This window comes from Doryrhamphus excisus, linkage group LG8 (assembly GCF_037039965.1).
Source record: "Doryrhamphus excisus strain RoL-2023G ecotype Guam linkage group LG8, RoL_Dexc_Guam_v1.1, whole genome shotgun sequence".
Classification (NCBI taxonomy): domain Eukaryota; kingdom Metazoa; phylum Chordata; class Actinopteri; order Syngnathiformes; family Syngnathidae; genus Doryrhamphus; species Doryrhamphus excisus.
Genome location: NC_136364.1, coordinates 12,663,190 through 12,804,705, shown reverse-complemented (window position 1 = coordinate 12,804,705; position 141,516 = coordinate 12,663,190). Strand labels below are relative to the sequence as shown.

The window sequence follows — 141,516 nt, the reverse complement described above, 5'->3', positions numbered from 1 at the left end:
GCTGTGGTTGTTTTGCTAAAACCCAAAGCGGACGGTGTGTTCACTGGAATCAGGGGATGATTCAAGGGAGTGAAATGCGAAAAGTCATGATATCAAACCTCGTTTTTGATGACAATTTTTGGATGAGGACCCTACACATTGCTGACTTACTGTTTGTCAATCTTTTTTTCATTGAGTAAATAACTCACCATGGGGCCAAAGACCTTTGCATGTGCAAACAATTAAATATGGTAATGGTAATGGTAATGGTTTTATTTCATTTGAGCATGCATCAGATTACAATTGAGTGCATCCCATAATCAGTTCACAGTTCCACATGTCCAAAAGGAGTAAGAAGAAGCAAAACTTATTAAATCCTACCCCTCCATCTGGTACTTTTACAATCAGTAACTGTTACATTTGTTCACTTCCTGCTTTCCTAATATAATTGAAGTTTTTTAATTTTTAAAAAAATTATTTTGTATTTTTATTTATTTTTTTGTAGTACGAGGTGATATGACCATCCAATGCCATAATGGGTACCATAGTAAGTGTCAATATAGTGATATATATAGCACATCATGACTGGTTCAAGACTCTTCATCCTTGTATTTAGCAAATTAAAAAACTGCTTGTATTGTTTCTTGAATTGGCTCATCGTTGTGCATTGTTTGAGGTCTTTACTCAATCCAGTCCATAGTTTGATTCCACATACTGAAATGCTATGGCTTTTTAACCTTATCCTAGTCAAGAAAAAACTAATCGAAAAGTACAGAGCTGGCATCCTTTCCGATAGGAGCTGTCTGTGATGGAAAAACTTTCATCCATATGTATCTTTTTGCATGTAAAAACTACATTTTAATTGTAAGTATTTATTATTAGTTTATTCCGTTTATTCTGAATATTCCCACTCATCCAGGTCACTGTATTCCCAGGGCCTTCAATCAATCCCAACAGGACAGCCAGACTAGAGCTGTCCTATCTAGTCGGACTAGAGCTGTCCTTTCTAGTCTTTCTCGTCTCTGGATGAGAGGTGAAATATTGATCAATGTCCGTTCACTCCAAATTGTTCAATACGATATGAGGTGTTCGAACAAATATCAGCTTCAATTTGCACCCACGTTCTTGCATCTTTTTGGCTAAGATGAAAGTCACGCAGCATTGAAGTATCGTGTGTTGCCATTTTGGGGGCATCCCAAAGACAGCTGGGATAGGCTCCAGCACGCCCACGACTCTCATGAGGATGAGCGGCAGAAAAGGAATGAATGAATGAAATAAGCCAAACGACCAATGGACCTGCTGCTGCATTTATTGTTGACAAACAAGACACAAGCGACAGGCATGATGAAACGCTGCGCATCGGCTCGTCACTATGAACATTTGTTCGTGTTTCAAATCACTGGCCGTGCTTTTAAGTCGGGGCGGGGGGGGGGGGGGGGCACACTTTATTTACATGCCATGTGTAGAAAAGTAGCATACATTAATTCAAAGAAACCAGGCGCGTGCACCATTCCAAATATTAATGTGGCGGTGCTCATATTATTGCTTGAGATCATCTACAAGACACAAAAGAGGAGCGAAGGGGTGAGCGATATCGAACAAAGTGACACTGATTTGAAAGATAGAAGTAATGTCTTTGGTGATCCTACTGTGTTTATTCACGGGTATTCTGGGTATGAAGTGAATGAATCAATAAATTGGGTGAAGCAGGTTGAGAAGCATTTGGAGGAAGTAGTGTTGTGACGTTCACAAATGAATTGGTTCTTTTGAACGGCTCATTACCATGAACAATGGGAACCGTACCGCTGGTAATTGTACAACGGGTAATTCAAAACAGAGACGTCACTGTCAAAGCAGCGTGTTATAGCACCCATCCTGCGGAATATTTACATTGAATCCAGATCAGACTTTAAAAGATTATAATTAGTATTTCAGAATAATTCAAACTCATATTGGTGGGATATTTCAATTCATTCCTCCCAGTGATTATTTCCATGACAAAACGAGTTAAGGCCAGGCTGGCTTCTTAAACTTAATAAATATAAAAATAAGCCAAATGAGTCCGTTTTTTGAACGGCTCTTTAAAAGGAATGGCTCACCAAGATCCGACTCCCCTCAAAGAGCCAAAAATCTCTAGGAGGAAGATAGAAAATGATTTTGTCTTCACACACCACCTACAATATTGTGTGTAACGAAGTGTTGTATTTTACGCTTTGGTACTTTGACTTTTGTAGTATAAATTCAGATTGATGCAACACTATGTATCTACCTCCAGTGGTACCTCCCCCTTCCTGGTTTCTTCTTTTGCATGTTTTGACACTCTTGAATTTTTCAGATGGTTTGGCCCTTTGTATTGAGTTGTGGACTCCCAGAGCAGCTACACATGACAACTAGCATGCTAACTTTATAGGAGTTGATAATAAATGGTGTTGTATTGTCTTAAAATGTTGGCTTTTAACATACAGCCATATGTGTTGGATTACGAATCCAATCTGAGACTGGACAGTCTGAAGTTTCTTCAGGATATCTCTCAGTGGTAAGTAGCGTTAGCATTCTTTTGCTGGTGAGGAATCAGGAACCAGCCACTTGTGCCTGATGGTGGCGTCTTCAGGGATTGGAAACAAATGTGGCTTTGCTAGCAAGTAATCAGAGGAACAGAGCTTGGGGGAGGGCAGATCTGTCTTACAGACATGCCCGTATAAGGAAGTCTGCCCCTCTGTGATGTCACAAAGGGGCAGTTTTACCACGCCTTTTAAAAACGAGCGTTTTGAGCCATCCCAAAGTTTTTTCAGGGCTCACTTCCAAATGTGCAAACCTCCTTTGGCATGATTTAACACCATAATTCAACATTTTACCACATTTATAGGTCAGAAACGTAAAAAAGCATCATAGGTCCCCTTTAAGAGTGACAAAAAAAGGAATCAGGAAGTGGAATGGTTCACATATGCTCATTTCTATTGTTATATATTTTTCAAATTGTGAAATGATCACCCCCAATTTTTCTTGTATTTTGACTTTGATCATTTTGCCTTTCCCAAATTGTAAGTTTAACAAAGTCATGTTCATCCACCTTCCAAATCCTGTGTCCTTAGAGAAAAAGGCCTTCCTTTGCAATGCTGACAAACAATACAACAAATAGAGATAGCAACATAAACTCCACAAATAAACAGACAAGAGGTCACAGGGTGCCCTCCCCGTTACATGCGGTGCAAAAGTCTAAGTCAAAGTTCAAGATGTGATGCCCCCCCCAACCCCCGGGTGCCTAAGTTTAGTTCAGTATGTAGCCGAGTGGTCTCTTTGCTCCGCCCTCACTTTCCATCTGTCGTCCTCAGAACGCAGCGCAGCGTCTTCACCCAGACATCCACCCCTCACTCGCCTTTTTTAAAGTCTTCCCTTAATGTGAACACAAAAGAGGACCCCTGCGGAGAAACCAGAGCCCCGGTTAGAGAAACAGGAGGAGACGACACTCTGCTAGAGCAAGGATTTAAATTAAGCAGCAGCACTTTTAACAGCCATACATCGGTTCTATTTAAGACATGAGCCCCCCCAGACCCCCCCCCAAAGGATCTACAATGAACCAGCCAGGTTTTACTCTTAATTGACATCAGTGAAATACACTCCCCTGACACCATAGGGGGCACACCGTGAGATCCAATACATATACAACAACAACAACAATACAACAATTGTCCATTTAAAAAAAAACATTGTGTAAAATAATACATGAAGTTGTAAGACATCTCCATCAGTAATGTAGTACATCAACAGGAACTTACCCCTTACTACTTACTGAACTATTTATTTATTACTATTTATTTATGTTTGCTTTCCTCATCATGGAAATCTGACCAGAACTGGACGAGGTAAGACACCGTTGATGTACTACACTGCTGATGAGGATGTCATACGACTTCATGTGAAAAATACCAACTATCCATTTCATAAAATAAAATCATAAAATCATGAAAATGCATTTTGTAATAAACACATTGGATTTTGTAAGCCAGATAAGGGCTGCTTATTAAAAGTGTAAAAAAATTATATATTATATTATATAAAATATAATATAATATTTAATATATTATACAATATTATATTATATAAAAATATTACTTAGAAAATAATGTGTTGATGATTTTTTTTTTTTTTAGAAAATAATGTTATTTACAATGAATGTGGAATATTTTGAAGTGTATGTATATGTTACAGGAGGGTCCCAACTTTTTCCTCCGAGGGAAAATCCAATGATGGGGAGGGCCACCCCAATATCTTCTTGTAAAAAGGCTAAAAAAAAAGCCGAAAGACAACACTTAGTTTTATTATTGCTTATTAGTATCAACATTTCACAGCTTCTTATCTTTACAGTTTGCACTTTCTGCTTTTTTAAACCCATTTGTGCTGGGTTTTTTGGTTTAATTTTAATTTTAACTTTACACACCCCTGATTTTCTGTGATACTTTGCTTTCTTGTTTTTGAACTGAATTGATGACCTGAAAAAACAGAATCAAAGCTGGACATTCATTTATATGCAAAGACAAAGTCACGATGATAGCACACATATTGGATCTTTTTCGGTGGTGCGAGTGTTTGGCGAGTGTTTTTCACTGTTTAACAAAGGGAAACAGGTCATAGTTTTAGTTCATGAACAGAAATTGATTAAAAAGAAAAGATTAAAAAGAAAAAAAGGATGCATGACAGTTTCATCACTTAGCGGAGTGTATTGTATTTACTCTCTGAAATATGGAAACCGTTCTGTCCAAGCTGTTTATTGCAACAGCCGTGTAGCCTTTGCATGGAGCACTATGCCTTTTGGGTAAAAAGGCGGATGTAGCGTGATGAAAGTGTTTGGCATATTACTGCAGTTCTGCCTTGTGTCGCTACAGTACTGGGAAATGAGGAATTAGTGCAGAGAAAGTAGGATAGACATAGAGTACTCAAAAAGTACTACCGCTAAGCACACAACCAAGGAGTCAGCTTTTACTTACACAGATACCACTGCACTCACTCACTGCACAGCTTACTTCTTCTTCCCGCCTAATGACATATTTTCACTTTTTTTCTTCTGTGCCTCATTGAACAAAAGACACACCTTTATGTTAGGAAGTGGCTTTGGAGCGCATGCATGTGTGTGTATCTCATAGACACAAGAGTTTGGCATTTTCACGGCTACAGGAACTATTGGTGGGGGTTTTCAAACGCTCTTCCTGGTTTACTTCAGTGGGTTTCAAACTACAGACCTTACCTGTTCAAGCTTTGGAGGCACCATCTCATTCAATGGCTAAGGAAAGCGTCTCTAAACTTTTGACTGATACTTTATCTGCTGGGCCTCCTCTAACACTCTCCGCCACCCCCCCCAACGGATAGATAGATAGATAGAGAGATAATAATAATAATAATAATAATAATAATAATAATAATAATAATAATAATAATAATAATAATAATAATAACAATAATACACAATGAATGAATTAATACATAAATAAATACAAAATAAATAAATAACAATAATAATATGGAGAATAAATAAATGACACCGAATATGAGCAACATAATGTACAGCGTAAACAGTAAATTGCACAAATAATTTAAATAATTTTAAATAATAATATTTTTTTTAATATTACAATAATCTAACATTTTAAACCAAAGTAATTGTGCATTGTTAATGAGTAAATACACAGTGGTGTACTGCACTATTTGCCCCTTTCCTGATTTCTTAATTTTTTGCATGTTTGTCATCATTGCCAGATCGTCACCTCTCTAACATACTGCATAACCATAACCATAACTGGTCACCATCGACTAGATACTTACTACCTTTTCAAGGAACTCTTTTCATAAAGGCTATGGAACTGTAAGATAAAACACCAGAGATGGGAGACCCCTGGAGACCCCTTTCTTTAAAAGCTGTCAGGCTCACAAAACCCCCAAAAATCTAGAAAGGAGTGAAATAATAAACAGACGGAACCATAAATGGATAGTTAGATAGAATAGGTTCTACCTCTGTCATGGCATCATCTATCTGCTTAAGCTCCTCATAGTGGTCCCGGGAGTCCCTCAGAGGTTGGACCATGATCTCCTCAATCTGAGGGAAAAGCTGCCCATGAAAAAAAAGTGACGTTAGTTGGTCCGGCGCGCTGGTGCATACTTCCTGTCCAGTCAGTGCACCGACCTTCATGACGGTTTCAAACATGGGTATGAGGACAAACTTGATGAAGCCGATTTGGGCGGTGGGTTTGGTGACCTTGTCTCTGTCCATGAAGGGGGCCACCGGCAAGCCCTCAGACTTCTCTCGGTCACTCTGAGAGACATAGATGTAGATGACATAGATGTACTAATCACATTGTGCTCGAAGAAACTTTTCCCAGAGGAAATCAAATTCATCCGTTCCAGACACCCAAAAATAAGACCAAAAATCCTGATAACCAATTTTGCTGGATGATCGCTGCCCTACATATTATTGTCGATAATTGATATTAGTGACAACATTTTCTAGACCATTTTCTCATGAATTATATGGAACAAGAACCGGGATAGAACTTTCCCACTTTTGGACAGATTTAGTAGAGATACTCAATTGTTTTAGGCCACCATTAAATTTACACAAGTACACACAATATACACTACAAAACCAGTGGACAGTGATCAATGATATAATAATCATTATTATATTATAAATTAGCCTATTATTATTACTATCATCATTATTCTTATTCTGATTATTACTACTACTAGTAGTAGTAGGCTAGTATTAGCCTGCTTATTGGCTTGCTTATTAGCCTGTTTTTGCCCTATTATATGAAATTTGTCAGAGATTTTTTTTGTAAAAAAAAAAATCTATTAAATTTTTTTTTTTAATATCAAATTATTAAGGGGGGCTTAAGAACATTTTAGGGAGGCTGGAACCCCCCAAAAGAGGCCTAATGACACCACTGTGCACAGGTCAATTTATCGAGGCCGCAAAATTAAAGCCTTTTATTTTCAATCGATTCGATTAACTAATTTATAGATTATTGTGATTATCGGTTATAAATGTGAAATTGATGTGGACATCTTGGCGAGATGGATTTTAATTGGGTTTCTCACCATCTTTATCAAATTGTTGGCACTCGCAACTTTGCTTGGCTCCATGGCGGGTTATTTAGCAGATGCTTTGCTAGGGCGCTTGATATTGCGGAACGATGCAGTACAGGGCAAACTGACTGAAATCACACAAATAACGGGGTGTACTCATTCACCTGTGGGGTCGCTTAAGTGCACAGCAGAGCAGAACTCTACACGAGCACAGGCCAGCGACTAGTGGGTTTTTGTGGGAGGGTACGTTTACGTTTTGAATGCGCTTACCTGCATGAAGTACTCCTCCAGCAGGCAATCCACCCATGGTTCAGCTACCTCGGTGGGTCTCACCTCATTGGAAATGTCGCAGCATTTGATCAAAACCATCTTGAGCTTCAAAACACAAGCACGCAGAAGAAATCGATTGTTGATTAGTTGTTGATTCGGCCTCAACGCACCTGGCTTTCCCAGTGGGTAAAATCTGCTTGAGCTACAAAGACATGAGCTACATACACATGTCACATGCTCCTCATTGGTGAAGTCAAAGTTGTCCACCTTCTGCTTGAAGGAGTCCAGTATCTCGCCATGTCTGGCCATGTCGGTGGCAAGGATGAGCGTGATAATAGCCTGCAGTCAGAAAACAAGTCAGCTTTCGGTTCGCTTTGAAATAAGGACATTTTAATGGTGAGCACCTGTCGAATCTGCTTAAACGCTTCAGGATCCACATTTGCAAATATATTGCACTCAGGAAGGGAAAGGATCTGGAAAGCCACAGCGCAGTGATGGTTCTCCAGCGGCGATATGTCATTGTAGCGCACCGCTAGCTCCGTGCGGGCATTGATTTGGTACCTGATAGGTGCAGGACATGGGAAGATGGATTTGGAAGGGTGGGATAACCAAAAACCCACAACAAAGAAAGCGCCACTACCGGAGCAAAGCAACACAATGGCAATCTGGGCATCAGCGTGTTTTCTTACCTGTGGTGAAATAGTTTCACAGTTCATTGACAACAGTGTTGTGCTCAGGATGTCAAAACACACCGGTGTCAATGGCAGCTCATCCGTCAACACCCGCACACAGAGAATAGAGAGTCTTACGTGTTGTTGTATCCGGGGTGGTCCAGGTCGTGACACACCGCAGCTGTCATTAGAATGCCCATGTCCGTGAGAGTCAGCTTCTCCTGCATAACAGCGAGAGTTGCATAAGGGAATACCCAAATATTATTTTGTAGGAATTGCAGAAAAATAAGGGAAAGCCAAAGGAGGCTCCCACAGCACCTCCTCACCTGCAGGTTGCAGAGGTGGATCATGCCATACATCATCTGGCTGACACAGAAACAGTGACGGAAGTTGTGGAAGGGGTTGTTTCGGTAGTTCTCTTGGATCGCCAGCTACAAAATAGTACACAAATGAAACGTAGTCCGGGATGATAGCCGATTAATCACAGGTTTCAAGTAAAGTAATCATGATTAATCACCATTTGCAACCATGACTGGAATATTGATGTTTATTCTGTATTTTATGAACAGAATTACAAATGACAAGGACATGATTACATAGAGTGCCACACGGTGGCCTAGTGTATAGCATGTTGGCCTCACAGTCAGCATATCGTGGGATTGTATCTCAGTTGAAACCGGGAGTTTGCATTCCCAAAGAAAATGCATGTTAGGTTAATTAGAGACTCGAAATTACCAGCCCAGAATGCACCCTTTGAGTTGATGTTTACAACGTCCAAGGAAGAAGAGTCCTGAACCGATGTGTGTATACAAGGCTACGTCTAATTATTACTATCTGTACTCACTACTACTGTAGTACTGTAGTAGTATCCCAGCTGACCTTGGGAGAGAGGCGAGGTACACCCCCAATCGCAGGGTACATGTAGGCAAACAATCACTCATATTCATACACATCCATCCATCCATCCATCTGTCCATCCATCCATCCATCCATCCATCCGTTCATCGTTTCGTCCATCGTTTCATCCACCCGTTCATCCATCCATCCGTCCATTGTTTCGTCCATCATTTCATCCATCCATCCGTCCATCCATCCATCTGTCCATCGTTTCATCCATCCATCATCCATCCTTTCATCCATCCATCTGTCCATCGTTTCGTCCATCGTTTCATCCATCCGTCCATCCATCCATCTGTCCATCCATCCATCTGTCCATCCATCCATCCGTTCATCGTTTTGTCCATCGTTTCATCCACCCGTTCATCCATCCATCCGTCTATTGTTTCATCCATCATTTCATCCATCCATCCGTCCATCCATCCATCTGTCCATCGTTTCATCCATCGTTTCATCCATCCATCATCCATCCTTTCATCCATCCATCTGTCCATCGTTTCGTCCATCGTTTCATCCATCCATCCATCCATCCATCTGTCCATCCATCCATCCATCCATCCATCCGTTCATCGTTTCGTCCATCGTTTCATCCACCCGTTCATCCATCCATCCGTCTATTGTTTCGTCCATCATTTCATCCATCCATCCGTCCATCCATCCATCTGTCCATCGTTTCATCCATCGTTTCATCCATCCATCATCCATCCTTTCATCCATCCATCTGTCCATCGTTTCGTCCATCGTTTCATCCATCCGTCCATCCATCCATCTGTCCATCCATCCATCCATCCATCGTTTCGTCCATTGTTTCATCCATCCATCCATCCATCTATCTGTCCATCATTTCGTCCATCATTTCGTCCATCCATTCATCCATACATCCATCCATCTATCTATTCACTGTTGATGTGTTTAGGTCAGAATAAAGCATCAGATTTTGCATGCATTAATACCCAAAAAAAATTAACTTTATTTGAAACATTTCAAAAATGTGTTATTTTTTACAGCCCTAATCTGTTAAGTAGTCCAATGCATTGAAAGAAACCGAAGCATTATTATGCTAAATTTATCAGGGAAGGAAAAGCAGGTGCAAGGGCGTATTTTAGGTCTCTCAGAGCCCATTGATACGGAATGCCGTCGGGAAGGCTTGTTTTTGGAGAGGGTGAGACAGGAACGCTCCGGCCTTGAGCAGTTAGCCATAATATAGCAGCGACTTCTTCTGACAAGCCAGTGTAATATTAATGTGCATGTTAATAATGTTTTCCCATCTCAACAGACAGTGAGACGTTTAATCGGCAAAGTAAATACAAACTGAAAAGTGCAAAATGCTGTGTGTCCTCAGAGTTTTAACAGTTTAATGCATCACCAAAGAAATGCTGCTCTTTAATACAGTTGAAAAGGCAGCTTTTCCAGAAATGCTCCAAATGTTTGACAAACAGTATGAATTGCCTATGAAAACATGTAATGCTAATATGTAGCATAATTGTGCTACATAGTGTTTATGGATGTGTCTACCTATGAAAATGGTTAGAAATGCTGCTATGCTAATGTTAGCTATGCTAATGTCAGCATGATAGCGCAATGTACCGGGAAAGCTAAATGTCCCCAATGAGTTTTGAGAATTATGACTTCGGTGCGGTCTGAATCAGTTGAGAAATTTGGAAGTGGTTCAAACTCTTTAGATTGAAGACATTTTCCTTTTTGGAAAAATGGAAATCTGAAGAAAAATTTGAATTTTTGGTATGCGGAAAATGGAACGAATGTCCTTAATTAGTTGAATGCTTTGATGTTGGAATGGTTTGAATCGGCTGAGAAATGTGGCAGTAGTGACTTTAGGGAAAAGTCTGAATTTGGGGAAAATTTGGAATCAACCCCAAAATTGAATCAGTTATTCCATATCTGATTTCCAACAATTCCTGAAAATTTCATCCAAATCAAGTCGTTTCAAGTCGACCCAATCTTGTGTATGAGGCAAAAAAAGAACCTTCTTGTTCTTGTTGGACTTGTGCCACTTGTGGGGTATGATTGTGAAACGCTAAGGTTTTATGTGATTTTGATCAAGGACCAAATCGTACAACCTGAAATGAGGTTCAACTTCCTTGGCGCTACAATCTGCTGCGTTGTTGTTCTTACCAGCCAGCGTTTCAGCGTGATGGGGTTCATGTTGAATTCTTTCACCAGTCCCAAATCATGGTACATATACTCCAAACAGCTCAGCATCTGTGGTCATGTAGCATAAAAAACAAACACCATGTAAGACTGTAAAGATATCTCCATTATTTGGATGATATTTACTCTTTTGTCGACATGCGGACCTCATTGTGCTCCCAGTGCCAGACGTCAAACGTTGGCTTCTTCAGTGCCTCGATGGTCTCCTGAGACAGCGTATACTGTGTCCAGGACAAAAGCAGAAGAACAAATGATGAGAACCTCACAATATGCTTTGAAAAGAAGCTTCTACGGTGTCGCACCTTTGGGTAGTTCGGGACATCTCGTCTCGGAGTGACTTTCTTGCCGTCATCGGAGAAATTGTATTTGCATGGACAGTTGACCCTAAATGACAAATTTGGTTTTAAGAAAAACCTTTTCCACTCATGGGCTACTCATACCCACTAAGGATGTCCCCACCCAATCTTCACGACTGCCGATTCGGTGGATTTTGTAGATAGGATAATATCATCGTCATCTGATGTTGGATCAACATTTGCAATAAAATATTCTCTATTCAACATCACACACTAGTTAACAGTTACTATAAGTACTCACCACTAATGAATGATAATGATGTAAGCTGATCCGTGAACAGATGGTATAGCAGGCATGGTGAGCAAGTTATATATAAGTGGTGCTTTCAAGGACCTTTGAACAAAGTACAAAACCTCAAAAAAGTAATCAGCGAAGGAGAGTGAGCTGTGCGGGGAATGACTGGATATATGTATGATGTAACGGCGATAATAATAACAGTCCACATGGAATTGGCTGGAAAGGTGTTTCTTTGCATTTCCGCAAGCTAAATGGCAGACCTTTCCATGTTTTACCGAATAAAACCCAGAGGATATACGTGCATAAAGAATGGGGGTGTACAATATGAACTATAAACTATAAAACATTGACTGTCAAAAGTACGTAGGTTAACGTCCATCCTTGCTTATGTCCTTGATGACCTCCTCCACATTTGTTGCAATTAAGCAATAAAGCCAGAATGAAGACGATGAAACGCAAAAACAAAAGCAAATGTCTTCTTCTCCGACCTTCTCCATCACATGGGCTCCAGCTGCTGTAGCCACAGATGCCCACTAGGAATTTGACTATTTGGCTCCACCTATTGGTGGGCATCTATAACTCTCCAGAGCCTACATACTGTAGAAGACTTTTCCCAACTGTTATATTGGGGTCAATACAGTAGTTGATTGGAAGACTTTAAAGTATGTAAACAATGTTGAACGTTGCGTCACCTGCCACCAACTCTTGATGTCATCTCATCCCGCAGCTTCTTCAGGTCGTTTTTACACTTCTCAATCTCCACCACCTTCAGGCCCTCCACTGCAACATAACCACGACAGGATGATGTTTTTTTTCCCCCTCCATTGGAAGCACATTTAAATCGACTGCTTACACTCCACTCTCTTCTCCAGCATGGCGAGCCTGTTGGTGACCTCCGTCTTCAGCTCGTTGATGCGAAACGCCCTGAGAGAAGACCGATGACATTGAGGCAAGTTGGCGTCTGACTGGACTTGTGGATGGGGGTGGGGGAGGCGTGGGGGCTTCACAACACTACTTACCTGCTGAACTGCTCGGCCACCTGGGACAACACATTCTGAAACATGTCCTCCTTCTCTGCAGACACAAAAACAATACACTGATGCACAATTGTTATCATTTAAAGGTGGTAAATCTAAAATGGTTGAATATATTAGGTTACCTCCAAGTTGGCCAGTCGACAAGGGGACAACTTTGTACAAGGAACTGCATGGAAAGCAGAATGTTACAGTAATTATTGCTGCCGCTTCGTTCGCTTGGAGCATAGTGCCTCCTCGACTGAAAGGAACTGAAAGGATCCACACATCAAAATACATCCTGAGGTTTTGGAGTTATGTGTGTCCCAGATCCAGACGAAGATTTTAATCGAGATCACAACAAAATTCGGGAAAAAAAGCGGGAACTCATTCATTTCAATGCCTCCTTTTTTCCCGAGTGAATTGCAGATATTTTCCAGCGACAAACATGACAATTCCTGATTTTTTTCAGCGCCAGAACTATCTGTCACTGGATCATGAAGAAAAATTATTTTGAATCAAATGTAATCAGAATCTGTTTACATTATATCAATACAACAAACATGGTCCAGATCCAGAGTCACACCAAAATCAAATTCAATGGCTCCCATCAGGGTTACATGCGATTCCGATACCGATCATGCATAAGTGAGATTGCGCGATACCAATACCGATGGCATGGATCAACTGTACATTTGGAAAGGGCTGCCTACAGAAAATTCCAAGAACCCCCGGCAGATAGGTCATGTTCATTAAACGACACACTAACGCTGTTTGGAGGACAAGACATAATTAGCATAATGTTTCATCCACTGGCTAATTTTTTAGGGTTTTAAAAAGTCCGATTAACAAACTGTACATAGACTGGAAAATATTTAACTAGCATTCATAGCATAAATTAGCTCAGAGAAATCCTACTCATGCACTCCAAAAGTGGGCCATAGTTCCCCCCCAAATGGTGTTTCACACTAAAATAATAATCCTACATTTTTTGGATCAGTCTGTAATATTTAGTAAAACCAGTGGGATACTTCCTGTAGTACTATTTTCCCAAAGTTCTCTGACCATTTTTTTTGGGAAGTTATATGCAGAAATGCCGCAAATGGTGCTATCAGGCAATGTTAAAGAATTCCTGGACCCAGAAGGTGATCCAGATCAGTCCAGAAAAAAGCTCAAATCAACAGGGAACTTGGCAATTTGTAAGCGATAAAGCCCAAATTCACTTCTAATATACAAATTTGGCAACTGGGCGAGATTTTTTGTTTATCATGGGAAACCAAAATTTCCTGATACAAAATTAAAACACGACATTATGAACTAGCACAGCCATTGTATGTTGTCGTTCTATGAAAGATATTGATACCGAACTTGCTTCCTGCCTGTTTGGCGGTGAGAGATGCTAGCACCTGGCGATATACTGAAACCGACAAAATGATTGACTTCATTTTCATGTATTATTATTATTATTATTATTATTATTATTATTATTATTATTATTATTATTATTATTATTATTATTATTATTATTATTATTCACTCATGAGTTCCTGGGATACGTGAAATAAAATGTTGTGCTTACTTTGGAGAGTTGGAGGGCATGGTGGGATCAATGGAGACCAGGGCCCCTTCCGGATCCACCATCATGATGGCGGTATTCCTTTACAACGATAGCACATAACAGGACAGCTGTCAATCAATTTAATGACACCACTTTTCAAATAATCACCAAATGCAGGAATGTATGAATTACTATATTAATCATGCTAAGGAGGTGAGAATTAGATTGATTGTTCATACAATCAAGAGTGCTGCAGTTGTACTCCGATCATATACTGCCATCTGCAGGATTGGAGTGTGAAGTGCAAGTATCTACACTATTTCTTAAATACTTTTTCCATATTTATGTAGCATTTGCTATACTAATAATCTAAAAAGACTAAAAAAGTGCTTTTACCGGCGATTCACAAGCTCTTAAGTGTCATACTGGAAACACTGGTACCCACCTGGGGATGTTGGAGGAGGAACACAGAAGTTCCTTAATGTCACAAGGACTGCAGTGCCGACTGAAGACCACCTGTGAAGGACACACACTTGATGGAGCGCTGTGGAAGCTTTCATGCCAAAAATAAAAAACAGGCAAGGTAGATGCAGCACCTGATGACGGTGACGCAAGGGAATATCTGTATCATCAATGACCTTGGCGGCCATTATGGTTTTTAAACAAGGTGCATTGTTTATTGCAGGGCGGGGACAGAGATCTAATATCATTTGTTTGATCAGTGAATAGTCATCTGAGAGGCTGCTCTGTCCTCGCCTGTTATGGAAAACAAATCAAAGCCTCCATTGGGGTGGGGGTGGGGGCGGTGGGGGGGGTGTTCACATGAAAACCAACAACTGTGATCTCGCATCTTGAAAGGAGCAGGTGTAGCAGACAAACATGGGCTCGTCGTGGGCTCGGGGCTCTTGAGCAGACATGTGTCATCAGCAGCTCTCTACTTCAAGCTCTCCACAAAGTACTGGAGGCCTGCAAGTGGTGCATTTAGGGGACTGGTGATACTGGAATATCACCATGGCTATATGACTTCTGTATCATAAGTCACACTTTCATGGTTGTTTACCCGTTTGTTTGCATTTTGTGGAAAGAAGGGTGGTGTATCAGCCTTTTTCAAAATCATAATGTCACCTTTGTTAGGAACATAAAAAATATGAAATAGTACCCGTGAGGAAAGAAAAACATATTTTACAGGTACCTTTGTTATTTTACAGAATAAATACAATTTGTAAAAAAATAAAATCTACTTCATCAATATGATTAAAAAATATTATAAAACATATATAAATATAAAATATATATGGATATACATTATAATAATAACAAAATTAAGTTTAATTTATATATATATATAAATTATAAATCTATAAATATTTAATTCATATATCTATTAGAATTTGAATAAATAGTTATGAATAAATATATTACATACAAATTATAATGATGATGATTATACTTCTAGTGTATTCTAGTGTATTAGTGTAATATGTATATATAGAATTAAATATGACAAAATAAATAATGATTACATTTGTAGATAAATCTAAATAGAATCATAACATTATTTTAACTAATTAAAAATAGTAAAAATAACTCATTTAATTCAATATACATATCATCTTATAAATACAAAAATAACCCTAATAAACCCTAATAAAGTCGAAACATTTTTGTACGATTATGTTATTATACTTTATGTGATTAAAATATTATGAAATAAAATGTATATTCATCCATCCATTTTCTTTAACGCTTTTCCCCATCCCAGCTGGCTTCGGGGGAGAGGCGGGGCACACCCTGTACTGGCCGCCAGCCGATCACAGAACAAATGCGTATTATATGTGATTACCCATCCATCTATCCAGCATCCTTGTCGCTCATTAAGGTTGCAGGGTACATGTAACAATTGTTATTTTAAACATAATTATTCTGTGGAATACAGAATCTCGAGACGATAGTGCTGAAACACCTTGTGAATCCGTATCAAATGTTCAATGCAGGGTCACGGTTTGGTATGACAACATATATGAATTGATTGATTGAATGATTGGTACTGTAATCAATACGGAGAAGGTGTCGAATTAAATAAGATCCAATTGTTCCTACATTTCATCAGGAAGGTTGACTGTGCCACTATTATGAAACAAATTAATCCCACCGTACCAATATTCAGGCCAAAATTAGGCTAATCTTGAAGGTGTCGGTTCCTATAAAGTCCTGATCCAAATGACAGGATTTCGAGGCCCTGGTGCAGGTCTACTGTGCCACCGTTTGGCCCTATTAACTGGAACTGCTGCATTAGTAAACACAGATATGAAAAATGGAAAGATGACTTCCTCGCAGTGTGAAGCTGCCGACTTTGTGTCAGAAACACCTGGAAGTGCCGTGAGCGCTCCGGGACACGAGAAGGTTCGTTTCAACTCTTACTGGAATGAGTGATTTGGACTGGGAAACTGCGGCCCATGAGCCTCGAACTGCACGCAGGTGGCATTTATTCTGTCCCACAAGGATGTACAGTAAGCTAATATGAAACATGCGCGTTATCCTACACGGTTCCGCTTCAACTCATTTTTTGGTCCTCCTGAAGACCACTGTGACGTTAAATTGTGATTATTGCCTGGAATAACCTCAACATCGCTGACGTTGCAAAGCATAGGGTTAAAAGCTTTTGATGGACATCACGTAACTTTTGAATAAATACCTTTTGCACTTTCCCATCCACATCCAGATAAATGGCTTTGGGGGCGTAGGAGGAGGAGCTGGAGCCCATGTTTGACCTCCCCTCACCTCTCGCGGCACTGACAAGACGATACGGCGACGACCAGGATGTCTTTTCCTGGGTAATGTGAGCAACAGGTGAGCATCCTCCACCAAAACACCCAATGTTAAAAACCCAATGTTAAACAAAATAAACGATAACTCACGGGATAAAAGATGATGATGATGTCTCCGGGTGCTGATGCTGCAGCAGCTGATCGCCTTGGAGGCGTGGAAACTCACGCAGACCCGAGGTTAACGTGAGCGAGACGGCAGAAGACGAGAGGTGCTGTGACGGCGTACCTTCAATATAACCTCTCTTAGCCGGTTGCCTGGGGGACGTTACTATGGTGAGAAATAAGACAACCCCCTGTGATCATGCGTTCAGACAGGGAAGGGGGGGGTGCGATCTGGTTTTATTATCTGCTGATTTATACCTGTGTGCTGCAGATAATTAATAGGCACCCATGCAGAGCACTGTGTCCTAAGTCATGGTGCAGGGGACTATGATAGGGACCCCCTCATTCAGGGGGGTCTGATCTTTTGTATCTTGAAATGTCAAGAAAAGTGGGATGCGGGGGGCGACTTTAATTTACTTCCTCTTATGGTTTATGAACAACATTAAAAACAGTCATACAGGTGAAGTTATGCAATGCTGTTAAACTGCATTGAAGAAAAAACAGGCCAAATATTAAATAGGTAAATAATCAATATGGAAGTGTTAAAGTGTTTGCCCCCACTCCTGATTTCTTATTTTTGTATTAAGGCCACTTCAAAGTCATCATTTGGTTTTTCTTCAGCCATTCAGAGGTGGACTTGCTGGTGTGTTTTGGATCCTGCTGGAGAACCCACAGTGGCAGCAAAACAGCCCCAGACCATCACACTACCGCCACCATATTTTACTCTTGCTATGATGTTCTTATCCCGATACCGTCCCAAAGGTTCAACTTTTGTCTGGTCAGACCAGAGTACTTTCCCAAAGGTCTTGGGGGTCATCAAGATGTTATCTGGCAAAATTGAGATGAGCTTTAATGTTCTTTGCTCAAGCAGTGTTTTTTGTCTGATCTTAACTAAGGCAAGTGAGGCCTGCAGTTCTTTGCATGTTGTTGTGGGGTCTTTTGTGACCTCTCGGATGAGTCTCGTTGGTGCGCTCTTGGGGTAATTTTGGTTGGCCGAACACTCCAGGGAAGGTTCACCGCCGTTCCATGTTTTTGCCATTCGTGGATAATGGCTCTCACTGTGTTTGGCTGAAGTCCCAAAGCTTTAGAAATGGCCTTATAACCTGATCTCAGTTAATCTCAGTGAAGTTATGTTTTAACTTTTGGGGTTTTTTATTAGGTTGAAGATCTGAAACATTTCATTGTGACAAAAAATAAGAAATCAGAAAAGAGGCAAACACTTTCACACGCCTGTATTGAAATATTATTATTATGTACAATTAGAATTAATTAAAATTATGAATTAATTCATGAAATGATACTAATACATAAACTATTTAGTCCAATATATTTTGATAGTCAGTTAGTGAAAATTCTCATTGTAATATTTTCCTATTTTTATTTCAATATGCTCCACAAATGGCACCCAGGCCCGATTTTGGACCCAGTGTGGGTGTGCACCTCATCACCCACTCGTGCACTCCTTGTTGAGAGCGGGTCGGTCTACCAGATGGTTTGGTCACATAAGTCGGGCCGTGCAAAAGGCACTTGAAGAGATTTCAGAGTAGGCTTTTATTTTTAGGAACAATTTCTATCCAATTGATCCACAAGGGGAACACATGGTCTGATGACCAGCAATGCCACGGTCACTTGGAGTCATGTGGTTGCTTGGAGGAGGAGCCTCTTTCGAGCACGACTGGTGGCCAGCCAATGGCAGGGCACGTGTGGACAGACGACCATTCCCACCCACATTTGGAGTGGCCAATGAAGCCAAAATGGAGAAAACCCAGACAATATATCAAATAATAAAAAATAATAACATAATAATAAATAATAATCAAATCAAAAGTTGTTGGTATAGAGCCAGAAGAAGAGTAGCATCTTCAGAAGGACACCAGGACACATCGGAGAACTAAAATATCACCAAGACCAAGTTCAGGAAGAAGCAGTTTGTGTCATATTTTTAAGAAATATGGTTATGGTTATGATGTATAAATGTTTTGCTGATGTCTTGAAGATGGTTTGTGGTGATGAGCTAGCGTGCTGCTAATGCTATTGTCATCCATTCTCTTCTTCTGCCACCGTCACATTGACACGGGCCCTTAAACAGCTGTCCTCAGCTATGCCTGCTTATAAATAGCAGCTCCTAATATGTACCCTAAAATATTGTAATCATTATTTTTAGTTTAATTTGTGATAACTATAAATAATTGTTGCATACAGTTACTGTATCGTATCTCATTAGATTGTGTCCTCAAGTGAGCACAAGTCACTGAACGCCTCACGCGTCCTTTTGTCCACTGAGACACAAGACGAACCGTTCTGCCACCAGCCGGTCGCTAATTATTAAGCCCCATTGACGCTACACAAGCACCAGATCAGACTTTCCAACAATAATGTCACCCTCCTCCCTCTCTGGGGGATTCCACATCGTCACCGTCATTATCATCAACAGCAGCAGCATCACGAGGAGGAGGTGGAGGAGGTAATGAATTAGAGATGGAGAGCGTCTTTAATCAACTCATGGACACCTTCACCCCCCCCACACACACACAGACACACACATAGCTGTGATCCGGGTCCCGAGAGTCCGATTAGCAGCCGTGCGTGTATGACAAGTGCAACCCGGTGGAGCACACCAAGTGATTCATGCTCCACTTCAAGCTTCCGACCCAAACACAAACACCTCTTCATACATGTGGTTGGACATCGCTGTAAGCCACAGGTCTTCGTGCACGTGTCAGGATGCATATTCACGAGTTTTTCCGGGTTTTCATCAGGAAAAAAAAAGGCCAGATGAAGGGAATCGTCACACCTTTAGCATGCAAAGAGATACATTTTGGGATAAAAGCCATCAATGACATTTGAAATGACAAAAGGTGTCCCGGGCAGCTGGACATCCGAGTGAGGGAGGCTCATCATCCTGATGAAAGCCGGTTTTTGTGTGTTTGGGCGTGATTTGTCCGTCAAATAATTGAAGGTGTTGGGGGTTCCAGTTTGGAGGCCTTAGGTTGTCGTCTCGGCCTAATCGTTTACAGGAGAGGTGTGTGGAGCTTCTGGGTTAAGATTCAGCATCTCCAAGGTCTTTCAAGTCTTGGGGTCTTGTTGAGGGTTAGGTGAGGTCAACGGGCGAGGGGAGAAGGTGAGAGAGAGCCTTCTGGTTCTGGTTGATCTACAGTATATGTTCCCACCCTCAACTATGCTCACCAGCTTTTGGGTCGTGACTGAAACAACAAGATGGCGGATACGAGCAGCCGGAATGAGTTTCCTCCAAATGGTGGCTGGGCTGGAGAACCTTTTTCAAAAAATGCAAAATAACTATTTCCATTCTTGCTGTTGTTTTTTAATGTAAAAAATGTAATTTGTTGTAATAATATGATTTTTTCCTTTCCAAACATTACCAAACATAACTAGATTGAGCTGTGACTATGACCAAACAAGGAGCAAATGTAGTATAGGGAAAAAAACAATGGAACATTCGGCTGAGCCTTAGTGTTTCCATTTATAGTCGATTGACTGGAGGTTCCATGATTGCACCATTTTGGAATGAACATTGATTGTACTGGTGAACTTGTCACAACCAGCAATCTCAGTCTCTCAGGCTTGATTGGGTGATCTCATTTCATTAATTGGCCTTGATTTGCGTGGACTTCGTTAGTTACGAGAGTATGCAAGCGTCTTGTGGTGTTAATATTCTGCTTGAGTCTGACTTTGTTGTTTATGTATTAGCTTGCTACAGTTAGATATGATAGTCTAACAGGGATAATCAAACCATGGCCTGCCAAGCGTTTGGATCCAACCCACCAGTTGCTTCCAAAGTATTTCATTTCAACTTTTAGCATCCAAACTGTCATGTGACATGTGACGTGTTAATGGAGGGCCGAAGCACTGCAGCTTTTCTTTCAAAGCAGTTTCTCCAGCAGGTGATTTAATTGCCGAGCTCCTTCTTTCAAATTGGATCAGGTGTTGATCATTAAAATCACCTGCTTTGGTGACCTTCTGGAAAGAAAACCTGTAGTGTCTTGGCCCTCCGTGCATGGGTTTGACACCCCTGCTGTTGGACAACTCCCCCGGGCTAATATGATGTTGTTCATTTTCTATTGTGCTTGCTTTCCCATCGCCCTTTTTCAATGTAAAGCAATTATATCACAATAATAATGATCTGATAAATATGACGGAAGTGTAAAGGAAAAGTGGAGTTAGCAATGGTTTGTCTCCTTTAGGATTTCATGCAGGCAATGAGGTGTGAAAGAGTAGGATGTGAGTGACATCTTGTGGACTAAAAACGTATAACAGTCCTAAAAAATAAATAAAATTGAAAAAAATGAAAAAATAAAACAATAAAGTATTACTAAATAATTTCATGTTTATATATTATTAGCCATTTATTGCAAAAAAAAATCATAAAATGTGGTGTTTTTTTATTTTGTAGTAATACAATAAGACCACTCTCGGTTTAAAAGACACAGAGCAAATGGAACAAATGGAAACTAAACTACTTACCAGACGTTCCCGGTGAAATTAAGCATACATCCAAAAGGAAGAGCTCTGCATCGTACATGTAACCTATGACCTTTATATTACAGGATGCCATTGAAGGCTACACGAGTATTGCTGGTGGCCATGGAGGACTTGATGATGCAACCTTAGCATCCTGTGCCCGTGCATGCATCAACCTCCTTGGAAACATACAGCACACATGATCAACAACATGCCATCACTGCTGGGGGGGACCCGGCGACTTCTCACTGGGGGTGGGACTCTCGGCCTCCACGGGCAGGCGGATGTTGGGGATCCCGACGGGGGGCCTGACCTTTCTTATGGGGCTGAAGCTGCGTGGGGAAGAGCAGGGGGAGTGGGCCGGCGAGCGGACGGGTGTGAAGGGAGGACCCGCGGGGGACGCTGCTTGTGGGAGGAGCTGCGCCAGTGGGGAGGGGCTGCGGGAGTACCTGCGCGGGGTGGTCCAGATGGGCTGCTCAGTTCTGTGGGCGTGCGGGGGGAGAACCGGGACGTAGGTGGCAGGGATATTGATTTCTGATTGGCTGAAAGCGTTGCTAGAACTTTCTTCCAAACGCTCCAGAGTCTCCTGAAACGACACAGTGGGCTACTTTAGATGGCGGGCATGGTTATGGGGGAGTAATTATTATGAATATTGATTGTTTACTCACGTCTTCGTTGAGTACATAGAGGGGCATGGGGCTCCTTCGACCGAGTGTGCTTGGTTTTGGTACAACATCGACTGCAACAACATCAACAACAACAAAATTCAACAGACGTGATCCCAAACCAACATGTATGTGTTCTTATGTAAATAAATATTTATTTAATAGGTCACAATAATTTAATAAAAAATAATATTGAAGACACGATACATTCTGTGATGCTGGTTGACTTTCAAGTTGTAATTTCAAGATGAATTTTCATTATTCATTAACTCCTCAGTCACACACAGCTAGTGATAATCTACATCCGTATGCACAGCTGCTTTGGGCTAGTCTCATTTTTTGTATTATTGTCATGCTGAAATATTTCAGGTCATCAAATAAAATAAAAATAAGTGATTGCCTCCGAAACCTAGTAACTGATTGGGGCCACCCGTAGCAGCAACAACTGCAATCAAGCATTTGTGATAACTTGCAATGAGTCTCCTACATTGCTGTGGACGAATTTTGGCCCAACCATCTTAGCAGAATTGTTGTCATTCAGCCGCATCAGAGGCTTTCTAGCATGAAGCCTTCTAAGGTCATGCCACAGCATCTCAATAGGATTCAGGTCAGGACTTGGACTAGGCCACTCCAAAGTCTTAATTTGGTTTTTCTTCAGGACTTGTTGGTGTGTTTTGGATCATTGTCCTGCTGCACAACACAAGTTGCTTTTAGTTGTTTTTATGTGGTTCCATTTATCACATTTATTTTTCCAGGCAACAAAACAGCAAAAAAAAGGCCCAGACCACCACAACGCCACCACCATATTTTACTGTTGGGATGATGTTCTTTTTCTCGAAGGCGGGCTTACTTTTATGGGGAATCACTTTTTCCATGTAGGTTAGGATTGTTTTTCTCCATAATAATACAAAGTTTCATGTGAAAACTGCATTTGTGTTCAGTTGTGTTGTCATTGACTAATATTATATATCCATGTTTCCAAAAAAATCACAGTGCTCCTGGCATCCTTCCACGTTTGGCAAGTGGCCCTGAGTAGAAAACGTTTCGACAACTCTGCTGTACGGTGTTTAGTTGAACTGCCACAAATTTGGTACACACCTTTAGGGGACTGACAAGTATGTGTGTGTTAAATTGGAGCAAGGTTGGTTGAAAAACATCAAACAAAAAAACTTTGCAGGGGGGCTTAGCAACTCATTGCAAATAGTCATTGAGTATTTGTGTACTAATGGAGGATATAGTATCTGTATTACAGCGTGTCTTGTGTCACACACCCACACACACTCCAGTCCTGACAATACTGTTGCTCACCATCATGGCCGTTTTCACTCTGCCCCATATAAATGGGGGCCCTCTGTGGGACCGGCTTATGCTTCTTTCTGCAGTGTAGAGGGGTCGAAAACAACAACAGTAAATGTGTGCGCGCAACAACAGGCAGACTGAAAAGGGAAAAGAAGGGAAAAACGAAAGAGTGGAGGACGCTCACTTGGAAGGCTTCCAACAGGCACACACGGTCACCAGGGTGATGAGGAGGAATATGCCCCCGGTGGACAGGATGATGTACAGCGAGCTCCGTCCTAAACCAGAAGCATAGAGTACATAGGGACCACCACAAAGAATAACTACATCGGGGGCAAAGCCTGTCCTCACATTGGATTACTGACCCCCAACTCCCCCCTCTGTGCGGAATATTCTTATTTTAGACATTAATAAAACAGGCTCGTATGTAACCATGCAAACAATGTCTTTCATTTCATTTCACATGCTGTGGTGCAGCAAATATAATAAATAAAAAGTCCGGATTAGTTCAATCCACTTGGGCACCACCTTTTTCTTCCCCCTCTACTCATAAATAAGAGTCCATTCATTAGATTACAATGCCTCTGCTCACTTGTGGCTCCCTACTGGCGGACTGGTTGATTTACACTTGCTGTCAACAAGGCTGCCTTGTGGTCCGACGCTTGGTGCGGTTCGCTTCACATTGCTATTTATTCATTCATTCTCTACCGCTTTTCCTCACGAGGGTCGCGGGGGTGCTGGAGCCTATCCCAGCTGTCTTTGGGCGAGAGGCGGGGTACACCCTGGACCGGTCGCCAGCCAATCACAGGGCATATATAGACAAACAACCATTCACACTCACATTCATACCTATGGACAATTTGGAGTCGCCAATTAACCTAGCATGTTTTTGGAATGTGGGAGGGAACCGGAGTACCCGGAGAAAACCCACGCATGCACGGGGAGAACATGCAAACTCCACACAGAGATGGCCGAGGGTAACATGCCACCTACTGTAGACCGTGAGCCTGACAGGGGGGCTTCTCATGCTGCTGATGGGGTTCTCCACCGTGCAGGCGTAGACGTCGTCGTCCGACATGAGGACCCGCGTGATGCTCAGCACCTTTTGGTCGTGGGACAGCAGCAGGCGAGAGTCGTTGGTCTGCACCTTGCCTCCTTTCAGCCAGGAGTACACGGGTTTGGTGCCGTTGTCGTGGGAGCAGTGCAAGTGGAAGTGCTCGCTGTACTCGAGGACAGACGACGCCACCATCTGGATGTATGGCTTGGAGACAGGGACTGCGGATGACAGCATCACCACATGGATGGACATGACATGTGACAAGGAAACAGTCATGCATTATGCGCCGTGACTTCCTTGTGTTCAGAACATTTAACAACACTTACAGTAGCACAGCAGCTTCTACTGAGAACGTTTTGGTAGTGTTCTTCACGATGACTATATGATAATATTGTAAAATATACAGTTTTTCCGCATTCATCTAACAATAAGAGAGAGCAGCTCATCATACCTACCATCCACCGTCAGCTCGATGTAGTGCTCCCCTGTGAAGGTGTCATCCGTGATGGAGATCTCCACTTCGTAGGCCCCTTCGTCCGACAGCTGCAGGTTGTGAAGCAGCAGCGAGCCATTCTCAAATACCAGGATGCGGTTTCGGTACTCCGGCCGAAGGTTCCCGATGATGTCGGTACCGATGGATTGCACCACGGTGACGGGTTTGACTTTGTCCCTCTTCAGCTGCCACTTGACCACTGGCTTGTCTGTGCTGCTGCTGGTGTAGCTGACGGACAGGAGGGCCTCTTTGCCCACGACGCCCCTCACCACCTGGGTTTGGCTGGTCACGTTGACCCCTGACCCCTCGCCTGTAGGACGAGAAACGACAGAAGTTGCATGAGAGCTTAAATGAGGAGAAAAGGGTATTTTTGTGCCTCTTTTGCTTCATCTTAATACAAATAAAGTGATAGTAGTACACAATGACATAATGGTCCACCATTAGTGTACATCAAGAAAGCCATAGAAGTAATACTTCCATACACGCAGGACAATTGTACTAATAAATATCACTAACAATGTTAATATGGGGTCCTCGTCTATTGGTCACAATCATGTGACAGCGAGCCTGACTTTACAATATTAGGCAGGGGCGGCGGTGCATTTTTCACCATGACAGGTCCCTGCTTATTAAAGATGTTTGTCTTTAAACTGGAAGAGGCCAGCTTACAGTACTTGCTTCTTTTGCAGCCATTTTTATTAGCCTTGAAAGAAATTTTTTGTTGGTTGGTATTCTGCAAAGCGAGTTTAGTGGGGTAGCAAGGTGGGGGGGTGGGGGGGGGGTAGGTAGGTAGCTCTCTTTGACAGCGGCTATACCACCATGGTCATAACCTTTTTGTTTTTTGTCATTTTTTGGAGTGATGGTTTTAAACTTTTGATAATATTGTTTGAACTCCTCACAATGCTCGTGTATAATACATTTTTTAAATAGTTTTTCTGCCACATTAATTTTTGGTTCTGGAGTTCTTTCATTCATTCATTCATTTTCTACCGCTTTTCCTCACGAGGGTTGCGGGGGTGCTGGAGCCTATCCCAGCTGTCTTCAGGCGAGAGGCGGGGTACACCCTGGACTGGTGGCCAGCCAATCACAGGGCACATATAGACAAACAACCATTCACACTCACGTTCATACCTATGGACAATTTGGAGTCGCCAATTAACCTAGCATGTTTTTGGAATGTGGGAGGAAACCGAAGTACCCGGAGAAAACCATGCATGCACAGGGAGAACATGCAAACTCCACACAGAGATGGCCGAGGGTGGAATTGAACCCTGGGGTTCTGGAGTTAAATGTTATAAACATTGAGATTTAAGAGATAAAAGGCTTGAAACATTTCAATTGATATGTAGTAAATCTAGGATACATAAATATAACAGGCTGCACGGCGATCAAGTGGTTAGCACACAGACCTCACAGCTAGGAGACCCGGGCTCAATTCCACCCTTGGCCATCTCTGTGTGGAGTTTGCATGTTCTCCTCGTGCATGCGTGGTTTTTCTCCGGGTACTCCGGTTTTGTCCCACATTCCAAAAACATGCCAGGTTAATTAGCGACTCCAAATTGTCCACATTATGAATGTGAGTGTGAATGGTTGTTTGTCTATATATGCCCTGTGATTGGCAGGCCACCAGTCCAGGGTGTACTCCGCCTATTGCCCGAAGACAGCTGGGATAGGCTCCAGCACCCACCACAACCCTTGTGAGGATAAGCGGTAGAAAATGAATGAATATAACAATAATTTAAGAAAATCAACTTTTACACAATATTCACATTTTTGTATACAAGCAGAGGTGCACCGTGTTCTTGATCTCTTCAGACTACTACTACAGGACTTTGAAACTTGCCAAAAGTCCGACCCGAGTTCAACATCACAGCAAGGCATTCAGGAGTGGCCATTATGTGCTCTGGCCCTCTGGTAAATTTTCCCTTTCATGCCGACTTAATGAGACCAAATTCTTTGCATTGGTGCCTTAATGTTTGCTCTGCACACAAACAAAACCACAAAAATGTGCCCACTTTGTGCTCATGATTGTCTGCTCACATCTTGATCACTAATCTGCCTCTCAGAAGCTGCAGGACGCCCCCCCTCCACCCCCCCGACCCCTCATAGTCAACATGTACTACACTAATTTTGATTTGTCTGCATCAATTCCGCCCCCCTCCCATGAGATATTAGATAGACAGACACATTTTATGCTTTGGAGTGGAACCCTGTCTGGGTAACCAACACAGCGTAGCGCCTATCTTCCCTGGGGAGGTTGCTGCTCCCCTCGAGGACGCATGGATATCCAAACAGTGGAACCTTGGCCAGCTTTGGAGCATCCCGCTGTTATGCATCACAGATGGAGCAAGCTTGACTTGAGGCAAAGAGAGAGAGAGAGAGATTGTGCACTGTTGACTAATTCTTTGCAGCCAGGCAGTTAGCAGGGCATCGCCTGCTCGCCATGGCAACCATTTTGGCCGCCTGACAGGGGTTGTCAAGGCGAGAAGACAAAGGGCAGGATTGTTGGAGCTAACTTGAAAAGAGCGAGAGAGAGAGAGTGGGAACCGGAGAGAAAGTCTTTGTCAGTGGTGAAGTTGGAGACGGGCACCGGATCGCTTGCTGGGTCTGTTGGAAGTTTACAACGGCCCTCCACAACATTTACTGGAATAGAATCAGATTTGATAATAATAAATAGCAGCAACTGGGTCGGGGGGAGCGATTCTGTCGTGACTCGAACTTCATAAACAGAAACTAAACTCCTAAAAGAAAAAAACCTCCTCTTTCATGACAAAAAAAAATAAAATCAAAGCCTGGGGCATCATTGGACCTGCCACGTAAATCGATAAATCAAGTAACCGCACAAGAAATGAAGACAAACTCACTATGACATGTGCATGTGTGTTTGTATAACTCCTCTTTCTTTACCGTGCAGCCCATCTCTAAATTATGTTGACTATGATATTGTTTATCTGCAATAGACAATTATCGCCCAGCAAAATTCATTAACAAATGAGAAATCAATTGAACTAAAAGCTGCTAAATCCATTTCTACAGCTTTGGGACTCCAGCCAACCACAGTGAGAGCCATTATCCACAAATGGTGAAAACATGGAACAGTGACGGACCTTCCCAGGAGTGGCCGGCCAACGAAAATGACCCCAAGAGCACACCGACGCCTCACCCAGGAGGTCACAAAAGACCCCACAGCAACATCCAAAGAACTGCAGGCCTCACTTTTTAAGGTCCATTTTCACACCACTGTATTTTGGTTGTTTTGAATAAGCTCCAGCATACCCGCGACCCCTGGTGAGGACAAGCGGAATAGAATATTTAAAATAAAACGACAAGTTACGTTTGCCAGCTATTTCCTGCTTCACATTTGACGATGCATGTTGACTTAAACCCAGTGACTATTTTCAGGTCCCCCTGATGAGGAACTCATCATATTTATTTCTGTATATGTCCTGTACAGGATAAAGTAAGAAGTGATACCAACAAAATGCTACAAAATGGAGAGCAGTAAAGCATTACAGCATATTCAAGAGTAAGCAGTCTGAGTACAACATATCCCTACATGTTGGCAGGTCTGCACTACTACTCAAAGTCCTCCCGCAAAACAAAACATCTCCTTTTTGCACTTGGTGGAGGTCATTAAAACCCCCAATCACCTCCTCTGGGGTCCTTTGAGGTTGCAATGGGGGCCATCAAATAAAGATTTGTGCTTTGCGTGGTAAAGAGAAGTTAGGACGTACCTGTGAGGAGTAGCAGGAGGAGGCCAACCAGCGTGAAGAGCGTAGGAAAGTCAGCAGAGAGAATGTCGCCTGAAGAGGAGCTCTTCCTCTCCTCTACCTTCATCTTGTTTCCTGGGCAGAGGCGTTCTCCCACTTAGTGAGCATGGTTTAACCACGCTGGGCACGTCTCTGTGAAGCAACACTGCCTGCAACACTGGCCTCTTCCTGGCCACACTGACTGAGAGCCCAACTCTCGCATCACAGCACCCCCAGTCACAGCCAACAACAGACAACAGTGTGTGTGTGTGTGTATGTGAGAAGTATGGATGAGCTTCCCATTTACACGCCACATTGCACTTTTAGAAAGCAGCTCAAGAGAAAAGCACTCTGAATATGAATTAATTGAGAAGTGGAGCTGCTGAAAGCCTCATGGACATTGTAGGAATCTCAGTTGAAAGTATGACTGTACAATACTTCACGGCTTTTAAAGGGTGCCCCACTCGAGCCTGCCTTTATTTGTTCCAGCTCATCATTATGCAAACTCACAAACTGCTACTTTAGACCCGTATATGTAGGATTTAGAGCTGCACGATGTTATACTGAATGTATCAAAACAATAAAGAAAATCAGTTGTCATATTCAGGATGACCGCAGGGTGGGGTAAAAGCTCCATGAAATCAGAAAAAGCTTCTCTATTGTTTGCAACATGGCTTTTGTTGATTTTGTCCCGGAATAAGAAGTAATAATAAGTGAAAATATAAGCGTCAAAAACGTGGTAAGAATGTAAGTCTTACATTGAATGAACAAATGACGTAAAATGACGTAAATAAACGGACACCTACCAAACATGTCTAAATTGTAGCATGGTGATGAAAGAGGCTGGAAGTCCCCTGAAAGTGCACTCGGCTGTTCCTTGGTGTCCTGTGACTTCCTAGATTGTTTTATTATTATTCAAGTAACAGCATATTGTATTTGCGCTTCAAATTACATTTATTGTCGCTCTTTAACTAACTTGTCGACACATTTCATACACTTCCTGTTTGCGGTGCAGTCCCGCCCCCGGCTGACCAATTAGAAGAGAGAGTTTACTTTGTGACGCATTTTAGTATGGTTGGATTAATTTTTTTTTTTTTTTCAAAAGAGGAAGTGTTTTTTTTAATCTACAAAACTGGAGACAAGCAATATTTAAAAACGTTCTTTAGAGTGACATGATTTGGAAATGTCATTTTCTGAATGTAAGCCATTACAACCGTCCGATAAAGAAAGAAGGACACGCAAAGTGTTCTCAAAGAGACAAATCATTTGGCTTTCTCTTGAGTTTTTGTGGGCTGCACGGCGGTCATGTGGTTAGTGTGCAGACCTCACAGCGAGGAGACCTGGGTTCAAATCCACCCTCAGCCGTCTCTGTGCGGAGTTTGCATGTGTAACATGCTAGGTTAATTTGGTCACTCCACATTGTCCATAGGTATGAATGTGAGTGTGAATGGTTGTTTGTCTATATGTGCCCTGTGATTGGCTGGCCACCAGTCCAAGGTGTACCCTGCCTCTCGCCCGAAGACAGCTGGGATAGGCTCCTGCAACCCTCGTGAGGATAGGCGGTAGAAAATGAATGAATTAATGATTTCTTTGCTGCTTGAATTGATAAAAAAAAGCACAAATGTGTGTAAAATTATTTTTTTTAATGTAAAAATGATAATTCTATCAAATGTTTGTTTGGTTGAGCAGTGGGAGATGTGGGAGACGCAGGTTCGCACACTCCTTGTGTGACATAAAAGTGTTTTCCGGAGTACAAGTCCACACATTGTGTAAAATCTCTACAAATATTGGTGCCTTTTTGCAGTATTAACTTTTCTTTTGTACTGAATGTGGCCTTCAAAGTCATTTGTCCATCTTGTGCTCACAACGGCAGTTGTCCCGGGGGTCGATGTAACACAGAGGAAGTGCTTTATTGAGCAGCAGCAGCACAACTTGATTGAAAAGCCCAAGCAGGAATGCTGAGAACGACTCCCATGTAGTCAGCCATCAAAGCCCATCGCCCCTAACCTCCACCCACCCAGCTCTGCCCTGGCTAACAACAGCATCACCCACTTCCTCTCATCTGCTGACACGCTTCAAATCAAAGGTGACACTTTGCACTCAACAGAAGGAAGTGGAAGTGGAGAGACCCAAGTGTATGTGTGAGCCCTGAAAGGCGGCACTGTCACATTCAGTCTTTAAGCCATTTGATCTTATTGCCTCACACGGTGCTCATTTTCTACTCCAGTCCCGTTGTAAGCGCTTTGATTTTGTGTCCTAACAGATTAGATAGTCCATGCTGGCTATTGACTCTTACCAATATTGTCCAACACTTCATTACTGTTACCGATATCAACCGATGCTAACAAAACCCATCACTAGTCAACTCAAATGACAACAAATAAGTATCCAATTACTTATTAGTGTTTGCACCCATCCGGTTTGTCACACTTAAATGTGACTTAAACCCATGTTCAGTCCATCAACTCATTTAAATGACAACACACCAGAACACAAAATGCAGTTGGTGAATAAAATCGAGGAGGTCTTCGAAGTGGTCTTTCTAACAGTCCTCATCTCGAGTCACCATCCCCGCCATACACCATGTTTCCCGTCCTTAGAAATCGTTCTTCATGGCTTCCCCCAGTCTTTGCTGCGGGGACCGCTAAGGCTGCAAAACACCAGTCGACAGGACCCCTTCTTCAGCTTGACGGCATCCCTCACTGCTGATCTACGGTTGAGTATTTTTGCTTTATTTTAATTTCATCCCACTGTCCTGAACTCATACTAGATTGTGTTGAACTTTTGAGGTATTTTGTGAGCATGCACACCCACTTGTAAAGCACGTTTCTTCCTTCCCTTCCTCTTGCCTGCTGTTTTCCATGGCTCATACATCCCTAATTGCCCCCCAGGAGAGAGCTGCCATCGTTCCTGCTGACAAGTTGTCTGAGAAGGACCCAGCCGAGCTTTCAGATGAACTATTAAAATGTTCAACAAAACAAGTGTACCACTAATAAACCCGTCTTGTATGTGACTCACTTGAGGAGTGTTCGTTTTTTAAGATGTTTTAATATTGCAAACCTCTTGGTTCTTCGGCAACCAAGTGGGTGTTGGGCTATGGTGTGCACATCGTATTGATTGTTCACCCCCAGTCATTAAAGAGACAGGAGAACATGGCCGCTGCCCCTCAGGGATTGAGTAGGAGAATAAGAAGAGAAGTACGTCCACGTGAAAGCCATAGAGGATGCTTATCATTGCATGGCGAAGAGGGAGGAGAAAGGAGGAAGTGCTTTTTTCAAAACAAAACACTCAATGTCGCCTGTCCCCTTTTTGCCGCATGACATGCACGTGTGCGTGTAAGCGACAACGAATGACTAAAGTATGAACTCAAGTATTCGCAGCTCTGTCTTTTTTGTTTTTTTTGGTCTCGTGTGAGAATGCGTGTGTGCTGTGGCTCAGATGTGCGTGGGCGGGCTGAGTGGGAGCACTGGGAGGCTGAAGATGCTCTCGCTCATTTCTCATAACATGAACAAGACTGCTTTGGCACACCAAGCAGAAAGAAATAGGACTTTTTTCCCAACTGAAACAACCATATGCAATCAAGGACTGTTGACAAATGTAGATTCGTAGCTGGACACAGATGCATGATTACAGTGTTACCTTCAAAGTCAGGCCTTTTTTCCAGCATAATGAGGGTCACCGTGAAAGAACACTGCCCAAAATAATGCATGCAAGTCCTGCAATGACACACTTCAGAAAAATGACAAGAAACATGAAATATATACACTACCGCTCAAAAGGTTGGGATCACTTGGAAATGTTTTTGTCCAGTCTGAGATATGGCTTTTTCTTGGCAGTCCTGCTATGAAGTCCAGCTTCACTGTTGATACTGACACTAGTGTTTTATGGCTACTATTTAGTGCAGCTGCCAGGTGACGACCTGTGAGGCGTCTTTGTCATAAACTACACACTCTCAGATATTTGTCTTGTTGTGCAGCGTTTTTCTGTCCTTGTTAGACCCAGTTTGTGCTGCTCTCTGAAGGGAGTAGTTAACAGCATGGTAAGAGGTTTTAGTTTAGATTTTTAGATGGCTTTTCTAATCATCTATTAGCCTTATAAAATGATGAACTTGGATTATCAGCCATACCAGGAGATTGATGCAGAGGACTGACAGTTGTTGATAGGAGGCCTCTATGCAAAAATGGAGATCCTTTTTTGAAAATCATCTGATTCATTTTAATTGTTTGAAAATGTGCTTTTCTTTGAAAAACAAAGAAATTTACAAGTCATCCCAAACTTTTGAGCGGTAGTGTAGATTACTCAAAAATATCATTCACATAACCCTGAAACTGTCAATTTGTAATAATGTCATTACACCCTCAAATTCTGTGGGATTCACATTAAAAGTTGCTGTGTAAAATAAAACAAAACACCAAAGGTGCCACCAGACGTTTCCGCAGGTACATAAGATGGCTTTATTCGTGTAATGTCATGATGAAACAACAAAGGGTTAGTTTTCAAGTGTAAAACCTTGTAAATATGAATGAAAGATCATTTCTTCAGGTCAAGTAAACCCGCCAATACAACCACAAATAGACTACATCCAGTGTCTCATCGGATTAGAGCTGTATTCAACGCATGTGCAAAAAACCAAGCAACGTAAACACCGCATGCCAACTTCTCTGGAAGATCAGATTTTTAGGGGAAAAAAAAGAAGGCTTTGTCAAACGGGATAAGAAATAATACAACATGGGTACGTTTATTTTTTTTAAATCTTAATTATCTTTGCAAGCGAGTCAACGGATAAGTAATAATAAGATGCAAGCATGTCAGAAAACACGCAACGATATATATAAGCCACGGAAGTCTAATGCTGATGATGCATTTAGAGCACATTCAGTTTCACATTCACAGATCATCATCTAAAAACTAGCACACGACCAGAAGTTTCACAAGTACATGCAGTGAGTTGCAAATGGCGGGTCAAAGACGTCTGCGCTGATGGTGACCCCCCCACCCCTCCAAAACATCCTCAAACTGTTCAATTTTCACTACCGCTAACTTACGCTGAACAGGAATAAATACATTAAAAAAGTGGTAAATAGGTGCGTTTGAAACCCCGCCCAGCCAGCTTGTGCCAGCCAACCATATACTCGCTTGCTACCTTGCTTAGCCCCTCCCACTTCTCTCTTGCTTTCTTTCTCCATCCAGGTCAGAAGAGGGGTCATCGCCGCTCTGGCACAGCTGTGTCATCGCTTTCTACTGCCCCCGATCCTCTTGCCTCTAAAAACAGACATAGCACGTGGCGTTCAGTCATCATATCACAGCTTTGGTGACCATCACGGTTGACGCCCCCGGTCGTCGCTGAACAATTCAGCTTAAGTTCTCTGTGGGACCTCTCAAGTATCGCGTTTTTTCAAAAATGAATAAATAAATCATCAGCGTTTTGTAGTTGAATATGGTCTATTATTAGTCAAAGCACATGCATATTTCAACATAATGTACATACTGCATACCTAAATGTAACATATGTCAAAGAATGAGTTCTGGAAACAATAAAAGAGACATGCAACTTCAACAGAATTACTATTGAAATCCATCAATAATGTAATTAAACTTAAATATAAGTAATACATTCATCAATATGAAATCAAATTCATGAATATCCCAGAACATCCCGCACAATTTGAGCAGGAATGAATACCTGATATGCCGTTCCGTAACGTTGATGCTCGGAATTCTGGTGTTCGTGAATGCACCTTAATTGTCACTGGTGTATAATGAGGGAGTGCTGTATCGTGTTGAAGTCTACAATCAAGCACTGCTGTTGGTGTATTTAGGTCGGCAATGAATCAGAAAAAGAGCGTCACATACCGTGTGTCACTATGTGGACGTTACAGGTTACAAGTTACTACTTAGAAGATGTTACATATGCAATATTATCCTCAAGCTTGAGTCTGCATTCATTTAGCACCCAAAAGAGGCACCAACAGCGACTTAATGTTTTGACTAACTACTCTACTTCCAAATTATGGAGCCCGTGGGTGTGGTAACACATACGATGGGGTGTAACCTTCGCTTAGGGGCCGTTTGGTTTCATCTGTGTAGGTCGTTATTTGCTCGGAATACTTTACTGTCCAAGTTTGTGGGCGTTAATTAAAAAGTATCAACGCTTGAGTCGAGCGATAACTTTGTGGTCCTCCTGCGGGGCGAAAGGTCAGACGTGTCTTCTTCTTTGACTTTGTTTGGCATTTGGCGAGCACTTTAGAAAGAGCACTGAGCATAGTTGATTGTCTGACATTTCACACTACATTTGTAGCACGTCTTGTTGTTCAGCTTGAGACCTTACGCATCGTTCTCAACACAAACTGCGGCCCATGTTCTCTATTCAAAAAGGCCTTAAATCAGGTATGAATTATACAAACATATAAATAATCATGCATATTATGTGTGTCGTGATATGTATTATCCATGCTACTTCTTATGTAATAGATAACCTCTGTGCTATACACGTGAACCCATCATTGTACTAATGCACTTACAACTTTCCCATTTTATGTACTTAACTCCGAGTTTTGTCTCTTTAACACTATATTCACGCAAGACTTAGCTTCTTTGCAGTATCTTTCAAGACACCCTGAGAGGGGGTGATGTGAGAACCTCAAAAAGCAGATCCTGTTGTGAAAAAGGGGGTCTCCCCCAGTGGGAGACTGAGGATTCAGTCTGACAGCGTCATTAATCCTGCTCGGCCCAGTGAAGTCTCTTCTCTGTCTAATGCATCTGCAGCTATAAATACACCCCCCCCATACACACACACATACATAAATAAGGGTGGAAAAGCAGTCGACAAGTGGGTTAGTCAAGTCTAGTGTTGGCTCACAGGCTCAAAACCAGCCAGTTACTAACGACAGTGTTTCTTCTATGGACTCGCCACAGATACATTTGGACTACCACAGATACATGTTTAGAATTTGCACTGCCTGCCTGTCTAACATTATTCATGGAAAACCTGAATGTAAAGCAGGTTTGTCTCCCACTGCTGGGCCCCTCCAGCCGCATCTGCTGCCTTCTGAAGCGCTGATGCAGCCGACTCCCTCGATATCAGTGTGATATCAGTGTGTGCACAAAACCCATTTTAAGGGCAGCGCACATACTCACTGGTCCCATGTCACACTCGTCAGGCGTCACATATCATCCGGAATCCGACGCAGACCCGCTCACAATAAAAGTTTCTCCTGCACTAAATGTGCTAATACTGTCTACTGTCTGCTCCAAAATCCGTACTGAGGCGGTACTCGTCCCAAAATTCTGCCCACACTTGTTAGTTGGGACTTCGCCGCTGCCTGACGGAGGATCACATCGCGAGCCTCAAATTCACAAATGCCCCAAACGCCACACGCATCAAAAGCTTTTCAAAGCGCCGACACTGGTGAGACATTTCTGAGGCACATTTTGCAGGGTGCAAAACGTCTATCACTCTCACAAAGACAAGAAGTCCCACAGATGGCAGACATGCTTGTTCAGGATGCTGCTCCATCGGTGGAGAAGATCAGCGAACGGATCAGCATTTTAAAGTATCGGCCAATATCGCTACCGTCCTTTTTCACTGTTATCGAGCCATACCGATTAGTGGCCGATCAATCAGAGCATCCCTATTGTCCCACAAATTGATGCTAACCGATTTTTCGAGACCAATTAAACCACAGTCATGATCATAATAATAATAATAATAATCAGCTCAGTGTTTTTGTCTTATCTACTTGTCTAGCTGTCCTTTGCCACCACTAATAATGGAAAATTTTGTGTTTCTTATTAGTTATTAGTATCAATCATTTTAGCTTTTTTTAGTTACACTCTGCCTTTTTGCTCTATTCTTCCACTTTGCTGGGTTTTGGTTTGTTTTATTTCTGCAATGAGTCACATTCCACACGGCAGTGGAAGAGCATTAAAGTTGCCTTCTTAATTACCGAACAAATGCAGGGCACTTCCTGTCGTTCACTTTTAATGCGCACATCTATATCACATGGATCTCTTCTACTTATTAAACAGAAGCGCTCAGTGATTAAGTCTGCGTGTTTTGATCGGACAAATATGAAGTAAGTTTGATCAAATGTAGAATTACTGTGGCTTCTTCTTAAACAATAACACGGATGCAGCTGTTCAGTTCCGATGGAAAAAACAGCCACACGTCAATCACTGAAACTGGGAACACTGAGGTAGGTTGGATTGCAAGGTGTGCGTAGAGCATTTAATGTGGGCTTCCAATAATGCTCGGCAACATTATCATTCGTAGTAGCAACACCATATGGCTGCTGTCCTGTTCTCCAGACATGAGATGTACATACATGACGTGAACGGCACAAAATGAAACCCCCCACCTTTCACCAGTTTCTTGTTCTGTTGTTAAGAGGGGGTTAAAAACAGGCAATGTCACACATTTGTTACAACACACACCAAAAAAAACATTTTAATATAAGCACTCAAGCACCAAGACAACGTTTTGTCCACCAAGTCCAGTCATGGCCAATTATGCAAATTAAATTAAATTAGTCATTTCCGCCCCCCACCCATCTATGTGCAGACACTGTGTACTTGGCTGAACCTACACTTGTTCTTATTCAGGCTACAACATATCTCAAATGTCCAGCTGCATTAATTGCGTTGTCTTCAGGAGAGTAACGACTTCCATGCTCCATTAACACTTCAATTCTCTCATTGGTAATTTAACAACAACATGTCGAGTAGAGCTAGTTTCATTTATCAGCGCTTTGAGAGAGGATTCAATCAGCTGTTGCTTGTCGGGGAGCCTGCGGGGTAATTAAAGGAGTCGTTTGTTTATGCATTACATTAATCCTACATAGCGTGGCTCAGAAGATGGGCTCCAATTGTGGAATTATGTAGAGCTTTGGAATGGTGTTGTCTGTTGTCATTAATGCATTCTTCAGGAGCGTGACGTTGTCTAGTCATGACCCCGTGACCTCCTGGCAGCTCACCTCCTCTGCTTCCGCTTTGTCCTCTGGCTTCATCTTCTTGCGGGTCATGTGACCACGGAAGCCGGCCTGGATCTTGGCAGCCGCCCTGTTGGCCTCGGGGTCATCCAGTGGGATGTCCATGATGTCCTCCTCTTCCTGGGGCCGGCTGCGTTCCTCCTGCTGAGAGGACCACGGCATGCATCGGGGCATTACACGGGTGACATGCTTTTATTGTGATAGCGAGAGGCCGAAGAGGCCAGGAACCTCCATGGCCTCTTCATGTTTGCTCCATTTATCCTCTTGTTATATTTGGCACCATTGAGTCAATTTAGAAGGAATGGCAATTATCTGTGTTTGATTCCCATGTCTATCATCAGTTAACCACATAAATCATTAGGTACACCGTGACCTCTAATGTACTCTTCTACTGTTGATTGACACTAGTGTAGGCCGCCACTACATCATACTGTTTCTAATAATGTAGCATTCCTCCACTCGCTAGCTAAGGTGGCCAAAATATCAGAAAATACAAACAACCGATGCAGCCTCAATCGGAAACATCTTTGTTGAGGAACAAAGTTGAGGAACACATTACATTGCAACATTGTACAAGTACAGACAAAGTTAGTAGGTCTCTGAACCAGCGGTGTCCAAAGTGCAGCTCAGGGGTCGTTTTGTGGCCAGCACCTGTTTTTTATTGTCCCATGTCATTTTACAAGAATAATGTCAAAATAGTATGTGAAAAATGTAGTAACCTAACAAGAAAAAGGAGTAATTTTACAAGAATAATGCTGTAATATTATGAGGAAAAATAATATCACTAAATATCACAATAGCAGCATAATGTTGACATTAATAAGACGGTAATAAATAATTTTTTTTTTTTGAAAAGTCGTACTTGAACAAAACAGAATAAAGTTGCAATTTTTTGAAAACTACGATGAGGTATTATGGGAATAAATTCATAATATTATAAAAAATATTTAAGAAGAAAGTTTAAATATTTTGGGGGAAAAAACAGCAAAAATGGGGTGAAAAGAGCAACTGTATCATAAAACTGATATGCAGTTTTTACTTTTTTCTGGTTTGAAGATTTTAAAAAATGCAGAAATTGAAGAAACAGCTGTTATTTTAAAATATGAGAAAAACATCACAGTTTAAACCCATAATATTATAAGGAAATATTTCAGGAGCACAGAGTGGAAATATTAAAGAAAAAAATATGTAGTTTTGAATATTTTGAACACACAATAAAGATGAAATTTTTTGGAAAATTTGGTTGGTTGTTTTTGAAATATACACAAAATCATTATATAACAAAAAATATCCAATTGGCCTTTAGAGAGTATCTCGCTCGTGGAATAAGTTTGGACACCCCTGATCTAAACCCTCGGATGAAAACGACAACCCTGCAAAGATGTTGCAGGAGCTACCTCACTCAGCATCCAACATCCCAGATGAGACATGTAGTAGGCGTGAGAATAAATTCCGTCTTGTCACACACATAGAATAAAGTGAGACGGCACCGAGGCTGTCGACAACTTATGTAAACACCAATTCTGCACTCGGAGCATTGCTGGGAGACAGAAACGCAGATTGACATTTTGCACAAAAAAAAGACAGCCCACACGGAGCCAGGGAGCTGGGCCGTCGTCCCACTGCATCATGTCTCCGGTGTAACACCCTCCAGTGTGGGAGTGCGCCCACCCACCTGTGCAGCCAGGATTCATTAGCCTCTGTGTCTGACTGCTCACTCAGCTGCCAGGATGCTGAAATTGTGCTCTATTGTATTCCGATACACATCTGGCTCTCAAAGCATGATGTGACACAAATCCTATGCAATATGGTGTAAAGTGTCAAAGTACCACATCGAATTCAAGCAAAAAAGATTTCAAGCAAACTAGTACGCCTACTAAGAAAGTGGACATGAAGAAAATACTCACATTACGGCAGTCCATGTCTGCGACCTCACTTTTCAGGTAGCTTAACCCCAGTATGACTTCACTGCCGCTCTCTGGAAGTCCCTCTGCTTTTATACAGATGCCTCACTGCCTCTTACTAACAATCATTGCATGCTCAGTAACATCCGCTCACGCAGAGGGATGCAGAGAGAGAGAAAACAGAGGGAGGGGAGGAGAGGGAAAGGGAGGGAAGAATAGAGACCTCCTACAAACATGGCAGCATGTGTTTGTTTTTTTTCAGATTGCTCACCTGCGGTGTTAGCGATAGAGGACCTTTAACACAACCCGCGTTGCATCCCCATGCCACAATTTTAAGTTGGACAGTGTTTCCCATACATGGTGCCCCCCCCACAAATACATTTTGAACGCTACGGATAGATTTGGAGCTATTATTTCACTCCGGCTCACAAACACACACCATTATTTCAGGTATACAATGGGAGTATCACATGGTGTTTCAGAAAGTACTTCTGAGGAGGAAAAGTGGCCAGTGTTGATCAAGTAGCCTTGGTAGTACCGGATATTGCTAGTGTTGAAAATAAACTATTAAATATTGTTCAATTACCAGATACACTACCGCTCAAGTTTATTATTTATTTAGTGTAGCTGCCAGGTGACGACCTGTGAGGCGTCTTTGTCTTAAACTACACACTCTCTTGCACAGTTGTGCATCGTTTTTCTGTCCTTGTTAGACCCAGTTTGTGCTGCGCTCTGAAGAGAGTAGTTAACAGCATGGTAAGAGATTTTAGTTTTAGTTTAGATTTTTAGATGGCTTTTCTAATCATCTATTAGCCTTATAAAATGATGAACTTGGATTAGCAGCCATACCAGGAGATTGATGCAGAGGACTGACAGTTGTTGATAGTAGGCCTCTATGCAAAAATGTTCTTTGAAAATCATATGATTCATTTTAATTGTTTGTGAAATGGATAAAAATGTTTGTGAAATGCATGAAAATGTGTTTTTCTTTGGAAAACAAAGAAATTTGCAAGTGATCCCAAACTTTTGAGCGGTAGCGTATGTTTACTCTGGTGCCAAAGAGCTCCCAAGCCACTGCATTTTTCTTAATATCTCTATCTATCTATTGAACATTTCTGAACACGCATCACATGACATGCATGACAAACTTTGACATGAACAAACGTTGCGTGTTGCTTGGCTGGATGGTGACATGCGATAATCGCCCCGTTGCACAGCTTCCATTGAAAATGAATCGAGTCGAGGGGATGTCGTCTCCCGTGTGTGGCGCCCATAAGTCTGTACTTCTCACGCTTCAAACTGTGCAACCCATACAGTGATATGGCTCATTTATGGCTAGAAGAACTACAGTTCCGGTGGTGTGCATGTTCTGTTGTTAATAAGGTTTTAAAACACAAGATAAAGCCGCCATTTCTTGAGCCACAGTTTTACCTTTTCCTGTCCTGTGGAGAGCATTGCCCATCATGCACAAACCGCAGAAAAACGCCAACAAATGAGAAAACACATCACAATGCTGGAGTGAACATGGAATAATATCTGCTGACTTCCAATTCCAACAACTGTAGTAATGTGAGAATAAAACCGTCAGAAGCATCGCTCACTGGGCGGCGTTATAAATGTATTAAAGGCAGCGTGAGCAAGCAGGCTTTTCTCCATCCCTGTGATCCCAGCTGGCGAGGCCGCCCACACACCGTTGCCAGCCTCAGAGACAGGACGCAGGGGCAGAGAGGAGAACGCAGCCATTAATCTTAGTTCCAACTCTGGCAGTCATTTTCCCTCCGCTCCCATGACACGTTAACTAATCCTCATTCTGATGGCTTCTTCACTTTGCTCATTTGGAGACATCAGAGTCACTTTTCAATTGAGTTTACGCTCATCGAAACTGGAAATTGTGAGGTATGAATAGTGCAGCAGTTACAGAGCAGCGTCCGCAACATGCTGGCTTGTCGCCGCCATTAAAGTCATGCCTAGCAACAATCAACATCACCATCTCCTATTAATTCCATGAGCGCAGGATTGAGTAGTGAAGCGTTACCATGGCAACCTTCTCAGCAACTCTTTCCACCACTGTCCGCGTTTTCTAAGACGTGCCAGTCCAGGCACATCAGACAGGCTAAAATTTCCGGGTGATGATAGACGACTCAATCAAGTTTCTGTCTGCGGGGGCGGCGGTGGAGGTGCCAAAACCATCCACTGGAGGATATGTGGAAGTAACAGAATTATGGTTTTATGAGCACAAAGCAGAGTCGGGGACCTCAAATGGCATATTTAAATGTGGACAGACGACAGACGGATGTGGTTTAAAGCTGACATGGATGCTCACTGAACACTTGGGTGTCACCTGCACAGTCTATTTGTGGCGCCCCCTATGGGCTGTGCTCGGGAATGCTTTGGAACACAAGCTAGCATATACAGTGGTGTGAAAAAGTGTTGTCCCTTTTTTTGCATCACCCAAATTGAAATAGTAGTCAATGACAACACACGGCACGAGTGAGCTGCCCAGTGGCTTGCAGTCTAGGGAGAGGCGGTCTTTGTGTGCAACTGGCCAATCACAGAGCATGAAGAGTGAATATATAATGAGCATTTTCTTTAAACACGGATACGGATAATGACTAAATGTACTTGTTTCATACTCGTATGCGCAAGAATGCATTATCTGGCTCATCTCTAGTATTTCCCCACAGGTTTTGGGGATCATCAAGGCTGACGTTTTCTGGAAAAACTGGTTAGGTTAGGATTTCTCCCCCTTAATAACAAAAATTTCATTTTGTGTTCAGTTGTGTTGTCATTGATTAATATTTAAATTTGTTTGATGACCCGAATAATTCAAGTGTGACAAAAATGCAAACAGATTAGAAACAGCACTTTTGTACATCATTGTATACGTATATTCTCAAAGTTGTATAATCATTAGATTATCATTAAAATCAACAAATATCTGCCTCTGCAGTCAGTCACTACAAATCCATAATAATATGAATTACCATATATAACGCCTGAACAGCCACCTGACAACTAGACTGACTCCGACAATGATCAGAGGGAACCCAGCATGTTGTGAGGGCCAAATTGTACACCATTGTTACTCACGTATGTAAACTTTATGTACCCATCACTGCTGTAAATACACACCGAATGTTTGCAAATATAAAACAAGGAAAAACAGAGATGACAAATTATCAGTGCGAGTGCACTGACCTCTTGAGCGGGCACCACCAACAGCACATATCTCTCCAAATCAAAGCACACGTGTAGTGCTCCATGATGTTGTGCAGGGCAATCAGCCCTGAGAGGAGAACGAGGACATCAAGGACGTCCTGAGGCCAGCAAGGCAGCTGCCAACAGCCAGGCTGGCACTCTGTAATCACATGACCCGCAAGACGATGAAAAAAGTGGAGAGAAAGAGAAAGTGGAAGGAGAAGAGGAGGACAGCATGGGGCATACAACGCTGAAATTCAGGAGGTCGTTGGTGTCGCTACATCATGTAATGCCCCACATGGTAGACATAACTATTTCATCAGATGAAATTGCTAGCCAGTAATGCTATTGTAATCCTATTATGTTACATCACACATCATTTAAAAGGCATACATAATTGATTACACCAGCTAGCCCACCCTCTGAGAAATGTTATTTGTAATTAATGTAATGCATAACTGAGTGTCTCATTTAATTACCCCGTCGGCTCCCATGCACCAAGTGATTGAAACAGCCCTCTCTCAAAGCACTGATAAATGACTGTTGTTAAGAAGTAATTGTGCCTTCATCTTCCTTCTGCTGGTGCTCACCTTTAAACACAGATACCATAAGATCTGTTTTATGTTGCCTTTGTATCATAACATATCACCTGTACTGTAGAACGTTGGAATACGAAACATTAATATTTCAATGTAAAAAATGAGACAATGAATAATGTAGTATATGACAATATATGTCTTTGGCGAGGAAATAGCCCATGTATTAACAAATAGTAAACACGCCTCATTCTACTATAGTTGCTATAGTTACTATGGAGGGTGTGTTATACAAAAGTAAATAACCGATGGCATCTCTAATAAGCGTCACGTAAAGAAATCCTTCACAGCTGTGGCTGGAGGCAACCTCCTGATGTAGATTTTATTTTGCATGAGTGGTCAGCATCCAGCTACTGCCACACACACTTTAAAATGTTGGCTGTCCTACCAGAGTTTACATTTTTTTAATATAAATTCACCACAAATAGATGTATACATGTGTTCGCCCGCGCTCATAACCACATTATAGCACACATCTGGTTGGATGGAGAATAAGAAAACGTAGCAGGAGGGATCAGTGTTGTCAACATAGCTTTGCCCCATGTTTTGCCACTCATGATTTTTACTCACTTTTTGAAAATACATCATGATCATTATGCAAGTTTGCTGAAAATGAATTGCCCCCCCCAACCCACCACCACCGCAAATAGATTGTAGTCCTGTGGGTAACACTGGCCCCTGAGCTGTTAGTGTGAAACTTTTACACAATACTTAATCCCCTTGTTGATCATCAGCTTCTGTCGCATCCTCTGGCCCCGCCTCCTCTGGGTGCTCAGCAACCGCCTCGTCTGGAATGACAGTGGAGGTGTTCGTCATGCACCTTATCTATTTTTTCATCATCACCACCAGTTGTTCAAAGCCGTACCTTTCGTTTCCTCTTTGTTCTGGTCATCTTGCTCTCCCTCTATTCCAGGTTCATCGTTGCCTTGCTCTTCAGGACCTCCCATCTCTGTAACCTCTTCTGGACCTTTGTCTTCTTCTGGCTTCTGCTCCATGTCATCACTTTGCTGAGCCTCTGGGATCTCCTCAAAGTCAACCTCAACCAAACCTTTGCCGCTGTCCACATTACCTTCCTCTTCCTCGTTAGCGGCCTCCAAACCTGCTCCGCCCTCTTCAGTTGTCTCTCCATCCTGATCTCCAGCTTCTTGTTCCTCATCGAGGGTTTCGCTTTGAACTTGGATTCCTTCGGTTTCTTCAGACTGGATTTGCAAGTTCTCCTCATCAACGGCCTGTGAATTATCAACCTCATCTTCTTTATCATCATCAGCCTGGACTTCCTCCGCGGTTGCTTCTGGTCCTTCCTGCTCTGAAGCTTTTACCTCAGCTTCCATCTCAGCTTTTACCTCAGCTTCAGCCTCAGTTTCAGCCTCAGCTTCAGTTTCAGCTTCAGCCTCAGCCTCAGCTTCCGCCTCAGTTTCAGCTTCAGCCACAGCTTCAGCCTCAGCTTTCATCTCAGCTTCCACCTCAGCTTCAGCTTCCGCCTCAGCATCCACATGAGCTTCTACGTCAGCTTCGGCCTCAGCGTCCGCGTTAGCATCCACTTCAGCCTCAGTTTCAGCATCCACCTCACCACCTACTTCAGCGTTCACCTCAGTCTCAGCATCCACGTCAGCATCCACGTCTGCGTCTGTCTCAGCTTCCGTCTCAGCTTCTGTCTCAGCTTCTGTCTCAGCTTCTGTCTCAGCTTCCGTCTCAGCTTCAGTCTCAGCTTCTGTCTCAGCTTCCGTCTCAGCTTCCGTCTCAGCTTCCGTCTCAGCTTCCGTCTCGGCGTCCACGTCAGTGTCCGCCCCAACAAGATCAGACTGCAGCAAAGCCTCTCCTGGTTCTTCAGCTTCAGCATTCCCTTTTTCCTCTGATGCTCCAGCTTGTGTCTCTCCTCCTGTATCAGTGGGCTCAGATGGAGGTACAGCATCGTTTTTAGCATTGTCCGTCAGATCAACTTGATCAGAAGCCGGCGCTGAGACTTGTGTGGCCTCAGCAGGATGTATCGACTGATCCTCTGCTGAAGAGTCGGGCGGTTTATCTCTAAAAAAACAAAGACACAAAACACAAATGTCTTACACATGAAGAGTGTAAATTGTGCATGCTCACATGAAATACCGCCACAAAGCATTACTACCATAATATTGGATAATACCTTTGAAAAATACTAAGAAACAGCCATTATTGAACATGACTGTTCAAAACCCAAGCTCTGTTCTATCATTTCATTGTTTTATTTATACATTTTATTTTCAGATTTTAGAATTGTTGTTCTTTAATTATCTGTACGAACCACTGTACCATAAAACAGGGTTATAAGGGACGGCTGGGGAATAAGGGACACTTTTTGGGAAAATGTTTTTTGAACGATTTGTTCAAGAATATTATACTTCTTTGAAAAAAACAACAACACAAAGCAGCTTCCTGTTTAACATGAAAACGCAGAGTTACATTTAAAACATTTTCCCCCAAATTATCCCTTATTAAACCCAAAATTATCCCTTATTATCCCCAAAATTTGAAACACAAGCCATATTCCATTCATCTAGCTCGTCTTCATCACTTGGTGCAGATACAGTTAAAAAAAAGCCAACTCACTTAGATATGGGAACTTCTGTTGCAGGCTCTTGCTCAGAAATAGTCTGTAGATGCAAAAACACAAGCAGGTAAATAACTTGTCAAAGAACATGGGGCGTTGACTGACCTGAAATGCACGGTTAAACTCATATCTATCTTCCAGGCTGCCAGCCCACTCAGATGGGTCCACGCCACTTTCTGCAAGCGAGCCATACCAACAGGTAAGTCCGTCAATTGTGCTGATGCAGCAAATAAGCACACATTCCAAGCTTTCTTGTTTCACCTTCTCGTTGCTTGAGGAGGTTTTTGAAGTAGAGGGCAGCATATTTGGGAATGTCTCCAGGCTGGTCCCGTAGAATTTCCCGGGCCAGGCATTCTAGGATGGCACCAAATCCCCGCGGAATTCTCAGGTGCGCGTCACCGAACGGCACCGACATGGTGACAACTAACAGAAATGCAGAAAGTTAGCTAACTAGCACGTTAGCCTCTGAAGCTAACCAGCTAGCATTAGTGACACGGTAAGTTCCTGTAATGTAGGTGGAATGCTTGTTTCTTTATTGTAAACACCCCAAGCTGACAATTAATGACATATGTTGATGTTGAGCGAGTTTGACGACTTAGAAGTACATACCTACCTAACCTACCTAACCAACCTTGAATGTTGAACGTTTTAGCTAGCAAACAGCTAATGTTGACAAGAGTTTCTAGGCAACGCTGTAGCTACGGACAACGACGAGACTCAAACATCAGTTAAATGAACGCACATTTAATCACGTCCGTACTGCATTATTCTGGACTGTAACGTTGTACCAAATATTTTCACGGTTAGTTTAAAAAATACTTGTATTTAGCATTTCAGTATGTGAGGTAAAAAAAATTTGAAAGTATTGCACAATAAGTTGATACTTGAATTGTCTAGCTGGCCAGTGGCGTGGCTGAGGGTGGCCAACCCTGGTGTTTATGGAAGAAAAAAGCCATGTTTCTGCCAGTTATTATTGATGCATTCATTTATGTCCATCCATCTTGTATGATGCTTATCCTCACCATGCCCAGCTGACTTTGGACGAGAGGCGGGGTCCACTGTGGACTGGTCGCCAGTCAACCGCAGGGCACATAAAGACAAACAACCATTCACATTCACATCCATAATACGCACAATTCAGAGTGGCCAATTAACCTAGCATGCATATTTTAGGAAAGTGGAAGGAAGCAGGAGTACCCAGAGGAAACCCACACACACACATGCATGCACGGGTAGAACCTGCAAACTGGAACCCAGATCTTTCATTTCATTTATTTATTTCATTACTGCATAAGAAGTCTATTAAGTTGACTGTCCAGAACACACTGAGCTCATGTTCTTGTCCCTTTTCCAGCAGGTCAGGCATACTTGATGACTGCGTACTCGGAATTTGTGCTCATCTTGCGGCTGACCTCTCTGGGCTGCGGCAGGTGAAGCCTGTCGGCTGAGCACGAGGCCTGCCAGTGACCCCTGGGTCCGCATCCTCGCCACTGAAATACAGCAGAATGGAACCACACTGTGCAGTAAGCTCATGTTGCACTCGCTCTATTTTGACTGTGCATGAAAAAGACAGGTTGTTCTCATGAAAGAAGTTTAACAACTGATCGATCAGCTTTGCATGCTACACATGGATATGGTGCCTTACCTGCTGTGGCTCTTCTGTTGTCAAGTAGCTGACCTGAGAGAGCTCCGGTGTACTGACTCCTCTGACGCTAATGATTATGTCAGCATACGGAACCTCAGTTTGACTCTTGTTGTCTGAATCTGAGGAATCAGTCGTAATTCATTATCATCATCATTTCAACAACAAGAAAAAAGCTGAAAAGTGATGATACGGCTGTTCCACCTGGGTTAGGACCCCTCAAAGTCAGACGTTGGTTTTGTGAGTACTCTGCATCAGGGGGATAGATATAAAGAATTATGTAAAGGTAGCATTCCTTTTTTTATGGACGGCTAGAGCACACTTTACCATTCAGCGGTGAGACGACAACGCGGGGATGCGGTGGTGAGCTTAGGTGAAGTCAACAAATGTATGATAATTATAAAAATATGCAAGGAAAAATTAAATGAAAAAAAATACCAACCTTGAGCTGGACGCAGCGCCATCCTCTGGAAGGTATGTAAAAAAATGATTACAAATTGTAAATAAATAATAAACTGTGTTTCTCACATTTCAACAAGCAATTTTAGTATGGTAATCACTCATTTATCACTTAATTGGTTCCAGGATTTATTTTTTTAATTTAGAAGTAGGATTTCTTTTTTATAAGTGGAATAAGTTTCATATTTATGGAATAGAAAACCTGTTTATCATATTCTAAATATGATTTTATTATGTTGACATTTTTATTTTCCTTATTAGATCGCCCTTGACATGAAATAACATCCATACAGTCACCATAATGTGTTACCCAGTATACTGCAGTATCAATAATGAGAAAATAAGCCATTTAAGACATAAATAAAACTCATGCTCTTGTGTGTCGCCGTAAATGTGTTCCAGCGCCCTGCGTGACGACCAAGAACGTCAAGTTTTACTTACTTACTTTAATTTGTATGTTAGCTCATGAGCCGTTTTTATGCTTGAAAATGCTAAATTTAGGACAACTGTATCGTAATTTACATTCTTTCCTACAGGAAGGTCGAGTTTTGTTTGACCTTTTGGAACAAGTTAATAACAAAAACCGAGGTATCGCTGTCTCGCATAAGACAATACACTAGAAATGTAACTTGGATATTCTTTGCGTATTTATAGCAGTATAGATTTCTTATGCTCGGAAAATAAACAGCCCTTATTATCCAAGTACATCTCACAACTCACAGTGATTAACTATTTTAGTTTTTTCCTACAGTACACAAGTCCAATCGTCACCTTTACCATTTTCCCTGCATCTCTTGTGGTTGACACATATATAAACAACCAGTGCAACCAGCGCCAGCGCCACCGCCAGGGAAAAGGTCGCCAAAACTTGGATTTCTGTAAAGTCCCCTTAAAAAGTTGAAAACATATGCAAGAGGTTCATGAAGTCCATCGGTAATGTGCATTTAAAAGCAATGTGACATGTAAATTAGCATATGGAAATGACATATTTACCTGTTTCAGTAGATGGGGTTTCTGTCCAGGTTTTGACAATTGTCCGAGCTGGAAAAAACACACTTTTCTCTGAATCACACCTACAATGCTCACTACTTTGCAGTATTTTACACAAAATACTGCATAAAACAGTACACAATATGTTGTACCTTTTAGATGCACAACAAGCTCTTTTTTCTGTTGAAGTTCAGTCTGATCTGTTGCCTCCGTGTCGCAGTAGTAGTTGTACTTGAGATCTTCAGCGGAAACGTTGACCAGATGAAGTTTTACCGTGCAAAAGCCGTCTTTGTCGTTAAGTTTTTCTCCAAAGCAGTCGAAGGAGACGGGCGCTTTCCTCCAGCAGCCCCGAACAAACCCAGTGGCGCAGTTGTACGAGCAGTTCAGTGTGATGGCGTCCCCCAACGCAACAACATGCGTCTCAGAGGGTATCTGAGGGTCTAAGCTGCTCATGCAATCTGCAAAGTGAAAACAACAACATGACTTACATAAATGCAGTTGATTCTGGAAATAGCATTCAGCTTATGGTACCTTTGTTCATCCACAAGCAAAGCAGCATTAAATAAAATCGCATCAGCATCGTCTCGCCCATGTATCCTTTTAGGTTATGATGCGCTTCTTTATGTCAGTATAGTTATAGACTGACAAGCCCATACAGGAAGTGGTGTACAACTGCCAAATTGAGCCCCAAACTTTCCATTTGCTGCACCTGCTGCTATTTTTGGAAACGAAGATTCGGTTGACACTGTACATCCTCAAAGATGATGTGGAGACGAGACAGTAAACCCACTTATTGATATTTTAAGGCACAATGAAACTGTACTCATTTTTTTTTATAAAAAAGTTTTGACATACTAAATGATGCAACAGATGCAGGTTTGCATGTCTGGAGATGAGCGGCTGCCCCTCAAAAGTCAAAACAACAGGATGTGTTTGATGTTAATCATGCAGTCACACAATGTCATTTCAACACTTTCAGAATCCCAGCCTCATCCTCTGCTCTATTTTCCTCGACCATTATAGCCACCAAATGAATTGCACAGGCAACATGAATAATTAGCAGATTCTCTTTAGCGCATTCTCATGCATTATGAAGGGGCAGGATCCCGTTACACACCATCACCGAACACCATTATCAACTTTCAGCGACCCCTGGGGAATAGCATTTCGTGTTCTTGTTTCACTTTCAAACGACTGAGTGCTTGTCACTTTCATACATTAAACAGCCACGCAGGCTCAGGCAGTCTTCTGCGAATGAACATGGCCGATAACGGCAACTGTGGTTTGTAGATTGCAAACTTTGGTGACAATGCATGTGTTGTTTTTTTCAGATTTGCTGTTTTTTCTGCTTTGGACCCAACTTGGACTCACTTCAGGTAGGAACTCTGCTATCACTTTTAACCAACTCACTAGTACGAGTACACCACTTGTATTTTACTTTTAGACAGTAATAGTACTTTAGAGTAGTCAGTGTGTAGCTTCTCAGGAGGTAGGGCGGGTTGTCGAGAAACCGGAAGGTTGGCGGTTCCATCCTTGTTTCCTCCACCAGTCGCTGTTGTTGGGAAATTGAACCACATGATAAGGAGCGTAAACACACCTCCAAGTGGACAACTGTCTTGATGAGGTAGCTGAAGGTGATGGAGTGGCCAAGTATGTCTCCGCCAGACCTGGACCCAATGCTGGGCACCCTCAAGGGGAAGGAAGGTGGATGTTAGGCTCATGGTGTCTAACACCCACCATCTCCACCAGGGATGTCATCAGTGAGGATTCCAGTAACGACCTTTTAGGAAGCTCATGGTGAATTTCATGCCCAAGAGGATTAAGGCACTCCTGCTATGCAAGCTGCACACTGACTATTCTAAAGTCTATATTGTGTCCTGAGAAGATATAATAAAGTGATTGCTGAAATGGGAGGGGTGTACTAACTGTTGTGAGTAATACCTCACAAACATTTTCAAGAATCAACTGAAGCAAGCACAGCCTCATCCATCAGTGATGTGATCGACCGTGATCAGTGCCTGGAGGGAACGTACTTCTCCCACCAGCTTTGTTTGGAGTGCCCCCCTGGTCATTTGTAAGCCATCAACCACTATGCGCCGCTCTATAAAAACGGTATCCTATGGTATAGAGTGGGTGTGTTTATGCCTTGCAGTTGTCCTGGGAATGTATCTGCGGCTCAGAGATGCCCATCAGGAACATTCAATCCATATGCGGGGAAAGGCAGGATCAGTGACTGTAAGGTAAAACAAGTCACACACTTTTAATATTTCATTTAAGCTGGATAATGCGTCCATCTACTTTAGTTTGTGTCATACTGGTGATCATTTGATCTAGTATGAATTACTTGTGATAAATAATTACTGTCCTATGCAGAATGAGATGGGATTTCTGTGGAGAAAAAAAAATGTATGACCAAAAATCAGCAAATGTTGTACTAATAATTATGATTCCAATAATATATACACTTCCTCTTGTTCTGTAGCTTTGTTTTCCAGGGCTGATCAGCTCTGACGACCGAGTGGACTGCAGGCTGTGCCCAGCGGGTTTCTCCTGCTTTCCAGTGGATGGGAGTCTCTTATTATGCCCGCCTGGGCGGCATTCACCAGAAGGGGTCCTTGACTGTCTACCGTGTCCTATGGATTCTATATGCACCTTTGGGTTTGCACACAAGGTAACGTGGAAACCAGCGACGTGCAGTCAGGGGAAGCAGTTGAGGTCACTTGTCATGGTGAGGAAAAAAAAAGATATTAAAATCAATATTACAATTTTTCCATTGAACTGTATTATTATGTATTTTTTGACATTTTCTTTTTTGCCACTTTTCCTGATCAAATACAGGCCATTCTCATCTTCTCATCTTAGTGTGCAAGCCCTGCCATTTTTTTAACCATAGTGAATTTTTCGGTTATCATCTTAATGTATCAAGATTTAAAAAAAAAACAACCTCCAAAAGAGTCGGCACATGAACCTCACCGCACGTCACTGGTGGAAAAACTTGACTTTATCTAATCCTGCATCTTATTCACTTCCTGCTTCCTGACTGTATCTTCATGCTTCACAGTGTGGGCCTGGTGAAGAGCCGAACTCAGATCACACTGAATGTAATGTCTGTCCTCCAGGCTTCTATTCCAGTGTGTGCACTATCCACTGCCTTCAGTGTCCTGCAGGTTCGGGAACAATGAGCACATTGTCAGCCAAGTACATCATCAAGCACCGCTAAACGACCCTCTCACTACCACAGGGAATTACTGTCCAGAAAGTGGTACATCCCAACCGCTCACTTGTCCACCTGGCTGGTACTCCACACCGGGCCAGACTTCATGCCAAAGGTGCAATGACACCTCCTTACTGTGTGGGGCAGCGCCCCGTTGGAGGTCAAGTCAACCCATTGCATGTGGACCAGGCACGTACAAACACACGAGGGAGGATTCAACCTGTATTGCGTGTCCAGTAGGTTAGTGCTCATAGTATTGGAGGCCTAGCATTTATTTCTACTGGAATGGCCATGTTAATATGCACGTGTATGTATATTTCCAACACAGGTCATTACTGTGAAGGAGGTGTAGCTATACCTTGCCCTGCAGGGACTTATGGTCCCAAAGAAGGTCTGACGGACTGCACAGTGTGTCCTGCAGGTAGTGCACTGATAGGATTGTATCAACTCAAATGAATTTATCATTTTTATTGTATTATTATTATTAGGGCTGTCAAATAATTATTTATTTTTAAAGGAAACTAATAAAATGTTTCAGTTTAATTAATCATGATTAATCACCAAAATATGCCCATATTTGCTGTATTTTATGAACAGGAACACACATAACAGGACAGGATTATATGTATTGTTATGCATTAACAGTTCTAAATGAGCTGAAATTTTAAATCAAGTTAAGTGAAGTGCATTTGCTTATCACAAGTCTCTTGAATACTTGCAGAACATTTAAATCACGTTAACCTCGTTATTACAGTATAAGCGATGTGGGGCTGCGTTCAAAGGCGCCAACTAATTTAATTTTCATGTTTTGAGTGTAGCTGCAAATTGTACTTCTGCAGGAAGTGAGTGATGAGAATATCCACGTATTGGTTTTCTTAGTCTTTATGTTCATTTAGACATTAAGTTTCCAAAGTGGGGTACCCCAGGGGTTACGCCAAGTATCAAACGGAGTAGTGGATTGAAATGAACACCAATTAACGCCCAACACTCACATTTGCAGTATAGTCCCCTGAAAAGATAAAATTTACCAGTAATAAAAACTGCTTACGTACTTAGTTTTGTCCGATACTATATTCTACGATGGTAAAAGTGTACTTGTCCTATCCTCAAATACTTTTCTCTAGGGTTTTACTGTCTGGAAGGTAGCAGCACCCAGTTGCTGTGCGCACCAGGCTACTACTGTGAAGAGGGCACCACGACTCCCCACGGGTCACCTTGTCCAGCTGGTACAGCCGGAGAACAACTGGGGCAGACAAGTAGGGCAGCTTGCAAAAGATGCAGCGAAGGACGGTTTTGTCCCGCAGGTACATTTCAGCAAGAATACTGACCTACATGGCAGAAGAAATACATATGCAAACACAGGAGTGTGATTACAAAACACTCCCAAGACAAAATGTTCTGCTTAAAACGCTCCAGCGGGATGCTGTCTGCTCTTGATAGGCTCTTCATCTCCTGGCTTGCCTTGTGCTCGAGGAAGGTTCTGTCCTGCCGGCACACTGGAGGAAGTCACCTGTCCTCCCGGCACCTTCACCCCTAACCAGGGAGCCATAAGTTGGTTTTTGTGCTCTTCTATACAAACCCATAATGAAGCACCTTTAGGCATATTCAGTCATTCAATGTTCTTTAAAATGGCTGTCATTCCATAAAAAAAGAACGCAGTTTCTATATGCGATGAATCACAAGGTAAAGATGATGAATTGCATCAGACGGACATAAAGAGGGCAGACAGGGACATGCTATTTCGAAAAAAAATGCTTGGAGTTAAACTTGTGTATGATATACTACCTCTGCATGCGTTTTAAAATGTTGGTTGCACCGGTCAACTCATGCGTGTATGTTTATCATGTATGACAACAACATCTTTGCACCAGGTTTGAGGGACTGTCTCAAATGCCCCGCTGGATTCTATTGTCTCGAGGGGACAAGCGATCCCGTGCCATGTCCACCGGGCTCCTTCAACCCCTTGGAGGGTCAGGCCGAGTCAGCCGACTGCAGAGAATGCCATGCGGGGAAAGCCTGCACTCAGGTTGCTCTGAGAGCTCCGGATGTGGACTGCATGCAAGGGTGAGGAGACACGAAGACATGTTTGACTGACATTTGACTGTTACAACTTAAGTGTATTATGTGTAAGTCTTCATTGCATGTATTCTTGTAAACAATATAGATTTGTGTGTCCACCTGATATAGATTTGTGTGTCCACCTGGTTCTTCTAAACCCAATGCTCAGATCAATGCATGTCCACCAGGGACACTGAGCAACCGCACGGACCTCACGGATCGTTCACAGTGTCTGCAGTGCCCGGCCAGATATGCCTGTCTTCGAGGTTTCCTTACATATTACATTTTCATCTATTTTTGTTCTCATAACGCAGTTCAAATACCCAAATAATAAATAAAACCCATTCCGGCGGTTCTCAGGAACAGGTGGTGTCCAGAGAGCACCCCTCTCCTGTTCTGCAGGACATTATTGTCCACCTGGCACCAAATTCCCCACCCAGTACAAATGTCCCGAGGGGAGTTGGAGCGGTCAAAGTGGATTAGAAAGTGAAAGTGAATGCCAGCCGTGCCCGCAGGGCTGGTACTGCCTGGTCGGGTCGGGATCGCCTTCTGGACGATGCAGCTCTGGACACTACTGTCCTGAAGGTACACACAGACGTGGAACTTGTAGGAACTTTAAACATTTCGTCCTGAACCGCTAGCGACTGAGGGATTCAAATCAATAGTTTTTTTTCTCCTGGAAAGTAAATTCATGAGTCATTCAAGTGCATATAACTTCATGTCATTGCCGCATCCTCAGGGACGGCATATGGCACCCAATTTCCTTGCCCAGCAGGCATGTACAGCCTCCACATGGGCAACAGGCAGAAAGAAGACTGCCTAGCCTGCCCTGAAGGCTCATTCTGTCCGGAAGGCACCTCCAAACCTGCCCCCTGCCCGCCGTAAGCACCGGTTAAGTAGCAGACACAGGGTACTTGCTCTGTATTTACACATCCCCGTTTTGTCTAGCTCAACGTTTCGCCATCTGAAAGGAGGTCAGCGACTGGAGGACTGCTTCGATTGCCCGGCGGGCTATTTTTGTGCCCACTCAAGCACTGTTAACCCAAGAGCATGTGGAGCCGGAAGCTACTCTGTAAGTCCATCTATTGTGACTGGTTGACTGAGACAGCAGATGTTTGTAGTCTCATCCACAACTTATTTTTAGATCTTCCTCCCACAGTGATACGTATTATATTAGTCACCTATCTGTAGATGTCAGGGGAGAGCAGCATTTAGTTGTTCCACAGTTCGTCTTTTTGCTCAAGGTGTTGAATACATTCCTTCATCCTCCATTAAGTTCTTTCCCAACTTTTTTTTGCATCTTGTCGTGATTCCTCCCCCATACTGGCTGATAAATCCATGCATCTTATTCTCTAAACTGTGTAGGACGAAGGCTCTGCAGAATGTTCCCCATGCTTGCCGGGCCACTTCTGCAGTAACGAGACCACGAGTGAGGAAGCCATGCTCAGCATCATGGTGTGCCCCCCAGGTTTTCTCTGCTCGCAGGGCTCGGCTCGAGACCCTCGTCGCTCAGCCACCCTCTGTCCTCGTGGTTTCTACTGCCCGGGGGGAGGCATTGTGAGTTAGATAATGCTACATACTGTGGACACCACCCTGTGACCTCTCAGCGTGTTTCCCTGCAGGATCCCAACCCTGTTCCCTGCCCGAATGGCACTTACAGTGAATATCCTGCTTTACGTGATGTCAGTGAGTGTGTGCCTTGTCCTAAGGGGAAGTACTGTTACTCCCAACAGCCTGAGGAGCGCCCCATCACCATGCCTGTAAGGAATCATTCATGACACAGTATCTAGAGATGAGTGTAGATGTACAGTATGTTGCCGTTACGTATGATTATTAAATGACCATGGGGTCAGTGAGACTGTCTCATGCATTCTACATCATAATTAAAGTTTAAAAAGTAGGTTTTTATCAACAATATTAATTTGTAATGTTGCAGACGGGCCTTTGTCCCGATGGCCATTACTGCCCACTGGGGACTGGGTACCCGTATTCCTACCCCTGCCTCGCTGGACAGTACAGGAGCAATGCAGCAGGTCACAGTGGAGAAGTGTGTGTTTCATGTCCATTCAGACACTACTGTGGCAAACCAGGAGTTCACACACCCGCAGTTTGCCCTCAGGTGGAAATGCACCCTGTTTTATTCTTTATTGATTGAAACTGTGTCGCGCCTCTTACACTGCTGTTTGTCACTGGATTCATAGGGCTTTTACTGTCCCGAGGGCTCCTCCTCTGCCCAACCTTGTCCTGAGGGAAGCTTTGGATCACACTCTGCTCTGGGTGATGAAGCTGAGTGTTCCCCTTGTGGAGGAGGCAGGTATTGCACCGGTGTGGGCCTTGCAGAGCCAACTGGAATCTGTGAAGGACGATTCTACTGCAGAGAGGGATCCAAGTTTGCAGTATGTACTGTAATTAATTAAGAATAGGAACCGTTTTATTACTGTATGCATGGTTCTTCCGAGAGCACTCCGCCTTCCTTTCCCATGCATGTTAGGTTAATTGCATTACTTATTTTCAGAGGACAGTAAATCTATAGTGCTACACAAGCTGTACACAAGTTTCTATTAAAAAAATCAATAGTATTGTCCCTTGAGCGGATGTAATAAAATGGTCAAATGTGAATGGTATATTTAGGAGATACTAGATTTCATTCATGTGGTTGTAGAAGTTGTTTTAATAATAAAAGCTACAAAATGTTTTTTGGTTTGTCTTCATACACTCCCGAAACAACAATAGTTTTCAGACATAGCTATTGTACAAACTCAATACTTTGTAGTTCCTGTAGGTTACCGGACAATATTTGTGTTTTTCTGTCCAGACTCCAATGGACGGCGATACGGGTGGCTTGTGTCCACCAGGAAGCTACTGCCCTCCAGCTTCCTCCTCTCCCTTCCCCTGCCCGCCTGGCACCTTCAGCAACGTCTCTGGTCTCAGCAGACCTGAGGACTGTGTCCGCTGTCCACCGGGGTAACATCAAATTGGAGTAAATCCTGCTCCAGTAATTTGAATAGCATCTACCCGTCGTGACATTGTGCCTATCTGGTTCTAAGTTTGTATTGTCTAGGTTCCAACAACACATCGCCATCAGGCTGGTGTTCTCCTGGGTATTACTGCACCGGCGGTTCAGCCTCGCCGACTCAGAATGAAGCAGAGCAGGGTCACTATACTTTGGGGAGTGCATCCAGGCCTGAGCCATGTCCTCTTGGGACTTTCCAGCCGGTATGAACTAAATAATGCTGTACTAAGGAATTTATGATCTCATTCAGGGTAGTTTTCTCTAATCTCCAAAGAACCAAGGTGCAACGTCATGTATGGCATGTCAAGGAGGCCGATTGTGCAACCAGACAGGCTTGTCCCAGCCACTGCTTTGTCCAAAGGGACACTACTGTCCTCCGGCATCTTCTGTTGCTCATCCATGTCCTCCAGTCAGTATAGTGCACAATACGTACTGTAAATGTAATAATAATATTATGTGAATAATCCATAATATGATGAATCAGGGTTTGTACTCAGATCAACCCGGTGGAGAAGACGTGCAGCACTGCCGGGCATGTGAGGCGGGATGGTTTTGCAGCAAGGCCGGCCTCCCAGCCCCGGAGGGTCTCTGTGACGCTGGACACTACTGCACATCTGGAGCCTCCACAGCCGTTCCAGTACAACCACTCAAACATACAAATTATTCTATGATAGTCATGTGTTTATAAAATGATTCCCATTCTCTCAGGTTGCTCTGAACTCAGGGGGAATGTGTCCAGCGGGGTACGTTTGCCCCAGAGGGACTAAACACCCTCAGCAACATCCCTGTCCTCTGGGTACCTGGAGTAACACAGTGGGGGCCCAAAACGTATCTTTTTGCCTGCTCTGCCCTGCTGGACTCTATTGCAACACGACTGGACTCATTCAGCCTTCTGGATTATGTTACACCGGTGAGGTACAATAGCATATTTTAAAACATAAGAAATGCATCACAATCCCATCCACCGCAAGGTTTATTCCACAGCTGCTCAAAATGTCTGAAATATGGAAACTTGCTTGTATGACATGTGGTCGAATACTGTTGTGGAGAAGTGTTCTAATCATCAGTTCTTTCACTTTCTGTTTTCAGGCTTCTATTGTTCAGGGGGGGCAGTGTCTCCAAAACCTTTAGATGGTATCACAGGGGACATTTGTCCAGTTGGACACTACTGTCCTATGGGCTCAGCCTCCCCTACACTCTGTCCTGATGGAATGTCCACCAACACAACAGGTAGGCTGCATCTTGGATAGATACATAACAATATTATATTATACAATATACTGCATGAGTTGCATCACTACCAAAATATGCTGCTACCTTCATTTTGTCCCCAGGTGCAGAAACATGTCATGAATGCCCCCCCGGGAGCTACTGTCTACCCGGGGAAGGCATCCAGCGCTGCCCTTTAGGCCACTATTGTCTTGGAGGAGGGGGTGAAGGTATCCTTCCCTGCCCTCCTGGCACATACAACCCTCAGTTAGGCTTGAGCCAAGTGGAGCAGTGCCTCGTCTGTCCAGCAGGTGATAGCATTGTCTCATGGTTATCACACATTGACAATCACGGACAGAATATCACATTTGCTGTGCTGCATTTAAAGGAAATATCTCACGATTGTTTAATAATACATATGTTCTTCAGGCTTCTACTGCGAGGACTGGGGTTTGTCTGAACCCACGGGGCCCTGCAATGCTGGTTTTTACTGCATAGCAGGTACATATACTGTTATATACAACAAGCTGGAAATATATTCCTATCCTCATGTCTACAAAACAACTTTTCAAGGTGTAAACGCCCCAACGCCAGATGGAAACTACAGCACTGGAGTCGGGGGAGCGTGTCCAGAGGGAAGACTCTGCCCTGAAGGCACCGGTCTCCCCCTCACCTGTCCCCCAGGGACCTACTCTGACAGGTTGGTCAGGAGACAACAATATTACAGAAAATAAACATTATGCTTTTCCAAATGACTCCTTGTGTTTGCAGGCTTCGTCTGACTGAACTTAGCGGCTGTAGCTTGTGTCCAGCGGGTCACTTCTGCGCTACTGAAGGTCTGAGGCGGCCTTCTGGAAAATGTCAGCAAGGATTTTACTGTCCAGGTGGAGACACAGCAGCCACAGGTACAGCAAGTATATACTGTTACGTTAATGCTACCTACAGCTTAAAATGGTCAGAACTGCCCAGAGCCGTAGCTTTATTTATTTATTTAGAGAGTTCACCTCCAAATGCACAATAATTAACTTTACACATTTCTGGGGATGAATTACTGTATAGCATCTCTGTGTGGAGTTTGCATGTGAGGGGGTGGGCACGTAGCAAGAGGCGGGTCGGCGATGGTCCATGAGAAGGAAGGTTTTTCCCTTTATGATATCATAACAATGCAGAATTTCAAAAGTGACCATAAGGCGGCCTCTTGGTGCTTGTAAACAGGCGAGAGGGACACGTGTTGGTGTAAGACCACCATTCAAAAGTCCGATTTGCATAATAAGAGGTCTTTAATGTGATGTATGGTTTCAAAATGTAATGCAAAGATGCTTGTGCGAATAACCACGTGTCATCAAAACCCCAGGTTGAGTGTAAAACAGCACAAACATTGGCGAGGGTATTTATTCATTCATAATTCATATTCACATCACTTCAGACACAAATTGAACAGCTGATTTATATGCACAGAGAAATACTGGCATTACAAAAACAGATGCTGACAAGTGTGCGCAATCGGGACGCGTGAGAGGGTGTTTTGTTGGCAGTGTAGCATGAATTAATCAGCTTTTATCATAGGATTCATCATAATAACGGCTTAACAGTCAATGATCGCAGCAATTTGCCGCATCTAATTGGGTTCCCCCTCCACCCCCCAGGCTCTGTAGGAGGTCTTTGCCCAACTGCTCATTACTGCCCAGAAGGCAGCGCAAGCCCAGGGCCCTGCCCGGCGGGATCCTACGCAAACCTCACTGGCGAGTCTGTGTGTTCTCCCTGCCCTGCTGGCTACTACTGCCCGGAAAAGACCAGCGACTTCAGACAGTTTCCCTGTCCACCTGGGTTCTATTGTCCTGATGGTAGGCACTCCTCATTATAGTCCTTTCTAGTGTATAATCTCAATGGACCCTCAATGGAAAGGGGGGTGTAGATTTTCCAGGACAGGACAGCAACCAGCCACTTGTTGCAGCCATATTTAGCTGTGCCGTGGACGCTGCCTGTGAATGTCCTTGGAGTGTGTATAGGCCTGGAGTAGACGCTCAATCAAGCGCACAATCTTGGTGCCTCAGTCTGCAGAATGCACGCAAACCAAGGCCCATTTGTTGTGGAAAGTTAGCGTGGATTAACACGCTAATTGTGGCGAATGCTAGCAGACATCCCACTGTATGATGAAAATCCTCAATTCTGAGTCTTACAGAGGACCAATTATGCTCATTTTCAGGCCTTTGTATTAAGCTATGGACTCCTATTGAGCAGCTACATACGGTAACCTGCACAGAAAGCTTTCTAGACCTTCCAGAATCTGCACCTATTCCAGCTATATTTCCTTGTATTTACAAAACGGTCAGTTTTAATTTATTCCTCTGAACACGCCCACTATTTAGGCTGCCTTAGAGCTGGGTGTCATCGGAAAAGCAGTGTAACTGGATATTGAACTTGCAGAAGTTATTGCCAAGGGAGAGAGGGTAGATGATGAAAAGAAGGGGCCTCGAGACAGAGCCCTGAGGCACATCTGTAGTGACAGTGGAGAGGTTGGACTTAAAGGGCATGAGCTGTATGAAGTGAGGGTGGGGAGAATGGGGGGGTGGTGGTATCAAAAGTTCATTCAGGTCAATAAAGATGAGGATGGAGACTAAGCCAGAGTTGGTAGCAGTGAGAAGGTTGTTGGTGATTGTAAGGAGGGCCGTTTCCATGCTGCAACGTTGTTGGAAACCAGAGTGGAAATGTTCGTGAAGGGAGTTATGTGTTTAAGTGAAGGTAAAGTTGGGAAGCAAGAGATTTTTCGAGAGTTTTGTGTGGTACAAATACTTTCATTGTTGAAGATTGTTGGCCCTGCATTAGCATACCTTGTGTCATGCAGGTGTACGTTGTTCATAAATAACCATCTAAACGTACAACTATATACATGCATGTATACTGTAGGTACAAGGCATGCCACCCAGTACCCGTGTCCTCGTGGCTACTACAACCCAGAACCCATGACCCAAAGCCTGGACAGCTGCCTGCCCTGCCCTCCCGGACACTACTGTGAGAAAGAGAGGCTGACCAAAGTGTCTGGAAAATGCAAAGCTGGTCAGTAATGGGCTTTTTTTCTGAGCTCAAGCAGGCTCATTCATCATTGTCAGTACACGGTCTTCTGTGGTCTGGCAGATTAAGCAGCAGAACTGCATAAAGCACATCATTCAAGCAGTCAGTGTGTTATTTTGACAAATGCCTGCCGGCACGCGGCTTTGTTGGTGCTGCTATCCTAATTGCATCACATGTTCCTCTCAGGTTGGTTCTGCGTGTCAGCAGCCTGGAACTCGCAACCATTCGACCTAGACAATTACACCAATGCTAACTGTCTGTGCCCAGCCACTGCCACGGGGGGACGCTGCCAGGCGGGCTTTTACTGCCCTGGAGGGAGCTCAGAGCCTCTGCCTTGTCTGCCTGGAGCCTTCTGTAACATCTCGGGTAATTAGACAATGCTTTTCCCTAATTGGGAGGTGCACAATATTAGAAACAGTAGAATGGATCGCAATTCTACACTAATTCTGAGTGCAACTTTCACATTACTGTACTTTTTCTTTTTTATGTAAGCGCATGCGTACCCAATGAAGTGGATGCGTGAGATTCTGCTTGTCAATCAACAGGTTTGGCCTTGCCCATGGGTCCCTGTTCTTCAGGTTATTACTGTGTAGGGGGAGCCACCGAGGCCAAGCCAACAGATGGGGAAACAGGCAGCATCTGTCCAAGTGGGACATATTGTGGTAAACACGCTCTTTTATTGCCTTGGAACAGTTGGGTCGCTAACTAACCAAAGGTTTTTTCCATAGACTGATCAAGAGGTAGTAAAAAGATATGTAGACCAAAGCGTAGTCGTTTCACAATTGCCTAAGCAAAATATCAAAACACGTTTTAAGACATTGTACAAATACAACAGGGGCCGCACAGTGACTGAGTGGTTAGCATGTTGCACTTTTACATCTCCTGCATTTTGTACCCGACAGTTGAAGGCTCAAGGGAACCAGAGCTATGTCCTGCTGGCACTTTTTCACCAGTTCCTGGTCTGACCAGCAATGCTGACTGTCAGCGTTGTCCTGCAGGGTTCTATTGCCGTGGACCGGGCCTCAGTGCGCCCTCTGGGCCCTGTGATCAAGGTGTGTTACTATACATTACTAGAGCATCTCAGTCAGCTTCCATAATTTTGACCCAACAAATTTTCCATCCTTTTACCATCACAGGTTATTGGTGCCCGCCTGGTCAAACTGTAGCCCAAGCTCTGCCATGTCCACTTGGTCATTTTTGCTTAATGGGTAGTGCAGCCCCAGAGCCTTGCCCCTTCGGAAGCTACCAGGACAGGGAAAAGCAATCAGCCTGCGTCGCTTGTGAGGCAGGTACGACAAGAAGGACTACTACCTTTTTAAAAAACACCCACAGTTGTTGTTCAGTGGATTCCTTCGCTCGTCATTACAAGGTTACTTCTGTGATATCCAACTGGCTGGAGCCAATGGCTCCTTGAGGAGGCCCTGCCCAAAAGGACATTACTGCCCTGCAGGCGCACGCATGCCAGAGCTGCACCCTTGCCCTGTAGGCTCATACAACCCAAGACAGCACGCAGACAGCCTGCTAGCCTGCATGCCATGTCCTAGTGGACAGTTCTGTCCTTCGCCAGGACTTTCACAGCCGGCAGGTTTGCTCAAGAGAAGTCTTTGTGTACATTTGATCGCTCTATTTACTATGTACGTATATGATGCCATTCTACCACCTATAGGGCCGTGCCTTGCTGGTTATTGGTGCAAAGCCGGGGCGTCCTCTCTAACTCCATTGGACGGACTCTCTGGTTCTATGTGTCCCCCTGGTCATTACTGCCCTGCAGGTAACTTTATTCATCAATTGCAGTATAGTGTGGAACATGCTAATTTCATAATGCAAATGCTGACATGACATGGTGTAGCGCTATCTTTCTAGTTTCTAGCATTCCAATTGTTAGCATTTTAGCTATTTTTTTAATGGAAAAACACATGGCATGATCTATGGACTTATGGACTATAGAACTGCATTTGGACATTTGGTATTTAGTGCTATCTTGCTAAGTGTTAGCATGCTAACTGTTAGCATGTTAGCATTTCAGCTATTTTTTAAATATCTAAATTTAATTTCACACATGACATGTTGAAGAGACAATATGGAACATTCTTGGCACTTTCTGTACTTAGTGCTACCTTGCTAGGAGCTAGCATGCTAATCGTTGGCATGTTGCTATTTTATTAAGTAAAAGTGCAAAAATATATATGACATGACATAGGGACAGTATCATTTCTGCATTTATGCTGTGTGTTAACTTTATGATTATCAAGTTAAATGTGTTCCTCAATATTTTTGTTGTTGTGTTCTTTTCAGCGTGCTTTTCAGAGGTCGCTAAAAGGTGGAACTTGTGTCTAGACATGCTTCAGTCTTATTCCAAACTGCTTTAATTACAATTCCAGGGTCATTTAATGCTGTGGAGCCTGTCTTACAGGCTAATGTAAGCAAATGTATGCTGCGTGAGGTTGTTAGCATTCCACTATTTCATTCTCATCTCAGGCTACCATGGTTTATTCATGCTAATTAACATCGGGTGGCCTAAAGGATTTTCTGACAACATCTATTTTATAACTTTTAATTCCACAGCTTTCCACATCTTAATGTGCACACTTACTCACCCAGAGCGGGTCCCGGGCTGCCTAATATGGCGTTGAAGTCATTTATTTGATCGCGCTTTTTGACCTTGTAGAGAGTGTAACAAATGCATTTGGCTGAATGGCTAAATAAATATGTGCACGCCGAGTGGTGTTAGAATCAAAGTTTTTTTTCACAGGCACCACTGCTCCTTCGGCCTGCCCAAAGGGAACATGGTCCAACAGCTCAGGCCTGCGGAGACAGGAGGACTGTCAGAGCTGTCATGGGGGATTTTATTGTGACGCTGCTGGCCTTACTGCTCCTACTGGACGCTGCAGTGGAGGGTACAGTCTTCCCAATACTCCCAGTGTCTTCAAACTTTTTCCAGTGAGGGGCATATAGTTGAGAAATGAGAAATGAATATTTTAAAGCAACACATGTATTATATATATATATATATATATATATATGTATATATGTACGTATATATATATATATGTATATATATGTGTATATATATGTGTATATATATATATATGTATATATATGTGTATATAGTATATGTGTATATATATATATATATATATGTATATGTGTATATATATGTATATATGTATATATGTGTATATATGTGTATATATATGTGTGTATATGTATATATGTATATATATGTATATATGTATATATGTGTATATATGTGTATATATATGTATATATATATATATATGTATATGTATATATATATATATATATATGTATATATATATTCAAAAAAGTTGTACATATTTCAAGCAAAAAGTGCATTTCATTTTCATGATTATTATAAAGCGTATTATTGGCATGAACTTTGTTATTGGCCTTTTTACCCCCATTTTTGTTGTTATGTTGTTTTGTTAAATTTGCTTAATATTTTTTATATTAACACTTTTTTCCCCAAACAAATTTTTTTATACCCATTTATTCTTGTAATATTCTATTTTTAAATAGAGTTTCCAAAATGTAAAACTTCATTAAATATTTTGTTTGTCAAAATATTATGATGTAAAAAATATTTTTTCTGTAATATTTCAACTTTATGCTACTAAAATGACATTGCTTTTCTTCATTATTATATTATTTGCATTATTATGCTATATATATATTTTTTTATTACTTTATTGTTAAATTATAGGTTTTGATTGTGGTGTAATTGTATGTTTCTATGTAGGTATTATTGTCTGGGGGGAGCTGTCACACCCACTCCCACTGATGGAATCACAGGGGGATCTTGTCCCGAGGGTTCCTACTGCCCTGAAGGAACCACAGAACCCATCCGGTGTGACCCAGGCACCTATGTTGCCATGACACATGCGACTGAGTGTGAGGCCTGTCCGCCGGGCTGGTACTGCGTGACTGGCTCCTTGCACCTGTGTCCTGCAGGTTTGTCGCCAGGCACTCAAAAAGCACGCCATGCCACGCTATGCAGTTAAAGCTCCAGTCCTGAAGATGGCTGTAATGCATATGACTAGTGGACTAGTCATATGCTAACAGGGCTAGCAGATGAACTAATGTCTGCTGGATTCAAAATGTTCATGTACACCTTTATCCAGATCTGCGGAAGACAATATATGGCATTCTCCGCGTTAGATGCTGCTGCCAAGCTAGAATGCGAGAGAGAAATTAATTGAGCCTTAAAACGTGTTCAAACATCCCAGCAAATCATCCAGATAGAAGTACAGATGAGTATAATTGCTTTTTGATGGGAAAAAGTCAGATGTTTTTATATATCAAGCAGCCCGGTGGAAACCTGCTTTGTCCCTCATGACAACATTTGATACCGCATCTGCAGTTCTCTGGGGCGCCAGGGTTGGATGGTGACACAAGACTACTTTGTAGTCAATATCTGAAACGCATGGTGTTGTTCCCCTCTGGCTAGCTAGAGACCTTTTCCTTTTTCCCTTTTTGAGGTATGTTGTATTTGTGCGTCAAGGACACGGAACCTTCCACACAAACAAAGAGTGTGCCTGCGTAGGTCGCTTACCATATTTGTCTAGTTACCTTCCTTACTGTCCCAATCCAGCTTTATATTAAAGGATTGTATTATAAAAAAGACATGTCTAAAACTGGATGTCCCTGAAGTTGTACAATCCAGACTTAGCTTTTTCAAGTTAAATAACATTTTTTGGTGGAACTAGGAAATGGGAAATATGCCTTTTTTCTGAATGTCAAGACAAAATCTTACCAGTGATGGCAAAGTGGAAATACGATGATAACCAGAGAATTGGAAATGCCCCAAGTGAGGTGCTATTCATCTGTTCTGGCTACTTCCAAATGCCATCCCAGAAGGGTACCAGCGATGGCAAAGAGGTAAATGTAATAATAACCATAGACCCAGAAGGGCAACAAATTAAACAGAACATGCATTTATGTCCTGGCTACTCCTGAGAGCACATGATTTTGCTTTTTCTTTGACATTTCTTCAAATTCCACCACAGAAGGCAAGGTGGAATTTGTGATGATAGCCATAGAACTAGAAATGCAGGAAAAGAGATGGTACATACATTTCTGTCTTGGTTGCTCCTGAGAGTTCATTCTTAAGCTTATTTCCAAATTCAATCAAAAAATTGCACCAGTGATGCAAAGAGGTAAATGTGATGGTGACCATAGAACCAGTAAGCCAGCAAATGAAGCAGTACATATTGTTCTTTCCTGACTGCTCAGTACAATATGGCTCATTAGGTACGTATATATTCTGAATTTGAACCCATCGTTAATGAATTCCCTTGTATGAAAATGTGATCATCCATTTTACGTATAGTTTTGTGCATTTGTGTTCCAGGGTTCTATTGCCCTGAAAGAACCGGCTATGACGTCAGAAGCTGTCCACAGGGAACGTACGGCTCTGACCCGGGATACTGGTCTGTCTCCCAGTGCAAGCAGTGTGACAGCGGCCATTACTGCTCCTCCACAAATGCCACAGCTGTCAGCGGAGCGTGTCAGGAAGGATATTACTGCTCACGTGGAAACACCTCCCCCCGCCCTGTCTCACAGGCTGCAGGTAAACAAGCATCTTTACGCATCCTGCACATCTAGAATCTCCATCCGTGGTCATATTCTTGACAAATGGCGGCCTGGCTCTCACTGTCTTTCAGCAGGAGAGGGAGGACCGTGTCCTGTCGGTCACTTTTGCCCCCGGGGAAGCGTCCATCCGCTGCCATGTCCTCCTGGTACTTTCTCCAACCTCACCAAATTAGTCTCCCAGGTGAGTAAAGACACTAATCATGTCTGCTTGTTCATTTTTTACATGTTTCACTATAATTAATTGACATTTACTGGGTTGTTTTTGGTATGAATAGAAGATATGAAAGGTGCCCAACTTTGAAATTAAAGCAAAATTAACATGAATTAATCAGTAGGGCCACATGGTGGATGAGTGGTGAGCATGTAGGCCACTCAGTCAGGAGATCAGACATGGAATGCTGATATCGCTGATATTTTCCAAATGTGCTACTCCACTGCTGCACATTACTGACCGCAATTAACGGGTCTCATCCTGCAAGCCAATCGATATTTATTTTCATTAGGTCTCGCCGTCTCCTCCTCGCTCTTCATCTTCTCTTCTTTTGAACCTCTCGTCTCGTCTCAGGTGGGTTGTGAGCTGTGTCTCCCGGGTTACTACTGCGATACTGCAGGCCTTTCAGCGCCTTCTGGTAAATGCCGGGGGGGCTTCTTCTGCCCGGGTGGTGCGTATCGGCCTGACCCACGACCGTGCCCCAAAGGTGATCGTTTTTCCAAATCACAGATGAGCCATCTGTGTCTTGGTTAAGTGCCGCTTACAGAAAAAAACCCAACTTAGAGTCTAAGATTTAGGGGTGATGCAGACGACATGTAACGTACCACTAAAAGAAACAAAGAAAAATGGAATCTCTGAAGCACATCTTGGAGTTTAGCATCTACATACGCTCACCGACAGCCCTAGCCCAACATGTAAACAAAGCTCGTATTTAACGTAATAGGCCTAAACATGAGCAGCTGCTATATTGACAATAGAAATCGAAGAGCATCTGCTGCCTGTGTGCTTAAGTGTGTGTCTCTTTCATGATTGTCGTCCACACGCAACCAGGTTATTACTGTTCCGAGGGCTCCGCCGTTCCTCAGCCGTGCCCCCGGGGAACCATCAGTGGCGAGGATGGCCAAGCCAGCTGTAGCACCTGTCCCCAGGGGTATAAATCCGTTCATGCAAGCAGACACTGTTCACTGTAAACACATTCACATACAGCGCATGCGGATAAATGGATAAAGCTGGAAATGATGCAAGACGAAACGAAGCTGTAACATTCAAATGCTTCATCTGTATTTTATTCGGATAGCTTTTACTGTCCGGAGAGCAGTAATGGGTCCTTGTATGAGTGTCCGGTGGGACACTTCTGCCCGGTTGGGACCTGGTCCAAATACCTCTACTCATGTCCAGCTGGGTCCATCAACCCTCACACTCGGATGGCAAAGGCCCAGGACTGCATACCCTGCCCACCAGGTCACACACTCCTTTTTGCTGAACTTTGAATTGCAAGTGTAAGGGTAGGAAACGGTCAGGAGCAAGTGGAAGGTCCATTAACACGCCACAGCATGGTCACACACTGCTGTGGGATAGCCTTCCGCTCCAAATATGACATTATAATGCAGAGTATAACTAATATTATTATATGTTATATGAATACAGCATATCCCAAAACATCCCTCTCATTTTTATTATAGTATATCTTTTGAAAAGATGATAGAGTAACGTTACTATCATCTGAAAACGAGTCAACATGCAACCCTGATTTTGTAAATGTATATGATTTGGGAATGCATGAGTGCTGCCAGTACGGAGGGAGCTGCGGTTCTTTGAGATGAAGCATTAACTCCTTATGTACTGTAACATTCTGAAGTACTTTTTGAACATCATAATAGTTCATATGATAGTTCTTTGTGTATGGAACAGATTAATTGGATTAACATTATTTTTTAAGGGAATATTTGCCTTGCTTTTTGAACATCCAAATTCCCTTTTTTTTTAACATTCCAAATTCGTCTCTTGAGAAGATATACTATAAGATATAATATAATTTTTACGATTTATACTTTGTCAGTAGAGCTTGAAGAACAATATTGTAACAAATTTGCCTGATCACACACTGCTGTGGGACGGCATACCAGTCCAATGACGACTGCTTTGTCGGACAACCATTGTCACCCATTTATCAGTGTAATTTTTTGACCTTTGCACTTGTTTTTGTTGTTCTTGTGAGACACCCAAATTTAGATTTGGGCAACCATCACGGTTGCTTGCCCATAACGTTTGAGGTCCTATCTACAAGTTTAATAATCTTCACTTTTTCTACCCTTGTAGGTTTGTTCTGTGCATTTCCCGGAATGTCTGTTGCATCAGGCCAGTGTCTTGCTGGCTATTACTGTCATTCCGGTGCTCAGTCACCCACGCCAGCCGATGGCGGTGTGACAGGTGACCTCTGTCCCGAGGGCCATTATTGTCCTCAGGGTTCCTCAGCACCGTTACCATGCCCCTTAGGACATTACAGCAACAAAACCAGGAACAGGGAAATTTCTGACTGCATCCCATGTACTCCTGGTAGTTTATCTCATTTTGCATTATTAAATCAGAAATACTCAACTCTTTTTGCCACGTCAGAACCTTCTCTTTCTGTGTTGTAGGGTTCCTGTGTGCCACCAGAGGGCTCTCTTTCCCTTCCCACTTGTGTTCCGCTGGCTCATACTGTCCTAGCTCTAATACTTCATTACTCTGTCCTCCTGGAAGCATGTGTCCACCTGGATCTCATAGACCAGTACCCTGCTTGCCAGGGATGTACCAAAATGAGCCAGGGCAGGTAAGAAATATACTATCATTGAATAGTCTGGGTGTGGTTTGATGGGACATCTGGACAATCGACAAGGCTTCAGTAATGCAAAAATCAATATTTTTTTTACAATCACAATGATAAACACCTTGTTGAATTACATTTTTACATAAAGTATTGGGCTGGATATGAGAACACCCGTTTTTTTCAAGTTTTGAAACTTTATTTAAAAGACAATCAAGGACATGTACAAAGTTTTCAACATCAGTACAACAAAAGCAGTAGTATGCGTTATTGTTAAATGAGCATCATAACTTCTCCTGTTGTTTGCTAACTTGATAACAACCTCTGAGACACTTTTTTTCCAGTGGGTCTTGTTAAGGGTTGGAACCGGGGGTCGTGTACTCAACTCCAAAATGCAGGCACTTTTGTGTGAGCAAAAGACAAGAATTTCTTTAGCCTGAAGAGTGAAGCGGGGAGGAGGGAAGCCTGGGCTACCTCATGAAGCAGAGCTCAAGTGAATCATAGACTGCAAAAATCCCACAAAAAACAGGTAAAAAAAGATGACGAAACAATCTTATTTGAGCTTTGACATCTTCAAAGAGAGACGGTGATACCGCGAGAGCATTGACAACAATTTGGAGATGAGCCTTCTCAGCAGCTGCTATCAAAGGAAGGAGAGACAGTGGCAACAATTTGGCGCCCTTGCGGGAGCTGCAGTCAGGGAATGGAAGGCGGTAGGGGAAAGGAGGGTTCGCATGGATCCTGACAGATCTCTGTGTCTTGCAGCTACATTTCTCTAGGTCTCTGGTGTGTGTGAGTGACAGGAAGAAAAGCTCTTGGGTTGCTTTGGTGCAGTGGTACATTTGTTTTGGTCATTAATCCCCTTTAAAGAAAATGAAACCTATGCAAACCGAATACATTCTTCCCATAAGAAATAATGCAATTTAACATCACTTATGAAAGATGAACAAACATAGTGATGGGTAATGGGAGGAGGGATGGAAGAGCCGCATGGATGCTGTTTCATTTTAGTTTACAAACTTAACTTTAACGAGTGGACGGTTGGTGCTTTATACTTGCCCACTTGAACTTTATTATGAACTTCAGCAGCAGGTACAATCATCGTGACGCATACTGGCCCAGCTAACTTTCTGTTATGTGTCTCCCTTAAACCGTTCTCCTTGCTACATGTGTTAAATGGGAACCTTTATATTACAATGCTGTTGTAACAGATGCTATAGTTATATCTTGAAGTCGATGGTGTTTCTTACTTTTGTATCGGTTGTAGAATCTTTTTCTTCGCAGCCATCCAAAATCCACAAATAGAACACTCAGATATACTTTGTGCGCTTGAACACCTCATCGGCAGAGTCCGTGGTGCTTATAAATGTGCATGTTGAAGTGTGAAAAGACTTACTAGCTGTTCTTCTCAGAGACTGACGCATCAATACTTTGGGCATTTGACTATGCATTGTTTGGACATAGATAATTCGAAACCGAGTTAACTGAATCCCAATAGCCAGGTACTGCTAGGGCTGTCATGCTTTAAATGCTGTTCAGTGATAATCCAATGGCATTGGTGGCGACTATTCATGCAATGTTGTGATATGTAAGAAGCTGTTGACACAATTTGCATCCCACTTTCTGGAGTCATTGTTAACCTGTTGAAAATACTTCCACACTCTAGATGTTTTTAGTAGCTGTTATGAGCCAATAAATCCATCAAAGTTGATGGTCTTCGTAGCGTTTAAAGAGGACCTATTATGCTAATTTTTTTGACCCTTTGTATTGAGTTGCGGACTCCTATAGAGCAGCTACACACAATAACCCACCCTGAAAACATTCTAGATCTTCCAGAATATGCACCTATTCCAGCTGTATTTCCTTGGATTAGTGCTTTCCGTATATAAAAATGTATCTCAGAATGGTAGTCAGAATGGTATAAACTTGATCACAACTTTGTATATGATTTGATGGCGAGATTGGTCGTCGGTCGTTCTCCGAATTGAATCGTCAAATCGGCGAGTATTTGAAGACACCCCTAGATACTACTGCACATTTTCACCAACAGTGCTGTCAGTCAAAGTAATGGAGTCGTATTGGAGGCTTCTAATGGTTTTATTGGTGCGTGGTGTCTGTATTGTTATTCCTCTGTTAACTAACTTAATTGAGGGAAATGAAATGTTGCGCTACGATCTGGCATGTTTACAACGGAATTTGTTGCAGATGTTCATTAATATGCACTGTCCCTCATACATAAAAAAAAGTAATTGTGAAGGCGAATGTTATAGTTCTCCTTTCATGTTTTGCTTTCAACACAAAGTTTATAGATCAGACTGTTGTCTCCCAAAAAGGTTGCTCAAGGGTTCACATCTGTCGATTTGAGGCAACATCTGTTCATTGTAATATTTTGTTCAGAAAAAAAGAATGCATTTGCAAATTGCCTCTCCACAGGCGGAGTGTGTTACTTGCCCAGCAGGATTTTACTGTGCTGGCTCCATGGATGATGATGACGACGGGAAAAAGCCTGGGATTCAGATTCCCACGCTGTGTCCTCAAGGAAACTATTGCCCACCAGGTATGACTCCCAATCATAAGACATGTAATGTAGTACACTGTCAGTTATTATTATTTGGTATGATTGTGAAATATTGTCGTCTGTGACAATAATGATGCCAATCGTTATGTCACCGCATACGTAATCAAGATGTAGTTGGTGTCCTCATACTGTCCTGTGATGTGTGGTCCCGACCATCTGCAGATATGATATGCTATTTATCCACAGGGTCACAGTCTGGTGTAGCCTTTCCATGCCCAGCTGGCACCTTCAGCAGGCAGATGGGCTTGTCCAGCGAATGGGGCTGTGAGCCCTGCCCTCCTGGGACGTACTGCGCCTCCTCTGGACTGACAGCCCCAACTGGGCTCTGCTCTCCGGGGTAAACGCAAGCACAGACTGAGCACACATTTAATTCCGTTCACAGACACTTTGTTAAATATCTGACTTGTCTGTAATTAAATGTTTAAATTCTAACTGTCGCTTCCATCTTATCTTGTCCCCCATCCTCCCTACTGCTTTAGTTACTTCTGCGCCCACAGGTCTGTCACTGCCCAGCCGCAGGGTGATCCCACAGGGGGACGCTGCCCTGCAGGGTCCTACTGCCCAAGGGGTAGCGGTAGCAGGGTGCCATGTCCTGCTGGCACTTTCAGCTCCGTAGAAGGTAACTAGTAGAGTAAAGCTCTCACAGAGGTAATTAAAGCTTTTGGATGTTGACTATTCACGATACTTCAAATTCTGCTGCTGGGAAAAACTACATCAGTCTGTGGCCTGCAGCCACAGCCATTAATGCCAATGTTTTTCAAACTATTTGCTTTCGTCTGTTTACTGAATAGATGTGTTCATTTGGTCGACCCAGGGGCGACGTCCGTGGAGGAATGTCTGCTTTGTTTGCCCGGCCATTATTGCGCCAAAGCTGGCCTCTCTGCTCCATCTGGTCCCTGCAAGTCTGGATTCTATTGCACAGAGGGGTCCACAACTGACATGCCCTGGGGTAACAACACAGGTAATGTCAGCAGGTACATGGGAACATCCACAAATGTTACGTTTAGGAATGGGATTTGTGCTTATTGCTTGCTTCTACTGGACTGTAGTATACCGAATGTCCAATGTGGTTTAAAATACATAGAGTAACTAACAAGGGTTATGGATTCATCATATACATTTCTACTGCTTATTGATGCATCCTTTGAAGCGATGGGCAATGGTTTTAACTCGATTGCACCAGAAAGATCTCCATTGACCTGTCAGTCTACACTACTTTGTCTAGGTAGCTTGACTAGAAAGGGCTTTTAGGTAATCTAATGAGTAAAGACAAAGGTTTATTACAGGAGGCAGTACGTCTTCAATGCCATTTCCCGGGGAGTCAACACCGGGTCAGACCCATGGAGACATGTGTCCTGCGGGCCACTATTGTCCTGAAGGGAGCACGATGCCAAGCCCCTGTCCTCCAGGTATACCAACATCATCTGAATCTTCTCCATCCAACCTTCTCTGGATGACAATTGTGTCATTCTCCTGCCAAATGAAGTTTACAAGCACTTTATAAGCACTTGATTGTGGTTTCAGCCCCTTTACTACATTGCCTTCTTAGGTGGCATCCCGTGTGATAACCCTCCCCAGAGGTATAGTAGAAGGACATAATGTATTCAGAACCACAAAGGAGGCTATAAAATCTAATGGAGCCCCAATAAAGCTGTCATACTGGTCGGTGGATAAACTCAACCAAGTGAATCAAAGCGGCCGTTTTGCAGGCTCTATATGCTTGTATTGCTACGTTGCTCTGTGCATGTTGTGACATATACAGAATGCACATACAGTTGTTGGGACGGCCCTTTTACAGGGCAAAACTCCCCCAAGATTCTTTTATTCTCAAAACCGTGAAAAGAGTCTAGTGGTCTCAAGGACAGTTTGCAATTTCATTTAAACAGAAGTAGATACACGAAAGTATAATGCCAGCGCTGGAGAGAGTGATTAGCTGTCAAGGAAGGTTTGGCAAAGTCCAATGGATCGCCGAAGAGGAGATCCAAGTGAAAGGTCTTCTGAGTGTGTTATGATGTTAAAAATATTCCATTCCTAACACATCACCTTGTACTTAGGCACTTTCCAAGGGAAGTCAGGGGCTGAGTCCGAGGCCGACTGTGAAGCTTGCTACCCAGGGTCCTACTGCCCCTCGTGGGCGCAGACCTCTGTGGACCTCCGGTGTCCTGCAGGGTGGTTCTGTCCAATGGGGTCCGTGTCTGGACATCAGCCAGGTACACTCCCAAAAAAACAGTTTTACATGATTTCTAACCTGACCATGGGGTTATTTTCTTTTCATGATTAATAAAGTATGGTTAACTATCTGCAGTATTACGTAAAAGCAAGTTCTTTGGGGGATGCTCGTGCCTTTGCCAATGAAGAGCCCATTACATTTAATAGCAAAACCAAATAATCTGGGATTCCCCTGCCCATCATTTTTCTTCATTTCTCAGTGAATAATACATGAGTCTTAATTGCAAAATTCAGGCATTTGCAGGAGGTAGTACTATGAAAGTGTACTATTTGTTTCTGAGCATCCAAGATATTAACCACCATCTCCATATTTTTCATCATTTCTCAGATGAATAATGTATGAATCTTAATTAAACTTTGTATTTGCATGAGGAGCTAATTTATGAATGTTTACAATTTAGTAAATGCCGATGCTACGTGACACAGCAAACATTGTTTGTATTGTCAGTGTATGAATTGTCATGTCGCCATCATACGGCCATCGTCGAGACCCACTTGTTCGGTGCACTGCAGGGTTAGAATCATCACGTTTGCACATCAGCAAATCAACCGCAGTAGTTCCTTTTTACGGATCCAAATACGACAGGTTTGAACGCACCCTTCATTTCGTACCGTTGCAGGAGGTGGCGATCCATGAAGGTGTACTATGTGTGGCTGATCCAAATTAGGATAACATCTCATTAGGTTGTGCAGGTGTACCTCTTGGAAATGTTTTCTCCCCACCTTTACACCTTTTCTTCCCTTCCAAGATTCTTTTGCTAACTTGGGCGTGAAATGAACCAGAAGCTATTAATAGTCGGCAGCTCGTTGCTGTGAGGGTGCCTGCTGCTGCCGAGCGGCTCCTCGCCTTGCCTCCCTCAGGATTTCTCATACAGGACAGTCTTTCTTTCTCATTGCTTTGTTTCCATGGTACCATGCTGCAGGGCAAGGTGGAAGTTTAGGGCCTGGGCCGTCTAGGGTTGCTCTCAGAGTTCAAGTGGACTCTGGTGTGTTTGTTGGATTTGTTTGGTGAAGTGTGGTCATCTGAGCCCTGGTGGGCACCAAAGAAGGGAGATGGATGAACTCTGGTGCGGTTTGGTTGAGAGGCTTTTTGTTAAATATAATAATAACATGTAATAATGGGACTGTCAAATGACTAAAATATATGCAAATTAATCACAGTTTTCAAATTATTATTTGCAACCATTTTTACAGAATCTATTTGCCTAATTTGTTTCTTTAATCGTAGCTCAACATGATGGAGAGTTGCGTTCAAAGACACTAAGTTAATTCAAATGTTTATTGTTATTATGTTTAAATTCAATGAGTGTTTCCTGGGATTGTACTTTCACATTAAGAGTTACCTGAAACCACATGGGAACGTTCTTAGGGTGTTTTTTGGGGCAGGTTGAAAAAAAGTGGCGTCCACATTGTGCCTGATTAGTCTATAGTTCCAGACGAGAACGCATCACTGAGTCATGCCACCTACGCTTGCCGCTGCGAACAGGCAACGGACGTCTGTAGTCTTCCGCTGATGAGTTACTTGTGTAAAACAGCAATATACCAGCAGAATGACGAGGTGAGTCATGGCCGTCGACATATTCAGATATAATGTTGGCTTGTCGTCAAGGTCACTTCTGGTCATGTGACGGCGATGAGGTGGCAGTGGGTCAGTGACGCCATAGTTCCCGTATTGCCTTGTCTACACGGCAATGCCAAGTTGGCATACTGTACTATACTGTACTATGCTGTACTATATTGTATTATACTGTACTATACTGTGCTTCTGTTTGCAGCAACAGAGTGTTGTGGCTTAACATGATGCACATGTGTTGATGGCGGTAAAAAATAATAAAAAAGTTACCACCATTATTTTTGACAGCCCTAAAAAAATACTTATTTTGGAATATTGCATCCCCTAATAAGTCATCAAAGTCGCCTCGTCATGTCCTTGCTTTGTGCATATGTTCTTCACCTTAGCCTGAGTGAAATACCAGCGTGAACACTAAACTGCACCATGTTTTATTGATTGTTATGATGAAGGTAGCGAACCGCAGTATTAAAGCAGCTCAAAATAGCCACTATGGCAGCAGCACATATCATAATGCAGATTATTGTAAACAAGATGAGCCTTGTGATCTGATTGGAGCGCAGGATTTCAGTGCCCGCCTGGCCACTCCTGTCCATATGGTAGTGCTGAGCCGGCCATCTGTGGCCCGGGATCTTTTCAATCTTCATCTGGCCAGTCTGTGTGCAACATCTGCCCACCAGGTAGAGTAGTATATTTTATATATACTACTATATATACTGTATATATCTGCATTGAAGTGAAACCGTCTCATCTACTGCAGGCTTTTACTGTGTAGAGCGTTCATCTGAGCCCTCTCCCTGTCCCATTGGCACTGTCGTTTCATCATCTGGCAGGACGTCATCCAGCGAGTGCGCCCCCTGCCCCTCTGGCTTCTTCTGCAACATCACTGCTCTCACAGAGCCCTCCGGACCCTGCAGTCCAGGTCTGACATCCCATTCCCACGAGGGCATGTAGGAAGTGCTCCTATAAGCCAGGACTGCACTGCATTTGGGGAAGTGTCTCAGCTACTGTGTAACACCTCTATATTAAATAGATATGCATGTATTCACATTAATGATAATATAAATATGTTATATGTTCTATGAAATATGAGACATATGGGACAAGGGGCGATCCTTCTATGCTCTGTATGCAATATAGAATTCATATATAATGCATGCATTTATATGTAATTGAATATAAATGTGCTACTATAACTTATGTACGGTCCCATATGGTGTAAAATATATACATTTTACATTAGGGACCCCCTTAGGGCAGAGCCTCAATCTTTCTTTGCTCTGTATTAAATATAACATACATATGAAATGCATGCATTTATATTTTATTTTATTAAAAAAATCATTTAGAATACATGCAGGTTATGTGTACTGTAACTGTGTTACTACAAATAATATATGGAATTAACATACGAAATATACAATTTTCAGGTAAAATGTATAGTACAAATGTGTTCTAGTTAATAGAGAACATTAATTTGTGCTTTCATTTTCGACTGCTTATCCTGACGAGGGTCGTGGGGGGTGCTGGAGCCTATCCCAGCTGTCGGGCGATTCGCCAATTGACCTAGCATGTTTTTGGAATGAGGAAGGAAACCGGAGTACCCAGAGAAAACCCACGGATGCACGGGGAGGACATGCAGACTCCACACAGAGATGGCCGAGGGTGGAATCGAACTCGGGTCTCCTAGCTGTGAGGCCTGCGCGCTAACCACTCGGCGGAATAGAGATTAAGTGAAATTAATTTGTATATGTACATTCAAGCTGTGTAGCATGGCTTACTGCTGTACTTCAGCCATTTACGGTGCACAACAAAATAGTAACTTTACAAAAATATCAACAAAATATTAAGAAAGAAAAGTCATATTACGAAAAAAAAACCCATAAAAATACAATTTTTTAGGAAAAAAGTGGTAATGACAACAAAGAAAAATAAGAATAAAGTTTTTGGCAAACAATGTTGGGAAGAAGTGTCAAAAGACACTAGAAATAAACTGTTGCAGTGGCTGTTGACGTCCTTTGCCTTCTCAATAGCAGCTTAGAGTTTATTTTAGCTGGGAACTATCGATGAAAAATATTGATTTCCAAATAAAATGTCCCACCAAAGTTCTTGGTGCACCATCATTCATGGATTCATAGATGCCAACACTGTCCATGTAGCTTTCAATGAGATGTATTGCTAATTTTAATTTTCTCTGGCTCTCACAGGATATTTTTGTTCATCCGGGTCCCCAGAGCCATCTCCCGTCTCCCAGCCCCACGGAGACATCTGTCCCGCTGGACATTTCTGTCCTCTCGGTAGTCAATCACCCAAACCCTGTCCTATTGGCAGTTTCCTCCCTGAACCCGGAGCTTCCTCCCCCTCTCACTGCCACTCCTGTCCGCCTGGGAAATACTGCGTCAGCCCTGGAGCCTCGCAGCCTACAGGTGGGGGGGGGGTTCAGGCACTATTTCACGTGTTTGTAACTACTTTTGGCAGCCATTCATCACATGGTCCTGGTTCCAAGCTTGTAAATGGCCTTCCTTTTTGTTGCAGGTTTGTGTTCCGCGGGGTTCTTTTGTGCCGGAGGTGCAGACAATCCAACACCACAGGCCAACCCTCTTTTATTGATGTGTCTACATGAAATTCTGGACATTTACTACCCAAAGAAAGACAACGTATCCTGGATGTACAACATGTCGTGCTTCTACAACTCCTGCAATGCTGGTAAATTACGTCTCTATTCACCTTCTACCACAGTGATGCACTGGAACCTCTAAGGTGGAACACATGTTGGAATTTTGAAATACAGTCTTACTCCTTTGATTATGACCACCAGTGTTGTGAGGTTTGCTGACGTCTGGTGGAGTTTTTCATGATTTCAGTGCTTTATTTTCCACAAAGAGTTTGGTCACGATCTCAGGGGAATTTGATTTCAGAGGTTCTGCTGTAATTGCTTTATTTTGAAAGGATCCCCAGCAAAGGAGTGTGGACAAACGTGTCACTAAGAGGTCGCTCTCCAGTTTGACCTTGTGCCAAAATAATTGTCTCTGGCATTAGATTGCATGAAGTGATGTCCTAGCATTGATGCTATAAGCTGTTATAGCTATAGATAATATGCAACGTTATGAACTCAGACGTCTCCCACGTGTTGTCTGACATGTTGGCTTACAGAGGGAGACTCCAAGTGGGTCAAAGTGGAGGCGCCTCCCCGGCACTCAGACTCAGACCTCCATATTATGACTCACTCACCGCAACGCCTCAAGAGTCCACATAATGGGACATGTGCCACCTACAGAGGAGATTTATGCCCCAAGGGTGGGTGAATCTCCACCGTGAACCTGCATGCCTTTGCTCCACACACACACACACACACACACACAACTGTAGTCCCACTTACTGTAATTGCAGTGACATATGGCTGATTTCCCTGGTGTGTACTGGTGTGTCTGCTCACTTCTTCTTGCTTGTGCTTGTTTTTAAAAATAGTACTCAATCAGGACAAGATAGAATATGAAAAGTCTTTAACCCTTTCACGCATCACAATCACTGCAGTAGACAGCTATTAAAACGTCATTTTCAATTATAAGAATAGGTTTTGATGGCATTGTTGCCTTTAATTGCTTTGCATCTTCAAGCCGACGGGCTGACGTATTCAATAGTCTGACAGCTTGAGGGAATAAACTATTTTCGTATCTGATCGTTTTGAAGAACAGTGCTCTGTATCGCCTACCGGATGGAAAGAACTGCAACAGTGAAATGAAACATCATTAGTGTGAGTCGAAGGATGGATAACCAAGCCCAGTGACACTTTCCCTCTATTTTTCAGGTTTTTATTGTCCTCTGGGTTCTGCGTACCCCCGTCCGTGCGAAACCGGCTCCTCCTGCAACCAAACTGGCCTGGAAGCCCCATCAGAGCCCTGTCCAGCAGGATACTACTGCCCCAGCACTTCCCAAGACCCCCACGCCCACCTCTGCCCTGCAGGACACTACTGCCCTCTTGGCACACCTCTTCCTGTGCCATGTCCTCTCGGGACTTTCCAAAGTAAGTGCATCTAATTTGCGTCTTTGTTTCGTATTTGTGTTGCTAACTGCTTCCTGCAATCCAGTAATCCCCCGCCAGTTGCTCATCTGATGAATTATTGATGAATGAGATGCAACATTAAGGTGAAACACAACACCTAATCCTTTTTGTTGCACTGCAACGTCCTCGTATGAACTGCTGAGTGCTTCTCGCAGCTCAGAGTGAGGCAGAGGAAGATGAAAACTTTCTCCCCAGCAGGCATTTTATGGATCAATTCAGTCACCAAGTGGTTTAATCGTGTAATTGTAATCTGGTCTTGAGGCAGCACGCCAGAGTCTTATTACACTGTCCCTTTTTTTTATGATTATTTAGAAGCGGTTAAAATGCTTTATTGCATGACCTCTACGTTGTACCAGAAAATGGCGTGCTTGTAAATGCACACAATGCTTTTCTTTCAGGTTCCCGTGGTGGCCCCTCAAGGGAGTCTTGCCAGCCGTGTCCTCTGGGCCATTACTGTCACCAGAGAGGCTTGACCCAAGCCAGTGGCCAGTGTGCAGGCGGCTACTACTGTCCACCGGGACAGAGTTCGGAGAGGCCTCCACAACACATCTGCTCGGTGGGACACTACTGTGAGAAGGTCAGACCTCCTTGCAGCTATTGTCACTCGTCACTGGTGCTAAGTAGCGTTTGTTTGAGCTCAGCTCCTCAGGGGCGCCATGCTGTGTACCACACTGCCGTTTGTCATTGGATGTCATCATGCGTCTTGCTTTCATGAACATTTTGAAGGATGTTATACAAAAAGTTGACACAAAAGACATGATGCTCGAAAAGCATGATGCAGTAATCCCTCGTTTATTGCTGTTAATTGGTCCCAGACCTGAGCTTGATGAGTCAATTATTTAAAAAATCTAATATTTTCATCGTTAGAGCGCAGAAAACCTGTTAACAACCTTCTAAATACAGTTTTTACACTATTAGAGCCCTCTAGACATTGAGTTGATATCAACATTGAGTTGAGTTTCATCTTGCCATTGGTTACTGTCGCTATGGCAACTCATGTTTTTATCAGGGATTATTGAAGCACAAGGAAAAAGCATTATTATTATTATTTTTTTACTAATAATAGGCCTTATTCAACCAAAAAGGATGATTTATTGACTGATAAAATCAAGCGGCAATTTTTTGAATAGACTGAAAATGACTTCTTGGCCGAGTGGTTAGCGTGCAAGCCACACAGCTAGGAGACTGGAGTTTGCATGTCCTCCCCCGTTCATGTGTGGGTTTTTTCCAGGTACTCCGGTTTCCTCCCCCATTCCAAAAACATGCTAGGTTAATTACCGACTCCAAATTGTCCATAGGTATGAATGTGAGTGGGAATAGTTATTTGACTATGTGTGCCCTGGGATTGGCTGGCCACCACTCTCGCCCGAAGACAGCTGGGATAGGCTCCAGCACACCCGCGACCCTTGTGAGGATAAGCGGTAGAAAATGAATGAATGATTGAAAATGACTTCTTTCTCACCTTTACCAAAATGCTGGCACTTGCAACTTTATTTGGCCCCATGGTGGGTTACTTTGTAGCTGTACTCAATAAACAGGCAGGTATTTGTGGTGTAACTGTGGTGTAAGCCCCAGTTATGAAGCTGTGTCATGAGTCTCAAATCTTTTTCGGGTAACTCAACAATATGTATGTTTTCTATTATTTTCTGTACTTTTTGTACAAAATCCTACTAAATTCTCACAACAGCAGAGTCCCTCATGATATGATATTGAATGACGCCATAAAATCTGATAAAATGCCGGGAATGTTCATTCCAGGGAAGTATGGAACCAAAACCTTGCCCTCCAGGCAGCTTCCAGCGCATGCAGGGTCGGGACAGCTGCATGACTTGCCCTGCTGGCTTCTACTGCTCAGATCAAGGTGACTCGAAGAATGGAAGGATAACTACTGCAGATAAGCAGGGTGCTTGGTCGTCTAAATGCTAAAATGTGTAAATCAGGAACGTCTTCCCCACGTATTTGCGAGAGAGGATTTTACTGTCAGAGCGCATCGTCACATCAACGCCCGTGCCCAGAGGGCTTCTATGGAAACCTGACAGGCTTGGTTGAAGATCGCCAGTGCTCGCTGTGTGATCCAGGGATGTTCTGCAGAGGATCGGGTACGATACATCCGCAGCTTCTGATGATCATCCTCTATGTATGAATCATTCTTTTGTTTTTTTCGAAAGGGAGGACTTTTCCCAGTGGCCTGTGTGCTGCAGGGTATGTTTGTGTTGGGGGAGCGTCTGAACCATCCCCAATGGACAATCAAACCGGCTTCTTGTGCCCTGCTGGCTTTTTTTGCTCTGTGGGGACTTTTGTACCTCGACCATGCCCCAAGGGAACATTCAGGTGCAGAACCTACCATGGTTCTAAGTCTCTTATAGTCTAAGTTTGTTTTAGCTACAGTGTTTGCATAAGCTAACTTTCTACTCTTGACACATAAAAGGGTGAACATTTGTGAGAACTCTATATTATGTTATTTTTCTGTCAAATGCCTGAAATAGTGATACTGTTATTAAACCCAAGGGAAGAAATATGAATAATATTAATAATATACTGTAACTCCAGATGTTTTCCCCCAATCTGTGTAAATGTTAGTCAGCATTTATACTTTATATTTCATCCACCTCACATCAAGATGCTGAATAAAAATGCTAATTAATTTAGGGATAACATAAGTACAATTTGCTCCGTTAAGCATATTTTTAGAATACTAAACCATATTCAAAAAACAGCATGATTTATTAATGTGATGGTGAGGGATACCTGTACACGGTCCATCTTGATGTGTCACACCTGTGAGGTGGATGCATTATAAGTGCAGATTTGAGGGAGCGACAGTAGGTAATGTTTGTGTATAGAGAAAAGGTATTTTATTTGTATTTTATTTTATTTGTATTTTTGTTGAGTGTGTGCATGCAAGCATGTCTTCCGAAGCCCCATCGATAAAACTGAACATCTCTTGACAGTCAGCGAACCGGACTGGTGGATGAATCTCAGTGTCGCAGTTGCAGCCCAGGCTTCTACTGCTCAGAGGCAGGCCTCTCAGCGGTCTCCGGACCATGCCTTCCTGGTAATGTGTTAATTAGTCTGAATAATGACATGCAATGTCACATAGAGTTTCTATGCAGTTCTTTTACAAACTGTGGGATAAACACTTTTTTGCCCCAGGCTTCTACTGTCTGGACGGCTCTCAGACGGCTGCACCAATATCGAGTGTAGCTGGCGGTGTATGTCCAGCAGGCTATTACTGTGCAGAGGGCAGCAGCGTTCCCTTACCCTGCCCGGCTGGCTCCTTCCGGAATGAGACAGGAGGAAAAGGCAAAGACGACTGCAAGACTTGCCCTCCTGGTAATGACGTCAGTTTTCCCAGCAGTATCTTTTCACTCTCTCTCTGAAGTTCATCTATTTTCAGGCTTCTACCAAGATTTATCAGGCCAGACGGAGTGTAGTCGATGCCCTGCTGGCTTCCACTGCGAGACCCACAGATGGAGCTCCACCAGGGGGAGCTTTTCAGGGCTCTCCAGCCCTCTGCCCTGCCCAGCTGGCTTCTTCTGTCCCAGGGAGAGAGCAGACGGTCGTCCGGTCCCTTGCCCCAGAGGCACATATGGCCCCAGTCAGGGTCTTACCTCTGAAGGTACGACTTGACTTGACCCCAACACAAGACAACATCTCTTTGAGATCCAGAGATTTATACACATAAACCAACAGCTCGTACCAAAATTACCTCTCATGAGTCAGAGCTTTTTTTTCCTGTCACTCACATATACCAGTCTCAGGGTCTCAAACGTTGTTAGCAACGGAGGAAGAGTTATGTTGCTAATTTTAAGATGATGTTGATGTTGATGAAGCAGAGTCACCCAGCAACTTTTGTGGTCCTTTAGTTTTTGTTATTAATTCATTCCAGTTGACAACCAAAATGTAGGAAAACCAACACACATTTTTTGTACAAAATAATAATAATAATATAATATACTATACAATAATAATAATAAGTGGAGGAGGGGCGGGAACTGCATCTTATTAGGCAGTCATTTTGTCATTTTCAAGCCTCGTCCAGACATTTTGTGTCATGGGTCCTAGGTTTCTCGTAGTCATCGGTATTTGTGCATGTGAGTTAAAGGGCCGCTGTTGATGGATGTGACCTGGCAGCTAGCGTGTTTACTCTCAGGACTGTCGTTAAAGCTGCCAGTCTCTTCGTGTTTACAGGTGAGTGCTCAGTGTGCCCTGCAGGTCACTTCTGTGGCTCTGAAGGTTTAGTGGAGCCGTCTGGACGGTGCACTGCTGGATATCTTTGCCTAGCGGGGGCCTCGGTCCCCAACCCCACTGACAACAGTAGCGGGTCACTCTGCCCTCCGGGGGTGTTCTGCCAACAGGGACTTAAAGCAGGTGCATACAATGACCTCATGTTTGAGCATCACTGTTGTTCAAGTGAGTACCATGACTTATCCCCTATTGTGGTCTAGGTGCCTGCCGGGCAGGGTTTTATTGTGGCTGGGGTTCAGGCAGAGTAGATGAGACTGTGTGTCCCGCTGGGTTCTTCTGCCCTGGTGGAACACCAACGCCCATTCCCTGTCCTGCTGGAACATTTACCTCCAGTGCGGGGAACTCCCATCTGAGCAACTGTACTGAGTGTACCGCAGGATACTACTGTCAAGGTGGGGGTGCGTCATCATATGCATCGTCTAGTGGAAAAATAAACACACAAACACAATGATATTGTCTGTTAACAGTCTTTCCAGACTCCATACATTCCTGGTAAACGCTCAATTAATGCCTTTATTTCAGTGGTGCTGCCCATGGCTTTTTTTAACTTAATTTAACAACAAAACGTTAAAGAAAAACAGCAAAACAACAGTAATCTAAGTAAAGAATCAAAATACTGTATCAGGAGGAAAAAAAATCTATGGAGAATCTTACGAGAATAATGTCGTAGTATCAGGAAAAAATTAGATTATATATATATATATATATATAACATGTTCTTTATATGTATTTATATGATTACATATTTTATGTTTATTTTATTTTATATTATTTTTTAAAGAAGTAATATGAGAAACAAACAAAATGAAAAATAAAGTTGTAATTTTTGAAAAATGTGATTGCAGGAAAAATGTATAATATGATAAAAAAGACAAAATATGGTGGGAATAAATTCATAGTAACGAGAACAAAATTTAAAAGTTCAAATTAAATTCATTCATTCATTCATTTTCTACCGCTTATCCAAATGAGGGTCGCGGGGTGCTGGAGCCTATCCCAGCTGCCTTGGGGTGAGAGGTGGGGTACACTCTGGACTGGTGGCCAGCCAATCACAGGGCACATATAGACAAACAACCATTCCCACCCACATTCATACCTATGGGCAATTTGGAGTCACCAATTAACCTAGCATGTTTTTGGAATGGGGGAGGAAACCGGAGTACCTGTAAGAAAACCCGTGCATGCACGGAGAGAATATGCAAACTCCACACAGAGGGTGGAATCGAACTCCGGTCTCCTTGCTGTGTGGCGTGCATGCTAACCACTCGTCCCAAATTAAATTCAATTAAGAAAAAAACAGCTGTAAAATATTTAATATAATAGTTAATATAAAAATAATATACAAATATCAACAAAAAATAAACTATTTTTGAGGAAAAAATGAAGTGATATACCGAATCATACGCCTCTGTGTAATTATGGCCTGATTCCAAATAACAGGCCTCCTCTATGCAGATCAGGTGATTAAAGCCCCAGCTGCAATTACAGCATTATGTTTACACTATGTTGCATTGTGTTGTTTTTGTCCTGGGCTCCAGTCGAAGGAACCGTGCAGCTGACATTGTGTCCCACTGGATACTACTGCCCCCCAGGAATGACACAAGGACAGGGCTTCCCCTGTCCAGCTGGTACCGTCCAAAACCAGCTTGGGGCCTCCAGTCTTGATGCCTGCCTACTCTGCCCTGCTGGTAAGTGTTGATACATGTTTTGTAGCATTTCAGCGTGTACTGTAATATGGTTTGTTAGCAAATTTCATTGATTGTTTTTATTGGCGCCCCATATGGGCCAAAATAGTACATTGGGTCGATCTTGTGACACGGTTAGTCACACAAATGGAATGATACAGAAATAATGAAATGTGTTGTAACATGTCTGTAAATAATGTGCAGCTATAATGATATGACACCTGTGTGAATTGAGAAATGTGATATGTTGTTTAATTGCGACACTTGGAGATTGTCACTGCTGTGTCAGTCAGCTGCCTAAACGAATACACATATGATTTTCACCTCCTTTAATTCATTTGTGACAGCAAAGATGGGGGTTTTGATGTAAAAATATGGCTGTTTCCACACACCAGGATGTGTCATGTCACATGTTAAATGTGTCTTCTTCAAGAACAGTTTTGGAGTGACATGACACATTTTTGGAGTGAAAATACGGTATCTAAATGAGATACTTGTGGGAATTGTGGGCAGCATTTAGTGTTTTTCTGTTTTAACTTGCATTCTGCTGCTATTTACTGCAGGAATGTTTTGTTCCCAGCCTGGGTTATCACAACCTACGGGACCGTGTGAGTCTGGATATTACTGTCCTACTGGATCGACAGGCTCAAACTCTTCTGAGTTTCAGGTGTTGTGAATGAATACTCGGAATGGATGGAATGGATAATTATGGTTGATATTTATAGTCCATTTCATTTACATGTATCCTGAGGAAAAAAAAAACATTTCTAATCTCCATCCTCGCCATGATGACCCCTTTCAATTTCCGTGTCATTACCTTTCATCTAATTATACCGTCAAATGAAATGTCAGCTTTGTTTACAACCAAAAATGACAGCATTTCAGGAAAATGGTCCCAAGTCCCTTGACAATATTTGATGTTTTTCCATTTGCACAGCCTCAGATTCAAATCTAATTTTGTCTCCAGGACTGAGCAGAAATGTCTCTTCTCGTCCACTTATGCACTATACAGTACATGTACGACAATACAAGCATTTTCAGGAAGGGATGCCAGCATGCACATTATTTGAAATTGTCATTTTGTGCTCTCTGCTACATCAATAATATGCTAAAATGCTTCTTCTCTTCCCTCAGAGTAATTCAACCAAAAGCCATCTTTGTCCCTCTGGCCACTATTGCCCTGCTGGAACCAAAAATCCAATTCCGTGCCCCGCAGGCTCTCTATCCATCTCTCGAGGTCTAAAGAGAGTTGAGGACTGTCCCCCCTGCCGCCCTGGACGGTTTTGTGATAAACCTGGGAGTACAGAGCTCTCTGACGCTATTCCTTGTCATGCCGGGTAAACAACTTCTCAATGTCCTGTTTTCCTGTCACCCAGGGAAGGACGTCCGTGTATTTGGTCGCCCTCCTACATGATTTACACTGAAATTATTCATGACTACTTGCCTCTAACCTTAAAAAGCAGCAATGGAGGGAGTTGTTTTGCTGAAAAAAATGGAAATGGATTTCTGTTTCTGTCAAATGCAAATGTGATGCAAAGCGTTCTCGCTTGGCCCTCTGCCTTAAAGCAGGAGTGTACCAACTTATTTCATAGAGGACTGCATACTGAAAAATCAAAGGATGGACAGGGCAACCCATGTAGATATGCTAGAAAGTTAGATATATTTAAAGAAAAGCAGCCTGCATCTCAGCTTTGTGATTGTTGAAGAAGTCTATTCAGTTTTTCTCCTTGTTAACTCCTTGTTAACTCCACCAAGAGAAGCACGGACGTTATGTTTTTGCCAGCATTTATCAGTTTGTGTTCAAAATAACTTGAAAAGTTGTGAATGGATTTGGATGAAACGCTTTTGTACTTCCGTATTTATCAGCCGAAGTCAATATTCTCAACTCATGTGGGACATTTAGGCGTCCCAGTACATTGCGCTATCATGGTCGGTGTTATTATGCTAATGTTAACATGTTAGCATTGCTGGCATGCTAACATACTAGCATTTGTAGCTGTTTTCATGGTAGAAAGATACACTTAGCACGACTGGTGTTACCATGCCAATGTTAGCAAGTTAAGATTGCTAGCAGGTTAACATTAGCATAGCAGCATTTTAAGCCGTTTTCATAGGTAGACACATATATAAACATTTAGCTCTATTATGCATGCTAAAAGCAGTATGTCACACACACTCTAGGTAAATTTTTTGTTTTTTTTATGTAGATCAGTCGTAGGCGCCCATACACTGGTTGTCACCTAGTTGCTCAGTCAAACATGTGCTCATCAGTCCCCTAAAGGCCCATGCCAAGTTTTGCGGTGATTGAGTTCAACACCTTAAAGTAACAGTGGCTGTTTTGTTGAGTACAAGTCAAGTCTTATAGTAGGTTGTGTAATAACTATAAAAGTAATATGCAACACAGTAGTTCATCAATGTTAACACAGGTTTCTCATTAGAATTTTAACATTTATTTTATCTTATCATTATTTGGGTTTACTTTTCACGACCTGACTGCCGGTCAATGATTTTGACTGAAGATATATATAGATGTATATGTATGTATGATGTATGTATTGATGCATCTGGCCTTGGCGGAGGTCTGGGTGAGGATGCATTATATGCTGCTTGCTGCTGAAAAACTTCACTCAAATCCCACTCAAACACAGAGTATCGTATTTGTGTCTGCTTCCGCCACAAGCTACGTTTGCCTGGGCGGAAGCCCCAGCCCCACCCCATCCGACGGTTCTCATGGCTACCAGTGCCCTGCCGGCTACAGCTGTCCTGTTGGCTCAGCCAGAGCACTGCCATGTGAGCCAGGCACGTACAATCCAGCTCCTGGAGCATCCGAGTGCATTGTATGCCCGAGAGGAATGATGTGCTCCTTCCCAGCCACACTGGAGCCTGCCCTCTGCACACTTGGTGAGCAAGTACGCTATTGGCAAGATGCCGTATGCACTGGATCTACATTTCATGTCCTCTTTTTGTAGGTCATTTTTGTCCTGTTGGAACCGCTCTGCCTCAACCTTGCCCTTTAGGGACTTTCAACAACCAGACAGGTGCACACTCCCGCTCTGTCTGCACAGCCTGCCCCCCTGGACTCTACTGTAGCACATATGGAGCGCCATCCCCACAAGGTGTCTTCATTTTTAGCCCTTTTATTTGGTGAAGTGGTCTCATAAAGGAATAGTGGGTAAACACATCGAGAGAATGATTTATCATGCCTTTGGATTCTGTCTATAGGTTCTTGTCTGCAAGGCTATTTCTGCCAAGGTGGAGCCGCGGGACCAGCTCCACAGAGCACAGCTAACTTCCCTAAGAATGGGCCCTGCCCCGCAGGTCACTTCTGCCCGGCGGGGTGTCTCGCCCCAATTCCTTGCCCTCTCGGCTCTGTCCGCAACAGCACTGGTAAAAAATAGCCGTTTGTTTGTTGCTGCAGCCTCACCAACGTGGGATGCACTTTGATAGTTCAGGGCCGTTCGAGTTTATTAAAGCAATTTATTCCCTCTGTTGGTCTTCCAAAGGAGGCGTGTCACTGGAGAGCTGCTTGACTTGTCCTCCAGGTCACTATTGCGCTACTGAAGGTCTCTCCAAGCCAAGCGGACCCTGTGCCGCCGGTTTCTACTGCCCTTTGGAATTCTCTTCAACCGCTCCTTACACCTTGGCGTGTCCCAAAGTATGGCTTTTCATGTCATGTCTTTTTTACTTTATTCACACAAAATTCCTTATTTGTCTGTATCACTTTTAATCTTTTTTTAATCATTTTTAATCATTCGAAGAACCTGAACCTCAGTTGGTTCCTTCCAAAGCTCTTCCAAAGGACAACGGTTGTTGTTTGCTAAAATTGTATGCTAAAATATTGTTTATATGTTTACTAAAGTGATCGCACTGCTCTTTATTATATCTATTTTTTTCATACTTTTTTTCGGCATTATTATATCTAATCAAACTTTTTTCTTTGTTTTTTGCTTTACAGCACTTTGCTGAAATGTGCAATACAAATAATGTATTATTATTATTATTATCATGAACTGTCACCAAATAATGCAGTGACGTCTCATCACCAAGTGCCCTCAGGCCATCATCCCCAGTGCTTCTCTATTTTTCTGCATATTTATGTATATTTTAGTCGAAATCTACCCCCATCTTTTGCGTTCCATCTTGTGAAACTAATAGCACCACTGATCATACAAAGTGGATCCCCCCATCTTTGCGATTCATTATTTGTTATGTTTTTTTTCTCTGAAAATAGCTCATTGCTATTACATGGATTGCAGATTTCTGAGTTGATGGACAGGTGCTTTATTGATCAGCCTTATGGTAATTAGCACCATAATTCGTCCTATGTTGGTGTACTAATCATGCCTTTCCTTGGGGAATTCCATGCCCTCCTTGCTGTCTATTAAGGGCCACTACTGCCCGCAAGGTTCCGCTGTGGCCCGTCCGTGTCCCGCGGGGGAGTTCCAGCCACAGCAAGGCGCAGACCGCTGCATCCCCTGTCGACCTGGCTTCTTTTGTGAGGACGCCATCGTAGGAGAGCCTCGACTCTGCCCACCGCACTCATTCTGCCCAGCAGGTTCTCAAACAATTCCATACAATGGTGAAATATGCGTCTTGATGCCAATCTCCTGCCAGGTACCATGGTGCCTCGCCCGTGTCCAAATGGATCTTACACTGACCCAAACAAGGGGGGACTACAGGGGGATAAAGAGTGTTTACCCTGCCCCCCAGGGAGGTTCTGCAGGTACAGCCCATCATGCATCACAGCCCTTGTGCAGTCAGCTGTGTGCGTGTGCACCTGTCACACTCGCATGAGGTCAGGTGGTTCATGCTCGCAGACGTGAGCGCAGACGTAACTGTTGGCACTCATGCAAGGACGAAGCTGCCAACAGGGAAATAATCAGGATTTGCTTACGCTCACTGTGCTGTTCTCAAGGTTCCCTACACACAACTCCTTGCCATCAGTTTCTTGTAACACCGTGAGCCAGCACAGAAGACCTTGCTTTTATTTATACACCTTTGTTGTACACTTGGCCTCAGTGACACTGCAATGAATGAACTCATTACATGCATCAGCAGATGGTGCAACTCAGGAAATATTAGTTACTTTCAACACGACGGCGAGTTTTAGCTGTGATACTACCTCCAAAGGCAAATATTTGGCAATTAATGTGCGTCCCAAGACATTGTATTTGAAGATGTAGTTGGGGGTTGTGATAAAGCCTCGGATATTTGGGGCAGATACCATTAGTGTGACTGAAAAATGTTGATGATCGATAAGCAATATATTGGCCATTATATGAAATAAGAACATTGTTATATACTCTACAAGAACATCATTTCTTACAATACAAAAACATTGTGCCGATATAAATGACTATATATTTACCACTGAGTATTTGCAATCAGCTCAAAAACAAATGCTGAAGCAAACATGATGAATTCAAAAGATGAAATATATAAAATTACAACTAAATACATTACTTGTAACATTTTCAAAATGATTTTATTTTATTGTAAAAATTTATATATTTTAATTTTTATTTTTATATTTTTAATTTTCAAAATGATTTTAATGAAGACATTAACTTGTGTGTAGTAAATTCAGTTTTTCCTTTCCATACAGAGCTGGCAGGATACAAGGTGCATGTGCTGACGGGTACCTTTGTCTTTACGGGAGTGCTGAAATGACCCCCCAGGGATCAATACCTGACCTAACGCTGTGTCAGTGGGGCGTGCAGTGTGCTGGACCGTGTCCACCAGGTACAGAGCAAAGACTAAACAGACTTTTATGCAGCCGGTCTTATCCGAGCACCCACGTTTTCCTGTGTCATTAAGTGGTGGCCCACTTTTATAGACGTAAACGCCAGCTAATTTATCATTTCCTTTAAGGACCAGGTCCTAACAAACAGAAATAAATGGCCATTCTGACAACTTTTTGTGCTGTGCAGAACAAGAAAGTTGAAAACAAAAGCTGTAACCACAGAGGAGAACGGGATGGGAAGTCCTGTTCCCTGAATGCATCCCTGTTTGTCCTTTATGGTGCGCAGCCCTCTGATGCAGCCAACCAGCAGCCGCTGTCCTCTGACACAGACAGAAAAAATGGAAGACGCAAACCTGGACATACTCAAAGCAAATCAGCCCAACGAAAACAACAAACACATGACAGTCGTAACATAGCAATGCCTCAATAATCGGGATTATCGTATTTTCCGGACTATAAGTCACAGTTTTTTTCATAGGTTGGCTGTTCCTGTGACTTATACTCCAGAGCGACTTATAAATGAAAAAACTGTTTATGTTACATAAACACTGGATACCTTTTCTGTTCATGTTTATATTTTTTGTGTAGCTGAATAAGCATTGTGTTAGCATATCTTACCCCTATTCAGCCTGTTCTCTATTCTTTTATTGTTAGAACTTTCCTTCCAAGAGGACGTAATGTCTGTTTTGGTCAAGTAGTTTGGAAAATAAATTACCCACCAAAAATGCTGATGCTTATGACTTATGTATGTTTTTTTCTACCAAATGATGCATTTTTGGCCTTGTGCGACTTATACTCCGGAGTGATTTATAGCCCAGAAAATAATTGGTTCCACATCCGACCGGGATGAATGAATTTGGATTCATGGAAGTATGATTCTTCATTTAAACAGTAAAGTGATTTTCGGAGTTAGAGCACCGAAAGACCTTCTAAATATGTTTTTAAACATTATTAGAGCCCCGTATAATTGAAATAGCACCCCTACAGTCACTGTTACACTTGTATGCCCACTATGGTTGATATAAGAAAAAATCTAGACATAAATAAGACATAATATAGACTTTCACATGTATCATTTGGAGAGTTCTTTGTTGTTGTTTATTTTAACTTCCAATATTGGATGACACTTTTTGTCTCATTAGTAGCTGACACCTAGTTAACAGTGTAGAATGCTATGTATCATCGTCACGTCTTTGACTGTGTCTTCTGAATGCCTTATGTTGGTCTTTTACTTCATTTTTCCACGTTTGTGCTTGAAAATACAAAAATATTTTAACATTTGCTTCAAACATAAAGGGGCCCATTATGCTTTTTACACTTTTCTGACCTATAAATGTAGTTAGAATATTGTATTATTGTGTTAAACCATGCCAAAGGTTCAGATCAGGAGGTTTGCGCATTTTGGAAGTTAGCCTTAAAAAACATTTGAGACGGCTCTAAACGCTCGGTTTGAGACGGCGTTCTAACATTGGTGGTTTGTGACGTCACAGATCGCTGGGCTTCCTTATATGGATGTGCTATGTAGCCCCCCCTCAAGCTCTACTCCACCATTAAATATATTATGTAATTCTTGACTGTGAGCCACTTTTGCGTCCCACACTGATCTAATGCATAGACGCCCTTTTTGCATCAGCCAATATTGATGATGATAGTTCAGTACCTCAATTCTTTTTTTCAGGGTTCTACTGCCCTGAAGGAACAGAAAAGGCCGTCTTGTGTCCGGAAAACACCATCAGAAGCTACCCAGGCGGTGCCAGCGTGCAGGACTGTGCAGCATGTCCACCACGGCACTGGTGTCAGCCTGGTACGAACACGCTTTTTTGGCGGATGCTGTGAAATGCAAATGTAATGTAATGATAATGAAAATGAATGCATGCAGTTTATTAAATTAGCATCAGCCATTAAAGCGTGGTTTGTAATCCCTTTTCCCTGGAAAGCATTGTCGGCTTTTGCTGGCCTGCCATGCTAACATGCAGTTAATTGGCGTCAGTGCGGCCCTCAGAATGCGGGACAGAAAAAAAAAAACTGGCTGACAGCCACAGGAGCTCTGTTTTGGAATCATAAACAGGCTTTGGCTCATCCAGGCAGTGCTTACAAGTGATCAATGACATAATGAAATCAATTTTTCAACTTGGTTGCAGCGTACAGTATGTAACAAATGTGCCATGAAATAGTCTCCATCCATCATTCATTCATCAATTTATTTTTTCCTCTACCCCCTCCCTATGTACTGTACTGTGTAAAAGTCCACCCTTGTGTTTGTTTACAGGAGAGCCAGAGCCTCGTCTGTGCCCTGCTGGTCATTACTGTGACGGTTTGCCTGGAAGTGACATTAATGGATGGAGGGGACCCAAGCCTTGTCCCGTGTTCACCTATGGAGCCTCCACCGGAGCTGGCAGTAAAGACAAGTGCCTTCCCTGCCCTCCTGGATCCCATTGCAACCGTACAGGTGCCACACAATAAGCCCTCCCTGATTAACGCGTCGCTGCACGAACAGTACTCATAATGTTAATTAAAAGGGTGATTGGTGCGCTATATCTTGTAATGAGGTGTAAAATATGAGCACAGCGCTGCATAGCATTGCTCCTGTCTCCTGTCTGACATTACTCAAAGACATTTCAAAGCAAACCGACTTTCCAGGTTGTGTTAATTTCACTATGTATGCACGCTATTATACTCCTGCCTGAGCCTGTGTTGGAGATAAGAGCGGAGGAGTTCGAATATGATGGAAGGCCTTAAATTTAAAGCTCATATCACTTGGGGCTATGCTGATGATTGAGTGGTTGGATTTTTGTAATAGAAAACTTTTATCGAAGCAGCCTCACACGCTAATCTTCTAAAATGGAAGCCATATTGTTGTCATATCTTTTTGATGATGCTCCCCCTGGTTCTCTGTGTTCATAATAAACGTCTTAAATAATGTCACTGCATATAGATATTCTCATAAACAATGATGAAGTGAATATAATCGTGCAGTTTTTCTCCCTTTCTAGGACTTGCAGACTACACCAGCACGCTATGCCCACCTGGATTTTGGTGCAGTGGTTCTGGAACCCCCATCTTATGCCCAGCAGGCACTAAGAGGACCCTTCCTGGCGCTGCTGATCCCAGTCAATGTGAGCCTTGTGCTGGGGGGACCTTCTGCCCAGACCCTCAGGCTACCGGGCAGCCCAATGTAGAGGGCATACCCTGCAGGGCCTCTTATGAATGCCCCTCAGGTCGGTTTCATGACAATATTGTGTCTCCAAATCCCCTGCAAGGTCCATAATGACATCCTGCACTAAATAGTTGTTGCTTACTGTCAAGGTTCAGCCTCAGAGAAGCTGTGCAGAGCCGGCTCATACTGCCAAGCCCAGACTGCTGAGCCTCAAATCTGTCCAGCAGGTTATGTTTGTACCGAGGGGTCGCACTCTTACAATCTCCCTCAACAACTGTGAGTGCACATCCTTTTGGTGTGTGTGTGTGGGGGGGGGTATGTGTGAGGGCATCGGAAGCAATTTAAAATTTGATATAGATATTGCATGAGGAAGCTACTCAATTACATAATGAAGAGTTACATGAGTGACATGAGTCGGCACATTTTGACTGCTTTTATTTGATATTCACACATAGCCTCCCACAAATATTGAACTCTTTCTTTTAAAGGGCACATATTAAGATTTGTCCATTTTTCTGACCTATAAATGTGGTTAGAATGTTGTATTCTCTCGTTAAACCATGCCAACGGTTCAGATAATGAGGTTTGTGTATTTGGAAGTTAGCCCTGAATGACGTTTGTTTGACCCATTTAACCCATCTTCCATGTATGCCTCGCTGTTGCCCTCTGCTAAGCATCAACTAGGACCGGTCTAGTTCAAGTGAATGGAATATAGAGTATTGTTTGCATGACGTTTAGCAGGCCAAGTGAAAATCTGTGGCCACCCGTTATAACAAAGCTGTCAGGCATGGTGAAAAGTTCTATAAATAACTTTCCTACTGCTTTCCACAGCTGTCCATATCCCTACTACTGCCCCCCCAATAGCTCTTCAATGAAGTCCTGCGATGGAGGCTTAAAGCCTGTCAACACCACTGGGCTTAGAGGGTCCAAAAGCTTCTGCTGCAGAGTATGTGAGGAGGGCACATATCGTCCCGACCTATCGGCTGTCGTGCAATGCCTGTCATGCCCACAGGGATATTTCTGCCCCCCAGGTATATCCATCCAAAGAGAGGTTACACACATAACCTCACACATATTAGAGTGCCCTAGACACAAATAACAACAACTTTACACTTTTATTCTACAATGTAGTAGACATAATAATAGAGAATATGGTATTTAAGACTTGTGCTTCTGTGTGTCGCTATAAACGTGTTCGGTAGGGATATTAAATGATGTTGGGGTCAGGAGTTGAGCAGCAACAGTAGCCCATGTTTATATTAGGGTTTGTTCTTCTGCCATCATTCATTCATTCATTTTCTACCGCTTATCCTCACGGGGGGTGCTGGAGCCTATCCCAGCTGTCTTTGAGCAAGAGGCGGGGTACACCCTGGACTGGTGGCCAGCCAATCACAGGGCACATATAGACAAACAACCATTCACACTCACATTCATACCTATGGACAATTTGGAGTCGCCAATGAACCTAGCATGTTTTTGGAATGGGGAGGAAACCCACTCATGCACGGGGAGAACATGCAAACTCCATAGCCGAGGGTGGGATTGAATTCAGGTCTCCTAGCTGTGTGGTCTGCGCGCTAACCACTCGATCGCCGTGCAGCCGTGACATCATTCAAACCTGCAATAAACGTTGTTTGTATGTCTCACCGTAACATTACTGACACCAAGTGACCAGTGTGGACTACTACATATTGTTCAGTGTCTTTGAATGCCTCTTCTGAATGCCTTATATTTGTATTTTAGTTCACTTATTGTTTTTCCTTGAAAATGCTTAATATAGGCAAACATTCATAAAAAATGCTTAAATATGCATACATATTGATTAATAATAAATCGTATTCAAACACAAAGTGGAATGGTACGTTGTACTGCGATACGGTACGCTGCAAATAAGATTAATTCTAATATTTTCCATATTTTCTTTCTATTTGAATGCATAGGCACAGACAACTACAAGAGTAACCCCTGCCCTCGGGGGTATGTGTGCCCCTCTGGGTCCATACGACCAACACCCTGCCCCCCTGGCTCCTTTGGCAACGCCACCCATGCCGAGAAGCTCCAAGACTGTCACCCATGTCCGGCGGACACGTTCAACCACCTGCATGGCCACACAGCCTGCTTCCCTTGTGGCAGCTCGTCCACATCAACACCAGGTTTTATTCTTTTTTTATTGCTCTGTTGTGAGTAGCAAAATATGCCACTACGATGCCAACAAATGAGGCTGATGTCAGAATACCAGATTCCACACCACCTTAACTCAAAGGGCCCAAACTGTTTCGAGAAAACACAAAGAATTGATCTGTCTAAAATGAAAAAGTGACCCACGTACTCACCCAGGTAAAAATATAAATTTTGGAAAAATATTTTGAAGAAAATCCACGGCAAGAAAATCTTATTTTACTGTCAGATTAGGCAGGGCGAAGGCAAAGAACAAGACTTTGGCACAGCATGGACAACAGTCCAAGAGCGTGTGGCAGAATGCCTGCAGAAAAAGACCAATTGGCCTGACCAACAAAACAACACTGTACGATATTCAGGTCGATACGTTCTATTCAGGAGGCCTGACCCAATACTTTCACCTACACTGAGCGCTTTTAGAGCTGTGTTGTCATATATTGTCTCCCGAGGTTCTTCATCATGTGCCTGCATTGGCAAAAACCGTGCCTTTCAGCACTCAGATGGTTCATGCTTGTGCAGAACGGGCTTCATCTTTTATAATGAGCTGGACTTCAAAAGCTCTGCTTCTGACAGCGAGTTGGACTGCCAGCCTGAGGTCAGTAGTCTTTTTTTTTCTTCACAGAAAGAGACAAAATAAATCCCAGCAATGTATGGATAGCATATATCTTATGTGTGCATGCCTCAGATGAATCGGCGGTGTGCTGCAGGGCAGGTTCGTCTTGCAGCATCCAGAGAGTGTGTATCACCTTCCCTTCATTCCTGTAATGTAACCTGCGGACCGCATGGAGGAACCCTGGATGTGGAGATGGGGATGTAAGTTGTTTTTTTTTTTTAATTTCACTCTACAGTCTGTAAAAGTAATGACGCTTTATCTGCCTAATCCCAATCCCTTAGCTGCCACTGTCAGCGATACGTGTCGGCCGAGGAGCTGTGCGGCCCTTCCTGCCTCTCCAAAATGCCACAGCTTTCATCCCACTTCTCCCCAGATGGGCATCTGATTCTCAGTGTTAGAGAAAAAGACGGCACATTGTGGACCAAGGTGAGATTTTAAAACAATCCTTTTCACTAGGGATGCTCCGATCACATTTTCCAAATTATTTATAGTAGTATTGGTAGCATTGGCCTGTGGAGCCGTATTATAGGGGAAACGTTAGGACAACTCCAGGGTCCAGGTATCATGCAGCGGGCTCCAAGTGAGAGAGCAGTCGGTAAACCAGATGTCTTCCAGTTGAAAGGTATTTATCGGCTAGCACCGTTCACATGCATTTTCACGGAAATGGGCCAATATTGAGCGGGAGAATCCAACTTTTTACCTCATAATTATCTCTGCTAGGAGGTTATACTCGGAGTTATGTGTGTCTGCAGTATTATGCACAAGCTGCTTAACCTGCAGGTTTTTAATGCAGTCAGCCTCTCCTCAGAGAACACGATACAATTAACCCCCCAATCCCCCAAAAACTGATTTTCTGCCGCATATTTTGTGGAGTTTTCCACTCAACTGATTCTGTTTACTCACTCTCTGTCAGAACAACAAATCAAATCGTTTTGCACTAAAATTAGCTTTTTTATTTATTTATTTCTCCCAAGTTACTGCCCCCCTCCCCCCCCCCCCATCAGTTTGGCCTCAGCTAATGTCTGCTTTCACTGACGTTTCCTGTTATTGAATAAATGCTCCAAATGGTATTATGAGTGCAGCCATAATATGTCTCCATCAGGTAAACAGTCTAAACACGACATTACAAAATACAAAACACATTGATCAATATCTTGGTCATCCGTTGCAGGGTCTCTTAACTTGCCTCAGTACAAATACACTCCTGATCAAAAGGCCAGCTAAACTATTGCAAGAATTTAGATATTGCTTTAAGGAGGCTCTAAGTATAGCTGTAGAATGCAGAAGCCAGAGACCATTTTTAGAGTAAACAATTTATTGCAACCATTAAACATACGTGGGCTGTTCATCAGCTGATCAAAAACGTAAGACCATAACTCAAAAAGACCAGAGTCTCGAAAATAGAAATACACTTTTCGAAAAAGGACCCTGCACTATTCTTGTTAATCACCTCAAAAACTGGTTTGGGCAACCCCTGTCTGGTACTGATGTCCATGTTTGTAAACCTCTCTCGCCATCCATCCCCAAATGTCATCAAGGGACATTATTCAGGCGGCCATTGTTGACTGAGGCCTTGTCCTGTTGAAAAAGCCACACAGCCTTCTGTCAGCACATGACTGATGTGATGTGCTAGCCCTTTAAGGGTAAGCAAGCGAAACTACAGCCTGAATCTTATTTATGCATAGGAGGAAATAAAATAGAGAAAATAAGGGGATTAACCCTGAAGTCAAGACATTACAGACTTGGGCCTTGGAAGCACAGATGGAGCTCTTCTCCCATCCTCTCCCATCCCCTCCCATCCTCTCCCATCTTCCCCATCCTCTCCCATCCTCTCCCATCCTCTCCCATCTTCCCCATCCTCTCCCATCCTCTCCCATCCTCCCCATCCTCTCCCATCCTCCCCATCCTCTCCCATCCTCCCCATCCTCTCATCCCCTTGTCATAGTATCTTTTTTTCTCTCCAGACATTATTGGACATTGTAGGACCAGATCGCCATGCACAGGACATTAGGAAGATCCATTTGGTTGAGTTTGACTCTCAAGGAGTATTTGGTTGGATTCCTACACGAAAACAGGACATTGAGCTGTTTCTCTCAGGTGATAAGACTGTCTCCGTCTAAGATCATTTACAGGAAAATAATTCTGAAGATTCTTTTCAGAATCATTAGACATCTCAGCTCCGACAAATAGAAAGAAGAGAAGCACTGGAGATCCCCAGGAGTTACTACTACCTCGAATCCCAAACCCAGTGGCCTGCCTGTCCACTGGTGACATGCTAATTTTCCGTCTAACCATAAATCACACAGGTATCCCATCTGGCTTCATTTAATATTCATTATTTCTAGTGTGCTTGCTTGCTTATTCATTCTGGGCCCTCCAGATCGCAATCTCAGCCACTTCCCCGTCTACGATAAAGACCACTTGTTCAACAGTAACCCCAGCTGGGACTTTGGGGTCTTCAGACGTCTTCAGACACTCATGAAGCAGTCAAATCTCAATAACACTTGGTGAAGCACTGCAAGAACAGAGATTCAAGTGCTGTTATACGTGCTATAGCATTCATTTGTCCTTCTGTCAGGTTTGCCCATGTCTTCTCCCAAACGGGAAAATATGCATTCATAGACAGCGCTGTCCCACATTGGAGTTTGGTGGCGGTGGTGAGCGAGGATGGGACAGAGTGCGACCCGCGGGCCGCCACCTTTCAGCCCATGACCCCGACACAGCTTGTCAGGTTCGGAGTTGTCACGCAGCATCGACTAAACCTCCTCCCGGATTGGGGAGTGATCACAGGTCAGTGCTGAAAAACTGGAGAAGAGTCAGTAGTTTACAGTGCCCAAGTACAGTAGAACCGAATACTTCGCAATACAGAGACATACACACACAAACCCCCTTTTCCACACACTTTTTTTTAGTGTGACAGCTTCAACGACGTGACACTGCGAGTCTTTCAACATGCATCTTTTATTCTGCCATCTTTGACAAACATGACAAACACATCAAGCACAAACACGAATAAATAACAATAATAATGCTAATAAGTTCCCTTGCAGCCTTTAATGCCTTTACACATTGAGTGCTGTGTGTGCTTTTGTCACATTGACACCAACCCCCCAAAAAACATCTTCGGCTTCTGCTTGCCGGTAACTAAAATATTACCTTGCAGTTCAAAGCAAAAAAATCATCTGAGAAAAAAACACTTGTTACTTTGTACACTTGTACGCCAAGGTACTACTTTATAAATCATATTAATATTGAATGTCCTCCCTGCCTCTCATGCCTCCACCTCAACAGTACACTCTGTTTTACCCCTGGTAAAACCCCTGGTTATCCCAACTTCACCATACCCATAAAAACAGCCATTTCAGATACAGGTCTTGTATTGAGTCAGTGTGCTAGCCTCCATTATAGTATACTGTCTGTATACTGTTACTGTGTTTAGGCCTCCTAAGTCTACTGTTAGTGCTGGTTGTGGTGGTGACCACTACCGTGGTGGTGCTTTGGCCCAGCAAGGCGAAGCTGGTCTGTGGTCAGTGGAGGACAAAGCCCAAGTGGCGCAGTCTCGGTAACCCCCCTCATCTGGTGTGCATTTGCACTGGAGACAGGTATGCCATTTTGGAATACAAATAAAGACCCCAAACAGTCATTGATTGGCTTTTGTTTGTGTTTATTCAAGGTTGTGTGCAGGTAGCAGAGGTGTAGCGGAGGGAGCAGAAGGCGAGGAGTCTGTCCTTTCTAAGGGAGGTGAGTTCACGACTGATGAGTTTTAAAAAAAGCTAAAACGACAGGTGACTATTAGCACAATCTGCCCATGTAGGAATGGTGTCGGAGCGCTTTGATTTGGAGGAGTTCAATGTAAAGACTTTGTACGACAAACTGGAGGACCAGAACCTTCACGTGGCCTCGCAGCTGGCTCGGCATCGCAAGGACACACAGGAGTTTTATCGGAATATCTGCCAACAGGTTGAAGCACTACAGGTAATGCAGTGTGTTTTTTTCTACTCATTCATCAATAATAGATGATAGGGATGCCTAGGTGCCGATATTGCAGCCTTGAAGGTTGGTTCATATTCACATTGGTCTGATATCAACACCAATCATAATACTTAGTACAATGGTACTTAGCAGTGAGCATGAGGCAAACTCACCCATTTACTTCTTTATGCACGCGGCATATAGTTTTTTTTGCTGATATCAGGCTGATTTTCAATGTCATCGGATTGGGACATCCGGAATAGATTTATGTGTGTTTTGAAAAACTTGTGTTTTTGAAAAACTTGTGTTTTCAAGCACGTCTTTGAGAATATGGATGGCAAGAAGCTAAGTCTGCTAAAAGAGATGCTAGCATCCCAGACCGCGATGAGGGACAATCCATACAACAGCTCTGAAAAAAGGATATATGAACAAGGTAAAAGTACTTTTCAGCAAAAATACACAAATAACAATGTTTTTATGAATATCCTTATTGACTTTGTTTAGGATTTGAACTTATGAAACTTTAGTTAGCATCATCAAAGCTAACAGTGGGACATCATTTAAACTGAAGGCATATTTTTCGTTTGATAATTAAAATATAAACAGGTTTAATTTTACACGGAAATGCACCTTTTAGTCTTGAGTCACATATTTCCCACTCTTCAATCCGACCAACCAGCCGGGGACTCCGCAGCAGTACTGGGAACTGTTCTCAGGTCAGTGGAGGCACTGCTGGATAAGCTCAATGGAAGCACTTGGCAGACCCGGGATCTGCAACCTCCTCGTGCCAGGGAAGCACCAGTGAGGCATGCTGGTGTCAACACCAGTGACACCAGTACCACACCAGCACTACGGGTAAGATATGCACTTTGTTGAGTATTGGAGAGTACATTTCACTTATTTTGAACGTTCATCTACAGGATCCATCAGTGGATTTGACCGAAATGGAAGCCCCAGGTAGGAACATGTATATAAGAGCGTAAGACTTTTCTCACAGTTTGAATCTGAGCTTTTTTTTGGCAAAATGTAACAAATTGCAAGGAGTAGAAAAGTCACTAGTAGTCACGACTTCACTATATTGTGTTTTGTAAATCATGCTTTTTTGTGATACAATACAGCCTATTAATCAAAAACTATGTATATTTAAGCAAATTATTATTATATATTTGCCCAAATTAAGCACATTTAGGAGTAAAAATGGCAAAATGAACTATCTTTCTCATTTTTTTGCATATTGGTCACATCATCAAAAAAATCAACATATTAGTCAATGACAACATGTCCATCCGTCCATTTTCTATACCGCTTATCCTCACTTACTTATCTTCGAACTAACACTAAATGCTGTTTTCAATGAAACTTTTTCTTTTTAAGGGAGAAAAAAACAAAACAAACTGGCAGGTCAGGACTTTGACTCGGCCACTCCAAAGTCTTTTTGTTTTTCTTCAGCCATTCAGAGGCGCACTTGCTGGTATGTTTTGAGTCATTGTCCTGCTGCACAACCCAAAGTTGGTTTCAGCTTGAGGTCACAAACCGATGGCCTGACATTCTCCTTCAGGATTTTTTGGTAAATGACGGAATTCATGGTTCCATTTATCACAGCAAGTCATACAGGTCCCGAGGCAGCAAAACAGCTCAACACCATCACACTTCATCAGACCACAGAGTACGGTATTTTCCCAAAGGTCTCGGGGATCAAGAAACTAAAAGTTTTCCGAGAGGAATCTTAATGTCCTTTTTGTTCAGCAGTGTTTTTTATCTTGGAACTCTGCCATGCGGGCCGTTACCGTCATGAACACTTACCTTAACTGAGGCAAGTTGGGCCTGAAGTTCTTTGGATGTTGCTGTGGGGTCTTTTGTGACCTCTTAGAACTCTTAACCGTAGTTGGAAGGTCATCAATTAGCTTTTTGGGGTCTATGAAAATGTTCGATTTCTAAATTATGAATCCTACTTTGTGACTCATCACGGTCAGGCCTGGAACCAGTTAATCGTGATAAAGGAGGGATAACTTTATTCATTCATTCATTTTCTACTGCTTGTCCTCATGAGGGTCGCCGGGGGTACTGGAGCCTATCCCAGCTGGGGTTAACCTAGCATGCTTTTGGAATGTGGGAGAAAAAACAGAATACCCGGACAAAAACCCACGATGCACAGGGAGAACATGCAAACTCCACACAGAGATGGCTGAGGGTGGGATTGAACTCAGGTCTCCTAGCTGTGAGGTCTGCACGCTAACCACTCGATCACCGTGCAGCCCGGGATAACTTTATTTGATTTGTATCCACTTTCAAACCAATGTGCTCCATGGTTCATCATGTCCTGTGTGTTGCTCCCCTTAGGCCATTCACACGGCACAGAGCCTCATCTAAGTGACGTGGACCTAGCCAAGCTAGTCTGCATTACCCCCCTATGCAAGACTCTACAAGAGATCCAGGAGCCCTTCCAAAATTTCCCCACAGCCCCTCCTGGGCAAACTCTCCCTAACGGTACACAAGTAGAAAGACTAAATCCACACAAGAAGTCGGAATAAATGTATTCTCCGTCTTCCCACAGTGATCGGTGAGTCATCCCAGGAGAACGCTGACGTGCGGCTTATTCCAAGCGCCCTCGACAGCCTCTCACCTCGCCACTCTGCCGTCTTCCTGTTTGGTTGCCGGGTGATGGAGCTCCTTGAAAAATGCTCCTCCGTGTTCCCCTCTGTGCTCCTCATGCCGGCCAAGTCCGTCCCGCGTTGGTGCTGCGATAACAGTCTGCTGTCGCATTGCTCGGGGGACTTTTATTTTGACGCCAGTCATCAAGTCCTCTATCTGAAAGAGGATAAGCTGGAACACATCGGGCATTTTATCGGCACCATCCTTCTATCCATGGCCCACGTAGCGTCATCAGGTGAGCCTTCACAGCTGTGTCAATCATCTTGGGAATACACAGCATATTATCTTCTTAATCCAGGACTGAGAGCCCAGAGCTTCATGCAAGCGCTTCACGAGGCCATATCAGCTCTGAGCCTGCAGCTATTCAACATGTCTTTCACGCAGAGCACAGCAGAGGTGCGTAGGTGGCATTCCAAAGTCTTCACGCTACATCATGTGATTGCATCTTCTCTCACCAGCACGGCGCACTGGGAGAGGAATTTCTCAACACAAGCGTTCCCAAAGCAGCACACCTTACTGAGCAGGTCTTGGCTGCAAGGTGCATTTGGAAGGGCCAACCTCAACGTTTCTACCTGTTAACAAAATAACACCTTGGGCTTTGTCTTTCAGGCTGGAAAAATACAGATATTCAATGTTAGAGCAGCTCATTGGAAGGCTTGGTGCAAAGCCATCTGAGGACAGAGAGACAGGTAAGCGACAGTCTGGGGCAACGTAATTAGTTGTGGTTCGGGATGTTCAATATTTACATAAAAATTAGATATTCTTTCATATTGATATCATTATTTCTGCCGATAACGATATCAAGCGAGGGGCGGTCTGCCTAATAGAATATCCGAGCGACGGCGTATAGGACGTCTGCAACCTGCGGTGGTGACTCGGACCCCGGTGTCCCTCCTCAGCTCCGTGCCCGCCAGGCCCCCTGCCTTCTGGCCCCGAGGTCAAAGTGCGTTGCCCCTATTTTCTGAACATTTCACCTCTTTAAAGATAAAGATAAAATGGAAAAGATAAGATGGAAGCAGCGTGCCTCCATTGTTCAGTAGAGATGAGCGCGGTTCTCCATGCTGCAACTATTAAGTATTTTCAGTAACTTTAAGGAACACTGTAAAGCAGGGGTGTCCACGTGTCGGCCCTGGGGCCATTTTCTGCCCTCAGCTTGTTCTTTGTTGTTGCTAATGAGATATTCATTCATTCATTTTCTACCGCTTATCGGTGCTGGAGCCTATGAAGCCTATCCCAGCTGTCTTCGGGCGAGAGGCTGGGTACACCCTGGACTGGTGGCCAGCCAAATCACAGGGCACATATAGACAAACAACCATTCACACTCACATTCATACCTATGGACTGTTTGGAGTCGCTAATGAACCTAGCATGTTTTTTTGGAATGTGGGAGGAAACCCGAGTATCTGGAGAAAACCCATGCATGCACGGGGAGAACATGCAAACATGTAACATTCAAAGGTGCAAACATGCAAAGGTCTGCGCGCTAACCACTCGTCCAACGTGCAGCCTATATCACTAAATATTACACTAATTTGTCAGCTATTACTCTACTGCAGTACAATATACTGATGTTTTCTTTAGCATTTTCAATGTACACATCAAAGTGGCAATTGTGTCTGCACTTGTTTTGGTCTGCTGCCCCCTGTCTCTTTTCTGTCTTGCAGCAGACTCCTGCCTTGCTCTCCTGGTTTGCACACCTGTTGCCCATCAGCCGTTAGGCCTTCTTAAAACCGCTGCCTTGTCCTGCCTGCACGTTGCACGCTTCATTTTTGCGCCTGACCTTTTGTCTCTCTTTCCTGTAACTCGTATTTCTGCTGCCTACTGTCTAGTTGAGCCACTTTGTGATCCTTATTTACTACTTGTACTCTTTTGTTTGTACGTCTTTTGTTGTACTTTGTTTTTCCTCCTCTGTATTATTAAATACTATTTTCCTTTAAATTTTCCTTGGTCTGTGCTCTGGGGTCCTCAACACATGGCACTAGTGCCACCCAGCGTAACAAATTGTTCTTTTTGGACATTTTTTTTGTGTGTTTTTAAGCAGTTTCATGTTTTGCTTTTTTTTTGTTATACCCAAAATGAACCCAACCGTGACCTTAGATGACCATAGCTTATGGCGTACAATGGCGTGTATACAAGATGCACACACTTATTATTATTTTTGTTTCCAATACTTCCATGAGGAGCTACAAAGAGCCCATTGGACTCATTGGCTACAGCATAAGGAGTATTGAAAAATAATTGTAAGAAGTCAAGCATATTACACCACAGGGTCCTTAATTGGTTGTTTGTTTTATAATCCGTGCTTGTTAGGGCTTGTTTTGCTTTGTTGCTTTTCCAGGCGAATTGTATCAGCGTTCATCAGTTGTACATTCTAATTGTTGTTTTCAGCCTTCATGGTCGAGTGCGAAACAGTCCCCCAACTCCCAACACACAACCAATGGACCCCCGCTGATGAAATCTATTCATATGCAGTATTTATATGTTTATCACTGTGTGTGTTTGCTCGTGGCTGTCAATTGGTGGATTGTGATACTCGGATAAATTGCGCTGTGATTACGCTGCAAACCAATTTCCCCGCGGGTGCAATTAAAGTATCTATTTGAAAGTAAAGCGGCTGAAAAGTGGACGCTGGTGCCCGCTGTGAACATTTCCAAAAGCCCAGAGGGCGGGAGGAGGAGACGCTTGGTTTGTTTGACAAATAACGGCAGGACACTTTAATGCTGATGGAAACACTTTTGCTGTGTCAACATTATGTGCACAACGCCTGCCGGTAATTGCTGGAGTTCATTTATTAGTTCGTTTATTAGTTTGTGATCATATATTCTGTTTCATACAGATGACAGCGAAGAGGCACGCGCCAGCAAATATACGACGACTATAAACCTTGGATATACTTATATACAAACGTGTTTGCCCCTTCCTTATTGCTTATTTTTTCCACCATTAAATGATCATCAAATATATTGATATATTGATATTAAATGTTAGTCAATGTGGGTGTTGTCTATTGTCTACTATCGTCTACTATTGTCTACTATTGTCTACTATCGTCTACTGAGGTCTATCGTCTACTATAATCTACTATCATCTACTATCGTCTAGTATCGTCCATCGTCCACTATCGTCTACTATTGTCTACTATCGTCTACCATTGTCTATCGTCTACTATTATCTACTATCGTCTACTATTGTCTACTATCGTCTATTATCGTTTACTGTCGTCTACTATGGTTTACTGTCGTCTACTATCATCTACTATCGTCTACTATCGTCTACTGTCGTCTACCGTCGTCTACCGTCTGCTATAGTCTACTATTGTCTACTATCGTTTACTATCATCTACTATCGTCTATCGTCAACTATCATCTACTATCGTCTATCGTCTACTATCGTCAACTATCATCTACTATCATCTACTATCGTCTACTATCGTCTACTATCGTCTATCGTCTACTGTCATCTACTATTGTCTACTATCGTCTATCATCTACTATAATCTATTATTGTCTACTATCATCTATTATCGTCTACTATTGTCTACTATCGTCTACTATTATCTAGTATCGTCTACTATCGTCTACTATTGTCTACTGTGGCCTGCTTGTTAAATTGACTTAACAAATGGCGAAAACATGGAACGGTGGTGAACCTCGCCAGGAGCGGCCGGCCAACCAAAATGACCCCAAAGGTGCCGCGACGACTCATCCAAGAGATCACAAAAGACCCCACACCAGCATCCAAAGAATTAAATTAAAGAATGAAATTATGTATTGCTATACAGGCTGTACTCTGGCGACTCTAAAGTACATCAAAGTTTACTTTTGATGGTACTGTCCACCCAGAAGATTAATCGAGGCACACGTGGTTAATTTTGACCATTGAAAGTTATTAGCACGGATCCTTTAAAGGAAGTTTTTAGGATTTTATTTTTGTTGTTAGAAATCCAGGTGTGGATGGGTACCAAAAAGGTCCCTATTACGTATAAAATGTCCTTAGGTCTACCGTTTTACTTGAATTGGTTCTTGGAAGGGCCCATGGTTTTAGCCTTGAGCTGAAATCGATTTGTTTAAGCATCTTTTCAAACACTGTCGAAGTTCCTGCATGGACTAACGATAATGGACTCATTCAAATAAACACACGTCAATTTGCAGAATGGTAATGGAGGTCTGAGCCAACGGGGCGTCCAGGAGTGGGGGTAGAAAATGAGAGTGAAGTCCATTTGCAGTGCTTTCAAGTTTTAGTTCTGGAAGAATAGTCATTCATGGCGGGTGTAGTTCACGACATGACTCTACTTTGAGATATGCAATTATCAAGTTTCACTGACCTGCAATCAATATAAGACGTCTAACATCTGTAACTGTTGTATCCCTACCAGCATATGGGACTCCGGTGGAGGTATGGCCGTTCCTAACACATCTTCATCCATGAAGCTCTCCTGCTCCGGGTTGCATCCATTAAAATAGCTGTCTTCCAGGTGGAGGAGGAGATAGACCGCTTGAACCAGGCCTTCTTGGAGCTCAGTGTGCAGCTGCAGAGGAGTGCTCATAAAGAGAGAGAAGACGAGGTAATTCACTGGGAAAGTACACATAAACACGCCATGTTATACGTATGCAGTATGTGCACAAACCAGTAAGGTATTCCGTGTAACACTAGTCTATATGCTAGCTATACTATACTACCATACTGTACTACCGCACTGTACTAGCTTATCTTTCACCGTTATACACAACTAATTACAGTTCTGCTGCTGAGCATCCCAAAATACCAAGCATATCATCATCATCATTAATAACAAACACTGTGTGCTGTGTCCTATGGCAGAGGGCATCCCCCCCAAGCCTGGGTCGTAATGGAACAATCCTGCTGGAACTGAATAGACGGTCCGTTTCGCAGCGCCTCAATCAGCTCCAAATCACATTAGACCGGATCAGACAGCAGCAGCAGGTTCAGTGATGAGGTGAGAGGCCGCACACACGCATGGGCGGCAGGGAACGTCTGAAATTCCTCCTGCAGTATTCCAGCTGGCAGCAGCCGGGGCCAGCAAACAGCGGAGAGTGCAGGTCCTGATCAGAGCGACCTTGAGAGTGCTACTTCTTGACAAGTGAATGACTAACACCGTCCACGGCTCCAACTTTAACGGTCTCTGGACTACCACATGCCAAACAGTCCTGACGTGCTGAATCCGCAACATCACGGTTAAAAATACACAGTGGACATAAAAGACAAACATGTGATACATGCTCCCTCAACATCCGATACGCCTGCCAGGTTGATGTGGAAAGTTTACTATATTATCTATTTCCCTCTTTTACTATGTTCCCTTCATACTTTATTCATTCATTCATTCATTTTCTACCGCTTTTTCCTCACAAGGGTCGCGGGGGTAGCTGGAGCCTATCCCAGCTGTCTTTGGGCGAGAGGCGGGGTACATCCTGGACTGGTCGCCAGCCAATCACAGGGCACATATAGACAAACAACCATTCACACTCACATTCATACCTATGGACAATTTGGAGTCGCCTTCATACTTGATATTATTGCAAATGGATTTCTAGAAAATAGTAGCATATTTATTATTCTCTTATAATATTGATTAAATTAAAGCTCGTAAATTACACTTGTAATATTACAAACTACGGTAGTTCTCCATCCATCCATGCTCCATACCACTTATCCTTATGAGGGTGGCGGGGGTATGCTGGAGCCTATCCCAGCTGACTTGTGAACTTATGAAGTGTCTGTTTTCTAGATATTCATAATAATTAAACATTAATATGTCTTGTAGGATTTGGAAGTACATGCACGATTAAGACAATAAAGTTGCAGTGAATGGACAGATACGGAGTCTGTGTGTGTGTGTGTGTGTGTGTGTGTGTGTGTGTGTGCACTGCCCTGCCATAAAGGGTGATGACCAGCATGTGTCCACGCATAATTCATCATTTCACAGCCTGTTAGACAATTCACCTCCGCTGTGGAGAACCCCGCCTGGCACTAACATGCTGGAGCATTCCGGTGGAGCATTCCGGTGAAGCATTCCGGTGGTTCACAGCCAATAGCCAGCTCGTACACGACTTTCTCATAATACAAGAAGCGTATTCCTTCAGGGTGTCTGTGAGCCAAATCAGAAGGTCAGACGGAGCAGGTCTTCACTGACTATCTGTGTTTGTTTGGGGCCCGGTGCCAGTCCCCCCCCCCACACACACGTGGAAACTGGTTTTGCCTTTGTGTGTGTGTGTGTGTGTGTGTGTTGTTATCAACTAGATTAGCTGCAGTGTGTCACTATGTGTGTTTGAGTCCCTGAGTAAAGCTTTTGTATTACTTTCATGATTTTGCTTTCTGTAATTTTACTTTGTTGCATATCGTGGTTGGCTTCTCTTTATACTTGCATCACAGTTAATAATGTGATATTGTTATTTACGCATTTATTTTACACTATATTTCTAACCGTAAAACTTGTCATTCTCCTAACATTTCAGTTTTATTATTGTTGAATTATTACTATTATTATTTATTACTATTATTATTTATTACTATTATTATTTACGTAGTTTAGGTATTTGCCTATTTTGAAGCATAAAATGGCTCAATTGACTGCAATAAACGAGGGATTACTGGAATAACTGACACCATAAACACAACATTGCTGACCTCTTGATAGCCTTTCCGCCATCAGGGTTTCCTAATGTGTGGACCTAAAATGTTGGTGGACCAGTCTCATGCTGTGTTGGTTATGTGTTCATTTTCATGTCGTCGCCGTCGTTGATGAGCTGTATTTACCTTAGTCCAAATTCCCAGCTTTCTCAGCATGAGATTTACATTTCACTCTCACCCGACATGTGTGCTGTAATCATGTTATAATCTTGAAATCCTTCCAAATCCCTGGAAATCTGCTGAAGGGAACATACATGAGCATGCGGTGAGCCATAGCAGTTAGAGACATTCACCAAGGAGGCCGATGGAGTTGTCAACATCGTTTTTTTTCTTGTTCAGCCAAGAGTGAACTGTTGATTCAACCCATCTTCTACTCCGGTCTCATCAGCAACAATCTGCACACCTGCTGAGATTCACAGCGGGCTTCATCTTTCATTGTAAACGTCTCTACTTGCTGTGCGAGGCTGCTTCCACAGTGTGTGTATGCTGTCACCAAGCAGGGCCTCCTTCTGGTCACCATGGCATCACCGCATCGCTGTTGCTATGGTTCCTGTATCTCCAGGATGTGGCTGTCATATTTAGTCCCCCGGCCTGCTGCTGCTGATTTAACACAAGAGTGCACTTAGGCGCATTTTTGGTCCTCATGTTGAAACACAGCAATGCACACATCAGCAGTTTCTCGCCTTTTTGCAGCTCAGATTGAGAGCTAAAAATAGAAACAGTGAAACGTCCGATTCCTCATCTGTTCTCAGTCCCGCCATGACTTCACATAGATTAGCTGCCAGATTAAACAATCTTAAACAATGAGGTCATTGCAGCTCCAGAGAACACTTCAACTTTTAGGGGGAGTGGGGGGGTCACAGAGTTGACAGATTGCATCATGACACACCGCACTAATCCGCATCTACTGTGTCTTAAAGAAATAGGTTTGTATGTAGAACTATACGATTACTGCTAAATAACTATGCTACTACTAGTAAGATGACACACTGGACTGATCACCTGTTGCCTGTCAATCATAGATGACATATGCAGTGCAGACAGGCGACCATTCACACTCACATTCACACCCAAGGGCAATTTACAGTCTTTGGAAGGAAGGAAAAATCCGTTTTTTGTATACCAAGTTCATTTGAAGTGTATTTAGTTAATCTGTATTTATTTTTATTTTTATTTTTATTTTTATTTTTATTTTTATTTTTATTTTTATTTTTATTTTTATTTTTATTTTTATTTTTATTTTTGTTCATATTAAAAACCTAAAACCTAAACCAGATGACTTTAAAGTTATATAACATTGAACAACTGTTCAAAAGTATATTTGTCATTATGCAGTACATGTACTACAAAATACCCTCAGTTTTCACTCCATGGACACCAGCACAAACGGCATAATGCAATGGAGCGGACGCCACGGGTTCGAATCTCTGACTCTGTAACCAGGAAAAAAAAACAAAAGAAAGAAACAAAGAGGGCTATTATTATATTTAAATTATTGATTTAAGATTCCGTTTATCATTGTTATTGTAGACTGCAGTGGGTTATTTGTTATAATTTTCCAAATATTTAAAGCCAATATGTCATGCAAACAGGCCCAGCTGACTTGGAAATGGCACTCAGTAAACACAGTCAGTGTAGGTGGGAGTCTCTCGCGCATGCGCACTCGTGTGGTTAAGTGGCAAAACAAAAGGAAGAGAGAGAGGAAAGCCGCGCGAGGGAAATGTCCTCCTTTAAATGGGGGCGATTTGACTTTAAACAAGCGCTATTGTTGTTATCCCGGGGCTAATTATTACATTTCATGAATGCTGTTGTTGTGTGTGGAGTGCCTATATCAGAAGACGACAAGAAGGCTGGAGAGAATCCACAGGTCGTCGCTTTTTGGAATAATGCCCACTGATTGACCGAGCTACGGTGAGCACCTTTAAGTTGACTTCATGATAGAAATAATGAAGTTAGACGATGTATGGCGCCCCAGTTTAGCGTAAAAGTCGCGTCGTTTACGGTGAAAAGAGATTTCCGGTCAGCCAGAAGAAGGAGGTTGTGATTTTCAGCCTCGAGGACGGAAGTCAGCGACCGAGGAGAGGCGCTGTCCTCGGTTCTGAAGTGTCTTCAGGGACAACACACTCCTAATTGACTGTGGGACAGTGGGAGTCTCCTGCCAAAAGAGAAGAGTCATCTTGAGCTCCTGTGTCACCAGGAAAGAGATGAACATGCAAAGACTTCCGGGCGGATTTCATCTGACAACTTTGCTGCTTTTGGTTTGTATGGGTAAGTAGGAATTGGGAAGTGTTTGGATTTTGCTGTCTTTATGCATAAATGTGAAATACAATTTCAAAGATGGCCGTAAACTTTAAAGTGTAAATTGTTAGCTTTAATTCAAGAAGAAATCAGCCGTGCACATACAATGTTCATGCTTTGTCACGGGATAGCCCCCCACCCCCTCCAAAAATAGCCCACACAAAGGGAAATCCGTGAAGTAGCCAACTTTATTTTCCTAAAATGATTGTATGTTTTAAGGCTGTAAAACCCCTCACCATACACGCTAAAAAAAAAATTCTCAGACAAATTCTCTCTTCTTTAAACCCTCGAAGTTCACATTTAGTTTGAAATGTAATGATCAACCAACCAGGTTGGACACAAGAAATTAATAAGTGACTCACACATATTTCACACTGACTGTGCCTTCTGGCGCCGCTTGGCTGTAGTGTTTTCGTATCCTTGTTAAAACCTATTGCTCATGTCGTTGTATTCCTCCTTGTCCTGGTCCTCCATGAACCGAAGATTCATTGACAGTATTCTGTATTCTGCGCCCACAGCAGCGTAACTTCAGCCTTTCTTCAGCAATAGGAATCACTAGCAAGAAGACAAACCCTGTTACTGCATGAAGGAGACTGATTACTCCCAATTACTTCCTCTAGGGAGTTACATTTCAATCACCCTATATATTTAGCCAGCTTGGCATACTGAGAGGAGGTGGAGGGGCGACAGCTTTACTCAGACTCACACATATACAGCACCCTCTACTGGTATTAGTAGTAAACACGATAACAGCCACATGCAACAGAGCAGCGATAGATCACTCTAATACACCACAAGGACGCAGAACACAACCTCTTCACATGCAAAATTGCAATTAAAAAAAACACAAAGTAGTGAGGGAACGCTGTCCTAGATGCTTTAAAGAGATAGATACTTCATAGATCGATTGATATATACTTAAAAACCCATTTCTCTTGGCTCAAAAGTAACTATAGACGTGATTGTAAATATGGCTTCTACTTTTCGAGTCAAAGTTTCATATTGTCATTAAAACAAAAACAGCATCTCCAGTGGGGCTCTTAATTGTAGTCTTTTTCAGAGTAAAGTAAAAGCTTTAAAAAGAATTAGTACTTAATTAATAATGCCATGTCTAGTTAAAGTATATGTAAACTGAAACAGAATAAAACATTAAGTAGAAATGTATTTGTAATTAATGATAAAATAAAATGGTATAAAAAGGATAACGCATGACTTTAATTTAATTTATTTGATTTGATTTTGACTACGGTTGACAGCCTAAGTCAATAATCAATCAACGACAACTCATTATTTATGACTTAGAATATTCAATGAATATTACGGCGGCTAGCTAAATAAATTACTAGATAAAAAACACAAGAAAAATACTGTCAAATAAAATCTGATGTAGTACTTAAATAAATGATCAATTAAACAGAGAAAACTAATTACTTGTGATTTTTGATAAAACAGAATAAAACGTATAAGTGCCTCGCTGGACGTTTTTGTCATCGTGTTCTGTGTAGTGCACTGCCGGCCTGCAGGAGGCGGAGTTTCTTGTACGCACCTGCGGCTAATCACTCACTCGGCCTTCTTAAGCAAGGCAGCAGGCCTCGCTCGTTACCAGATTGTCCTCAGCTTCCTCAGTGTGTTGTGCATTCCCTCTATCTGCTCTCTGGCTTTCACTGTAGCATGTTCTTAGTATGTTTGTGCTAGCTTATTTGGTGGTGTTCTGGTTCTTTGTAAGGGCCTATTATTTCTTGCTTGGCTTTTCCATCAGTGTCTTTCTTCGTCTGCCTTTTTTCTTCCATTAGCCTTTTTCTAGTCATGTTTTTACGTTCTGTATTTTTGTGTGGCTTTTCACTATTTCTGTCTGGGTTCTAGTATAGCTTATTATTTTTATTTGTACTCTACCTCCTCTGAGGACACTTTGTGTTCATATTTTTAGGATCCAGAACCGACTCACTTTTATTTCCATGATTGTAAGGTTGACAGCTTAATCATGTTGAATACTCCGTCAATACGAATGATCGGACGTACTGTTACCGTCCAATCAAATGAAACTAAGTCTGGCCTATAGCGGAGTGCAGCAAGCCAAAAGTCTCCACTGAATCCAATTTGGAGCAAATGCCAAACCTCAGCAAGCATTAAAGTGACGTCCACTCAATTTTCCAGCTCTGTGAGCATCGGGAGAGCCTTGATCCGCAATACTTGATCACCAATCCAAGATCGTCCAGGCCAGTAAGCACTAATGATGGCTTCTGCCCATTAGTATTTGCTGTTGCGGGAGCGGGAGGACATTTGTGTAGGTGGCGTAGAAAAAGCCGAACAAAAACTAATGGGTGCATACAAATGTGACGGCTAAATAATAGGAGGCAGAATAAAGTGAGGAGGACGCGTGGAAAAGAAAATAATTCCATAGGCAAAGAGAGATGTGCTCTAAAGTGAAATGTGGCAGCAGCAGCCTCTGTCCGGGGCTTTGTGTGACTGGGTACAGTTCTCTTATATAAGCCAAAGCCCCCCCGGGCAGGCTGTGACAACATTGATTCCATCATTCTGTAATGCAACCACTGAGAGGAAGAGTGCAAAAAGCCCACAAATGGTTGAAAGATGAAAGATAAACGGGTAATTCATGGATCTACAGCAATATGGAAAGTCACACTCAGGAACACGGGAGTCCGACTTCCCGATGCTTCAGCCCAAGAGGTGATGCTTGACTGCTATTACTACTAAGAACTTCACGTTGCACTTCTTTAGACAGCAGGCTAGTTGAGACTGAATCAGCAGCGCCCCTGCCACGGTCAATTTCACCCAAATTGCTTTAAACCAACTTCAGTTCTACAGATGGGATATGACGATGTTAAAGACCTGCCCTCTTAGCTCTGAGCAGGGCGGCGTCTACCCAGATTCTTTTGTTCTACCAGCTGTCAACCAATGCTAACAGTCTTAAGTAAGGTTTACGATTTGATTTTAAAATGAGTAAATACAAACAATTGCATTGCCAGCGCTGGCTAGCATGGTCTGTTCCCCAGCCAAGGTCCGGGTTCCCCATTCCTCGTTCCCCTATTACCTGCTGTGGAGGCACTCCCAATGACTCCTGTAACTGTTTATGTATCGGTCTGGTTTGGGTAGAAGGCTGGACGCCTCAGCCAGGAGATAGCATGCCTCTTTGTGAAATGTGTGTGAGAGAATATGGGAGAAAATGGGGGGCTTCACCCCCCCTAAAATGTTCTTAAGCACCCCTAAATACTTAGATATTTTATATTGATTTTTATTTTTTGATTTTTTTTTTACAAAAAAAATCTCTAACAAATGTTATATGATAGGGCAGGCTAATAAGCAAGCCAATAAGCAGGCTAATACTAGCCTACTACTACTAGTAGTAGTAATAATCAGAAGAATAATAATGATGATAGTAATAATATTAGGCAAATTAATAATATAATAATGATTATTTTAAAATTGATCTTGTGTAAATTTAATGGTGGCCTAAAACAATTGAGTATCTCTACTAAATCTTTTCAAAAGTGGGAAAGTTATATCCTGGTTCTTGTTCCTTATTTGTTTTATGGATTTTTTTGGATTTTTTTTTATGTCTACTGCATTCATTCATACTACATTCATGGAGATGCCATGTGCATCTCCAGGGGGCTAAGCCCCCCCTGTCCTCAGAACCTAGTGACGCCCCTGGCTAGCACTGTAGCTAACATATCTATGCTATGATGCCCCCGTCTAACTGTGGGATTTTTTATAGTGAACATTCATCAATGAACTAAGTGTCATTCCTTCCATAATATGTACCCCCCCCCCCCCCAAGCTGTTTATGACGGTATGGACAAGTGTTGAGTGGCGATCCAGTGCTATGTTTACCGTTTTTAGCAGCTAGGCTAATCGTGCCATCATTTCCTTTTCAGTTGACCTGTGCCAGCCGGTATGCGTGGACATCCCATCAGAGACGGAGGCCGTTCTGGGAAAGAGGATGAAGCTGACGTGCATTTCCTGCATGAAACGTGAGGAGGTGAAAGCCAAGACCCATGTGGACTGGTACTACATGCCGAAGGTGGAAAAAAACCAAGGCGAAAACGACAAAACCCTTGTGGGTTCAAGTTTGCTAAACTAATAGGTTGTTTTTTTGTACAACAAAAAGCTCCATAACAGATGTTGGCCTGTTTTCTAGATTTACAAGTACGAGGTTGACCTTCCAGTGGAGGTGGACGGGCCGTTTAAGGGCCGCCTGGCGTGGAATGGCAGCCAGGACTTGCAAGACATCTCCATCAGCATCCTCAACGTCACCTACAACGACAGCGGCGTCTATGAGTGCCACGTGCTCCGCGAGTTCGAGTTTGGCTCCTTCACTCCGTCGGCTTTCATGATGAAGAACATCACGCTGAAGGTGAAAGAGGAAGGTGCGGCATAACACTTTCTTTTTGTGCTGGAACCAGCTCTGATTACAGGGGTTATTTTCAGAGTGGCATTCGGATTTTAGGATGGCGTTATCTGCCTCTTCAAGGGTTGTCACCGTCACAAGTGCAGTGCTGAGAGATAACGCTGGAGCGGAGCTGATGAAGTGAAGAGTTCCTTCACTCCAACGTTAAAATTAAGCACAGAGCACACTGTGTTTGTTTCTCCGGCCGTACGTTAGCCTGGTTGTTGGAGGATGACGGAAGATATCACAAATGAATGGACGGGATAATACCTTGTTATTCTGGAGTAAGGGAGCGGTTATATCGTTATTACGACTTAACTAGGATTCGTCCATCTGATGTTAGTCCATTTACACTACCGCTCAAAATGTTTTTGTCCAGTCTGAGATATGGCTTTTTCTTGGCAGTCCTGCTATGAAGTCCAGCATCCTGAAGTCGCCGCTTCACTGTTGATACTGACACTGGTGTTTGATGGCTACTATTTAGTGCAGCTGTGAGGCATCTTTGTCTTAAACTACACACTCTCTTGCACAGTTGTGCAGCATTTTTCTGTCCTTGTTAGACCCAGTTTGTGCTGCTCTCTGAAGGGAGTTGTTAACAGCATGATAAGAGATTTTAGTTTTAGTTTAGATTTTTAGATGGCTTTTCTAATCATCTATTAGCCTTATAAAATGATGAACTTGGATTAGCAGCCATACCAGGAGATTGATGCAGAGGACTGACAGTTGTTGATAGTAGGCCTCTATGCAAAAATGTAGATCCTTCTTTGAAAATGATCTGATTCATTTTAATTGTTTGTGAAATGGATAAAAATGTTTGTCAAATAGAAAAAAATTGTTTGTGAAATGCATGAAAATGTGTTTTTCTTTGGAAAACAAAGAAATTTGCAAGTGACCCCAAACTTTTGAGCGGTAATGTAGACCTGCAATAGCAATCAACCTCCCCAAGTGACTTAATATCAGCTAATACGTGCTTTAAATCCAAACAAGTGGCGACCAGACAGCCCAAAACGGTTAGAAATAAGGACTACTTCGTCTCCTGGGAGAGCCGCCAAGTATCAAGCAAAGCCAGCCAGTGCCTACAATTTATTTGTTCATTGTTAGAAACATGAAAAGATGACAACCTGATAAATGAAATCATTGGCCGTTGCACTGTGCATACATAAAGCGTGTACTAATCATGTGATCATACTGCGTTGTATCCAACATTCTCAGTATTTCAGATATGACATGCATCAGTGTGAAGGAGTCCTTTTGTGGCCACGTTGACAACTGAAGGATTAATTGTGTGTCTTGTTTTGTCTGCCCTTTGTCTCTGCTTTCTTTTAAAAAGGGGTAATGTATTTTGCTTCATGCTTTCTTGGCTTGCTGAATGCTTCATTCCACAGTTATTATATATATAGTACAATACATTTATTTACAACACCGTCACGGATCACAACGTTAGGGATGCCTGTTGACATGTCAGTACAGCTCTTGTATTGTATATCATCACATTGGTAAAGAGTATCTGGCTTATAATACGGTAGATGCCAGCATATTTAACCCAGGCAAATTTGTGCATTTATGGTAAAAAAAAAAAAAAAAAAAATATATATATATATATATATATATATATATATAATTAATTAGTATGTAATTTATTTTATTTTTTTCTACAAAAATAGGCTTTTTTTTTCAAGATAACATTTCATCCACTCTAGAAATATGTGATAGTGAAACATAAAATGTGTAGCATAACAATAGAGCATAGGTTGGTTCCTTTCCTAGCCTTTTTCAGACCATCAAAGACATTTAAATATTAGTCAATGACAACACAACTGAACACAAACTGCAGTTTTGAATGAAACTTTTTATTGAACGAGTGAAAAAGTGACTGCCTCCCCTGTTAAAACATAACTCAGATTATCGTATTTTCCAGACTATAAGTCACACTTTTTTTCATAGGTTGGCTGTTCCTGCGACTTATACTCCAGAGCGACTTATAAATGAAAAAACTGTTTATGTTACATAAACATTGGACACCTTTTCTGGTTATTTTTTGTGTAGCTGAATAACCATTGTGTTAGCTTATCTTACACCTATTCAGCCTTCAATGCCTTTAAAGGACGTAATGTCTGTTTTGGTCATGAAATAAATTACCCGCAAAAACTGCGACTTATACTCCAGTGAGACTTATGTATGCTTTTTTCTACCTAATTATGCATTTTTGGCCTTGTGCGACTTATACTCCGGAGCGACTTATAGTCCAGAAAATACGCGAATTTAGCTCTATCAGTCTAAAACAGGTTATAAAGCCGTATCTCGCGTTGTGAGCCATTATCCACAAATGGCAAAAACATGGAAAGGTGGTGAACCGTCCCGAGAGTGGCCGGCCAACCAAAATGACCCCAAGAGCGCAGTGACGACTCATCCAAGAGGTGCCAAAAGACCCCACAACAACATATGTTGACATTTTTTCACCAATTGAGACTAGAATCAATCTGGTTTAGAGAAAACCAATCAACCTGAGCTACGTCACCCGGTAGAATAAGAAGAATGTTACAATAATTGAAACTGTAAAATGATTTTCCAGCAGTAGGATCGAGTAGATCCAATGTTGAAATGGATAAATAAGTTAAATAAGTAGGATTGCAATGGGATTGAGACTCGAACCAGAAACCATTGAGTTGAAAAACCACCACTCTACCCCCTGAGCTATGTCACCCTGTAGAATAAGCAGAATGTTACAGTAATGGAAATTATAAAAATATATTTCACCAGTAGGGCTTACCAAATAAATTGCCAATTCATTTTCTCTGTGAAAATCGTCCCAGAGGAGAGCTAGCGTATCGTACGGTAGCGCCTCAATGCAGCATTATAATTCAATATTTGGTGGGGTGTCAAAGTAGTAGTCTCAATGACCCGCTTCGATACGATGACCCGCAAATAGCAGGATCTGCTGGATACGTAACTGCTCAAGGCAAAAATAACCCCTTCAGTTTGTGTTTTTCCCCTTAAAGGCTCCCCCTTCACATTCCACTTCTACGCTCAAATTTCACAATGTACTGTCTCCGATAGTTGCGTATTATGTTCCAGTAATGATGTGCCTTGTAGTGGAATGGATTAGCTCATGGCAAACGTTACCGTGCACTTCCCCATGCGAGGGATTGCTTTACAGTGATCGGCTCTATTTGCAGAAGCTGCACACAAAGTGAAAGCTGGACCGGCTGTGCGGTCAGCAGGCTGTCTGGAATATTGCACTCGCGGTGGTTCACAGTGGCAGGTTTAGATGAAAAGATGACTTCAAGAGACAAATTTACATTCGATACAAGCTTCCAAATTACACACACACCTTGAACGCCACTGTGACTGCACATCATTCATCTAATATCATGTTTAAAAGGTAACTTGTGGAGTTTTTTAACCATTGGTGTCACAATGGAGTTTGGTCAGTTTATGAAAATGATACACTTCACAAGCTACCTTCTACATCCAAGGTTGTACTGTGTGTGGCATGGGCAATGCAAGACCTGTTTCCAAAAAGATCTGCTTCTATCCAGTGATCATTGTCTTTTTCTATGTGCAAGGGCAAAATATGAGACGTACATCTCAGTGTTTGCAGCAACAGCAATGATAAATACAGTATTTCAATGAGATTTGGCACAGCTCTTGTATTGATCTCATTGCACTGTGAAGATGTTCCCAATGAAGCCAAGTTCATGCATCAACCAACCAACCACTGAAGAGCATGATACTGTAGTCCACATGAGTTACGATGGTGTTTAAACGAAACGCAGCCTCATCTGTGAAAAGAAAACACGTTTCTTGCCTCTTGTTTGTGCTCCCTGCAGCCAGTCTGGACACCGCAGCGCTCTACTCGGAGGTCATGATGTATGTGCTGCTGGTCTTCTTGACCTTCTGGCTGCTGATAGAAATGGTCTACTGCTACCGGAAGATCTCCAGGTCTGACATGCAGACGCAGGACACAGCGTGAGTATCAGTGGGGTGGATGGAAAAAAAAGTCATCTTGTAGATGTGAGCTGACGTGGCAGTCTTATCCCAGAACTAAAGAAATGCAGAAGAGGCTGTAGTTTGCATGCCTGGCCAGCAGGGGGCAGTGTCCACATCATCTCTACTACACTGTTTTAGTTAATCTGGTTGAAACAAATTAGAGCGAAACTGTAATCACTACATTTTGTAGACGCTATTGTTTGACACACCAAGACGCATGGAAGCATGCAAACACAAAAACTCAGATGTCTTATACTTTTATTTTTTTTTTCCGTTTTTTCAGTGTCCACTTTTTTGCGATTAGATTAGTCTGCCCCACTCTGTCTCGGTTTGCCCTACCTACGTTCTTTCAGTTTCTTTCAGGTTCTTTTAGGTTCTTTCAGGTTCTTTCAGGTTCTTTCAGGTTCTTTCAGGTTCTTTCAGGTTCTTTCAGGTTCTTTCAGGTTCTTTCAGGTCGTTCTTCGCCACTTTGCACTTAAAATACTTTTTCCGTTTTTTTCCAAAATGTGTTAATTGATATATTATATTATTGATATATTATGCTTGTTAGTCACTTCCTGTCTGCCTGTCACTCCGTTCCCCTAGCAAGTAGAAGTTTTATTTATATTTTAAATTGCATATTTTCTCTGATTATACTATACCGTATTACTATATTGGGTAGTACAAGTGTAAAGGTCACCACAGAGGTGTTATTTCATGTCTAGAGGGCTCAAATAATTTCAAAAACTGTATGTAGAAAACTGTAAACAGGTTTTTTATGCACTAGCTATAAGATATTTAATACTCAATTTATAAATTAGAAATCCCACTTTGTGAAAATTCACTTTAAATTCACTTATAGTGCCTAAACACCCTTAAACACCCCTAAATATGGTAATGGGTAAATACTCCACTGTGCCTGTATTGTTGTTTTGGTTGACGACCCTATCCAAGACCCTTTTCAAATATGTTTCTTTCCAGCTTTCCAGGGTCCAAAATACTTTTGTAAACAAGGACATCATTCATTCAGCCAGACAGTTGTTGAAATGGCCTGCATAACTTTTTACAGCCCATCCATGCCTACTATCGCCCGTACGCCGCCATGCCATCCACTTTGTATCACTACACAATCGCTGTTGCCTTTGCTGAGTTTCCACTGATTACATCAGTCATTTCCAATGTGACAAAGTGAGGGAACTAAAGCAATCAAAGAGTGGAGAAAGAACAGGAAGGAGCTGAAGGGGAAAAGGAGTCAGACAGATGAACAGGGAAGTAATTGAGTCCACACTGCATCTGTTTGTAACCCTTCTGTAACAGTAATCTGTCTTTCCACTTTACGCTGTCTCGACAGCTCTGAATAAATGTCTGCTGAATGATCCTTTTTTTTCCCCCCACCGCGTCTGGCAACCGTGCTGCAGCTCCATCAGAGACGAGTATGTGTGCGTCACCCTGTCAGTGCTGACAAAGCCCCAAAAGAGCACCTGTGTAGTCAGCTCCCCCGTGGATCGCCATTGTGTTGACGAAGCCAGTCAATCCTGACTGACAACATTTTAACAGACAATTTATGTCTCGTGCGGAACAATGGCGAGCTGTGGCGTTTGTGTTTGCCGTCGACGATTAAGGCTGGTGCCAGATGTTTGCAGACGATTTACTGCACAATGCCTCTCTGTCCAGATAGCAAATATACAATGGATTAAGCGGAGAAAACATTACAATCGACTCCCTCGTCACTTCCATCTGTCATACACTCCAAATCGAAATGTTAAAACCCGTTGAAAAAGTGCAAGAATTGACGTTTTGCACTTCATTGGAAGCTGATAACCCGATGGAGGGGATGATCGTTGTAGAGGACGGAGATCTTCTCCACCAACCAGACTAATGTAGAACTGGGAGATGAAGGGGATCTGCCTGGGACTTAATCGTCTTTGGTATTGGTGTCGGCCAACTTCACTCATGGATTATCGTATCGGAACATCCTCAGTTTGTACACCCCTGTCCTAGGGACACATACGATTGTCGAAAGAGCATTAAAAAATCCAGTTTGCATAATAGGGGACCTTTAAAAGCAATACGCTCCAGCTCTCCTAATGAAATAATGGTGTCCATTTCTGATACAACTGCTGCCTTTATTAGCGAATTCCATGCACACATCGTTTGGAAGACAGCGCTGTAACATTACGAATGGTAGATATTAGCCACGCTACTCATTACTCTTCGTGGCATCTATTAAAATGTGTGCTTCGCTAGCAAAGGTCATGCTTTATAAAACAATTCCTCACATTCTTAGGCTATGCAGATTCTATTGCAAATGTGCATGATGATGATGATGATGATGAAACCTCCGACTATGTAGGGGCCTTTCAGACCCTCTGTTTTTCTACCAATGTACCTGCAGGACCAACTACCTCGCCGTTCCCTCTGAGCAGAAAGACAATCCGGTTTCAGTTCCCCCCCGTTTCTGAGTAACCGTTGGCGGTCAGTGACGTGTTCTCGAACGCGCTCAACATCATCATCATCGGCTTTTGTACTCATGTTGTTGCTGTTCAGTCTGGTTTCTTCAGCGTTGCGTCATTTGTTTGTGTCCATTCAGTGTCAGGCCATAACAATAGGTACACTTGCACAATGTACCGGGGATGCAGTACAAGAGTTGTAGTTTTAAAAAAGCCTTTACAATGCAAGTAATGCTGAGTTCAGCAAAGTATTCGTTTAAGCAGTACTTTTTATTTGACTTTGCGGTAGAGTCTTTATATCATATCATGTCTGTGTGTAATTTGTGCTGGTGTACCCAATTTTGGTCTGGTACGTCTATTATGTAAAGTAAAAAATAGTTGTACTTTTATGAGAAAAAAACAAAAATGATCAAAATTGTTTATCAATCAATTGATTATCAATAATTATCAAAATTATCTTTGTCCCAGATTGTTTTTTTTATATACAAAAACAGACTACAGTCATGGCCAAAGTCTTGAGAATCAGATGAGATACCCACCTTCACCTCTAGGGGATCGACCACAGGTTGTCAAACGAATTTAGGTCCTGGCCATGGATATGGCCATGCCAATGTTTGGATTTTGGTTATTGCTTTTGCCTCATGGTTTGGTGCTCAGTTTGACATCAAACCGTTCTTGAATGGTTGGAAGTTGCTCTCAGAGGGCATTGTGGTGCCATTCTTCATCCATGGTTGTGTTCTTAGGCACCATTGTGGGTGATTTCGGGATGGTTTACTGATGGCAGGACCCAGGGCTGCGTGCCCCGAACAATCAAAAAGGGAATTCATGAGCGAAAATAAGATTTCCTCAGACTTCAGGAGTCCAATCTCTGCATCTTCTGGAGAATTCCAGCCTGTCCTGTCCTGATCCCACAGCTAAATCAACTTTCAGAGACGGTACTGATGCTTGCTGGACTTTCTTGAGGGCCCTGAAGCCTTTTTCTCAACAACTGAACCTCCCTCCTTGAAATTTTTGATGATCTGATAAATGGTTGATTGAGGTGCAATCTCACTAGCAGCAATATCCTTACCTGTGATGCCCTTTTTGAGCAAAGCTGTGATGACAGCACAATTCCTTGCAGGTAACCATGGTTAACAGAAGAAGAATAGAGATCCCATGCAGTCCGTTATTCTCACTCAGTCAGGATGACGTGTGTCCTGGTCAACACTCTTAAACATAGAATCACGTACATGATGTCAAGTGGTCCTTTTGTGGCAGGGCTGAAATGCAGTGGAAATTATTTATTTTATTTTGATGACTTTGCAATTCATTACCATTCATCTTATGACTCTTCAAAACATTCTGGAGTATATGAAAATGTTCTACATAAAAACAGAAGCAGCAGATTTTGTGAAAAAGTATTCTTAAAACCTTTGGCCATGACTCTATATTATGTGATTGTTCTCATAATGTGTGCTTTAATTCTTGTAAAATAAGATTTTATTCCCCGAAACATTCAAAAATTCTCATAACATTACAACTATTTGTTTAAAATAAATCACTTTTTTCTTGTAATATTATATTTCTTAAAGCTAGAATGTGTTAACGCGTGATTTCAAAATGTATTTTTATTATTTTATTATGACTTTTTCTTGAATTCAATATGTGCACCACTCTGCACAGAGTTGTTTGTATTTGTATGCACAGTTAGTACACACCCTCATTTATTTGATATTATGGTCATACAAGGATGCAGCTAGTATATTTTAATATGATGATAATGTGCTCTCTTTTGCCAGATATTGAAGCCTCCTGCTGGGACTTCTGCACCATAATAAAGATGTCGGCACTATCAGATTCCTGCCAACAGAACCCCCCTCTTGTGTATTTTCCCATAAAAAGCCAAAAATATCAGTTTATTACCTTGTGTTTGGCTTTTTTGTGCTAAGCTAAAGTGCCCTCGGTAGTAATAGATCCAATGTCAGCTGAAGAACCTGGCAGCACTTTTGAACATCTCTTCTTTGTACCATGTAGTGCCTATGTGACGTGGACCCTTTATAAATAGAAATAAGTGCAAGACACTGCTGTCAAAGCTATCCAGCTTTTATTGGCTGTAGTTTTTTCTATAATATTTTATAAAGATCTACAGAGGTTTTATTGGTATTGGCTAATAGCTTTGTAAGAAAAATGCATTGTTTTTTGTTTTAATTACTAATACGTCATGCATTGCTCGCACTGGTGGCAATATATAGAATATATACAGTATAACCATTCTTGTGCCTCTCTACTCTTTTTTTTTTTTTTTTTTTTTAGTCACCCCGTTGGCCCCCATTCCCTCTGCACATAAATCTTTAATCCATATTCTGCAGTGAGGTCAAAGTTCCCAAAGCTTAGCTAGTTATTGCCGGTGCGGTGCATGCATACGCAGGCTAAATGCGTGCCTCACTTTCAAAATGTACACATTTTGTGCTTGTGTGACGCTGCTCCTCCTGTGATGCTTCACCAGTGACTTCAATGCATTCCATTACTTTGTTCATCTAAAATCAGACATTAAAACCTGAAATCCCTCAGATGTTGTGTGTGGATGCTAAATCAAAATGCTTTATCGGCGTATAGAGTATATATAATACGTATAAGCAGCATGAGGATGACATGATTGCTCGCTATAGAAGTGCCATGACCTTCGGGTGATCCTGTGGCAGGATCACCCGAGTGTACACGAGTCCCTTGAAAGGCACAATATACTGGATTGTGTGTGTGTGAGGGGCGGCGGGGGTTCTTGTTTCATTTATGTATTTCTCTGAAAATAGTGTATATGTGTATATATTTATGTCTTCATGATTCACTGATAATATTTTTCATCAAAAACTTGAGATTTAAAATTTTCTTTGAAGGTCCTTGAACGCACCAAAGCTGCTGTGAGACACAAAAGAGAAATGTACATACCTATATGTCAGGGCTGTCAAATGATTAAAATTTTTTATCAAATTAATCACAATTTGAAATGTATTAATCATGATAATTCACCATTTGCCACTGTAAAATATTTCCATTTTGCTTTATTTTATCAACAGAAATATAAAAGATAGGACACTTGCATTTTTAGTAGTTACATTTGTTTGAAGATCTGAAACATTGAGGTGCAACATATAATAAAGTGCGACAATATAGAGGGAGAAAGAGAGAGTCTCTAGAGGCTATAGTCTCTCGCCATTGTGTGCTATGAAAAGTGCAATTTTGATGAATTTCATGGCTTGTAGGCTGGTATTGTTAGGACTACAATGACGCTTTACATGCTATTTTAGTTCACATTGCTAGACAATAACCTCTCACTGAGGTAATATATGATGGCTGGCCTTTAAAGAGAAGCCACAGCGTTTAAAATGGGTTGCTCATTTAGCAGCGGAGTGATAGATACAGCGGTATATGTTGTCATGGCAACTCGGGTATCACAGTAGACTAAAGTAGAACGTGATCTACATAAGGGTGCAGTCACATGTTTGATTCGGTTAAAAAGCATCTGTGGTGAATATCCCTGCTGGTATGGTTTGGTTGGTGAAGTGTTCCGTGATCATCTGATCCTTGGTGAGCACCAAATAAGGGAGGTGGATGTCTGCTTTAAAACCATAAAAGCATAAAGGGCAAATAATAAGGAGAATGCGTTGGAAGCCAGTTGGTAAAGTTCAACTCGGAACATTCCTATCATGCCTCCTCCTCATACTCCTTTTCCTGCCAACATGCTGCTCCTCTCTATTCTTAGCATTTACACCCCCCCCCATACAACCCGGTAACATCTTGTCATTTATCCCCCTTCATTTACCCCCCTGTCCATACAACCCAGTACATTCCTGTCATTTACCCCCCTTCACTTAACCCCCTGTCAATACAACCTGGTAACATCCTGTCATTTACCCCCCCCCCCGTCCATACAACCCGGTAACATCTTGTCATTTATCCCCCTTCATTTACCCCCCTGTCCATACAACCCAGTACATTCCTGTCATTTACCCCCCTTCACTTAACCCCCTGTCAATACAACCTGGTAACATCCTGTCATTTACCCCCCCCCCCCGTCCATACAACCCGGTAACATCCTGTCATTTACCCCCCTTCACTTAACCCCCTGTCAATACAACCTGGTAACATCCTGTCATTTACCCCCCCCCCCCCCCTGTCCATACAACCCGGTAACATCCTGTCATTTACCCCCCTTCACTTAACCCCCTGTCAATACAACCTGGTAACATCCTGTCATTTACCCCCCCCCCCCCCCCCCCCCCGTCCATACAACCCGGTAACATCCTGTCATTTACCCCCCTTCACTTAACCCCCTGTCAATACAACCTGGTAACATCCTGTCATTTACCCCCCCGTCCATACAACCCGGTAACATCCTGTCATCTACCCCCCCGTCCGTACAACCCGGTAACATCCTGTCATTTACCCCCCTTCATTAACCCCCACGTCCATACAGCCCGGTAACATCCTGTCATTTACCCCCCTTCATTAACCCCCACGTCCATACAACCCGGTAACATCCTGTCATTTACCCCCCCTTCCATACAACCTGGTAGCATCCTGTCATTTACCCCCCTTCATTTACCCCCCCTTCCATACAACCCGGTAGCATCCTGTCATTTACCCCCCCCCCCGTCCATACAACCCGGTAGCATCCTGTCATTTACCCCCCCCCCGTCCATACAACCCGGTAGCATCCTCTCATTTACCCCCACCCCCCTTATATACCCCCCTGTCCATACAACCCGGTAACATCCTGTTATTTACTCTCCTTCATTTACCCCCCCGTCCATACAACCCAGTAACATCCTGTCACTTAACCCCCTTCATTTACCCTCCTGTCAATACGACCCGCTAACATCCTAGCAAAGAAAACAACAACAAACATTTCAATGAACATTCCCGCTGACTGTATGTGTGCCAGTGGCAGCCATGACAGTATTTCTTTATTTTGTTGACTTTCTATTTGGAAATGAAGAAATACCGACAATATAAATGTTACATCCCGTAGTGTGTTGGATGTTTGTGTGTTTTGTTTGCCCCCCTCCCCCCGCCTTCTCATCTGCAGAGTGGTGGGTGACACACCTGGAGGTTCCATCCCAGGTGAGCCTGATTACCAATCAGGTGGAGCTGGCATAAAGGAGGCAGACAGCAAGCGGTGCTGCTCTCCTAAAAACATTGCTGTGTGGGTGACCACGTGTCTGTGCTGTTTGCTGGTTTATTAATCATACTTCATATTGTTATTGCAGCTGAACTACCCAGCATGCCTTGAGGGCATTTGGAAATAACAATTTGAAGTTGCGTGTTATGTTTACTGCTTAGTGGTTGATTTATGTGATACGTTTGCTTTCTGTGATGTGTTGTTTTCGGTTCGTTACACCTTGAGCTAGTGTGTCATTCTGCTTGATACCCCAACCAAACTACACCTTAACTAATTAGCAATACATTTCTTATCACAAATAATGATGAAATGCCTAATCCATTTCTTATGTTATGTCAGTGTTTGTCAAAGAGTAGGGCAGTACTACTGTGTATACTACTTCATATGTGATACTCACATTTCAGGTGTGAGGAATGGAATATTTTCCACGGCAATGTGCAATTAGTCTAATTCTGTTAGACTAATTTTATAGCTGTTAGCATAAGGGGATCGCCCTCTAACACGGGTCTTTATTCCTGCTTGCCAGCCACTCATACAGTGGTTTGTACGGACAAGTACCGTATTTTTTCTGGACTATAATTCACACTTTTTTTTTAAATAGGTTGGCTGTTCCTGCGACTTATACTCCAGAGCGACTTATAAATGAAAACAACTGTTTATGTTACATAAACACTGGACACTTTTTCTATTTATGTTTATTTTTTGTGTAGCTGAATAAGCATTGTGTTAGCATATCTTACACCTATTCAGCCTGTTCTCTATTTTTTTATTGTTAGAACTTGCCTTCCAAGAGGACGTAATGTCTGTTTTGGTTAAGTTGTTAAAATGTTTTTTTCTACATTGTTATGCATTTTTGGCCTTCTGCGACTTATACTCTGGAGCGACTTATAGTCCAGAAAATACGGTACATGCAGTAAATCGATACAACCGGTTCGTTTAGCATATGTTCTTTGGTGTGAACGCAGCCCAATATTTGTTGTTTCCATCTTCCACGAGGGGCTCCTTGCCTGTCCTGCTGCCCATCGGCGTAACAAATGGACTTCCAATTGGAAAGTCCAGCCAGCCAAGGTCAGCTCTGTAGACTTGGATTGGCACTTCCCTTTATCCATTCATCAAGTTCATATAAATTGGTTATTGATTGGGCAACACATCCCATAAAGTGTGTAACAAGTCGCCATTATGGCTTTTGAGATCCGTCGTTAAAGTGCAATCCTGCCTCCGCCTCATCCTCTTCCTGCCAACATGCCGCCGCTCGCCTCTCCTGGTACCATTTACCTCCCTCAGGGTGCAACCCAGTAACGTTCCAGGAAAAAAAATAAAACATTTCAATTAAAGCAGCAGCCTGTGGCAAGCATTTGGAATCACATCACATCAGCCGCACTCAGACGGGCAATGACTATAAACGCCTTCATTTGGACTCTTTTGGGTGAAAGGAAAACACACGTGTCGCTGATGGCACAAAGGCTTGTTGCCAGATCGATATCGCGGTGCCTCTTTTTTGCAAAAACAACAAAGTAGATTCTAAAATCTCATTCAAATGTGATCTTTATGCAACAGAAGAAGGGTCTTTGTCTCCATCTAGTGTAAAATGCGCCCTGCCATCAAACATGTCATCCAACAGCATGCCTGCACATGTTTGTGTGATGTAAAAGCTGGTCGCTTAGACGGCTTCTGTCTATCTGGCCAAGCTTGCATCAAGAACGGCATTTGGTGTAGAAGAAAAAAAATGGCCAAACCGACGACCCAAACCAGGAAAAAAATCGATTTATTGAGTCATTTCTTCCAACCACTTGATGCCTGAGCTCTGATGATGTGCCACCAGACATGGCGGTGAACCAGAAACACACCTTTATTGATTGTGGATCAATAGTCACTTTCCCTCAGAGCCGAGGTCTGTCTTCTGGTAGTATTTTTGTGCGCCTTATGTGTTATCATAGACGCGATTGTGTCGATACAACGCTAAGTGCGTCATTATTATGCTTTCAATCGCTTCTTCACCTGGTTTCTCATCCTTTCTTCTCAGTTTCAGGTGTTTCCAGTCACCCCCCCATCTTATCTAGTCTAGACTCTGACTCTTTCTGTGGAGTGAGTTGTTCATTAGAGCAGTGTTTCCCAACCTTTTATTGAGCCAAGTCGTACATTTAAATGAGAAAAAATGTCCAGGCACACACCACTAAGCGTGACCGATTCTGATGTATGAATAAAAAATGTTGCAACAGGTGGATACACAGGATAATGATGTACCTTCTGCCATCTAATGGAAGCTCTTCCATTTCACTGTCATAGCTAGATGACAGTGTTTGTTGGGAATAAATAATCATATTTACACCAATTAAATGGAAATGGATCATTTCCCCCAGCACGCTAATGTGCTGCAGCGCTGTGGTTGGGGATCACTGATTAAAAGTGGCCTGTTATGCAAAATTGACTTTTCAATTATGCCGTTGTTAAGCGTTGGTACTGACGCGTGTTGGACCCCAAAACAACAACGCAGTGCACTAACCCGGAAAAATATGAAATGATCCAAATGACAAAAACCCACAGTACCACAGTACACAGGTAACGAAAGGATGGAACATGAATAACGGTCTCTTTACGAGCTCCAAGCATGCCAGAATCAAACCTGCATTTATTGTCATTGAAAGGAACGCAACGTGATCTCCAGCATCTCAAACGTCAAGTTGGCTAAACTAGCTAAAGTTTATTTCTTAAAGACTTAGTGACACTAATTGGCTTCATTAGGACACTTCTTATCTCAATGCTGCAATATTTGTTGATGTTTGATGATGATTATAATTGATATAATCTGCAATAGCCATACTCTAGTCACTTATATCCCTGTATATATCCACACTGTATTATAGTCACTTCATTGCAATACTATACATATTACTGTTATTATATATTGTCACATCCATACTGTGCATAGTGTTTATAATCTGCAATAGCCATATTATAGTCATATATATCCTCACTGTATTATAGTCACAGCCTGTTATAGTTTGTACATAGATCTGTCCAGTTACAGCTCTATTCTATTTCTACATTTACTTACTACTAAGGTGCACTTCTGGTTGGATGCTAACTGCATTTTGTTGCCCTGTACAAGTGAGCAATAACAATAAAGGTGAATCTAATCTAATCTAATCAATTAATTTGCAAAAAAAAACAAAAAAAACAATCAAACATGTCTGCCATGTGGAACTTAACTATTGCATGTTAAAAAGCTTTCATCTAAAACGCCATTGGAAGAACTCTTGATGATGAAGTATGGTGAGTTTTCAAGGCTCATGGTGTGATCATCAAACGGCGCTAAAGCAGCCATACGGGCACTCGCCCGTGCCTGCGTGACAGTCAGGAGGCTTGGCTAATAACCCCAAAAATGATTGAATTCATGGGACGAGATCAGTCCTGCTAGATGTACTCACACACAAAGTCTCCCAAAAGAAGTCTCATCCTCTGTAAATTTCTGTGTATGTTCTGGAAAAGTCAGCTAAATATGTTTTTATGGTTTTGTTCATTATCAAATTGTAATGTAGCTACTACTTCCTGGTTCATGGAGGATGGCAAACAGACGTACTGCATTCTGATTCCGGCGGGTGGACTGTTCTATGATATCATTCAGTCATTCATTTTCTACTGCTTTTTCCTCACGAGGGTTGCGGGGGGTGCTGGAGCCTATCCCAGCTGTCTTCGGGCGAGAGGCGGGGTACACCCTGGACTGGTGGCCAGCCAATCACAGGGCACATATAAACAAACAACCATTCACACTCACATTCATACCTATGGACAATTTGGAGTGGCCAATTAACCTAGCATGTTTTTGGAATGTGGGAGGAAACCGGAGTACCCGGAGAAAACCCACGCATGCACGGGGAGAACATGCAAACTCCACACAGAGATGGCCGAGGGTGGAATTGAACCCTGGTCTCCTCGCTGTGAGGTCTGCGTGCTAACCACTAGACTGCCGTGCCGCCCCTATGATATCATATTGACATAAAATGCAGCAAATAAATTCCTATATCCGATTTTTCACCAAAACATGAGTATCTAGAACATCTACCACTTAGCCATGCATACATTGGTAATCATTGGATCAGCTTTGGCTTCAAACTGGATTATCAGCAACTGCTGCCTTGGCTGCTGCACACAAGTGGGGAGGCATTGCCAAATATCTGCCAGCGTCTTTTAAAAAGGCCTCCCTTTCCCCTTTTAACGCAACATAATTAGAAATCCACAGGGAGCCTCCACCACTGCCATCACCCTCTCAGCGATGCTTCATTGTCGCTCCCACAGGAAAGACGATTGTTATGATAAATGTTCGTCTAATCAACAGGCTACTTGTTGATGTAAAAGACGGACCCAGCCAGTGTGCAACGTAATGTTCCGTATTGTGCAATTTTGATGTGTGCAGGGGCGTCAGGTGTCGACATGTGTGAGTCATGAAGGAGTCGTTCAAAATATGAACTCAGGGGGTCTCGTCTCCGTTATTTTGTTCGCTTTCTCACTCCTGCTCCACAAGCTAAATGGTAAAAAGAAACCAATTAACGTAATGTGTGTAGCTGTTACTCTAACAATTTGTATACATTTGGATAAATGTGCTCCATCTAGAGAGACAAAAACAAAGGATCAAGTTACATGGACTCCAAGGTGCTCCACAAAGACTCAAGTTTCACTGATTCATGAGTACTAGAAGAAGACTAGCGTTACAGTCTTGAAGAAGACTCGAGTTTCCCCAACTATGTGTGCTTGATAAAGACGTGAGTTCCACTGCAATGGTTCCCCGGCCAGAAACTCGAGTTTCCGCCAACACCCTGGTACTCAACGAAAATTTGGGTATCACGGCTCATGGGTGCAATGTATTGCCCACTCACATTGTGGCAACGTGACTCAATTCAATGAGTGATTCGAGTCAGTAGCAGGAATCGAGTTTCCCATCACGAGTCAGGTGCGGTTTGTGTGGGGGGGGGGGACAATAAAACCAACCAGCACCGATGCAACACATCCCTGGCAGCCAGGTGTTCATTTCACTAATAATAGAGCAACGCACGTCATTGTACTCACTTCACGCACTCAAATCACAAATAAAAGCCTCGACTTGTAAATGCTCTTTTTATTTAAGGCATCTTCTTTGTCATGGTAATCAAAGATGCCTCTTGTTTGAAATGCGAGAGCAGAGCAGAGTGGGGACGGTGGATGTGGAGGGGGCGGGAGGGAGGGAAGTGAGAGGCGTCCTAGTATGAATTCATACATTCAGTTGTGATGATGAGCAAGGATTTTGGCTGGCTCTGTGTTTTTGATTCATCCATTTTCTACCGCTTATCCCCTTTAGGGTCACCTGGATGCTGGAGCCTATCCCAGCTGTCTTTTGGGCGAGAGGCGGGGTACACTCTGGACTGGTGGCCAGCCATCTTGTTTAAATCACAATTACATGTAAACTGGAAAGGACAATATGTTTTAAAATACTTTAAACAAATACTTTAAACAAACATGGTGGTTTTGAGGCTCGGAGATGTTCCACAGTGTGTGCATTATTCACAAGACGCCATTAGCTTGACTCAAATTCTACATATCCTTTTTAGCTGTATCATTAAAATGCATTGACTCAAACCTCACATTTCAGTGGAAGTGTATTGTTTCCACATCTGCTTCTATGGTTATCATCACACTTATTTTATGATATTCTTTAGCTTGTGTCACCCAAAAATCAATGCAAAGTAGTTGAAGCCATCATACCAACAAGTGCCACATCTCATCATAGGACACATATAGACAACCCACCATTCCCACTCACATTCATACCTATGGACAACTCGGATTGGCCAGGATTAACACCAGGATTAATGAATGTATTATTTATTTATAGGTATACGACTTTATAGGTTTTAGCCTGGCCTAGATTATTTGTATTATTTAATACAGGAAAATTGGTTCCCACCCTCGGCCATCTCTGTGTGGAGTTTGCATGTTCTCCCCGTGCATGCGTGGGTTTTCTCCGGGTACTCCGGTTTCCTCCCACATTCCAAAAACATGCTAGGTTAATTGGCGACTCCAAATTGTCCATAGGTATGAATGTGAGTGTGAATGGTTGTTTGTCTATATGTGCCCTATGATTGGCTGGCCACCAGTCCAGGGTGTACCCCGCCTCTCGCCCCAAGACAGCTGGGATAGGCTCCAGCACCCCCGCGAGCCTCGTGAAGATAAGCGGTAGAAAATGAATGAATGAAAATTGGTTCTACTGTGTGGTCGTTATAACACTACTAAAAACAAAAACAACTTAATGGCTTTGGTTTGAATCGCCAATCCTATTAATTAAAGAGGTTCCGTTTCAGAGTTCCACAGCAAAGTAGAGCCGAATTTCACCAATAAGTCTCAAGTCTGTACAAAAGGAAGCAGACTCTTCCCTTGCCGAGAATCCTCTGGGATCAATTAAAGCTCTTGTCTGAGTCTCAAGCACAATTATAATTCCTATTTGTATTTTTTGGTAAATCCCAGATTATTGGGTGGGTTATTCTTTTATTCACACAGATCAGAGCATAACCGTCTTTACTTTGATTGAGCCTTCCAGTTTATCCGGCAGAGATAAATGTGAGCGTGCTCTGTGTCTGGACTGATCATTGGGAGCAGCACGTAATGAACACAATGGATCAATAACAAAACAACACAGCGTTGGACTGTTGCCATGCTGTTTGCTTTTGCATGGTGAAAGCGGAAACAGATGACCTTATTTGCCTCCAAAGAATCAGCAGGGAGATGCAGCCTGTGTGCAAACATCAAAGACTGTCAACAATAGAAAATGGAATATAAAAATCAGTATATTGGAATACAAGTCAGTGTCATCCACCCGGACCATCACCTTTTTTTCCGCATGATAAGGCGAACTTTAAAACCTTTAATTTTCTCAAAAAACGACAATGCGTCTTTTAATCCAGTGAGCCTTATGAGTTCCAAAATCTGTAAAAATGTTGCTGTGCTATTTTTCCCGCTGATACAGGGACATAATACGTACGCTGGTAGCAATAAACCAATCAGAGAACATTAGGTACACTTACCCCTGACCCACCCTGAATCTGTGTGGTAGATCTCTGCCGTACGCCACAAAGGAAAGAATCCGTTTGAGGTCTAACTGACCACTCTCTGGTCAAGCTGTGGGTCGGAGTACCGGAGTCGGTGCCACTCTGTTGACAGCTGGACTGGATCATGTGACCGGATTGTGGATGCTTTGGTTGCTCTAACTGCAGTCTGAGCTTTGGAAAAGCCGGCATCATTGCTGAACAGCCACCTAACAACGAGACTGACTCCTACAATGGTGAGAGGGAACCCAGCATGTTTGATGGCCAAATGCTCAGCTGTTCAATTCAGATACAGAAATGAGGACTTTGATGGATTTGTGGGGGAAATTCATAAAATATTATGATGTGTATTGTTAAGTAAGAGAATAAAGTTAAACTCAACTGACTGTTTGCTTTCGTTGTTTTAACGTGCGCCTCATAATATGGCACACCTTATGTATGTGTTAAGTACAGAAATAGACCCCTGCAGCTTATAATACGGTGTGCATTATGCTGCGGAAAATACGGTATATTAAAAATCCTTTAGTTTTTCAGTGTGAAATGAAGGAAATTTAAAAAAAAAGTAATAAAGCCTCGGCAGATGGACCTAAAATGTACGGAAGCAAGGACAGCCAACAGTACAGTACTATGCAGCTCAACATCACAGTCAAAAAGTTTTTTTTGTCATAAAAATGCTACTTTTCTATCCAAATATCATGGCTTTTTATTTTTTTTAAACTAAGCCATTTAACTTTAACTTAATAATGATAATGATGTTGATGATAAGGAAAATAATAAATTATTATAATAATTATAATTGTTATTATAATAATCATGATTATTATTAATAGGACCTCACAGCTAGGAGATCAGGGTTCAATTCCACCCTCAGCCATCTCTGTGTGGAGTTTGCATGTTCTCCCCGTGCATGCGTGGGTTTTCTCCGGGTACTCCGGTTTCCTCCCACATTCCAAAAACATGCTAGGCATCACACTATGAATGTGAGTGTGAATGGTTGTTTGTCTATATGTGCCCAGTGATTGGCTGTCCACCAGTCCGGGGTGTACCCCGCCTCTCGCCCGAAAACGGCGACCCTCGTGATGAAAAGTGGTAGAAAATGAATGAATGAATTATTAATAATAATCATTATCATAATTACATAAAAATAATAATTTAGAATAATAATTAATTATTTATTAATTAATTAATAATAATAATTATAATTATTATTATGTGTTTTTTTCGGTGTAGCCCAAACACAATAAAAATTCCTATGCAGAGGTTTTCCACTATCACCAGTGGCGTGTTTGTCACATTCTGATGGATTGCATTCATTACTAATTCTGTCTTGGCAGAGAAATTGTAAAATGGATAAAAGGTGGCAGGCTGCAAAAGAAAACACAAAATTATGACCACAAACATGACACCCCCCCCCCCCTTTTAATGGCTCCATTCAGTCGAACCTCGACTGTGGTTTACATCACATTTACTTTCCCATGTGGACTGAATGTACAGCAAACCATAAAAAATCACTGAATCAAGTGAATTTGATTTGAACTTGAATGCAATCTTGTTTGCCGTCCTGATTGAATACAAGGGGGTGTGTGTTTGGGCCTCGACTGAGGCCAAGCTTTTGGGATCGTGCATCCAATTTACCTGCCGTTATTGTCGCAAAGAAAGTGGACACTGCTCCTGAAGGCCAAGGATACGTCACAACGTCTGACGATAAACGTAAGACGGGGTGCAACAAACAATAGGAGCATTTCTATGACGTTGACTCCAAGTGATGCATCCAGCTAATAATTCACACACACGCTAAATTGAGTGCGACAAGGCTCTTAAAGGCACAGACGGCCAACCAATAGAGGAAACCTAATTTAGCCATTCTTTCTCATTGCTTCAGTCACCCCCCAAAGGGCAGCAGAAATCAACTCCCAAAACCAATTCCTCCCTCAAGCTCGGATAGATCTTTTTCTGGGAATCACAACATCATATGCTTTTATTATCAGAATTGTATGATTATATTTCAAACTTCCTGGGTGGCATCACACATACATTATGTACATCATTTATAATTTATATCTATACATATCTGAAGATGGAGGAAGAAGTAGCATTTGTTTAATCCTATCCCATCTCGCTGTCTCTGCAATGAAACTTGCTGTTTTCTAAGCGGGAACCAAAAGGACCCAAAAAATGTAAATTTACCAAAGCATCCAGTGGAACCATTAGCTGGTTCCAGAAGGTCCGACTCTAACCGGAACATAATCATCATGACGGATCGACTTCCTGCCACCTTCACCTTGGCACGCTATTCCATGGTTTGATGTCTTGTGGGTTTTGGACTTTTTATTTCCATCCGCGGGCGGTGTCAAAACATTTGTCCCTGGATGTTTGCTGACGCATCCTATGGGGGCGGGTGGTGTCTTTGGGAAATGTGAACAAGCTTACTCCTCCAGTGCTCCAGCAAAAGCCTTCAAAATATAAAAAAAAATATATACAAAAAACAGCAAAATTCATCTAGAACTGGACCACAACCATTGACGTGGACGACAGCTTCCACGTGGGAACTTCCCTTTGGGAACCGCTGCTTCTCCTCTTAAAGGGGACTATATTTGACTCAAGAAATATGCCTTTCTATCACAGACGGACCAGTCACGCAGTGTACGAATAACACCAAGATTCTATTGTAAATCAAATCAAATCAACTTTATTTGTACAGCACTTTTCCTGCAAAGACATGCAACACAAAGTGCTTTACAGAATTAAAAACAATTACCACAATAAAAAGAAAAAACAAAACGCCACCTTTGGGGCCGTCCACACTGGGAGGAGCCGCAGGCCGTGTCATCGACTCCAACAGACGGGCGGACCCCCACATTAAAGGGAGGAACCCCCAGCCGGCCGGGCCGAAAGGACCCGAGGATGGCACCCCCTCAGCAGACCCGACACAGCCTCCAGTGTGGAGGACCCCCCCTTGAGGAAATACTGGAGTTAAAAGCTAAAAGCATAAAATAGGACTAAAAAGATAAAAACATGAGAAAAGTTTAAAAATATTAGTTAAAAGTCTGATCAAACCAAAGCAAAACATTGCTGTACATTTTCGTTGTTAACCAAACAACCTGCTAACCGAGGCATACGCTAACCAAGGTTCCGCTTTAATTTTGAATTTCATGTCTGGAATTGCTTGGAACGTGAATGATATCCTCATCACAAGGATTTGGGATACTTGGCCCCTATTCTTTTGTCTACCTCTGTGGTGTTTTGATGAGTTGGATCGTTGCATATCTTTATCATTTTAGACTCCACGATCTTTCCCATCTGTCGTCGTAGTCTTGGACTCGTTCTTTCCTTCCCGTCCAAACTCTACATTAACTCTCCTGGAAGCTTCTGCCAGGGAATCTGAAAACATTCAAACCAATCTGGCAGATAAGTGGAACAATCTGTTGTGGGTGATGAGGTGGTTGCAGATGATGACGGTGAGGGAGAAGAGGGTGGAGAGGAGGAGACGGACACCGGAGAGGGACAGATGAAGGTTGAAGTTGGGGTTAAGTCTGTAACAGAAGAACAGATTTAGAAACATGAATGATGTTCAGCTGCTCTGTCCACAATAAAACAATAAAAGTACATTACTAGATTAATTTTTAAATGGAATGGTGCCAACCTTGGATACATTTTACCAGCGCTCCACCATCACCACCTGTCATAACTCGTGTACAGGATTTTTGCAATGTTGCTATCACAGTTCAAGCAAATTCAACCAGTTCTTGTCAACACTTGGCCTCTCGGCTTTGTCTAATTCCCCGGCTCATTGATTTTTTTTTTTTTATCCCTGAGCATCATTCAAACATGGACGTCAGCTGTCTAACCAATCAAATGTGTCCCTGCATGGCCCACCCCGGGTTGGACGGGTGCAGATAACCTCTCATCCCTCATGAATTTTGGTGTAAAGTAAGGTATTTTTTATTTATTTAATACTTGATTATATTTTGAGATAGTGTCATTATCCTTAATAATATTAACATTGAATATAAATTTGAGGAAAATACACAGACAACTTATACTATCAACCCTCGGCCATCTCTGTGTGGAGTTTGATTGTTCTCCCCGTGCATGCGTGGGTTTTCTCCGGGTACTCCGGTTTCCTCCCACATTCCAAAAACATGCTAGGTTAATTGGCGACTCCAAATTGTCCATAGGTATGAATGTGAGTGTGAATGGTTGTTTGTCTATATGTGCCCTGTGATTGGCTGGAGAACAGTCCAGGGTGTACCCCGCCTCTCGCCTGAAGACAGCTGGGATAGGCTCCAGCACCCCCCCGTGACCCTCGTGAGGATAAGCGGTAGAAAATGAATGAATTAATGGTATTTTGAGATAGTAATAACATGAACATTTAATATAAATTTAAGGGAAATACACAGACACTATCAATAAGGGAGTATTATATTATATTAGTATAGTAGAGTATTAGTAGAGTATTATATTAGTATTATATTATTATATATATATTTTAATTGTATTATTAAATATTCATATTATTACTAATTAGTACTAGTATTATATTAGTATAATAGTATTATTATCCTTCCAAAAGGACATACTCCTGGCCTGGAT

The 141,516-nt window shown here is 42.6% G+C and overlaps 10 protein-coding genes and 3 long non-coding RNA genes across 16 annotated transcripts; 7 read left to right on the top strand and 6 right to left on the bottom strand.

Annotated features, from left to right (window-relative positions):
- Nucleotides 1–2,513: 2,513 nt before the first annotated feature.
- Nucleotides 2,514–17,247, bottom strand: pde9ac (phosphodiesterase 9ac). Its single transcript, XM_058079954.2, has 19 exons — nt 17,147–17,247; nt 16,924–17,058; nt 14,674–14,744; nt 14,250–14,327; nt 12,817–12,860; nt 12,677–12,731; nt 12,511–12,581; nt 12,350–12,437; nt 11,366–11,447; nt 11,210–11,284; nt 11,028–11,114; nt 8,324–8,428; nt 8,136–8,218; nt 7,731–7,887; nt 7,552–7,665; nt 7,327–7,431; nt 6,155–6,283; nt 5,984–6,079; nt 2,514–3,398 (listed from the first exon to the last, which is right to left on the bottom strand). The coding sequence occupies exons 2-19, from the start codon at nt 16,990–16,992 to the stop codon at nt 3,348–3,350; spliced, it is 1,560 nt and encodes a 519-aa protein (XP_057935937.2). The 5' UTR covers nt 16,993–17,058; nt 17,147–17,247; the 3' UTR covers nt 2,514–3,347.
- A 4,237-nt stretch (nt 17,248–21,484) lies between these two features.
- On the bottom strand, nt 21,485–29,132 carry hepacama (hepatic and glial cell adhesion molecule a). The gene is made up of 7 exons (XM_058080127.2): nt 28,883–29,132; nt 25,111–25,458; nt 24,592–24,873; nt 23,786–23,876; nt 23,611–23,678; nt 22,306–22,376; nt 21,485–22,223 (listed from the first exon to the last, which is right to left on the bottom strand). Exons 1-7 carry the CDS (start codon nt 28,983–28,985, stop codon nt 21,855–21,857), a joined length of 1,332 nt encoding a protein of 443 aa, XP_057936110.2. The 5' UTR covers nt 28,986–29,132; the 3' UTR covers nt 21,485–21,854.
- A 4,195-nt stretch (nt 29,133–33,327) lies between these two features.
- Nucleotides 33,328–39,958, bottom strand: LOC144894445 (neurogranin-like). The gene is made up of 3 exons (XM_078792858.1): nt 39,792–39,958; nt 37,870–38,025; nt 33,328–34,159 (listed from the first exon to the last, which is right to left on the bottom strand). The coding sequence occupies exons 1-3, from the start codon at nt 39,804–39,806 to the stop codon at nt 34,136–34,138; spliced, it is 195 nt and encodes a 64-aa protein (XP_078648984.1). The 5' UTR covers nt 39,807–39,958; the 3' UTR covers nt 33,328–34,135.
- Nucleotides 39,959–43,064: 3,106 nt separating this feature from the next.
- Nucleotides 43,065–44,973, bottom strand: LOC144899658 (uncharacterized). 2 transcript variants are annotated; one of them, XM_078792857.1, is made up of 3 exons: nt 44,448–44,973; nt 44,294–44,370; nt 43,065–43,146 (listed from the first exon to the last, which is right to left on the bottom strand). In XM_078792857.1, exons 1-2 carry the CDS (start codon nt 44,911–44,913, stop codon nt 44,294–44,296), a joined length of 543 nt encoding a protein of 180 aa, XP_078648983.1. In that variant the 5' UTR covers nt 44,914–44,973; the 3' UTR covers nt 43,065–43,146. The 2 variants fall into 2 exon arrangements, with proteins under 2 accessions (XP_078648983.1, XP_078648982.1); XM_078792856.1 differs by lacking the exon at nt 43,065–43,146 and having other exon boundaries at nt 43,874–44,370; nt 44,448–44,972.
- On the bottom strand, nt 44,922–46,787 carry LOC131134853 (uncharacterized). The gene is made up of 6 exons (XM_078792998.1): nt 46,773–46,787; nt 46,425–46,586; nt 46,269–46,339; nt 46,163–46,206; nt 45,046–45,607; nt 44,922–45,002 (listed from the first exon to the last, which is right to left on the bottom strand). Exons 2-6 carry the CDS (start codon nt 46,576–46,578, stop codon nt 44,922–44,924), a joined length of 912 nt encoding a protein of 303 aa, XP_078649124.1. The 5' UTR covers nt 46,579–46,586; nt 46,773–46,787.
- A 642-nt stretch (nt 46,788–47,429) lies between these two features.
- Nucleotides 47,430–49,927, bottom strand: LOC131134580 (uncharacterized). Of its 2 annotated transcripts, none has more exons than XM_078792579.1 (9): nt 49,786–49,927; nt 49,407–49,712; nt 49,258–49,305; nt 49,036–49,152; nt 48,248–48,272; nt 48,133–48,173; nt 48,010–48,054; nt 47,809–47,927; nt 47,430–47,653 (listed from the first exon to the last, which is right to left on the bottom strand). In XM_078792579.1, the coding sequence occupies exons 1-9, from the start codon at nt 49,844–49,846 to the stop codon at nt 47,522–47,524; spliced, it is 894 nt and encodes a 297-aa protein (XP_078648705.1). In that variant the 5' UTR covers nt 49,847–49,927; the 3' UTR covers nt 47,430–47,521. The 2 variants fall into 2 exon arrangements, with proteins under 2 accessions (XP_078648705.1, XP_057936007.2); XM_058080024.2 differs by having other exon boundaries at nt 49,042–49,152.
- LOC144899629 (uncharacterized) lies at nt 47,521–51,919 on the top strand. The gene is made up of 5 exons (XR_013627915.1): nt 47,521–47,686; nt 50,586–50,630; nt 51,214–51,328; nt 51,407–51,494; nt 51,737–51,919. It is a non-coding gene; the product is annotated as an uncharacterized LOC144899629 (long non-coding RNA).
- A 297-nt stretch (nt 51,920–52,216) lies between these two features.
- Nucleotides 52,217–57,040, top strand: LOC144899681 (uncharacterized). Its single transcript, XM_078792997.1, has 15 exons — nt 52,217–52,228; nt 52,316–52,421; nt 52,496–52,708; nt 52,797–52,889; nt 53,593–53,772; nt 53,909–54,019; nt 54,340–54,532; nt 54,656–54,792; nt 54,887–55,111; nt 55,266–55,407; nt 55,475–55,598; nt 55,892–56,083; nt 56,149–56,286; nt 56,463–56,645; nt 56,728–57,040. Exons 1-15 carry the CDS (start codon nt 52,217–52,219, stop codon nt 56,941–56,943), a joined length of 2,265 nt encoding a protein of 754 aa, XP_078649123.1. The 3' UTR covers nt 56,944–57,040.
- Nucleotides 57,041–57,347: 307 nt separating this feature from the next.
- LOC144899657 (uncharacterized) lies at nt 57,348–57,949 on the top strand. The gene is made up of 3 exons (XR_013627984.1): nt 57,348–57,490; nt 57,574–57,742; nt 57,814–57,949. It is a non-coding gene; the product is annotated as an uncharacterized LOC144899657 (long non-coding RNA).
- Nucleotides 57,950–58,253: 304 nt separating this feature from the next.
- LOC144899656 (uncharacterized) lies at nt 58,254–59,053 on the top strand. The gene is made up of 3 exons (XR_013627983.1): nt 58,254–58,449; nt 58,629–58,769; nt 58,874–59,053. It is a non-coding gene; the product is annotated as an uncharacterized LOC144899656 (long non-coding RNA).
- Nucleotides 59,054–59,125: 72 nt separating this feature from the next.
- Nucleotides 59,126–82,814, top strand: LOC144894429 (uncharacterized). The gene is made up of 35 exons (XM_078792996.1): nt 59,126–59,249; nt 59,322–59,448; nt 59,520–59,653; nt 60,395–60,592; nt 61,656–61,805; nt 62,007–62,186; nt 62,366–62,482; nt 62,723–62,872; nt 62,957–63,109; nt 63,190–63,405; nt 63,487–63,591; nt 64,573–64,717; nt 65,581–65,792; nt 67,192–67,410; nt 67,505–67,614; nt 67,999–68,131; nt 68,476–68,575; nt 68,723–68,886; nt 69,745–69,981; nt 70,065–70,237; nt 72,665–72,788; nt 72,996–73,146; nt 73,289–73,428; nt 73,624–73,770; nt 74,096–74,218; nt 74,864–75,019; nt 77,172–77,288; nt 77,369–77,530; nt 78,816–79,034; nt 79,144–79,314; nt 79,762–79,905; nt 80,417–80,632; nt 81,070–81,248; nt 82,430–82,532; nt 82,612–82,814. Exons 5-35 carry the CDS (start codon nt 61,712–61,714, stop codon nt 82,812–82,814), a joined length of 4,863 nt encoding a protein of 1,620 aa, XP_078649122.1. The 5' UTR covers nt 59,126–59,249; nt 59,322–59,448; nt 59,520–59,653; nt 60,395–60,592; nt 61,656–61,711.
- Nucleotides 82,815–82,832: 18 nt separating this feature from the next.
- Nucleotides 82,833–110,718, top strand: LOC131134579 (uncharacterized). Its single transcript, XM_058080022.2, has 43 exons — nt 82,833–83,002; nt 83,623–83,726; nt 83,825–84,004; nt 84,069–84,290; nt 84,863–85,042; nt 85,120–85,311; nt 86,458–86,607; nt 87,168–87,271; nt 87,739–87,941; nt 89,285–89,505; nt 89,574–89,720; nt 89,827–89,991; nt 90,108–90,259; nt 90,991–91,159; nt 91,219–91,327; nt 92,210–92,346; nt 94,026–94,151; nt 94,617–94,796; nt 95,341–95,565; nt 95,654–95,780; nt 96,336–96,535; nt 97,445–97,657; nt 98,132–98,277; nt 98,368–98,495; nt 98,577–98,721; nt 100,260–100,392; nt 100,455–100,601; nt 100,676–100,802; nt 100,874–101,085; nt 101,735–101,897; nt 101,969–102,036; nt 102,110–102,270; nt 102,583–102,700; nt 102,947–103,122; nt 103,188–103,224; nt 104,608–104,754; nt 104,822–105,154; nt 105,218–105,315; nt 105,378–105,457; nt 105,529–105,608; nt 109,295–109,314; nt 109,394–109,483; nt 109,741–110,718. Exons 1-43 carry the CDS (start codon nt 82,911–82,913, stop codon nt 109,870–109,872), a joined length of 6,339 nt encoding a protein of 2,112 aa, XP_057936005.2. The 5' UTR covers nt 82,833–82,910; the 3' UTR covers nt 109,873–110,718.
- A 2,527-nt stretch (nt 110,719–113,245) lies between these two features.
- scn3b (sodium channel, voltage-gated, type III, beta) lies at nt 113,246–127,407 on the top strand. Of its 2 annotated transcripts, XM_058080635.2 has the most exons (7): nt 113,246–113,481; nt 113,768–113,838; nt 117,762–117,943; nt 118,025–118,253; nt 122,104–122,242; nt 124,638–124,717; nt 126,471–127,407. In XM_058080635.2, the coding sequence occupies exons 2-6, from the start codon at nt 113,775–113,777 to the stop codon at nt 124,702–124,704; spliced, it is 681 nt and encodes a 226-aa protein (XP_057936618.2). In that variant the 5' UTR covers nt 113,246–113,481; nt 113,768–113,774; the 3' UTR covers nt 124,705–124,717; nt 126,471–127,407. The 2 variants fall into 2 exon arrangements, with proteins under 2 accessions (XP_057936618.2, XP_057936620.2); XM_058080637.2 differs by lacking the exon at nt 124,638–124,717 and having other exon boundaries at nt 113,246–113,838; nt 126,471–127,392.
- The last annotated feature ends 14,109 nt before the right edge of the window (nt 127,408–141,516 follow it).

Bases quoted from the DNA above. Each gene is read 5' to 3' on its own strand.
- pde9ac (XM_058079954.2), bottom strand. From the start codon at position 16,992: ATGGGCTCCAGCTCCTCCTCCTACGCCCCCAAAGCCATTTATCTGGAT. The intron at 12,861-14,249 runs GTAAGCACAACA...CTTTCCATGCAG, and splicing joins ATGCCCTCCAACTCTCCAAA to TTCCTTGTACAAAGTTGTCC. The intron at 3,399-5,983 runs GTAGAACCTATT...GTTTCTCCGCAG, and splicing joins TAGATGATGCCATGACAGAG to GGGTCCTCTTTTGTGTTCAC.
- hepacama (XM_058080127.2), bottom strand. From the start codon at position 28,985: ATGAAGGTAGAGGAGAGGAAGAGCTCCTCTTCAGGCGACATTCTCTCT. The intron at 23,877-24,591 runs GTAGGTGGCATG...CTTCTGGTTTAG, and splicing joins TGTCAGGCTCACGGTCTACA to GACGGAGCTCGCTGTACATC. The intron at 22,224-22,305 runs GTGAGTAAACAA...GTGTCGTTTCAG, and splicing joins TCTATGTACTCAACGAAGAC to GAGACTCTGGAGCGTTTGGA.
- LOC144894445 (XM_078792858.1), bottom strand. The intron at 34,160-37,869 runs GTGAGCTGCCAG...GTCTGTTTTTAG, and splicing joins ACAAAGCGGAAGCAGAGGAG to AGGCAAGAGGATCGGGGGCA.
- LOC144899658 (XM_078792857.1), bottom strand. From the start codon at position 44,913: ATGGAAGCTGAGGTAAAAGCTTCAGAGCAGGAAGGACCAGAAGCAACC. The intron at 44,371-44,447 runs GTACGGCTTTGA...CTGTCATTCCAG, and splicing joins GAACAAAGAGGAAACGAAAG to ACGAGGCGGTTGCTGAGCAC.
- LOC131134853 (XM_078792998.1), bottom strand. From the start codon at position 46,578: ATGTCGGTGCCGTTCGGTGACGCGCACCTGAGAATTCCGCGGGGATTT. The intron at 46,340-46,424 runs GTGAAACAAGAA...GCTCGCTTGCAG, and splicing joins CCTCCTCAAGCAACGAGAAG to AAAGTGGCGTGGACCCATCT. The intron at 45,003-45,045 runs GTGGAAGCTGAG...CTGTGGCTGAAG, and splicing joins AGGCGGAAGCTGAAGCTGAG to CTGAAACTGAGGCGGAAGCT.
- LOC131134580 (XM_078792579.1), bottom strand. From the start codon at position 49,846: ATGGGCGAGACGATGCTGATGCGATTTTATTTAATGCTGCTTTGCTTG. The intron at 49,306-49,406 runs GTACAACATATT...TGTTTTTTCCAG, and splicing joins GCTTGTTGTGCATCTAAAAG to CTCGGACAATTGTCAAAACC. The intron at 48,273-49,035 runs GTGACGATTGGA...CATACCTTCCAG, and splicing joins ATGCAGGGAAAATGGTAAAG to AGGATGGCGCTGCGTCCAGC.
- LOC144899681 (XM_078792997.1), top strand. The intron at 53,773-53,908 runs GTACATTTCAGC...TGCTCTTGATAG, and splicing joins AGGACGGTTTTGTCCCGCAG to GCTCTTCATCTCCTGGCTTG. The intron at 54,793-54,886 runs GTTTCCTTACAT...GGCGGTTCTCAG, and splicing joins CAGATATGCCTGTCTTCGAG to GAACAGGTGGTGTCCAGAGA.
- LOC144894429 (XM_078792996.1), top strand. From the start codon at position 61,712: ATGACCCAAAGCCTGGACAGCTGCCTGCCCTGCCCTCCCGGACACTAC. The intron at 77,531-78,815 runs GTCTGACATCCC...TGGCTCTCACAG, and splicing joins CTCCGGACCCTGCAGTCCAG to GATATTTTTGTTCATCCGGG. The intron at 79,906-80,416 runs GTGGGTGAATCT...TCTATTTTTCAG, and splicing joins AGGAGATTTATGCCCCAAGG to GTTTTTATTGTCCTCTGGGT.
- LOC131134579 (XM_058080022.2), top strand. From the start codon at position 82,911: ATGGACAATCAAACCGGCTTCTTGTGCCCTGCTGGCTTTTTTTGCTCT. The intron at 84,291-84,862 runs GTACGACTTGAC...TCGTGTTTACAG, and splicing joins TCAGGGTCTTACCTCTGAAG to GTGAGTGCTCAGTGTGCCCT. The intron at 91,160-91,218 runs GTTCTCAAACAA...ATCTCCTGCCAG, and splicing joins GCACTCATTCTGCCCAGCAG to GTACCATGGTGCCTCGCCCG.
- scn3b (XM_058080635.2), top strand. From the start codon at position 113,775: ATGAACATGCAAAGACTTCCGGGCGGATTTCATCTGACAACTTTGCTG. The intron at 113,839-117,761 runs GTAAGTAGGAAT...TTTCCTTTTCAG, and splicing joins GCTGCTTTTGGTTTGTATGG to TTGACCTGTGCCAGCCGGTA. The intron at 117,944-118,024 runs GTGGGTTCAAGT...CCTGTTTTCTAG, and splicing joins GCGAAAACGACAAAACCCTT to ATTTACAAGTACGAGGTTGA.